The sequence below is a fragment of the Bos javanicus genome, chromosome 7 (assembly GCF_032452875.1).
Source record: "Bos javanicus breed banteng chromosome 7, ARS-OSU_banteng_1.0, whole genome shotgun sequence".
NCBI lineage: Eukaryota > Metazoa > Chordata > Mammalia > Artiodactyla > Bovidae > Bos > Bos javanicus.
The window spans coordinates 47,027,526-47,171,704 of record NC_083874.1 but is presented as its reverse complement, the minus strand read 5'-3'; the positions used below and the strand labels follow the sequence as shown (position 1 = coordinate 47,171,704).

The 144,179-nt window shown below is 42.7% G+C and overlaps 2 protein-coding genes across 2 annotated transcripts; one reads left to right on the top strand and one right to left on the bottom strand.

Annotated features, from left to right (window-relative positions):
• The first annotated feature begins 16,663 nt into the window (after positions 1–16,663).
• On the top strand, positions 16,664–18,285 carry SMIM32 (small integral membrane protein 32). Its single transcript, XM_061423578.1, has one exon. It carries the CDS (start codon positions 17,269–17,271, stop codon positions 17,578–17,580), a length of 312 nt encoding a protein of 103 aa, XP_061279562.1. The 5' UTR covers positions 16,664–17,268; the 3' UTR covers positions 17,581–18,285.
• Positions 18,286–28,329: 10,044 nt separating this feature from the next.
• SMAD5 (SMAD family member 5) lies at positions 28,330–90,698 on the bottom strand. Its single transcript, XM_061423577.1, has 7 exons — positions 90,537–90,698; positions 62,368–62,939; positions 51,520–51,771; positions 47,495–47,614; positions 40,303–40,524; positions 35,231–35,487; positions 28,330–33,672 (listed from the first exon to the last, which is right to left on the bottom strand). Exons 2-7 carry the CDS (start codon positions 62,768–62,770, stop codon positions 33,529–33,531), a joined length of 1,398 nt encoding a protein of 465 aa, XP_061279561.1. The 5' UTR covers positions 62,771–62,939; positions 90,537–90,698; the 3' UTR covers positions 28,330–33,528.
• Positions 90,699–144,179: the final 53,481 nt, after the last annotated feature.

The following is a 144,179-nucleotide window of genomic DNA, read 5'->3' as shown; positions in this document are numbered from 1 at the left end:
ACACAACCCCAAGCCAATGGCCTGCCTAACCCCGCAGTGCACTGGAGGAGCAGAAGGCCAAAGAAGCCCTCATATATCCAAAGAAAAGCATGCCAGGACCCATTCAGGTGTCTGAGTGCACTCACAGTAGACAGCGCTTCTGAGCCACTTTCACATAACCACCTCCAGGGCCCTGTTGGGGGTAAGGCCAAGGAAGGGAGGCAGGCAGATGCAGGGCAGGGGAGGGCATGGCCGTGCCGTCTTCATACTGGCTGGGACCCCCTCTTTGGCTGGAAGCAGATCTCACCCTAACCTCAACCCAGCCAACCAGAGGACCCCGTGCCCCTGAAGCCAACACAGCCCCAAGCAAGGCAATCACACGTCTGCCCTGAGATGGCTGTCTGTGTGCAGCTCCGAGCAGGGCAATTACACGGCTGCCTCGACCCTGATATCTGTGTGCACACTGGGAAGGAGAGCTCCTTTTTTCCAATAAGGTTGCTGAACAGGAGAATGTGAATCTGGGACTCCAGTAGACACTTCTCCCCTCACACAGAGACAGGCTGTCTGCCAGCGAGGTCAAAGATGAGAAATTAAGGAGATGGAAGAAGTAAATGTCAGAGGGAGGTGGGGGAGAAGAGAAAAAAGGAGGGAAGGGAAGAGAGGAAAGGTGGAGAGGGGAGCTGTGCCACATTCTCGCCCTGAGGCCCTCTTCCTGTAGCTTTTCCTCCACCTGGGGACCTGTTCCGGGAGCATTCTCAGCTTTGTGCATGGGTGCATTCTCAGTCATGTCCAACTCTCTGTGACTTTATGGACTGTAACCCTCCAGGCTCCTCTGTCCATGAGATTCTCTGTGGAAGAATATTGGAGTGGGTTGCCATTTCCTACTCCAGGGGTTCTTCCCAACCCAGGGATCCAACCTGGGTCTCTCGCTTTGCAGGTGGATACTTTACCACCTGAGCCCTTTGGTGCCATATAAAGTCCCATTTTTGTTGAGGCCAGTTTGCATTGGGTATCTGGATGTCATTTACATCCTCAGAATCCTGATAAACACAGAAGGAGCTCTAGGATGTAGTTGCCCCACCCTCCCCCCGGGGGCTGTTCTGCAATTCTGCAGTTAGAGGAGCAAGGGCCAGAAACTACCAGTATTGTTCTTCTTGAGACTCTGTGAGACTCTGGACCGTGGGTGATGGCATCAAGCTGGCTAAATTCTTCAATAGTGAAACCCCAAGACACTGGATCTCCTGGCTGCTCTGGTGGCCAGGAGATGGGTGCGCCTCAGGACTGGGAGAGGACCCTTTGCTCTGCTCTGCCCAGGCTTCACTCTGGAAGGATCCAGAATCGACCCCCTGGGCACTTCTGCGGTGGACAGTGGCCCCAGCGGGGCGCCTCTCAACAGCATTGCCAGCAGTGCATAGTGGGGAGGCCAGGCGGGGAGGGCAAAGCAGGAAGGGAGAAGACATGGTGGCTACAGTAATCACGCTTATCTGGGAGGCAGTTACCACTCAGACCCACAAATACCCAGCAAACAGTCTGAGGATAACCAATTTGTAGCCAATGAGGTTCCTGCTATAAATAGGAAATGTAGCTTCATTTGTAGGTACAGGCTATTGAAGTGGACACTCGAGTGACATAGACATCAATACAGCTGAATATCGGATGTGGGGTACTGGCCCTGCTTTCGGTGAGCTTAGATCGTTGAGAGTAGCATGAAGCCCAGCATCCATACCAGCGAGAGCTTTTGGGCCGGTGGTGCCGGGGGAGCAGTGGCCACCCCAGACCCCAGCTGGGTCAGTCTCCTTGACAGAGGAAGTAACTCCTGATCATTTCAGTGAGCCAACAGAACAGAGCCGCAGGGTTTCATTCTCAGCTCCAATCAAATCACAAGACAGACACTCCAGCAAAGTAGAGCCTCTGGTGGCTCCCCCGCCTGCCAAACTAAATTAGAAGCCCCCAAGGCCTGTGCAGCCTGGCTGAAGGTGAATGTTCTGGAAAAAAAAAAAAAGAAAGAAAGAAAAACACCTCGCTGCTTCTTCAGACGCGTCTTCACGTGAAGGTGCTCAGAGCACCATCACTGTCTGTCACAGCACTGTGAACAGAATATGTATTCGGGGCCTCGGCAAAGGCCCTGGGTCTGGGAGCCAGAGTGTCTTGTGAAGACCCTCTCCACTTCTGAGCCTCCAGGTTCCCAGGCACCAGCTCAGAGGCGGACGACTCCCACTGTGCTGAGGCTGCAAGGAGAAGGCTGGTGCGGATCAGTATTCTAGTCACTCTGGACACATCCTCAGTTTTTCTCCCAAAGGGTAGAAATGCCATTTTGCTGATTCTTAAAGACCTTCCAGTCTGTCCTCTCCCTGCATACATATGACATGAAAGAGTCAGCCTGAGGTGAAACAGAAGGGACCTCTTCCAGAAAACAGAGCTGCTGGTTTAAGACAAAAGCACAGAAACGTGAGGAAACCAAGGGAGCTCTCAGTCCCTACACAGCCCCGGTACGCGTCTACCCACAGGGTTCTGGCCAATTGCCTACAACTCTGAAGCGACCCAAGGTATGCTGAGACCTCTGCTGGTCATCCCTGGTGCCCACCACTCAGTCAGAGACATGATGAGAGGTATCTGGAGGGGAGAATGGTACTGGGCCCAAGCCCCCAGCACTCTGGCCAGAGGAGGCAGAGGCAGAGCCCCACACATACTGCCACATGGGTCCCCTAGTGGTGGAGACCTGAGGCAACCCAAGCAGGTGTGGGGAGAGACCGTGTCTGTGGCTGCATCTTCATGGCGCCTGGGAACCGGTGCTGGGCTCCCACAGGCCTCTCTGGAGGCTACGTTCAGAAAGAGGTCAGGGCCAACATTCAAGAGGCCACGTGTGTGAAGCTGCGCTACTGCAGAGGGGAAGGTTCGGAGACACTGCTTACCTGCCAGGCCTCTGAGGCTCCTCCCTGCAGGCTGTGGTCGCCCAGGAACAGAAGATACCGTTGACCCAGAGCACAGGAGCGGGGGTCTGTAACCTCCCCCAGGTCACACCAGGCCTCCAAGCCCAGCAGCACTGACGCTGGTGGAAAAAGGTCAGGTGGACACAGGCCTGGCTGCTGCCTGCTCTACCACGTATTGGGGTGACTTCCCAAGAAAGAGTGAGGTTGTGGAGAACGAACAATCAGGGCCCCCAGGGCACACGCCTCTAGGGACTCCTGCCTTTGCTTACCCCCGTCCTGTGTGGACGCCAGGCTTGGTCCTGTGATTCGGGGCAGCCAGTTCCACACCAACAGTGGCTCCATAAGCACGTGCTCACGGGTTTGCCCTCGCAGAGAAGCTCAGCTGCACAGCTCAGTGTTGAAACACCATGTGGAGAGAAGCCCAGAGAACAAGAGGCCTCTGGGCCTCTCCACTGGGGTCAAGCTCCCAGCTGCAAGCAGCTTCACAGGAGGGGAGGTGGTCAGCCCGGGGAGCAGAACCACCCAGCTGAAGCCTGTCAACCACAGAATCACGGGAAACAATAAAGTGTTGCTTTATGAGTCTGAGCTTTCAGATGGCGTCTCACCCAAGCAACAGATAACTCAAACAGAGGGACTGAAGCCTGGACCCCCCACCAGAGGAGAGGAACCTTACCCATCCATCTCAAGAAAATGACTTACTCCTGGGGCCTTAGTCAACTGCCTAAGAATGAAGTCAGCAGGTGTTAATGAAGCCACAGTGAGGATTCCCAACTACCCAGATCAGTTTTGCCCCTCCTGGGAAGAGATCCTGTTTCTGTCCACCAATAGAAACCAAGAAAATAGCTCTGGCCATCTTGTGGAAGGAGGCAGGCTTTGCTGAACAAGCTGAATGCAGCCACTCAACAAAGCCAAGCCCTCAGCTGGGAGCAGTTAAGTAGATTTGTGAGATTTTTAATAAGTGCGGTGGACTGTGCAGAGGAAATGTCACGAGGCAGTCAGTGAATCATTGCCCAATGGGCATAGATAACTCTGCCTCTGATTCCCAATCTTATAGCTCTCAGAGCACTTTCGGGTCCCTTGTCTCGCTTAATTAAAACAACAATCCAGCCAGGTGGGCGGGGCAGGGTTTGTTGTCCTATTTGCATAGAAAGAGCTTATGTAATGCGAGGGCCCCCTTGAGTGGAAGTTTAACCGCAGGGAGCCCCTGAGCCCAGTGAACGGGACTGGGTACAGAGTGAGTGCCCATGAACACAGGTGAATGGGAGGGGCGCCCTTCCAGCTGGACAACACGTGTAGGAGCCCTGTCCTTGGAGGCAGCCTGGGGTAGGAGGGACACAGCTTGCAGGGCATTTCTCAGTGCGGTTGTAGGACCCCTGCCTCCGAATTCCCCAGGACACGCGCTGATAATGTAGATGGATGGACAGGGAGTGGAGCCTAGGAATCACTATTTTAAGATGCTCCTGGGTGACTCTGATGGTCGAGTGTGAAGGACACTGTCACAGAAGTCCCCTTGCCAGACAACATGGTTATCAAGTTACCTGACTGACGGGCAGTAGGAATGGGGCTGGGCAGTAGGAATCCCCTGCTCTTGCTAGCTCTCCGATCTGCACCAAGGAGGCGGGACTGATCTGGCTTTGGAAGATGTGTGAGATTTGGACATGTAGAGAAGATGGGGGATAAATCATTGCAGGCACTAAGAAACAGAGTAGGGATGAGGAGCTCAACCCCACTCTATCTTCTGCTGCATAACCATTATTAAACAGCATTATTACAAAGTGAAAACTCAACCAAGGGGCCAGAAACACTGACAACCTTCTGCAGGGATGGCCTTGTTTGGATTTGGTCTCCAGTTTCCTGGAAGTGAGGAAATGTCATGCTTGCACAGGGCCACAGGCAGGGTCCCCTCCCCTTCTGTCCTGGGACCTCAGGGACCACCTGGTATAAGAGAGAAAAAACTCTGAGCACACAACCTGCCCCAGTGAGGACGCAAGCTTCCTGGATGTCCTGGCATTAGACCACCTGGGGGGGACCCCTCACCATGCCATCTCTCCCATCCCTGTGTAGGCAGTTTCTGCCAACAGAGGACAGGGAGAAAACGCTAAGCTCCCACCAGGCTGAGCTAGTCAGCTGGGGGTTGGGCATTCTTCCTACCACAACTAATGACGGGCAGGAAGGAAGGGAGGGGAAGGACACAGGGCTGAGATCCATCTTTTATTTTTATCACCCTTTCTGACTCTTCGTGATAGAATCTGAGCCACTTCCGTTGTGTTTCAGGAGACAATGTGATGTTTAAGTGCGCTCGTAATTAGGCCCAGGTAATTCGCTCTTTAATAATCAGCATGCTTTGCCCTCCAGCTCACTAAGCCACCTCCTCTCCTGCCTCTGTTCTATTTTCATCCAGGCCCCCCCTTCCAGGTGGGGATGCCTTAACCAGCCCCACTGGCTTGTCATCATCTCCCTTTCTCTCAAAGCGGCCTGATTGGCCCGCAGAGGACTTTTCTGCCTGGAGAGTCAGAGTGAGACTCTGAGCAAGGGCTCAGAGGGTCCTGAGGAGCAGATTTGGGGACGGAGTGCTACTTGGGAGCTTGGACAGTGCAGAGGCCCAGCCCACACTGGCTCAGCAGAGCTCAGCCTGAACCCTTCTGCCTGGGGGAGGAGAGACAGTCACTCCGACGCAAAAAAATGAGGAGAGCATCTCTCCCCCCACATCCCTGGCCTCTGTCCTCTTAAATGGCTGCAGAGAGGACGGAAAATTGTCCTTGGTGGTGATATCATCGGTGTCATCATGACTCTAGGACTCCCGACTAGAGCCACTGCCTTCCTAGACTCCAGCCCCACCTCGTCCAGTGTCTACCAGGCCCAGGCAAGGAGGGAAGGTCAAAGGGGTGGAAGGAAGCATGATGGATGAGGCACTTAAGGAATGAGAACCCCAGAGAAGAGAGAGAGAAAAAAAAAGCAAGTTACTGTTTTCAAAAGAAATTATTATTCTCATTTAAAAAGCAAACATAGTCACTGGAGAAATTGTCAAAAGCCGCAGCACTCAAAAAGAAGAAAATGAAAATTGCCCTTAGTCCTACCATGCAGAGATCATTATTAGGTATTTACTTATGGTTTTCTTTGCATAGTATATCATTCTTAATCCACAAACTCAAGTGGGTAAGATTGTCATGCTAGTTTCCCGTTAGTGGATCTCTGTGAGGCTCTGACCCCTGAAGTGACAGAAGTCTCAGTTCTGAGTCCCCACACCTACGGAACTGGCGCTCGGTTCTGCAGCTGAAGGTGGGTGGTCCTCTCTGTCCACCACCACTGTTCTCTCTGCCTCTGAAAGGTCAGTCCTGCAAGTCCCTGCTACACAGACCCTCATTCCCATCCAAAAGCCATCCTCAGATACCTCCTGCCATTCTCATGGCCTTCTCGGAGCACGGGCACGCAAGCCCTCCTGCAGTCTCCAAACCACTGTGGAGCCGGGAGGAAGCTAGCTGTGCCCCACACCCCACCCCTGGCTCTACCACAGGGTGGTAAGGTGAGCTTTCAGGAACCATTCTGCTGCCTCATACCCAGTGGGGCTGGGGAGCTGTCCACATCCTGGGGCCTCTGCCTCCTCCCTAGGGCTCTACCTAAGAAAGGTATCTGTTCTCTCCCTCTGCTCCCCAAAACTATCTGGGTTTCTGTTCTCTTTTCCAAAGCAGAGTGGCCCTGTGCCCCCTCTCAGGGACCCACCAAACATCTAAGGTCGCCTCGTGTCCCCACCAGCTCTGCTGTCCTCACCTCCAACCTGACCCTGCCCCAAGATCAGGGAGATCTCTTTCAGTTTCAGGGATGGGGAAACCTGCCTTTGCACAGGAATACCCCATATGGCACAGCAGTGTGTGGCCTGCTGTGGGTGAGGGCTCACTCAGGCTAAAATCTGCCCTTGCCCTGCCAAGGAGAAAGACACCTCTTTACAGTTCACCCAAAGGCATTCTGTGTGCTGTCCACAGCCTTCCCCTTCCTCCTCGTGTCTTATTCCAAACCTTATATCCAGGCCTCGACTCCTGAAACTCAAAAGCCGATCATTCGACTCCTTTGTTAAATCTGTCATCCACTCCCTGAGGCAGTTTATGTTGGACAGTCTGACTACCATCTGCCTACAAGGATCACTGGTGTCAGGACACACAGAAGGGCGCCTTGGTCAGTGCTTGAGGACATCTCTCTCTCACACACACACACACACATGTGCGTGCACCCACACATAAACTCCCAGCTCCAAAGGCTAGATTCAGATCTCTGGGGTTGAGGCCAGAACCTGCATTTTTAAAGCTCCCAGGTGATTCAGAAGGGTTTGGGGAGAAGGGGTACCATGAGGAGAAACAGAGTGGGTCTCTTGAGCATACCGCTGCATAGCTCAGCAACCCTTACGGGCTGTGCAGGACGCTGCCAGTCTTGCCTGGGCGGGTAAACTCGAGATGCAGCCAGGCTGGACGGGGGACTGGCGTATCTCAAGTGCCCTTAACACTCCCATGCATCTTCCTGTTTTCCCTCTTTGGTTCCAGTTGAGAAAACCCACTCAACACTGTATCTTTGGGGATGTCATTTTCAAAGGCTTTTTGAAAGAGGGGCCAGATGATGCCCAGTCATCCAGCCCACGTCTCCCATCTTACAGAGAGCCCGCAGGCAGCCTCCTTAGGGAGTGATGGGAGAAGCCCCTTCCCCAGTAGTACTGAGGTATAGGGACTACACATGACTCCCCAGGAGAAACCTTCCCAGATGGAGACCCCCTAACTTCTGACCTGGGAGCCTGAGTCCAGGGAACGAACAGGTCAAATTTCTTGCACTTCAGCATCAAATGGCAATGCTGATGTAGTTTCTAATTTAGGTTTTAAAATGCCACTTAAAGGACAGCGTCAGTTCTCTCACTTAAAACTTTTTAAAAAATAATCACATTTCCTCATGAATCAGGTGGACATATTCATCCCTCCTTCGCCATCAAGGACATTCTCTCAGATTTCTTCATGATCAATGTGCTGTTTCTTCAGGCAGGGGCCCTTTCTCTGGCCTGACCCCACATCCTTGGTTCCTTCTGCCCATGGTCTCTGACCAGGATCTTGGAGAAGATGACACTGCCCAGAGGTGGAAGGACAGGGAAGAAATGAAAGCCATCTCCCACATCCCCCGGGTCCTGCCTGAGGGGCAGCTGTGGAACAGGAGTGACTGGCTGCAGGGAGGGACTTTTCCAAAATTAAGATAACTGGGATCCCTAGGACTTTGATGAGAGAGAAACCTAGTTTTTTTTTGTTTTGTTTTGTTAAAACTTTGGAAGAAAAAAAGGAAAACATAATTATCTTTTATGGAAATTAGGAATAATCTTTTAGAAATAATTTTCTAATTACACAATTTTGAAAAATTGTGTAAACCTGGATTTTCTGCCTCATTCTAGTCAGGGATGGAAAATGTTGTCAGAGGATGTCTCTCCTTTCCCACCTCCTGTCAGCTTAGGAAGTGGCTTCAGGATCTGCGTACATGAAGACAGGGTCTGTGGGAAGTCCGGACCAGCTGCCAGGGTCCCGCCACCATGGAAGAGTCTCCTCTAGAAGAGAACCAGGTCTGCAGCCTGGCCCTTGAGATGCGAGGGTAGTAGGGAGGCATGCCTGTCCATGCAGAGCCAGGACTCAACCCCTGAGAGGAGAGTCAGCCCCTCAGTGCTCACCTGGGACCCCAGCTCTGGAGCAGAATCTGGAGGCAGAGTGAGCTGAAGCTCCCCATCCCAGCCCATCCTCCCTGCAGGCTGCCTGGGAGGCTAACTCTGGGGCTGCCAAGAGAAGGATATACTGACAATAGGAGTTGGAGACACGCCTCCCTGCAGGCCCCAAACCCAGGGTTTCTTGCTGACTCAGACCAAGTCTTTCTAGCTGGTGCTGCCCTCGGCCATGGGTGGGGTACAGATCACCTGAGCCATCCCTTATACCTCCCAGGCAAAGGTTCAACCACACCTGAACCCTAAGGTTATGCCTAATGACCCTTCACAGTTCTTCCTTGGTGGTAAATCCCATCTCTACTGTTGCCCACACCCTATACCAGGGATCTCAGACAGAGTTGGAAGCAGGACCAGCCTTCAGCTCACAGATCTGGGTCTGTGAACAAGTAGAGACCCCTTCCCACCCTCTCAAACATGCTAGAGCCAAAATGGGCATCTTGCTCCTCAGGACCCCCAGCTGTGTCACGTCTTCTGGTCAGGCCCTCATCTGAGCCTTAAAGGGCTTTGGGTAGGAAAAGTAATGGAGTCTGGCAATCAGGAATGTTCTAGAGCAACCAGCCAGACCAAAAGGAGGAACATAATGCAAGCCCATGACATGCTGATGTCCGGAGGTTCCAACCTGTCAACATCAGTGTCATGTCAAACCCCTGGCAGGGGCTGGGAGAAGAGTGAAATTCTAAATCGTTACTGTTTGCCGATGGGTTTTATTCCAGGATGACTTTCACTGTCCTCTTTACCCTTGTCTGTATTTTCTCAGTAATGCCCAAATACTACTTTTACAACCAGAATAAAAATTAAGGGGAATGAGTTTTATTTCAAAAAGCTCAGTAGGAGCCACTGTATGTCACTGACTCAGGCAAGATCTAAGGATAACGGGTTGCCTCTGGCAGGGGACACATTCAGGATGGCTTCAGCTGGGTTTACTATGAGGCTATGAGGCTTAAGCTTCAGGCCCCCCCAGCTCATGCTGACCTATTGCGTGTTTATAAAGTTTACAAAAGCAACAGCTAAGACTATTGTTTTCCCCTCCAAATTCCCCAGTTACACTTTTCCTTGGGTTGTGTGGTGCTGAAGAAACCATGGAAATTTGGGTGATCCAGCCAAGAGGAGGCTGAATTAGAAATACATTTCCTCCAAATGTTAGCACATGTAACTAAGGGGTTGCCAGTTACTTTGGAAGCAAGGTACTGTCGGCCCTCTCCACTGGGGATCTCAGGAACACTCCCACCACCTCAGCTCACTGGAGTCTAGACCCAAAGGTGCAAGGTCAGAAGGGGGACCCTGCATGGAGCTGTCACCCAACACCAGGTACCAAGGAATGTGATGATGGAAGGGTATGGTCCCAGAAGCCAGTCGGGATTGTTTTCCTATATTTTTAGATCTCGGTCATCTTTTTAAAATTTATTTTTATTCAGTTTCTCATTCTAAATAAATATTTACTTTAAAATCTAATTTTGTGCTGTTGTTCTCAGAGAGGGCCCCTAAGATGTAAGAGCTGCAGGCTCCACAAAACCTGGATCTGCCCCTACGGATGGACCACAGAGGATAGCATCGGGTAGTAGGAAGCCTGTGCAAACACCAGTGACAATGAGAGAGAGAAGGTCCTGCCACAATAGGCTGCCCAGGACATGCATAAACTTATACCCCAAACCACACAAAGCACCGTCTTCAAGGGGGGCTGGCTGAGACCCTGGGTTCTGACCTTGGCCCAGACTCAGAGAGTGTAACTCTTATTCTTCGAAGACTCTGAATCTGAGGCACCCAGTCAAAGCCATCAGAAAACAGCTGGAGGCTGCCTGGTCTCACCCATCCAGGAGAAAGCCCAGAGGGATAGAGTTAGCTAGGGCTGGGGGTTAGGCAGGGGGCTAACCCCAGGGGGGTTAGTCTGGTCTGGACTTCAACCCTGGCAGCTGCCCCTTCCTCTGGGCCTCAGGAGCCCTGTGTAAAGGGTCACCAGCCCCAGCCCCAGATGACCCTTTGAAGCATCCTCTGAGCCCAGCACTGCACAGCTGCACACCTCTTGCCTGATGGGGCTCTTCTCACAATGCCCTCCACCACTACCGCTCCACTGGCGTAGGTAAGACATACCAAGCCGTTGCTTCCCCCTCTCCTCTTAGAGGTGTCAGATCTGCACTGACACCTAAGGCTCTTCGAGCGACTCCAGCTCTTATGCCTTTTCTCCATCACAGGCATTTCTACCAGTAAATCTCTTGCACGTGCTTCTCAGAGGATCTGAACTGACCCAGAACCAAAATAGATTTTTCTTCTAGCCATCATCAGAATAATTAAAGGTGATTACAAGACAGTAATTTTTGCATCGTGTGATTCAATGCTGTTTAATATCACACCCCTGTGCTATCTAACATAATCTTGCATCCCACTTGATGAGCGTATCCTAAACCTTAGGACATGCAATTAAAAAATAGCCAGCCCTTCCTGACTGAGTTCCTTTGCCCTGGCCTCACCAAGTCCCAGACCCTTCCATGAAGTAGTTCTCCAACATGCCACAGATGGGGTGGGTTGGGGTACCTCTTCATTAACTAAACATACACCTGCCCAGCCTTGCTGCCTGTCACAACTTCTGGGCCCCTGTGTTTCTCCAAGTGCAACCTCATAGGCCGAGTACCCCATGCCTTGATATCAGAACAGGGACCACAGGACCCCACCAGGCCAGGTGTCCCTGAGTCTGGTTACTGATTTCAAACAACAATCCTGTCCCTTTCGGCATATACTGGCTCCAACTTGGCTTCAGCCTGCTTCCCATCCTTGACCAGAGCAGTGGTCTTTCCTTAGCATGCAGTGACCCAACTGGTGACTCCACCCAACACCTGGCCAGGCCAGGTAGCAGCAGGAGTTCAGTTTCACCTTCAGGCAAACCCCTGACCTTCCCAGAGGAGTCTAGGTGATGGGACCCCAGGGGTGGCAACATGTCCCAGTAACCTGCAAGTCTTATGTCACTGGAACCCGCTTGGCTGGAGGCTACACAGGGACCCAGAAAGGCAGGTGAGGTCACATGTCACTGAGATCAAAGAGAAGGATGTTGAGGCACTAACCAGTGCTGCTGCTGCTGCTGCTAAGTCACTTCAGTCGTGTCCGACTGTGTGACCCCAGAGATGGCAGCCTACCAGGCTCCCCCGTCCCTGGGATTCTCCAGGCAAGAACACTGGAGTGGGTTGCTATTTCCTTCTCCAATGCATGAAAGTCAAAAGTGAAAGTGAAGTTGCTCAGTCTGACTCCTAGCAACCCCATGAACTGCAGCTTACCAGGCTCCTCCATCCATGGGATTTTCCAGACGAAAGTACTGGAGTGGGGTGCCAGTGCCTTCTCCACTAACCAGTGAGACTGTCCAAAAAACATCCAGAGACATCCCACCACCAGAGTCAGAGACAGTGCCCCCAGCCTGCACGTCAGGTCCCAGGCAGCCCAGGAATTGCTTCCCTGACTCTCCATCCCACTCTCTGATCCCGAGAGACCTGCAGGCCCGTGGGACCAGAGGACAGAGGTGGAGATGCCCTTTTCTGGGATCCGATCCCTTCAGTGAGCTCCCTCCTTCCAGAATCATCTCTCCCTCATTCCCCATCCTTTCTCCAGTTTTCCCGCTCCACAAACCAGACTGCAAACCCTTGAAAGGCCCAGCCTGACCATTCTCAAGCCCCCTGCTGCCTGTTTCCATTTGGAAAAACCACTTCATTTCAGAGCTTGGGCTTGGCCTACTTGTTATTTAGTTCCTAAAACAGACGTTTTAAAAAGCAACCTCAGTTACCGACCACAACAGTTGCCAAAGTCATCTCAAAAACAAAACCAAAACAATAAAACCAAATGTTGCCGGGGTGATAGAATTAAAGGTCTGTGAGCAACAGCTTCACCAGCATTCATGGAGGATGCGGAGGCCACTCCACAGCAGCTGAATACACGCAGTAATCACAGGGAAACCCACACCGGCAGCAATGAACTCCAACTTCAGACGGCAGCATTTCAGCCTTGATCTTCACCCCAGCCTCTTGGTGATGCTGAGTGCTATAATAATAATTCCCCTAGCAAGAGGAAGAAACAAAAATAGCTTCACCAGGTACGGAGGGCTGGAGAGAAACAGTTTATGAAATCCTGGGGCTACAAGGCTTGCAGTCTCTCAAGTTTCCATTAAATGGCTAGCAAATGGCCCCAGCGTGGCAGGAAAGGCACCATTGCCTCTTGGTCTCTTGGCAGACAGGCCAGCGGGGAGGGAGCCTGTGTCACTCAGTGACCACATAATGGGGAAGAGGTCCTGCCGGGGTCCCACCCTGTGACCTCTGCCTGTCAAAGCCTACTTCCGAGCCCCTTCATAATCTTTCGCGACTTAAATGTATGGGTACACAAAGCTCCCTAATGGAAGGTCGCTCTGGCTTGTGTAAAAAGCTGTGTAAACTTCATCTCTGCATTTACTCAGCACCAGTCTTGTTTCATTTCCTGCTGGGGAATATTCAGGGAACGTGACCGCCCTCCCAGGGCTCTGAACATCTTTCCAAAAAGAAACAGCGCCCACTTTTGGACCAAAGGACCCCCCCTCCCCACCCAAAAGGGCAAAAGACCTCCTCCAACTTTACCAAAAGGAAAGGCAGTTTGACCATACTCTCTCTGCTAAGTGTCTCAGTAGAAAAAGCAGCTTAAGACTGAGTGGGGACTTTCCTGGTGGCTCAGTGGTAAAGAATCCGCCTGTCAAGGTAGGAGACACGGGTTTGATCCCTGAGATGGGCAGATCCCACATGCCACAGAACAACAAAGCCCTCCACCACAACTACTACTGAGCCTGTGCTCTAGAGCCTGGGAGCCACAGCTACTGAGACCGAGGGCTACAAATACTGAAGCCCAGGCGACCTAGAGCTCGTGCCCCACAATAAGAGAAGCCACTGCGGTGAGAACCCTGTACACCACAGCTAGAGGGCAGTTCCAGCTCTCTGCAACTACAGAAAAACCCGTGCAGCAATGAAGACCCAGCACAGCCAAAAATAAATAAATAAATAAAATTATTAAAATAAAACGAGTACAGACTCTAAGTCCATTAAAAAAAAAAAAAAGACTGAGTGGATGAGCACAAGCTGCCAAGTCTGAGGCTCCTTGGTGCCCAGACCCGGCCGTGTGACCTCGGAAGGTGACACCGCTTCTCGAGGTTGCAGCCTGCTCCTTGGGGAAATGGAGGTGCTAGCATGTCTGTCGCACAGGTTGCTGTGAGGAGCAAGTGCTTGGCCTGCGGAAAGAGGAAGTCTGTGAATCATGGCTGCTAGGACTCTTCTAAATCGGAGGTGGCCCACAGTCCTGGTTCACTGAGTGGACACAGAAGCCCACTGTCCAGGTTCAAGTCCCAGCTCCTCCAATCACAGGCTGCAAGCCCGTGCATGTGTTACTTCCGCAAAATGCAATATGATGATGAAAAGCCACAGCTCTGAGGACAAATGAGCATTTCTAGAGATTTCTCTGCTCCTACTACAAGCAATGGAGCCCTGGGGACTCTCTATCCACACCAGACCCTCTTGCAGACACCCCCTGCTCTGTGCTCACTTCCTGGAGGAACACAGCACTATTTCAGAGCCAGAAATCACCTACCATAAACCCTTACTTTATAGTCCAAAACCAGGAACCTGTCCCTGCTTCTGCTGAGGCCCTCCCGACTGAGCCACAGCCTTCCCACCACTGCCTATTGTCTTACCTGACCTCGGGGGCAGAGTAGACAGGAAGCAGGGTCAGCAGGGTTAGGGATGATTCCCCAAACACACGAGGGAAATTCCAGGCCAAACCACAAACTGAGGCTACAAACCAAAAACATTTCGATGTTTTCCTTCATTGTATATATTTCAGACAGGCACAGTTTTTAACGAAAAATAATTTATTAATATTCAACTAAAAATAATTTTGTTATACCTTAAAAAGCAAACAAAGAACCCAGGGAGTTATTGACAGCAGGGGCTTCACCTGGATAAACCCCTCTCCATTAATCCACACGCTGACTCTCCCCTTGGCTGACGGCAGCCCTGAGAAGGCTTGTTCAGGTTTCACATAAGGTCCCTAGGGTCCTGCTGGCCAAATAGAATGCTGTCTCAAATGGCTCAGGCCTTCAGAGAAAGGGACTCTGCCCCTCTCCCGAGTAGCCCACACCCACGGCTGCTGCACACTGTTACGTGGAGGCTTCCCTGTGCTAACACGGATAAAGCCTTGCCCCTCTCAGAGCCAGCTTTCCCATCTGGAAAATGAGAAGTTGGGCTAAGCAGAAGCCAGGCACAGCGGCTTAAGGTCCTATGCCCTGGGAGCACACTGGGCAGTGCCCCAGGACCGTAAAGGGCAGATGGGGTCATGCTGAGTCCTGCCAGGTCCCACTCCACCCCACACCACACAAAATCCCCCTCTGTGCCCAGGGAAGCACCCTACAGGCCCATCTGTGGAACTATAGGGGGGCCTCTGGAGCACTCCCGCATCTCACACAGCACGCAGTCAGACTCTCTGTAGGGTCAGGACTTCAGTCAGTCAGTCAGTCAGTTCAGTCCCTCAGTCGTGTCTGACTCCTTGCAACCCCATGAATCACAGCACGCCAGGCCTCCCTGTCCATCACCAACTCCCAGAGTTCACTCAAACTCATGTCCATCAAGTCGGTGATGCCATCTAGCCATCTCATCCTCTGTCGTCCCCTTTTCCTCCTGCCCCCAGTCCCTCCCTGCATCAGGGTCTTTTCCAATGAGTCAACTCTTCGCATAAGGTGGCCAAAATATTAGAGTTTCAGCTTCAGCATCAGTCCTTCCAATGAACACCCAGGACTGATCTCCTTTAGGATGGACTGGTTGCATCTCCTTGCAGCACTCCTGCATCTCACATAGCAAGCAGTCAGACTCTCTGTAGTGTCAGGACTCAGGCTCACAAATTTTCATGTTAGGCAAAGAGCTTGCAGAGGTGTTTCTTCTGGGCTGAGCTGGGCTTTAAGGGAATGAGCGCTGGCCAAGGGCAGCCTTGCACACCTTACTAGTCCTTGTTAATTAAGCCTGGGGGCAGGTATGAGGTGCAGTTGGGGGGAGGGGAATAATAAACTCATCTTCCCACCAGTTCCTGCAGCCAGTGCTCACCAAGCTCTCCCACGTCCTGTACCCCTTGATGGGGGAGAGAGACAGAGTTGTGCCCTTGGCTCAACCTGTAGGGGTCTCGGAGCTGGGATTCAAGTGAGAAGTGAGGTGCCCGGTGCGAAAGGGAAGGAGGCACCATCGCTCCTGACTGGTGAGGGAGTGCGTCCTTCAGAATCTTGGGGGCAAGTGCCTGCTTCCGTTCCATGCCAGACCATGACAGCCCAGGGCAGTCAGTGCTTCTGAAGAACCCAGGGGCCATGGTGGCTGGCACTGGTTCCCATTCTAATCTGGGAGGCTTGGAAAACTTCCAAAGGAGGTGAACAGTGTGGACTTCTGGAAAGGGGACACCCCCTTGGTCCTGCTGACCCCTCACCTCTGTCCTGGCCACCAAGCGTTTGCCAGGGCTGCTACAAGCAGGTGGGCCACATCTACCTCTGGCCCTCTCTGTCTGAGCACTGCAGGCCAGGTGAGCTGAGAAGGTGAGCTCACATGTGCGCTCCACTGGGGAGGAGCGGGGCCCCAGGAAGCAGCTTCAGCTCATCTGGGAGCCCTCTGCCCTTGCGCTCAGCCTTCTGGCCCTCCCAGAACTACTCAGTCTTGGGGCTGGGAGCCAACTGGGCTGTGCCTGGAGGGAGAATGTCCATGAATGAGAAGGACGAAAGCAGGTGTCCATGCGTGGCTGAGGCTGGTCTCCGAATCGGTTTGCTGTCCATATTGTGTCCGTTTTGCGTGTCTCTGTTCATAGGTCTGTAATCTGCTCCTCGTCCATCTGTCTTTCCGTGACCCTGTGTTTTTCCTCCCTCCCTCCCTCTCTGTGTGTCCCTCCTTCCGTGAGTGATGTGAGGCCGGGCCGGGGGCAGGCGCAGCCCTGTCCTCTCTCGCTCTCATTGGTTCGCAGCCGCTCCCCGGGGACAGTCGCCACCAGTCCCGCCCCCTGCCCGGGACCGGAGCTCGCGGGGCCGCCTCGGATCTCAGTCTCCTGCTCTCGACTGGAGCGCAGCAGCTGGAGCCAGCGGGGACAGGCTCGCCGCACACCAGGTGTCTCAGCGGGGACTCAAGGCTGCAGAACTGCTCTGAGACTCGGCAGCGGGAGGACGCGGAGGACTCCCAGACTGAGCCTTCGGTGCACTGGTGTCTGGAGGTGCAGAGCAGGAACCCCGAGCTGCGGCCGCACGCACCACTCACCTCTCTCCGCCAGCGCCGCAGCCCAGGGGTGTCCTGGAGCCCGGAGCTCACCGGAGCTGGGGTTTGAACTGAAAGGACGGCCGTAAACCCAGGTGAATGATTCAGAACCGTGGGTGGCGACGGTGACAGATCTGAAAAGTCCGGGGATCGCGGGTGCCGAGCCGTCCAGCTCCGAGCGCTGGGGTCCACCACCCCGCAGAGAGGGCAGCTGAGTGCGGTGGCAAGGAAGCAGTCCGGGACTTCACAGTCCCGGCGGTCCCGCAGGCACCTGGCTTGCGGTCGGTCGCGCGTAGAGGAGCGGGCAGGGCGCACCATGGAAGCGAAGTGAGGCGGCCGGGGGTCGGCAGCCCCGCGGGCCATGTACGGCGACGTGTTCAACACCACGGGCGGCCCCGAGGCGGCGGTAGGCGGCGCGCTGGCGCTGGCAGCCACGGTCAAGGCGGAGGGCGCTTTGCCGCTGGAGCTGGCCACCGCGCGCGGGATGCGGGACGGTGCGGCCGCCAAGCCCGACCTGCCCACCTACCTACTGCTCTTCTTCCTGCTGCTGCTCTCCGTGGCGCTCGTCATCCTCTTTATCGGCTGCCAGCTGCGCCACTCGGCCTTCGCCGCTCTGCCCCACGACCGCTCTCTGCGGGACGCGCGCGCGCCCTGGAAGATGCGGCCGGTGTAGCCACACCGGGTCCGGGTCTCGCCACCAGCAGTAGGTATGAGCTGGGCAGGGTGCACCTGATGCCCCTGGGAACACTGCACTTTGACCCCCCCACACCCTTCCCGCCCTCGAGCAGCACCGTGTGCATCAAGGAAGTCGGAGGCGTTAGGAGGCTGCAGAGGGTCCCCATCCTCCTGGTCGCGGGGAACTGTGCTGCTCCCCTGGTGGAGGCTTTCTTCCGTGGGCAGCGGGACCAGCCGGGGTGCCTTCCTGAAGACAGAGCATCTGCCCGGACCAGGGAGCCTTCCTCGCCGCCAGCTGACTTCCCTACTTTGCCGAAGGAGCAGGCGAGAGGAGCGTGCAGCTAGCCAAGCGCGCAGCTAGGTTCGAGCTGCCTGTCTGGACTCCTTGCCCTGTGGCCGTTTTCTTGCGGCTACTACCGCCTTTCCCACTCTTTGGCACTGGAGAGTCCCACTAGGATCCGAATGTGAACTCAGCTGGACTTAGGAATGATGGCCCTCAGAGGCTGCGTCCCTGGGGTGGGAAGTGAGGGGACGCAGAGTTTAAACGGGTGCCGCCCGGGTCCGAGGACCCAGTTTTCTTTGCCCGCACAGGGGAAGGGGAAGCTGGTCTAGAGGCACCGGGTTCCACCTGCAGCACTCTGTGGTTAGGGTGTCCTGGGTCAACAGGGGCCACATTTCTACAATAAAACCTCACCGAATTAGACCCAGTGCTGAGGATGCTCTGGTCATTGGTTGCGCCACTTGGGAAAGGGGCATAAAAGGGGATCCTGAGCAGGTTGACCTAAGCACAGCCCGCCTCCCACCTCCAAGTGGCCCAAGTCAGTTTTAACAGACATTTGCTCCTCTCCAGCTTCACCTTTCCCCAGGGTCAATCAGTTGCTTGCTCTGGCAAGTGTTTTCAGAGCCAACCTCAGAGAAGAATTGCTGCCTCATCTGCTGTGGAAATAAAAAAAAAAACTCCCTGTAATAGGGCTCCATGGAGACCTTCCCTGTGGGGCAGTTCTTCCCACCAGGCATCCACTCTGTGGCTCTCAGAGGTTCTCTGGGCCTAAGCCCTTCCAGGAGTCATTTCTGGACCAGAACCACCTTGTGAAGCAGGGGCCTGAGGGTCAGGTGATGGGGGCAGCTGTTCAGTACTTCTTCCCAAAGTAGACAGGAGGCCCGCTCTGGAGAACACAGCAGGAAAGCAATGGATGAATAAGCCCAGCTTGGAGGAGCTGATTTCAAAGAACGTGGGAGGGAATAGAAAGAATTCTAATAACCTTGACCATTATTAAAGTTAACCTAATTCTAGGGAGTCTCTTTGTGGCGGCTTAAAATAGTTTCAGAAGTCACCTAGTTCATTAGGGCACTAGAGCTTAGAGAACCTTTGACTAAAAGGAGATTTGGTAGATTATTTAATCAAGTAGTTCCAAGCCATGTAGGGGTCACTCAGATTTTGAGACTCTGAAGAATGCTAAGGATGCTTGTCTGGCAAATGCATACAGGCACATAATTCTACAAACTTTTTGTGAGGGTTGTTGGACACTGAAACTTATGTAAGGATCTAAGCTGAGGCTTACTTAGAAAAGACTTACTAGAGCTCCAGGCTTAGGCCAGAGCTCCCTACCACCACTTCTCCTCCTTCATCATTCCCAAGGAAGGATCCTTGGAAGTGCCCAAGATTTTTCCTGCTCCTATCCCATTGAAGCAGCAGAGATGAGCATCTGACAGTTCGTCTTGGGCTTGACTTCCATATTTTAGAGAGCTAACAACAACCAAGCCCTAATGGAGCTAATTCTACAATAACCTCATACAACATTTTGGTTTTTGGAAACGCAGCCAAACCTTTCTATCTTACAGTAATGGTAACTCAGCTAATCTGTGTGACCCTTGGCTATGGAGAAGACTAAATGGAATAAATGTTAAGGAGGGTATGAGAACCCTGACTGGCATAATGGAATCACACACTGCTGATATGGGAGACCCTTCGGTTTTAATCTAGGGGCTGAGGGGGTAGAAGACTAATACAGGTGCAGCATAGTATGTTCCTCCTCCACAGCTCCCCATGGATAGACCTCAAGGCAGTTTGCAGAGTGATCAGCTCTGGAGTCTGTCTGGCTTTAAATCCCAGTTCTACTGCTCACTGGCTGTGTGGCACTGCAAATTACTTAAATCTGTCCTGGTCTGTTTCCTCAACTGTGAAATGGGATTATATCACCTAGCTCTACAGGGTTGAATGTCAAATGACATAACCAGTGTTAACACTAGCACTCAAGTGTTAGCTGTGTTGTAAATGAGCCTCAGGCTTGAGGCAGCGCTGCCTAAGGGAGAAGCTGACCCACAAAAAATGCCAGGCTTAGGGGCACTATCAGCTGGCTTAGAGGCTACCTGAAGTTCTTGGACCAGAATCAGTTGAAGCCAGAGTGATCCAGGAGGCTATTGGGATGTCTTAATAAAATACTGTCCCAAGGCATCAAGAAGTTAAAGCTGAAAAATGCTAAGATGGAGGCAATTTGGAAGCCATCTTTCTGATGTATCTACAGGGTTGAATAGATACTTCCAGAAGAAATGCCTAAATAATTGGACCTACTTAAGAGCTGGAATCTAGAAATCAAGCAGGATCGGTAAGAGGAATTGGACTTGAGTTCTGCTTTTTTGCCAGCACTGGGACCCTAAATAATTCCATACCTATCTCTAGGCTAGTGTTTGACTAGTTGGGCAGTAATGGGTCCTTTGTCATGGGGAACCTAACCCTAGATTCTCCCCTGGAAAGAATCGGGCTGAGTTCATGTCTGTCTTCTGCTGATATGCAAGCTAAGTGGACTATTATGTGGTAATTGAACATGTAGATGGTATCAGGAAGGCCGGTCTATACACACACATCCTCCTGCCCTTTGTTCTTTCACCAAGCCCATGATGCCTTGGAGCTACATTTGAAGAACTGGGTCTGGCAGGGTGAAAAGAGGAATGAGATTCAAGACACAGGTGTTTGGGCAGCTTTGCCACAACCAGTCACTGGGAACAGGCAAGAGGGTTGAGAACACATCTCTGATGGGGCAAAGAGGGTGGGTAGGATGGAAATTAGGGGAAGTGGTTGCAGATGTCAGGAGCTAGGGTGAAGCAGCGTAAGTCTAAGAATCTTGGAGCCAGGTAACCTGACCTTGGCCATCCACTCTATGCCACGATCATACTTCTGGATTTCTGAAAACCTGCTTCTTTATCTGTAAAATGGAGATGATAGTTGTACCTGGCTCATGGGATTTTCAACATTGTGGGAGATACTATAGGTAAAGTGTTCAGCTCATATTTAATACGTTGTAAGTGGTCTTACGGAGAAGGCAATGGCAACACACTCCAGTACTCTTGCCTGGGAAATCTCATGGATGGAGGAGCCTGGTGGGCTGCAGTCCATGGGGTCGCTAAGAGTCAGACACGACTGAGCAACTTCACTTTCACACATTGGAGAAGGAAATGGCAACCCACTCCAGTGTTCTTGCCTGGAGAACCCCAGCGACGGCGGAGCCTGGTGGGCTGCTGTCTATGGGGTCGCACAGAGTCGGACACAACTGGAGCGACTTAGCAGCAGCAAGTGGTCTTAATGTGAGCTATCATTATTATTAATCAGGATGATCATTTCAGAAGTGTTTGCGACAGCAAAAATAGACACCGCTTTCCCTCATGACTAACTCTTTACCTTTCCAGGTAAGTTACACCTTCCTCCAGTTTTCTCCATCTCAGTAAACTGTGCCATCATCTGGTTGCCTAAAGTAAAATGCACACTGGTGGTCATTCCTGACCCCAAACTCTTCTTCCCATATGCAATCCATCACCTCCTAGACACCACTCTACTACATCTACTCCCCAGCCACCTCCACCAGTATCACCTGAATTCAAAGTCCAGCCTTCACTTGCCTCTCTCCAATCAATGCACACATCTGATCCCAGTATCTGTCTCCAGCCCCAGCTTCCACCCCAAGTTTCTCCCTGTTCTCAGTATTTTTTAAAAAACTCTAACATTGGCTTCCAAGATGCAGCCTCCTCTGGCCCCCATCAACCTCTCCAGCCTCAATTCTTCACACTTCGCTTGTACTCCATGCTTGAGACATAGTGGCCTTTCGACCCTTAGGGCCTGTCTGCCTAAGGTGTTTGACTCCCTTCCCTCATCCAACTAATAACGCCTTCCTATTCTTCAGGTCTCAATACCTCTTCCTCAAAATGGATATGCCTGAGTTCTCAGAGAAGATCAGCTGTCAGTTATATTCATTCACAGCCCCTGATCAGCTCCCTTATCAGAGCTATTAAATAACTTTAATTCATGGACTAAATTCTCTCCTCCTACTAACATATAAGCTGCATGTCAGGGACAACATCTGCCTGCTCATGGCTGCTTTCCCAATGCCCAGCACAATGTTAAGCACAAAACAGACACTGAGTAAGTATTTGTTGAACGGAATATAATGGAAAGACAGAGCTAGAGATTAAGGTAAATTTGCCTGTAGGTTCTTCATCTGAACACTTCACCTTTGATTTTCTGCCGTAAACTAAACTTGTATTAGATGAAATATTGAGTTGAACTCTCCTTATTGATCAGTCCTCCAAGTGGCCCATTTCCTGGAGGTGATAATCCACAAAGTTGTTAGCAACTGACATTTCTTGTCTCCATCTGTGTAACACCTCAGTTATTATTGCAGCTCCTGCAGAGACTAAAGAACATGCAATTTAAGTTTGTACCTTTAGCTATTTCTGCTTGAATTACTCCTTCTTCTGCAGGGAATCTGAGATCTTTACCATATCATGCATATGCTTTCTGAATTGCCTTGACTAAGAATGAACTAAATCACAACAAATCACTACCCCCGACTCCCTCACCTCTTCTCGGACTTTGATCAAAGATTTCCTTCTTAATGAGATCTTCTCTGGTTTCTGGATCAAAACCATCAGCCACCTTCCTTCTCCCACCCCTGACATTTCTTATCTTCCTTTCCTACTCTTTCTCCTTAGAACTTACCACTATCCTATATTTATCTCATTATGTGTCTGTATCAACCACAATGAAGATGCTTGAGAGAATGTATTTTTACTTAGTTTGTCCTCAGCCTGACATCTAATAGACCCTCAAATATTAGTGGAACAAATGAACAATCTTGATACTTCTCAGGACCAGAGAAAATCCAGGTATTCAGAAAAACAAGAGCAGAGTCTAAAGTTCCTGATTCTCCATTTCTGCCCCTCCTGTACCCTCTAAAGCTGATCAAACAACCCTATCTAGATAGAGACTGAAACCACTAAACTATATTATAGTTTTGCTTTCTGTGAGGACAGGAATGACTCCTTGTGACAGCTCTGCTGCTTAGCATACAGCCTGACTTGCAGTGAGCACAAAATAAAGGTTTGGTGAGACTAAGTGAAGGAGCAAGTAAGGATTAACCAGGTTACAGCCTGCACTGTTACAACAAAGAATGCTCCCCATATCCATCCAATGTCTTTTTCACATAACCTTCCAAGAGTAGCACAATTCTGTCACCCTCAGCCCTTGGCTCTCGTGTCCACTTTGATATGGCCCCTCTAGTTCCTACCATCCTATCTACATTCTAGCCACAGGGAAGGGGGGAAAGGGCCAGAGTGTTCCTCTGTGGAGCATTATGCCAATATGACACGTAGGATTTCTGCTCGTATCCTAATGGTCAGAACTTAGCTGCATGACCAGCTACAGCTGAAAGGGAGCTGGGGAACATGGTAAGCAGCTGGACAGAGGTGTTCAATGATTAAGGAGAGAGAAAATGGGTATGGTAAACTCCTAGCAGTTTATTAAACAGACAGTGAAAAGGAAAGCACCTTTCTTTTCATGGGAAGATCCCCTTTGCAGGCTTGCGTTTATACTGGTTTATAACGAGTTTGTGTTTGCATTCATTACCTTCACCTTGACTGCCATCATTAATTTGGCCTAAACAAATTCTGTAAAATTCACAGAATGTTATGTAAAGAGAAGACAATCAAGGACCATTTACTATTAATCTTAACTAATGTTTGCATAGTGCTTCAAACCCTCCTCTGCTTTTTTTCCCCCTCCAGAATCACACATGCACTCTCCTCGGCAAAATTAATCTTTTATTCTGAAGCACAAACACACATCACTATGTTCTGTCTCTCAAAGGCACTGCTTAGGGTGCCCCACCTGAAAGCAATTACAGGCCTGACCTTCAGGTACAACAGTTAGGGGCGATATTACAGACTCTAAACCAGGGCACTAAAATCAAACTACAGGGTTCTTAACACTGCCACCCTATAAAATTATGAACCAAAAAGTATACTTTTCTTGTTTTCTCTTGTCAAATGCATCAAGAAAACTGTGCCCTTTCAATTCTCTGGGAAAATATTAAATGTCAACATGTTAAAGCCCCAAGTAGACTGTTAATTTTGTAGGTTCTCTAAGCAACAACCCAGGAACCTGGTAACTTTGGGGCAAAGGTCCAAAAGCTCAAAGAACACACATGAGTGTTCTTAGTTGAGCTTCCCCCTTTCTTCTCCTATGAGGTATGTAATAAAGAGCTCTAATGAAGTTCTGAGCTCCGGTCCCTTCAATTAAGTGCTGTCTTATTATATAATTTAAAGCTAAATTCTAGTATTAAAAAAATGACATCTGGTTTCAGTACTATCATTCATTCAGCAAATATTCGAGTGCTTGTATCAAAAACTGTCCTGGCAGTGGGAACGCATGTCTGGCCGTAGCTTACATTCCCATGAGATGACACAGTCTATAAATAGGGTAAGAAAATAAAACATGTAGGATGTTAGATGGTGATGAATACGATGGAGAATGAAAAAAGATTTTTTTCTTTCTCCTTATCTTACAAAGTTTTATTTTCCTTCTTGAAAGCATTCCCAGATTAATCCCAACTGGCTTTTTCTGTCACTTCAGCAGTCTCATTAAAATATCTGGAGAGTTAAGCTTGCTGTAATACGTTTTAGAAAGCTCTGCCATTCAACAAAATAAGAGATAGCTCAGAGGACAATGCTCTCTTGGGGATACAGAATTCAAGAAAAACTTCAGAGCCAAATCAGTTTCCCTGAGAACTCTTTCCAAAAAGGAGCTAGAGTGTCACCCACAATCAACTAAACTGTCAAAGGAAAGGAAAGGATTGATGTAGAATGAATACCTGAATAGGCTGCAAGGATACACGAACAGATGTTTAGTGGTTCACTACTGGTTTAGGATTTTTAGTTCATACTTTTCTGTACTGTTGAAACCCTCAGCATTTATCTCAAAGTATTATTAAATGAAATAGCAGGTGATAGGAAAAGGGTAAAAGATTAAGAAAAAGTGTAAGAAGGCTTTCAAAATCCATCCCCCCCCCCAAAAAAAAACCAAAAAAAACTGCCTCAGGAAACACCTCTCATGGGAAGTATACACACATCCCTTTGGAACAATATGGATAATAATCTTAACCACCAACCTAAATCCTCCGTCCACTCCCATGCAATTTTAAGATGGAGATGATTAAGTCAGTTGCTAAAAACTCTTCTTTGTATTTTCCCTATAGCCCCATACCCTTTAAAACACAACCACAAAAAGTGATTTAGATAAAAAGAACACAATTTTCTTTTAACAAGTCAGTTTAATAAAGATAGGCTTACAAATTTAACAACAACAAACACAGTAATATTTAAAATGTTAAATGGTGGGAAGTTACTTTCTCAAAGCCCACTGATCGCCTTCTTATAAATATTTATAAAATATGAATTGCATCAAAACTGCTGTAATATAGAATAGCATTAGTCCTTGAGTCTAGTGTCTAAAAGAAAATTGAAGTAGATGTCACAACTGATCCCTCTGTCACCTGAACTATTTTCGCTATGGCAATTTGAAAACTAATTATCTTAAATCTGAGAGATGCCAGCACCTCTATTTTTTGCCAGAACAAGTGTTTTCAAAATATGCTTCTAAAACAGCCACTGAAGTTGCTAATAAATACCTTACTAATGCCTTACACTTAAAATTTTAAAAAAGAAGAAATTGATTTGCAGATATGGATTCTTTTGATGAAGCCTTTTCTCTAAAGAGAATAATAAGAGCTTTTATATTTATTCCCTTGATTAAAATATTTAGTTTGGGCTTTTCTAGTGGGGACACATGGATTTTCACTGTCCCTTTCTAATTAGAATGAATTTCTATTTCTTGTATACACAACACAGAAGGTGGTTAAAAAGTAGGCACTTGGTGGGGATGACAAAACTAATCTGTGATTCTGAATTTCTTTTCAAAGAAGAAAATTAAGGAAAAAGAAAAGGCTAATTCACAAAGTGGGAAATCAGGATGAATCTGTCAGGCTAGCCAAAACACTTCTTCAAGTAAAGAGAAAAGACATATTTTTCATTTTCACCAAGAACTTTATTGAACGACATATTCAGTTTTGTTCCACTATATTCTGCCATTTTTCAGGCAACTTTGTAATTCCATCTTCCCAAAACTTTTTATCTTTTTGAGCAAAGAACTGTTCCAGGTGCCTTTTACAGTCTTCTAAGAAATGGAAATTTTTTCCATTGAGAAAATTTCGTAAAGACTAAAATAATGGAAATCTGAAGGTTCAACGTCTGGTGAATATGGCAGATAGATCAGAACTTGCTGACCAAGCTGTACAGTTTTTGCCTGGTCATCCTAGAAACATGTGGTCTTGTGTTATCCTCATGGAAGAGTATGTGTTTTCTTTTTTACTTAATCTGGATGCTTTTCAGGAGTGCTGCTTTCAATTGGTCTAATTGGGAACAGTATTCGTTGGAATGAATCATTTGGTTTTCTGGAAGAAGTTCATAGTAGAGGACTCCCTTTCAATCCCACATATACACATCACCTTCTATAGGTGAAGACCATCCTTTGGTGTGGTTGGTGGTGGTTCCTTTCACTTGCCCCACAATCTCTTCCATTTCACATAACTGTACAGTATCCACTTTTCATGGCCCATCACAAATTGTTTTAAAAATGAAACATTTTCCTTACATTTAAGTAGAGAATTGCCATGCAGAAACAAAGTCAAGATGGTTTTGTTTTTTTGGTTTTTTTCATTTATGTGGAACCCAAACAGCAAAGTGATTAACATAACCAAGCTGGTACAAATGATTTTCAATGCTTGACTGGGATATTTTGAGTATGTTGGCTATTTCCCAGGTGGTATAACACTGCCTGGTCTCAACTAATGTCTCAATTTGATCTCTATCAACTCCAACTGGTCTACTCGACTATGGAGCAACATCCAGCAAGAAATCTCTAGCACGAAATTTCACAAACCACTTTTAAGAAGTGCAATCAGTCACAGTACCTTCTCCATACACTGCACAAATCTTTTTTTTTTTTTTTTTGCGTTTCAGTTGCATTTTCAAGTTACCTTTCTTGAAACAAGAAAGCATAATTCACCGAAAACATTGCTTTTTCCCCCTCCATTTTCAATATTAAAATAACTACACAAAAACTTCAGCATCCCTGGTAGCTCAGCTGGTAAAGAATCCGCCTGCAATGTGGGAGACCTGGGTTTGATCCCTGGGTTGGGAAGATCACTTGGAGAAGGGAAAGGCTACCTGCTGCTGCTGCTAAGTTGCTTCAGTCATGTCTGTCTCTGTGCGACCCCATAGACGGCAGCCCACCAGGCTCCCCCATCCCTGGGATTCTCCAGGCAAGAACACTGGAGTGGGTTGCCATTTCCTTCTCCAATGCATGAAAGTGAAAAGTGAAAGTGAAGTCGCTCAGTCGTGTCTGACTCTTAGCGACCCCATGGACTGCAGCCTACCAGGCTCCTCCATCCATGGGATTTTCCAGGCAAGAGTACTGGAGTGGGGTGCCATTGCCTTCTCCGGGAAGGCTACCTACTCCCGTATTATTCTGGCCTGAAGAATTCCATATACTGTGTATACTCCATGGGGTCACGAAGAGTCAGACACGACAGAGCAACTTTCACTTCACACAAAATCTTACCAATTTTGGTAAGTTTTTTAAAATGCATGCTGATATGACAATTTTCACAATACAATCTAACAAAACTGTTTTGAATGACGTTAAAGAGAGGCACTACTAGAGACATCTACAGAATAAAACCAAATGAACTTTTTGGCCTGTCTAATACTAAGGTCAAGTAGCACCAGAAATAATTCCTCTGATTCAGAGAAGTAGCAGAAATTTAAGAGACAATGATGATGATGATGATAACAATAAAAGTGTAGTTGTGTGGCAGGCACGGTTTTAAGCACTTGTATTATTTTACTTAATCTTCCTACAAATAGACATTTACTTTACAGATCAGGAAACTGAGGCACAGAGTGGTTAAGCAACTTGCCTAAGCGCACAGAGTTAAAAAAGCTCTGAGGCCCAGGGCTCAAATGCAGGCAGGCGGACTCCAAAGCTAAAAGCTATTCTCTCTCTCAATCATCTGGTCAAGACCTTTAATTTTAGATAGGGCTAGAGAAGGGAAATTAGCGGTTAAACTAAAAAACTCCAGACTCTAGATTCAAATCCCTTTTCAAAACAAAACAAAACTAAACTAACAAAGAAAAACACATCAACTCTCTTATAAACAGAATAAAACATACTGATTACTCTGAGCAAACCTCAAGCTGGCTGGAAAGGTTTGTATATTCATTTTCTACCACTAGTGCACAAACACAGATAACACAGCTGGTCACAGAAACTGATAATCTCCTTGTTTTTAAGACTCTACTCAATGAAACATGTTCAATCAAAAGAGAAGAGCCCCCCAAACAAACAAAAAAACACATTAAGCAGATTTTGAGATTTATTAAAATAAAGTATTAGCAAACAATATGCAAAAACAAAGTTCTTAAAAGAGTTATGGCTTTGAAAAGCACAATATAGTAAAACCTAATACATATTTATAAGTATCAAAATGATAACAGAATTGAAGCATGTTGCTAGAATTTCATTTTCTACAACATCAACAGAAGGAGAACAAGTACAAGTAAGAAGCAGACCTATAGTGCAGCCATTGGTTTGGTCTTTATCATCCTCATATGAAGCATCTTTTTAAGAGAACACTGGTAGGATTACACATATATACCCAGTTTTCATGATTACAATTCTACTCAATTTTAATGCAAGCGATTTTCAAAATGCAACTTTAACCAACCACATTGAAAAGCAAAGCACTTGCCCAACTATTATCTTCAAGAGTCCCTACAGTTAAAATACTTTATGAATAAATCAAAGCAACATCATCTCCAATGGTATTAGACTATTATAAAAGATTTCTGACTCTAATAAAAGATTTCTTCTTTATTTGGGATTGCTTGGCCTCACTGGAGTTCTGTTATAGCTAACACCAGCTAGTAGTAAGAAGGCACTATCTACTGATAGGGTAAAAAAAAAAAATCTACCTCTACACAAAAATTCAAACTTTTAAAAAACAGTATCCTCAAATAAATCCTTAAAGGACTATGGTTTACAACAATTTCAAATTTTAAGAATTTTAAGAACTGAATTATTTGGATGAGAACTAAACAAACCTTTCTCACTCTGTCATAAATAACAGAAGAATCCCGTTCTGAGACTGGATCTTTTCAACAAAACAACTCATCACTTGTTTTACAGCAATTGCTACCAGCAAATATTACAGATAAGCTCTTATTTAAAAAAAAAAAGATTGATAAATTTTTGAAATTTATTTTTTTTCAATTTGAAAAATTGAAAAAATTCTCATTTGTTTCTGTAAATCATCCAATTTTAAAGTAACACTTCAATTATAATAATTCATTTTAAAAGAGAAGTTTCTATTATGAAAAAGCCAATATAACAAAGGCTTGACAAATACTCTTACCTCTTGTAATTAGGACATGCTAAACTGTAATCCAGTGAATTGCAAAGAACGGTCCACCTTTCTGTTTAGCAGATAGAACCATTTACGCAGAAGAAATGCCTCAGATTCTCTCCACACATGCATCTTCTATGAGAAGAAAACCTCCTCAGAGTCCCACCTGTGTTAGTGAGGAAAACGCTATTCTCTGAGGGAGATAGGCATCAAACCCGTGATTACCACCCAAGAAATGCTGTGCTAGTATCTGAGGAGATGTCGCTAAACCAATACTTAGGAAAACTCCCGCCAATAAAAATCACCAAAGACTTCTAAAACCACCAGGCTATCTACTATGTTAAAAGATTCTTGCTTATCTAGTTGATGGGTATAATGAGGACACATTCATAATTCCTACCAGAGAGACTTAAGTAAGAATCTATTACAATAAGATAAGGAAAAGCTCTGAGCCTCTTCAAAGTTAGTAGGTCCAAAATTTTAATCATCATTAGAAGATAAATTTAATAATTATAAAAGATGTATCGTTCTTCAGAAAATATAAAAGATATTAATATATTTTAAGTGGGAGAGTTATAATGACCTAACGTAACATTAAGCAAGCAACTAGAAAAAGTATAAAGAAACAGATCTAAACTGGGATATTAGATGCTCTCTGCAATGGAAGTACAACACTTAAACAGGTACTATCAAACTTGAATTTACAGTTTCTCTGTTACTGGCATGATTTCATTTTTGCATAAACTTTCTCCTTTAAAAGGACACTATGACAGGGGAACTGTTTCTTCCGGGTACTCTAAGATAATACTGAAGGTTACATAATGTGAGCCCCAGTCCTTATCTTGACAACAGACTTCAGATCTAAATACTTACTGATCATTTTCCATCCTAAAAGAATGTCTTACTCTCAAATGTTATGAAAAGTATAAAATAGCTATACCCTCTTTTCATACTGTTAGGTATAACTTACTGAACTACCTAGTAATCTTATTGTGGATTTCACCTCAGAAACCCAGCCAATTCTATTCTCATAGTTTACTTATATAACAAGAGAATGGAAAAATGATTTATATTCTGTTGTATATATTTGACATTTAAATCGATGTTTTCTTTAAATTTTCTCTAAAGGAAAAAAGTTCACTTCAGTAGATCAATAACATGCCTACTAGTTTATATTCCGTAACTTAAGCCAGGTAATTATGTAGAGATACAATAGTGAGATGCACCTCTTAAATTCTGCTGTTGTTTTTTTTTTTTTCCAGTCAGTATATTTTTGTTGCTTTAATACATTGATTGATTGATTGATTGCCTTCGCTCAGTTGTGTCCGACTCTTTGTAACCCCATGGACTGTAGCCTACCAGGCTCCTGTGTCCATGGGATTTTCCAGGCAATAGTACTGGAGTGGATTGCCATTTCCTTCTCCAGGGGATCTCCCCAACCCAGGGATCGAACCGGGTCTCCCGCATTGTAGATAGACGCTTTACCGTCTGAGCCACCAGGGAAATCTTACTTTAATACATAACTGAGATTAATTTTGATTCTATTCTTCTTTTTCTCATTTACCAAACTGGATGTAGTTTTATTATTCCCAGGCTCTGTCTTTTCAGTTGGCGTATATTTATATGCTGTAATGCTATAAAACAAGATCATTTTGGGTGTGATGATGCTTTCATAAATTTGACTATAAACCATTCTGGAGATTAAATAAAAACTTAGAACTGTAATTTTATGAAATGGTTTCTTTCAGAGGTACTTTTCTCATTGGTAAAATTTTACTTTTTTTAATCTTACTGGCTAATTTTTATTTCCCATCCAGTCCTGTACTGAGCATCGTCAAGAATTACAGGATCTGCTGGATTGAATGAAGTTTTCATGTAAAACCCAGGGGTGTGGAGTTAACAGCTTTTAGGAAATACAATAGGCTTATACTTTTCCATGAAACTCTTACCAGTTAATAGCTTCAGTACTGTCATTCATGAAACACAACTCTTTAGAGAAAACACAGAAAAAGCCAATCACATAAAATCTTGCTAATTCTAAAGGTTGCTACATGAATAAAAACAATTTTTAATTAACTCAGTTGAAAGCATCAATAAAAACAATAGTTTCCATCAGTTCAGGCCCACTGATGTTGATTATTGATTACATGCATATGCCAGTCACCCTAGGTGATTTTTCTACAAATGTGTTTCAAAGATTGTGCCATGAACCTGGCTAAGTGTACAATGATGTAAATAGCTAAGTTCTATCACTAAGCAAATAATCCTCTTTTGTGTGGCTTACACAATTCCAGAAGACTGAGAATGCATGTCATATAAAACTGATGTTTAAGGCTCAGGTTACTATCAGAGATTTTCACTTAGCAAAGGACTGAGAGCTGAAACATGAATGGCACTGCATCTGAGAAAACTAAAGCCATCCATTGGCTGCACTTTATAAAAGCAGTAAATAATGTTACGGAAAACAAAAAACTGCATTCTCCTTTCCTCAAAAAATGCATTTTTTCCCCACATAAAAGCAGAAAGGGCAAAGAAGAAAGTCTAACAAAACTAACATTTTAAAAAGAAGATTGACATGGCTCCACATATTTTCAAAAGACACTGAAAAATAAGCTTCTTCTAATAGGTAAATTAGGTGATTTCCCCCCTCCAAAGTAACATCTTTGTTCTTCATGCCATAACTAAGTGTCCACTGTACTGTTTCTTAGGAAAAGAGGTTATGCGTCCTTCACTCAAAGCCCTTACATATGACTGATTAAAAGAATATTTTAGAGTTTTTGTGTCTTTCCTAAGGATTGTTGAGACTAGCATCCACATAGGTGCTTAAAAAAATGGAAGAGCATGCATGGTAACTGAGAGAACAGTCTGTATTCTTTGATATGTGAATGTTTTCAAACCAGCTAGCTCAACAACCACTGCTGATTCATACATCAGATAGGTGGCCTCATCATTGGGGCCAGGCTGAAGAGGCTCCTATGGCTATAAGACACAGGTCCCTGCATGGGAGACTGATGTAAGTTAACAGCAATGGGATTAAGTAGATTTTCCAACATTAATATCATCCATAAAACTGCAAGGAATTAAAAAGAAACCTTAAATTGGAGCTACAGGATAACAGTCTAATAATCTAGGCTGAAAATACAACAAAAGCTAGAAAAAGTATAACTTTCTATAAGTGTAATCTATAAATTGCAGTGTTTAATACAAAAGGGGTACCAAGGAAGCAAGGATGAGCACTTAAGTCCAAGTCACTAGAGTGTGTTTCACGAAGGTTACACTAAAAACTGTCACCCATCAAAGTGCAAAATAAAAGATTAATGCATGTCAAAATTAGAGTTCTTGCAATATTGGCCAAAAGCAGCAAACATAGCTGAGCACGGCCATGCACGCACTGTCACTAGCCATTAAGTAGTACTCGTGACAGATGTGAGTAAAAGACATACAATGGAGATCTGCTGTTCGCAGAAACTTTTTTTATAAAAGGAGAAGTTTTACAAAAGATATACTGAGCGGAGTCACAACACACTGACGACATTTAGCTGTATTAAATGTAAATTTTATGATGTCACTTAGAAAATTATCACTTGGCTTTTATTGAACACTACTTGTTAGAGCAGTGCATAGTGTTCCATCAAATAAAAGATTTTTTTATAGTTTCTTTTAAGTCCCTACCATATGCTTTTATAAAACAATGATATATACTTTTTTAAAGTTGGTGGGACTAAGAAACTGGTAAAAGCACAGTTCTGCAGAATCAAGACCAGAACGGAAGACTTTCAATGAACACCCTCTTATACTGTTAAAATTCTTTACCATGTGATGCATTACTTTTCCAAAAAAAATTTCACAAATAAAAAAACTGTTGGGACAATAAGGCAAAAAAGTATGTTCCAGTTTAAGATCAATGCCAAACTTTTGAACCAGGGCACAAGACTTGCTCTGCATCTTTCACAACACTTTTGAGAGTTAATCACATGAACATGAATACAAACAAATGTTGATTCATCACAAAAACAAATGTATTGGTCACAATTACGTAGAAAAAAAACAGGCTGTAAAATCTGTTTTCCATGTAAGCTCACAGTATCTGTACTGGAAGTTTCCCTAAAATTAAAACAAGTCCACTAATAATGTAACTGAGAAAGAACACTTCTGCACTATGAAACAGAAGAAATGGGGTTTAGCGGGGAGCCCATCTGAGTGAGGACTTTATCTAGCCACTGAAGAGGCCCATGAAGATGAATCTCAATCCAACATGGGGTGCTGGTAACATCTTGCCGGTGATACTCTGCTCCCCAGCCCTATGAAAATGAACAGATAAAACAACAAGCCATTTTTTAAATCATTAACCAGTCTAAACCAATTTCCACACGTGTCCGACTCTTAGCGACCCCATGGACTGCAGCCCACCAGGCTTCTCCGTCCATGGGATTTCCCAGGCGAGAGAGCGCTGGAGTGGGGTGCCATTGCCTTCTCTGAACAAAAAAATAAACTTTTAACGTTAGAGATACACAGAATGTAACCTAAAAGAAAAACTCTCAAAACCAACCTTAGCATTCACTATGGAATTAAAGCAAAACAATAGCTACATCATAACAACATATAATCCCTTAATAGAAATTCTTGAGGCAAGATACATTCCAGAGTTCTTTTTTCTTTTTTTTCTAATTTTTAGAAAGTTAGTAATGGTGCAATACCTCATAATTAAAACATCAATAATTCTGCAATAAGCTATATAGTCTCTCTTTAATGGATAAATAAAACCCATATATAGCCTCATGTTAGTTCACATCAGATTTTGTTAACAAAAAATTTTTAATTTTTAGGTTTTTTTTTTTTTAAACATCAGATAAGGCACTGTAAAACTGAGCAATGCATGCAAATGTAGTTAAAGTGGAAATGATATATCATTATCCTTTAAGATGGGAAACTACTGGGATGAACTGAGCAGCACCACTTTAGCCAAAAACTCCAAAGAATAAAACAGAATTTTTCACTTTTATTTGCTGGATGTATCAAGTTCTTTGCTTTACTGCTTACAGTAGTCCTTGCCTAGGAAAACCAAGTGGGGTGTGATGAGGGCGGAGTGGGTAACTAGATTAAACATGAGAGCCATGTTTCTATAACAGGGAAGGGAAATGCCTTCAGGGCTACTGATAAACTGCTGCACAAAAAGGCCTGTAACAAGCAGCAAGGAAACACTGGGCTGTGGGACTGTGGGCCAGAAAGAAAAAATCCTACACAGAGCATTTGACAATTACTCTTCTTTGGCTAAATCCTTAAGGAACAAGTGGATGCAGCACAGGTTGCTAAAAGAGATCACTAAAATTCTTTCTAAATTTTGCTCATGAATCATCATTTACAATGCCAATAAAATCAGGCCAAGAGCAAATGATAAATTCGAAAAGTTCTTTCAATTTTGCAAATCCTTAATAACAGAGCTTAAATCAAGGAAAAATAATTTTATTATGGTGATTAATTCTTTAAGTCAATCTAAGGGATCTAGTAATAATTGAAATTGCTAAAACTAAAGGAACTTAAAAAGAAGTTTTAATATTAAATGCTTCTTGGCAATTTAGCTAAAATTTAACTGAAATTCTTTATAAACTCAGCCCCTACTCAATACCAATATCAAGCATTTTATTATAATGTCTAAATTATAAAATAAAATCACAGACCAATCATGTGGTTTAAGTTATGAAGTTAAGAATTTTCTTTAGAAACCTGTTAAATCAGGTCAGAAGTAATTATTACCTTTCATTTAACACAGACTTTTAAAAATTATAACCTACAGACATATAATACACATGTTATATGTTACAGTGACTCAAATTAAGCTACAGGTCTCAACCCACTCACCTTGACAAAACTCATTCGAATGGTACACATTTTGGTGAGCTCATATACTGCCTCAAATCCATGGTTGACAGACTGAGCCAGAAGCTGAGCAAATTCCTGATTGTTAAAAATTTTGAGGCTGCAGCTGCTGGGAATCTTACAGACAGTGGTAGGATGAAAGCCATGATGAAAGTTGCAGTTCCTACTCTGAACAAATATGCTGCTGTCACTGAGGCACTCTGCATATACCTCTCCACCAACATAGTACAGATGAACACCTTAAAAAGACAAGAATCACAAAAGCCACCTTCACAAAGCAGTATAATAAAATTGAATAGGTTGCATGAGGTAAGACAAAATAACTACTATAGAGCAAGTCTTCAAATAGAAACTACCACTAGATGGCCTTATGTTGCTGAAGACAGTCGAGGCTAATGTCTGCCTGAATATTCATGAGAAGGACTGATGCTGAAGCTGAAATTCCAATAACTTTGGCCACCTGATGTGAAGATCTGACTCATTGGAAAAGACCCTGATGTTGGGAAAGACTGAAGGGAGGAGGAGAAGATGACAGGGTATGAGATGGTTGGATAGCATCACCAACTCAATGGACACGAGTTTGAGCAGGCTCTAGGAGTTTGTGATAGACAGGGAAGCCTGGCTTGCTGCAGTCCATGGGGTCGCAAATAGTCGGACACGACTGAGCGACTTAACTGAACTGAATGACTGCCTAAATCTAAAATGATCCTCAAATAACTAAGACTTAAGCCTCAAGTTGGCAGCATATTAGATTATCAGTTCTCAGAGTTGCTTTTTTTCCCCCTTTTCCAACGTTTTATGATCTCTATGAGAGAAATAATGGCCAAAAAAATTCCCCAAGAAGGCACCTTATGATGAGTCCTTTCAAAGAAATGTTTAGTGCTATCAACTATCATGAATAGTTGGTTGGCAAAAGAGTTCTGCACTCTTTTTGCTAACGGAAGGGTTTGCATCATTGGAAAAAAAAAGAAAGCAAGCTAAGTCATATAATGTTAATTTCAGGTCATAGGAAGAGTCTTTAAATGGCAGATTTATTTTCAGTTCAGTTCAGTTCAGTCGCTCAGTCGTGTCCAACTCTTTGCGACCCCATGAATCGCAGCATGCCAGGCCTCCCTGTCCATCACCATCTCCCGGAGTTCACTCAAACTCACGTCTATCGAGTCGGTGATGCCATCCAGCCATCTCATCCTCTGTCCCCAATCCCTCCCAGCATCAGAGTCTTTTCCAATGAGTCAACTCTTTGAATGAGGTGGCCAAAGTACTGGATTTTCAGCTTTAGCATCATTCCTTCCAAAGAAATCCCAGGGCTGATCTCCTTTAGAATGGACTGGTTGGATCTCCTTGCAGTCCAAGGGACTCTCAAGAGTCTTCTCCAATACCACAGTTCAAAAGCATCAATTCTTCGGCGCTCAGCTTTCTTCACAGTCCAACTCTCACATCCATACATGACCACTGGAAAAACCATAGCCTTGACTAAACGGACCTTTGTTGGCAAAGTAATGTCTCTGCTTTTGAATATGCTATCTAGGTTGGTCATAACTTTTCTTCCAAGGAGTAAGCGTCTTTTAATTTCATGGCTGCAGTCACCATCTGCAGTGATTTTGGAGCCCCAAAAAATAAAGTCTGACACTGTTTCCACTGTTTCCCCATTTATTTCCCATGAAGTGATGGGATCAGATGCCATGATCTTTGTTTTCTGAATGTTGAGCTTTAAGCCAACTTTTTCACTCTCCTCTTTTGCTTTCATCAAGAGGCTTTTTAGTTCCTCTTCACTTTCTGCCATAAGGGTGGTGTCATCTGCATATCTGAGCTTATTGATATTTCTCCCGGCAATCTTGATTCCAGTTTGTGCTTCTTCCAGCCCAGCATTTCTCATGATGTACTCTGCATATAAGTTAAATAAGCAGGGTGACAATATACTGCCTTGACGTACTCCTTTTCCTATTTGGAACCAGTCTGTTGTTCCATGTCCAGTTCTAACTGTTGCTTCCTGACCTGCACATAGGTTTCTCAAAAGGCAGGTCAGGGGGTCTGGTATTCCCATTTCTTTCAGAATTTTTCACAGTTTATTGTGATCCACAGAGTCAAAGGCTTTGGCATAGTCAATAAAGCAGAAATAGATGTTTTTCTGGAACTCTCTTGCTTTTTCGATGATCCAGCTGATGTTGCCAATTTGATCTCTGCTTCTTCTGCCTTTTCTAAAACCAGCTTGAACATTAGGAAGTTCACGGTTCATGTATTGCTGAAGCCTGGCTTGGAGAATTTTGAGCATTACTTTACTAGTGTGTGAGATGAGTGCAATTGTGCGGTAGTTTGAGCATTCTTTGGAATTGCCTTTCTTGGGGATTGGAATGAAAACTGACCTTTTCCAATCCTGTGGCCACCGCTGAGTTTTCCAAATGTGCTGGCATATTGAGTGCAGCACTTTCACAGCATCATCTTTCAGGATTTGAAAGAGCTCAACTGGAATTCCATCACCTCCACTAGCTTTGTTTGTAGTGATGCTTTCTAAGGCCCACTTGACTTCACATTCCAGATGTCTGGCTCTAGGTCAGTGATCACACCACTGTGATTATCTTGGTTGTGAAGATCTTTTTTGTACAGTTCTTCTGTGTATTCTTTTTTTTTTTTTTAATTAAAATAGTTTATTAGCTTTTCTTTTAATATAAACATGAGGAAGAAAAACCACATAAGTTGTAGCATTCTTTTCAAAATACAACTGCAATCAATACTTGAATCTCCAAGCTCCATAAACAATATTTTTTGAGGTGGTAGATTGTAATATTTTTATATCCATTATTTATCATTTATGTCTGTGTCCTTTAAAAATGATGGAACCTGTGGCACTCAATATAATGTGAAGCCTTGCTATAAAGAGAGAAGTATTTCTGGCCCAGAAATGCTTTGTTGACAGGCAAAATTCCTAGGATTACATTTGAGAAGGTAGGAGGAGAAAGATTTTACATAGTTGAGAACACTTTTTTTTTTAAATGTTTCAAGTTTAGGTGACATCATTACCAATTTCCTAAAAGACTGATTACTGGACTTCCCTGTCTTTTAATGGGCTTCCTGGTGGCTAAGTGGTACCCTGTGTTTTAAAAAGCCTGAGGTAAAGGTTCCTAAGATTTATCTTTGCTCAAATAATACAACACACCTACAGCCAGGTCAACACACAGGATAGAAAAGCTGTTTCATATCACTTACTTTCCTATCGCTGCTGCTGCTGCGTCACTTCAGTCATGTCCAACTCTGTGTGACCCCAGAGACGGCAGCCTACCAGTCTCCCCCGTCCCTGGGATTCTCCAGGAAAGAACACTGGAGTGGGTTGCCATTTCCTTCTCCATCTTCTGTGTATTCTTGACACCTCTTCTTAATATCTTCTGCTTCTGTTAGGTCCATACCATTTCTGTCCTTTATCGAGCCCATCTTTGCCTGAAATGTTCCCTTGGTATCTCTAATTTTCTTGAAGAGATCTCTAGTCTTTCCCATTCTGTTGTTTTCCTCTATTTCTTTGCAGTGATCACTGAGGAAGGCTTTCTTATCTCTTCTTGCTATTCTTTTTCCTTTAAAAAATGTTTTTGGTATTTTTAAAAAATATATAAATAATATATGCTGCGTCTGCTGCTAAGTCGCTTCAGTTGTGTCTGACTCTGTGCAACCCCATAGACGGCAGCCCACCAGGCTCCCCCGTCCCTGGGATTCTCCAAGCAAGAACACTGGAGTGGGTTGCCATTTCCTTCTCCAATGCATGAAAGTAAAAAGTGAAAGTGAAGTGTCCGACTCTTAGCGAACCCATGGACTGCAGCCTACCAGGCTCCTCCATTCATGGGATTTTCCAGGCAACAGTACCGGAGTGGGTTGCTATTGCCTTCTCCGAAATAATATATGAATGTTCACTATTTAAAAGTTCAAACTATATAGCTAAAGCTCAAGTTGTTCCCAACTTTTCACTACTGCACGTAGTACTAAAAAGACCATCGTAGTACATATGTGTGATTCACAGAGTGGTATCAGGCTATGACATTAAAAAGTATGTTCTGTTTCTGAGCAAATACTTCCCCTGGAAGAAAGGATCCTAGAACTATATACTAGGAAAAAAAGGGTAAAATGAGTCTAGTATTTAAGAATTCACCAAGCAGATTTCTCTTAAATTATCCTACTGTAGAATGAAAAATCAATGAATAGAAGTGGGGCATTTTTACCTAAAAAATTATAGCAATAGTTCAGTCAAAAAAGAATGGAAACTTTCTTTCCAATTTATTTTTGGACACAGTATTTTTCTGAGTCTCTTCTATAAGAAATCATATTACAATTAAAGTTATTTACCTTTTGTTCCTAAGATCTTCTCAAGTCAAAGCAGCAAAAAGTAATAAAAACAAAACTTCAAAGATAGGCAAACAGCCCGACATGGGATAGGTTTCCTCTCTGACCACTTAACGCATGAGACAATTTCACTGCAATGTGAAAAGTTCCTGTTTGTTGTAGCAACTGTCTTGGAGGATGAATTATAAATAGAACACTGTTACCTGAATTTAAAGGTAGGAAGAGTGGTAGTGAAGCCACTGAAGACTTAAGTTATTCAAACTGTTCTACCAGTAATCCTGCTCCTCCATCATAATGAAAATTCTTACAAGTCATCTCAACCCAAAATATTCCACAAAGATCATAATTTAAAAATTTTAATTCTTCACTAGCATTCATATATTTTACAAATATTTCCTGTGTAGGTACTATGAGCCAGGCATTGTTCTAATTGCTAAAGATACTGTTATGAACAATGCAAATTTCTGTATAGCTTGTATTTCAGTCAAGAAGAGTGAAAATGAAAAAATACAGAATAGTATGATTTCAGATCTGAAGTACTATGAAGAAAAAATAGGCAGGATAAAGAAAAGAAGTCTGAGTACATCTCTACTTAACACCTTCTTCTGTATTGCAACCTGAGGGCAGGACCATGCCTTAAGTTTCTTTGTATGCTCTTACATAATGCAGGGTGCATAGCAAGCACAACACACAACTGAATTCAACTGAATGTAGGAAAATGACAACATTACCTTTTCCAATATGTCGCCTAGTGTTTTCAATTGTTGAATTACGATTAACATTTGACAACAATCCCAAGCAGAATCTACTTTTGTTATTCGAAGGGTCTGTGAATCCATCTACTAACACACTAGTAGAAGATGCATGAAAAGCTTCCCCAACACGATTGTTTAATTCATAATAGACAATTGAACACCAATGTTTGGGCTCTTCATAGGCGACAGGCTGAACATCTGTGAACAAACCAGACACAAAAACAATGTTTAATGATTATCAGAAACTCAAAACTATATTGGGGTTTCCTTTAACACAACTCAAGCACTATATGAAAAAGAAAATTTTCAGATATTTCACTGACATCTCATTGCCTTTCTGGCTTTCAGTCTGTATCAAAAAAAAAAAAAAAAAATCAGAAGTGCTTTTTTTCTTTTTTTAAGATTTTTTTGATATGGACCATTTTAAAAGTCTTTATTGCATTTGTTACAATGAAATTTTTATTGAATTTGTTGCTTCTGTTGCTTTTATGCTTTGTTTTTTGGCCAGGAGGCATATGGGGTCTTTGCTCCCTGACCAGGGATCAAACCCACACTCACTGCATTGGAAGGTGAAATCTTAACCACTGGACTGCCAGAGAATTCCCCAGAAATCCTTTGATCATAAAAGTTTTTTATAAATTATGCATATACAAGGATGGGCAACATTACATTTTAAGTTTCTTTTCTAGCAGAATCAAATCCAGGTTTAAATTTGAGATGACAAAAGCTCTGTTTCAACAAACTGAAAGACAACTATACCAGCATCTGTAAAATTATTTTAAACAAAAATTTGGACTAAAAAATTAAGACTATTAGCAAACTAAGAATAGAGGGTAACTTCAACTTGATATAAAGAATATTTACAAAAAACTTCCAGCTAATGTCATGCTTAAGGGTGAAAAACTAGAAGTTTTTCTGCTAAGATCAGTAACAAAGCAAGGATGTGCTCACCACTCCCTTTCAACAGCATATTGGAAATCCCAGCTAATGCAGTAAGAGAAAATAAAAGAAAAGTTATATGGATTGAGAAGGAAGACATAAAACTGTCTTTGTTCACAAATGACAAGATTATCTATGCAAAAAAACTGAAATGACAGACAGAAAACCTCCTAAAACTGATAAGCAATTACAGGAAAGTTATAGGATATAAGGTTAATATACAAAAGTCAATCACTTTCCTATACCAGCAATGACCAAGTAGAATTTGAAATAAAATTCATTATCATTCATAGCAGCACTCAAACAATGAAATATTTAGGTAAAAAGCAAACAAACAAAACAGGTAAGAAATATATGTTGAAACTATGAAATTCTAAATAAAGAATTCAAAGAAGGAACTAAATAAGTAGAAATACACTCTATGATCATGTGCAGGAAGCCTCAGTTCTTCCCACCATGACTTAAGAGTGAATGAAATCCCAATAAAAACTTCAGCAAATCATCTTGTAAACTGATTCTGAAGTTTACATGGAAAGGCAAAAGACCCAGAACAGCCAACACAATACTGAAAACCAAACCAAGAAGACTAACACCACCCAACTTAAAAACTGGCTATAAAACTATAGTAGACACTCTATGAAAATCATCTCAAAAAAACAGAGGAGAAAATATAGATGACCTTGAATATGGTAATAACTTTTTAGATACAATACCAAGGTATGATCACTGAAGAAATAATTGACAAGCTAGATTTCATTAAAAATTAAAAACTTCTACTCTTTAAGACACTGTCAAGAGAATGAGAAGACAAGCCACAGAATGGGAGAATATATTTGCAAAAGCCACATCTAGTAAAGGACTGTTACACAAATACAAAGAACTCTTAAAACTCAACAAGAAAATGAATAAGCCAATGAGAAAAACTGGTCAAAGATATGAACAGACACCTCACTGAAGAAGATATACACAAAAGCAAATAAGCATATAAAAAGATGCTCCACATTGTATGTCACCAGGGAAATGCAAATCAAAATAGCAAGGAGATACTACTGCATTAGAATTACCAAAACCATTAGAATTGCCAAATCCAAAACACTGACAATCCCAAATGCTGGTGAAGATGTGGAGCAACAGAAACTCATTCACTGCTGGTGAGAATGTAACATGGTACAGCCACTTTGGAAGACAATTTGCTGACTTCCTACAAAGCAACAAACTCTTACCATACAATCCAGCAAATGTGTTCCTCACTGTTTGCCTGGAGGAGTCAAAAACTTAGGTCCACACAAAAACTGTAGAGAGATGTTTACAAAAGCTTTATTCATAATGGCCACAACTTGGAAGCAACCAAGATATCCTTCAATGTGTGAATGGATAAATAAACTGTAGTATACCAGACAACCAAATATTATTCAGCATGAAAAAGAAATGCACTATCAAGCCATGAAAACACATGGAGGGGAGGGACTTAGGTGCATATTACTAAGTGAAGAAGCTAATCTGAAAAGGCTACATACTATAAAATTCCAATTACAAGACATTCTGGAAAAGGCAAAACTATAGAGACAATAAAAAGATTAGTGGTTGCCAGGGGTTAGGAAAGAGGGAGAACAAAGAGGCAGAGCACAGAGGACTTTTAAAGAAGTGAAATTATTCTATATGATACTATAAATGATGGCTACATGTCATCATTCATTTGTTACAACTCAAGGAATGTATTATACCAGGAATGAATCCTAATGTAAATTATACATCTGGGGTGATAATGATGTATCAATGTAGGTTCATAGATTGTAATAAATGTATCACTCTGGTGCAGGTAGTGGGGGAAGCTGTACATGCGTAGGGGGAGAGGGTATGTGGGAACTCTGTACTTTTCGCTCAAATTTGCTGTGAATCTAAAAAATAGTTTGTTTAAAAAAAAAGAAAGAAAGGAAAAAACACAACCAAATGAGTGATCTTTGGGTAAAAGGTGGTATACATTTGAAGTTCTAAGTGCCAGAATAGCCTATGGAAAAAGGTTTGTATAAAATATAAAACATTAGCCAAATTCTTATCAGTGTTTAAAATCAACAATTCCTAATGGACACAATGGATGGAAGAGACACGTGAAGTTCTTCATCCAGCACTAGTAGAGTGTCTGTCTTGGAGCTGAAATCAGAAAGAAAAGTCATGAATTGTCAGTTTTCTTTCAAGAAAGGCAGAAATTTTTTAAAATGTCCAAGAAAAATGTTAAGAGTAAGTCACACTATGTAGACACCACAAAAGAGTTGGTTGACTTTTAAAACCCAGTTTTAATTATACAGCTGCAAAGAATTCAGATGAGGAGGTACACGGAAAAAAAAAAACCAATGAGGACCTATAGAGCAAAGTTCTAAGAGCTCAGATTTTAAAGAAGTTTATATAAAAGATGGAACAAGGAGGGACTCATAATCAAACACATATATAGATGAGTAGCAGGAAGTTATAACAATGTCATGAAAGACTAGAGCCAAGATAAGCAAAACAAAAAAGACAATTTTGGTTAGAATGAAAAGAAGAAAATCAAAAGGTCTGAGACCCTGCTCAAGGCAAAGGACATCTTGTTAACTGGTGATTCACAGCATTGCAATTTAACTCTAATTTCCCAAGTGAGAAGAAACTCTGGTGAAAAAAGACATCTAGGAGGGTGAGAAGACTTGAGTGCCAGGTTCTTCTAAAGGGTCTCAGTTGTTTGGCTAAGAAACTATAATCCAAGAATTATTTAATATACATCACCACTAAACTGCACTCTCCAATCTCTGGAGAATCAAAAGAAAGAAGGAAAATGATAGATGGGGTAAACAGACTCCAAATTTTTAGAAAGAGGATGATAATATCATTTTTGGGGAATTACCTGATGCTGTATACTAAGATCATTATAAATACAGTCAAAGTCAATCAACATACTAATAATCCTATGTAGTTATTATCTCTTTACTTTACAAATGGAGAAATTTAGGCTTAGATATATTTTAAAAGCCACCCTAAGCTGCGAAGCAAATAAGTAGAGATGCAGGAATTCAAATCCAGAAATTCATGTTCTGAGACAGTCTACTCTAAATGAAGGTAGATACTATGAATATTAAGCGAATTAGTATGACAAAATTCCTAGATAAATTCTAATCTTGAAAAAGCCAAGGTACTATTTAAACAGTAACAAGATTATCAGGGGGCCTAAAATTTATTCTTAGGAATGCAGGGCTTATGGGACATACAGTCATCCCATATCATCACAGACACGATAAAATACACACAAGGACATCATTCTTTCAAGAAACTAAAGTGCCAATACCTTACTTCATGTAAACTTGTGACAAATTAAGAAGTTTAAGGTCTCAAAACAAAATGATTTTAAAAAACACAATTGAGATACCACTTCATACCCATTAGGATACTATTATCAAAAGAAAAAAGAAAATAACAAACGTTGGCAAAAATATGGAGAAACTGGAAATCCACTGCAATACTGGTGAAAATGTAATGGTGCAGCCACTGTGGAAAACAGTTTGCCAGTTCCTCAAAAAAGCTAAAGAGAATTACCATAAAATCTAGCAATTCTACTCCCAGGTATGTAATACAAAATGAATTAAAAAACAGAGACTCAAACAGAAACCTGTATACCAATGTTTTTTAGCAGTATTGTTCAGAATAGCCAAAAGGTGTAAACAAACCAAATGTCCATGAACTGATAGATGGATAAATAAAATGTGGTATATATGCTTACAACAGAATACTTCTCAGCCTTAAAAAGGAATGAAATTCTAATATATGCTACAACCTGGATAAACCTTAAAAACATTATGCTAAGTGAAATAAACTAGATACAAAGGGACAAACATTACGTGATTCCACTTAGATGCAGTGGCTAGAATAAGCAAATTCAGAAGACAGGTGGCTCAGTGGTAAAGAATCTGCCTGTCAATGCAGGCAATTGTAGTTTTTAATTAAAAAAAATTTTAAGTCTTTCTCATCAGTTTTATTGAGATACAAATGACACCAGCACTGTATGTTTAGGGTACACAGCATAATGATTTGCCATACATACATCATGAAATGATTATCACAATAAGTTTAATGAACCTCATCAACTCATGCATGCGCGCTCAGTCGTGTCTGACTCTGTGACCACAGAGACTGTAGCCCGCCAGGCTCCCCTGTCCATGGGATTTCCCAGGCAAAAATACTGGAGTGGGTTGACATTTTCTTTTCCAGGGGATTTTCCTGACCCAGGGATCAAACCTGTGGCCTCCTGCATCTCCTGCACTGGCAGGCAGATTCTTTACCACTGAGCCACCTGGGAGATCCTCCATCATCAACTCATATAGACACAAAATTAAAGAAGCAGGAAAAAAAAAATTTTCTTTCTGATGAGACCTCTTAGGATTTACTCTCTTTACAACTTCATATGTAACACACAGAAGTGTTAATTACATTTATCATGTTGTACATTATGTCCCTCGTACTTATTTATCTTACAGCTGGAAGTTTGTGCCTTTTGACAGCCTTCATCCAGTCAATTTTATTTCTATCAATGAAGAATCCAAACACAAAATTTTTAAAAAATTCCACTCACTGAGGAATAAATTTAAAAAGAAAATAAGTAAAAGACTTATACTGAAGTTGAAGGTCTAAACAAATGGAGAACACAGAGTATAATCCATGTCCGTGTACTAGAAGATGATGGCATATCTCCCCATATTGATTAAAGATTCAAAGTGACCTCTATCAAAATCCAAGGAGGAATTTTTTTGAGGGGGACAGAAATTGAAAAACTGATACTAAAATGATATGGAAATATGCAAAGAATGTAGAATTGCTAAACAATTTTCAAAAATAACAAAATTGGAGGACTAACACTTCTTGTTTTCAAAACTTACTATAAAACTTTAGTGATCAAGATTTTAAGGAAAAGATATACAAAACAATAAACAAAATTTAGCATCCTGAAATAAACCCTTACATTTATAGTCAACTGATTCCTAAGAGAGAAGACAACATGATACTCTTATCAACAAACAGTGCTAGAACCAACTCGGTATCTACTTGAACAAAGACGACTTTAGACCATAACCATAAAAAAAACTTAAAATCAATCACAGACCTAAATATAAGAGCTAAAGAACTGCTAGGAGAAAACACAGGAGAATATTTTTTATGACCTTGGGACAGACAAAGGTTTTTTAGATGCAACACCAAAAGCATAATCCAGGAAAAAAAAAAACTGGTAATTTCATCAAAATGAAAAACTTTTGTGCTTCAGAGGACACCATTAATAAAATGAAAAGACAATCCACAGAGTGAGAGAAAATATTTGCAAATCCTATGTCTGATAAAGGACTTGGGTCCAAATATATGGAACTCTTACAACTCAATAAGACAACTCAATTTCAAAAAAAAGGCAAAAGATTTAAATAAACCAAAGAAGATGTATGAATGGCTAGGTACATTAAAAATGTTCAAAATCATTCCTCAGTAGGAAAATGCAAATTAAAACAAAGGAGACACCACTTTATACCCAACAGAATAACTACAATCAAAAAGATAAACAATAACAAGTGTCAGAAGGGTATGGAAAAACTAGCACACTCATATGGTACTCGTAAAAATGGTACTACCATTTATAGTTGTTTGGCTGTTTCTCTTAAATACTTAAATTTACCATAAGACTCAGAAAAAGAAAAACAAAGACTTAGTATTTGCAAACATTCATAACAGCATTGTTCATGCTAGCAAAAAACTACCAACAATTCAAATGTTTATCAACTGATATATGGGTAAACCAAATGTGGTGTATCCATACAATGAAATACTATTCAGCAATGAAAAAGAATAAACTACTGATACATGGTACAAAATTGATGAATCTTGAAGACTGCACATTCTGTGATTCTATTTATATGAAATGAGAGAAGGCAAATCTATAGGTACAGAAAACAGATTAGAAGGTTTCTGGAGTTGGGGGTATGAGAGGATAGATTGCAAACAGGCATATGGGATATTTTTAAAGCATTGTAAAACTGTTCTAAAACTAGATCATGGTAATTTTAAAATTTTATACATTTTTAAAAAATCATTGAATCATATACTTAAAATGGATAAATTCATGGTATATAAACTATAACTCAATAAAGCTGGCTTCTAAAAGTGACTGAGAAGTTGTTTTTTTTTTAAAGAGCAAAAACAACAAAATAAGCATTGTACTTCTTACCTCTGCTGGATATACTGGGCATAATCTGAGGAATCATATTATTGCTTGTATCCATGGGCTGGGAATTATCTTGACCCATCTGATCATCTGGTGGCATATAGGCAGGAGGAGGAGTATCAGCTAACAGAAAGAAAAAAAGACAAGTTAGAGTCCCAAAATAATAGTTAAAATCTTTATCTTGCTCAAAGTTAAATCTAAATGTATCAGAAAGTTCTTAAAAATTGCCAGTAGGATTCATTACCAAACATCACAGACACACAAAAATGCAGGATGCTACCTTAGGGCAAGGCAAAAGGAGAAAAGACAGCATACCCCTTAGCCACCAGAAACCTACTACCAGTCCACATGAATTTGGTCCAATCCAGCATAGTATTATCACTGCTAAAATTCACTACAATAGAATTTAAAGTCAAGAATTTTGCCTTCATTTGCTTAGAATCATATGCTCAGAGAAACTGCAACTACTGTAAATCAATCTGAAGGCCATAGATTATCCTCCCTCGTTCAGATATCTACAGAGACATTCTTAAATTGCCAAGATCATTACACACTGTATTGTTATTTAAAACTGGAAAATAAAACCATGCTCTTTCAAAATCTGCAACACTAACAGCAGCTATCTAATTCTTTTACGATGTCTTACAATGGCATTATGTCCTATGGCTCTAAGGAAACAAAATGAACTACAAAATCTTTTCAGTTAAAACATTTCCGGCTGCAAACCTTTACAAAAGCTATAGCCATACTTCTTTGTCTCAGTAACTATAAATACTCAACATCTATCTGAATATATAACTTGTCTTTCACCTCAAGGTTTGTACAAGATGTATTTTGAGACAGAGCTACCAATCGGCACTGACTGGAGTACAAAGGATGAAAATCAGTTTCTGAAAAGACACCTAAGAGCAAGTTAAACAGTTGGAACTTAAATCCTTTTCAATTGGTATTTCATTGCAATGAAGAAACCACTAAGTATATATTTACATATGATTGCCTGCAATAGGAGGCATTCCAATATTTCTAATGATTTAACCATACAAGACCATGCATGCCATTAATAAAATTTAGCTACTTTAAAAATCTGCTTATGATCCTTCTTCAGGCAAATCAGTGCATCAGTTATCTAATTAAAGATAACTGGAGTTCATTTTAAGCTGCTGCTGCTGCTGCTGCTAAGTCGCTTCAGTCCTGTCCGACTCTGTGCAACCCCATAGACGGCAGCCCACCAGGCTCCACTGTCCTTGGGATTCTCCAGGCAAGAACACTGGAGTGGGTTGCCATTTCCTTCTCCAATGCATGAAAGAGAAAAGTGAAAGTGAAGTCGCTCAGTCGTGTCCGACTCTTCGCGACCCCATGGACTGCAGCCTACCAGGCTCCTCCATCCATGGATTTTCCAGGCAAGAGTCCTGGACTAGGGTGCCACTGCCTTCTCCGCATTTTAAGCTATCAAAGTATAAAATGATTTGACAAGCAATGTAGCAAAGTTAAAAAAGCACAGACTAGAGTCAGAGAAACCTGAGCCTGAACCCCCACTTATTAGCTATGTGACCTTAAGTAAGGTACTTAAACTCTTGAGGTTAATACCAGTTTCATCTTCCATCTGTAAAATAAGAATAATATCTATCTCACATGGACGTTCTGAAGATTAAATTTAATGTGATATCTTTCATCTATAAAAGGCACTTGATAAATGGTATTCGGTAGTAAAAACTTTATGAAAATATTTAACAAGTCGGATACAGCCACTTCCTTTGTTGCTTTGACAGAACTTAATTGTAATGCCTAGTGGCATACATAGATTTAGTCATTTGGTCCAATATATGGCCAACTGATATCTAACGACACTTTGTTTCCGATTATCTACTTTCCTTCATATTCATCAGACAGAGTCATTTTCTGTCTTTATGTTTTTGATAAGTTTTTACTATATTCTGCCTTTACTGTATATAGGACTCCTCTCTATGAAATCATTCAAGTTAGCACCATTTGGCTTCAAACTCTCAATCTGCACTGGCAACCACTTAACATACAGGTATATCTACATAGCTAGCAGTAAATATATTTATGTGTTGCTGTAATTTCATCTATTTATTTAACAAATATTTACTGGAGGATCTACTGCATATTAGACTCTGACGTAGGTACTGGAGATGTAGCAATAAACAAAAGATGCTATGAAATCCCTTTTTTCATGGAGTTTATGGACAAGTTGGGAGGGGGAAGAGGCAGATTATAAGTAAAGACAAAATATACTACACTGGATTGTAATACATGCCATAGAGAACGATCAAGCAATGAGATAAGAGAAGGTGGGTTGGAGGAGTGAGTGCAACTTTTAAATTTTATCTACCTTATTGTCACTGTTCTTAAAGGGTAATTGCCAATCTCCCCCAAATTGTGTTTGCTTTTTTAAACACTTCCATTTATGTAAACTAAAAAAAATAAAAACAGTTCACCCACTTCCCTCAACTGCTTTTTCACCACGTCTGGCAACCAGAGGTGGCTGTCCTCTGTATCTATGAGCCTAGTTGTTTTTTTTAAGTCCACATATAAGGGAGATCATAACAGTATTTGTCTTTCTCAGTCTTATTTCACTTAGCATAAAGCTGTCAAGATTCATCCATGTTGTCACAGATGGCAAGATCTCATTCTTTTTTATGGCTGGATAATATTTGTGTGTATTTATCATATATTCTTTATCCATAAATTAACACTTAGGTTGCTTCCAAATCATGGCGACTATAAATAAAGTCACAATAAACATGAGAGGGGTGATACCTTCCTGAGTCAGTGCTTTTGTTTTCTTTGGATAAATATCCAAAAGTAGAATTAAAGAAGCATATGGCAGTTCTATTTTTTATTTTTTGAGGAAATTCTATACTGTTTTCAAAACTGGCCACACTAATTTTCATTCCAACAGTGCACAAGAATTCCCTTTCCTCCAAATCCTCACCAACACTTGTTATGTCCACCTTTCTGATAAACAGTCATTGTAATAAGGGTAAGGTAATATCTCACTGTGGTTCTGACCTGCATTTCCCTGACAATTAGTGATGTCTAGAGCATCTTTCCATCTATCTATTGGCCAAAAGAATGTCTTCTTTGGATAAATATGTATTCAGATCTTAATAGACTTTTTTTTTTTTTCCACTGTGTCGTATGAGTTCTTCCTACAAATTTTGGATATCAGCCCCTTATTGGATACATCATTTGCAAAAATTTTCTTTCACTCAGTAGGCTGCCCTTGTATTTTATTGATGGTTTCCCCTGCTGTGCAGAAATGCTTTAGTCTGATATAGTTTCACTTGTTTATTTTTGCTTTTGTTGCTTTTGCTTTTAGTGTCAGATTAAAAAAAATCATCAGCAAGACCTAGTTAAGGAGCTTAGTATATATGTTTTCTTCTAGGAGTTTTATGATTTGAGGTCTTACATTAAACTCTATCTATTTTGAGTTAATTTTCGGGTGTGGTGCAAGACAATGGTCCAATTTCATCCTTTTGCATGTGTCTGTCCAGTTTTACCAATGTATTTATGGAAGACACTGTCCTTCCCCCTTGTACATTTGCGGCTCCTCTGTTGTAAATTAATTGACAATTTTTGCATGAGTTGATTTCTTGACACTCTACTCTGTTGCATGATCTATGTGTTTGTTTGTATGCCAATATTATATTATTTTTATTATTACAGCTTGGTAATACAGTTTGAAATCAGGGAGTATGATGCCTTCAGCTTTGCCTTCAGCTTTGTCCCTCTTTCGGAAAACTGCTTCGGCTATTCTGTATCTTTTGTGGTTCCATACACATTTTAGGACTACTATATTTTGTGAAAAATGTATCTACTTGCATTTTTAAACATACAGCACTTGGCAAAATAAAATTCAAAACTCTTCTGGAAATCAAACAATTACCAAAGAATAGTCAAAAATAGTTCTTGACATATTAACAGCTGACCCAGAGGATCAGCAGTATTAGAACAAATGCTAATTCTTAGGAGTTATTTTTTGTATCAATAAAATAAATTCTTACCTGGGAGCTGAAATGGACTTCCTGGTCCAGAACTTGCTGGGGAGTTGGGATATGTGCTGCTAGCAGGGGAAGGCGGGTAGGGACTATTTGGAGATAAGGGAAAAGGAGTGTTGTTGGGCTGATGGAAAGAATCAGGAAACGTTGCATTTTGTGGCATGTGCGGTTCATTGTGGCTTAAGTTTCTAAACTGAACCAGAAGGCTGTGTTGTGGATTGAATTCATTATGACGAGGCACTAATACTGGAGGTAAGACTGAAAGACAAAAATCAAAAGTCGTCTGTGAGCAATGACTAAAACAACTCATACACATGAAGGGACAGATAAGAAAGGATTGAGGGAAGATGGTAAACCTATTAAAACAATTTACTTTTAGGAAGGGCTGCTTTGTTAGAACCCTGAATCTGTATTTACATAATAATTAAAGCGAAAATTCTCTAAGCATTCAGCCTATATAATATACTCTAGACGACAGATACCCAAGCAGAGAAGATAATCGTGGTAAGCATATTTAAGAGCAACCATAATTACAGCAAAGGGAATAAAGCCAATGTTTTACAAAAACTATAATTGGCATATAACCCTAACCCTTTAAAAACTATGAATCACCATGTTGTACACCTGAAACTTAATATAATATTATGTCAATGATACCAAAAAAAAAAAAAAGGTAAATATGTCATCATCTCCTTAGATGTTACTGCTGTTGGTCTTGCTTTATCTATATGAAACAGGGAACACATCCTAAACCACGTGGGCCAAAGCATCATTCCATAGTTTGCAGTCCAGATAGCCGTTTCCATGACAGTCCTACTTCTCTGCATGTTTGCTCTTTACCATCCAAGACTGTAATTTTCATAAGGTGTTCATATGAATCTGAAATAAAATAGTGGGCTAATATAACTTTAAAATTTTTAATTAAAAAATAGATGAAAACAACCATAATATAGAGAATTTAATGCACTGAGAGTTCAACAGAGGTAAGTATTCCCAGCAAGCAAGGAGGCAAACAAAATACTGTGGAAAAGACAACATCTGATTGGACCTTAAAGAACGGGAAGCATTTCACACAGAAGTGCTAGGGGTGGAGCGTGTCAAGAGTGTAGAAGAGGAGCTGGAAAGATAGAACAAAGGACAGTCAGAGGGCTAAGCACTAAACTGGGAGGTAAGACTAGAGAATAAAGTTGAAAGCAGCTATGCATAGGTCCTAAAAGCCTCCATGTTTCCAATTTTGAACATTTCTTCTTTCTTTCTCTTTACCATCTGAGCCACCAGGGAAGCCACTGCTGCTGCTGCTAAGTCACTTCAGTCGTGTCTGACTCTGTGCAACCCCACAGATGGCAGCCCACCAGGCTCCCCTGTCCTTGGGATTCTTCAGGCAAGAACACTGGAGTGGGTTGCCATTTCCTTCTCCAATGCATGAAAGTGAAAAGTAAAAGGGAAGTCGCTCAGTCGTCTCTGACTCTTAGCCACCCCATGGACTGCAGCCTACCAGGCTCCTCCGTCCATGGGATTTTCCAGGCAAGATTACTGGAGTGGGGTGCCACTGCCTTCTCCAAGGGAAGCCACTAGCAAGGTCCAAATAGTATGTAAAGTGAAGTGAAAGTCACTCAGTGTGTCCAATTCTTTGCAACCCCATGGGGGTCCATGGAATTCTCTAGGCCAGAATACTGGAGTGGGTAACCTTTCCCTTCTCCAGGGGATCTTCCCAGCCCAGGGATTGAACCCAGGTCTCCCGCATTGCAGGCAGAGCCTTTACTAGCTGAGCCACAAGGGAAGCCCATATTTTATGTTCTTCAGTAAAGTTTACCCAACTGAAAACAGTAACAATTCCTAGATAGAGGTCTTCCACTCAAAATTATTTTTTTAAACACATCCATAACAAAAATATACACAAGCATAAACAGTTTTAAACTGGGCTTCCCTGTGGCTCAGCTGGTAAAGAATCCACCTGCAATGCAGGAGACGTGGGTTCAATTCCTGGGCTGGGAAGATGCCCTGGAGAAGGGAAAGGCTACCCACTCCAGTATTCGGGCCTGGAGAATTCCATGGACTGTATAGTCCATGGGTCACAAAGAGTCGGACACAACTGAGCAACTTTCACTAAACAATTTTAAAGAACACATTTTTTAACAGATCCACTTTATTCAAACATTCAATTTTTCTAAAAACTCAAGTGATCAATAACATCTGATCACCTTTCCCAAGAGGAAACTGAAAAATCTGATTTCTCTAAACTTAAGGTACTAACTCATCTCTTTCATAATTTTGTTGTATTTGTCAGTGTAATTTCACTTTCAAAAATTTCCCTTTGACTCTAACATCTAAGCAGAGTGAAAGAGTGAAACATTTAGTGAAATGTTTAATGAAACATTTAGTTTCACTAAACCTGTTTAGTGAAAGTCGCTCAGTCATGTCCGACTCTTTGAGACCCTATACAGTCCATGGAATTCTCCAAGCCAGAATACTGGAGTGGGTAGCCTTTCCCTTCTCCAAGGGATCTTCCCAAGTCAGCAGTGACAAAATTAAACTGTTTTAAAATGAACTAGGTTGTATCTCCGCTTCCTGAAGTAGGGATGAACCTCAGCGATCAGAAGCTCTGTAATTTGTATTGTTTTTTTATCTTTTTATTTTACTGAATTAGTATTGTGACTATGTAGTTAATATCTGATTAGGACTGCTTTTTCCTATGTATTACTAACTGCTGTTTTCCTTACAAAATGATGGGCAGCTGCCATGGGACAGAAGGACATGCGACACTGAGAATGTCTATGTTCAGCTCTCTAGCAATCTGAAAGACTTAGTGAAATAACTATTTAGGAATTCAATCCAGTAAGGATTTTTTGAGACAGAACTAAAATCACTAATTTCTCTTTAACTTGTATATTACCTATACACATACTTTTTTTAGGAAATTATTTTCATTCAAAATTAATAATACACTGATAGTTTAAAAAGATAGATGCTATAAGAGATTATAAACAAAAAGAACAATTTCTAAGCCTGCTCCCAAACTGCTTCCAGAAACAACAAATTTAAACTTATCCATTTCCTCTAAAATTCACTTTGTGCCCTACTAAATAATAATGCTTATACTGCTGTTACTGTTTTGTCAAGACATTATCTGTAGACTTACTTTTATGGCAAATGAAGTAGATTTCTTAAATCATTCTATTCCCCATTCTCTTCCTAATAAAGTCACATAAAAATTTGGTTAACTCAATATCCTGTGTTTATGATAGTTTATATATTATATAAATTACATAAATACAATTCATTGCTGAGCCAAATTTGTATTATATTTTTTCTTGAACAATTTTTTTTTAATTATTGCCTTGGTCCTTCATTTGCTTAATCTCATGTTTGTACCACTAATTTCCCGAAGTCCAACAGATCTAATAAATTCCTACCAATACTATTTTCCAGGTGCCACAAATAAAGAATCTATTGATTCAATTTTCTCCCCTGGATCCTCCATCGTTTGCTATTTAAGTTCCCTACAAAGTCAAGGTCTTTAGACTTCCTCTTCTTTTCTCTCCAGTTGGATCCCATTTCCTGGACCTCATTCTCTATTAGTTTACTAAGGAAGGATGTAAGGAAGATAAATTTTGAGTCCTTGCTTATATGAAAGTAACCTGTCTTATGTTTAGCTACAGACAAATTCCAGAATAACCTTTTTCTCTCTGAATGTACAGGGTACTGCTTTATTTTTTTCTAGAATCCAAAATTGTACCGAAAAATCCAGTATTCTCATTTCCAGTCTTTTCTATGTGCCCTCTCTTTTTTACTCTGGGAGCTCTCAAAATCTTCTTATCCATGATATGCTAAAATTTCACGTATGGATCTTTTTTCTGTCTCCTTTTCTGGTTACTCAGTCATTGGGCCCATTCAATTTTCAGTTCTGGGAATTGTTCTAATAGTATTTCTTTCATAATTTCTCTTTCACATTATCTCCAATGCTTTAAGAATTATTATTTTATAAGAATATTTAATATGAAACTTATTCTGAGCCAGTTAATGTTTTATCTAAGCACTTTTCATACATTAACTCATCTAATTCTCATAACTAACCTGAGGTAAGTATTATTATTCCCATTTTACAGATAAGGAAACAAAGTCACAGACAGGTTAATTAATTTCTCTATGGTCATTTTGATAGTACTGGTGAAGTCAGTATCCAAATCCAGAGAATCTGGTTCAAGAAAGTAATCTTAACCACTGGACAACACTATTAAATACTGAATCACCTAGCCTGGCTCTCTATTTTGCTTTTATCACTTTCCAACTGTGTTTTACTCTTTTTTTTCTAACTCTGCAATACTTGCTGGCTCCACTACATATTAACTACGTGATCTTTTATAAGTTGTTGTTTTTTAGTCCCTACATTGTGTCTGACTCTTTCTGCGACCCCCTGGACTATATAGCCTGTCAGGCTCCCCTGTTCATGGAATTTCCTAGGCAAAAATACTTACGTGGGTTGCCATTTCCCTCCCCAGGGGTTCTTCCCAACCCAGGGATTGAATCTATGTTTCCTGAATTGGCAAATAGATTCTTTACCACCGAGACTTCAGGGAAGCCCCTTTTATATGCTACTTTTCTATTAATTTTTGGTTTCCCTATCTGTAACTTACTGGTAAACTTAAGAGTATCATAAAATGTTCATACCATTTTCAAACCCCATGAAGGAATAACCTCATAGGATTACGAAAGTGTCTAGTCCTTGTCACTGTTCAGTCGCTAAGTCATCTCTGAAGTTTTGCGACACTATGGACCTCACTCAGTATGCCAGGCTCCTCTGCTCTCCACTATCTCCCGGAGTTTGCTCAAATTCAAGTCCATGGAGCTGGTGATGCTATCTAACCATCTCATCTTCTGCTACCCTCTTCTCCTTCTGCCTTCAATCTTTCCCAGCATCAGGGTCTTTTCAAATGAGTCAGCTCTTCGCAGCAAGGAGCCAAAGTATTGGAGCTTCAGCTTCAGTCCTTTCAATGAATATTCAGGGTTGATTTCCTTTAGGATTGACTGGTTTGATCTCCTTGCAGTCCAAGGGACTCTCAAGGGTCTTCTCCAGCACCACAGTTTCAAAACATCAATTCTTTGGAATTCAGCCTTCTTTATGGTCCAACTCTCACATCCATACACGACTACTAAAAAAACCATAGTTTTGACTATATGGCAAAGCTTTTGTAGGCAAAGTGATGTCTCTGCTTTTTAATATGCTGTCTAGGTTGGTCATAGCTTTCCTCCCAAGGAGCAAGCATCTTTTAATTTCATGGCTACAGTCATCATTTGTGGTGATTATGGAACCCAAGAAAATAAAATTTGTCACTGTTTCCATTTTTTCTCCTTCTACTGGCCATGAAGTGATGGGACCAGATGCCATGATCTTAGTTTTTTTTTAATGGTGAGTTTTAAGCCAGCTTTTTACTCTCTTCTTTCACCCTCATCAACAGGCTCGTTAGTTCCTCTTTGCTTTCTGCCGTTAGAATGATAGTATCTGCATATCTGAAGTGTTGATATTTCTCCCAGCAATCTTGATTCTAGCTAGTGATTCATCCAGCCGGCATTTCGCATGATGTTCTCTGCAGAGAAGTTAAATAAGCAGGGTGATACTATACAGCCTTGTCATACTCCTTTCCCAATTTGGAACCAGTTCATTGTTGCATGTCTGGTTCTAACTGTTCTTGACCTGCATATAGGTTTTTAAGGAGACAGGTAAGGTGTTCTGGTACTCCCATCTCTTTAAAATTTTCAAGTTTATTGTGGTTGGTCCATGCAGTCAAGGGCTTTAGCATAGTCAATAAAGCCGAAGTAAATGTTTTTCTGGAATTCCCTTGCTCTCTCCATGATTCAACAAATGTTGGCAATTTGCTCTCTGGTTCCTCTGCCTCTTTGAAACCCAGCTTGTACATCTCAAGTTCTCTGTTCACATACTACTGAAGCCTAACTTGATGGATTTTGAGCATAACCTTACTAACATGTGAAAACAGTCTAGTAACTGGAACATTCTTTGGCAGTGTCTTTGGGACTGGAATGAAAACTGACCTTTTCCAGTCTTGTCCCACTGCTGAGTGTTCCAAATGCGCTGACACACTGAGTGCAGCACTTCACCAGCATCATCTTTCAGGATTTTAAACAGTTCAGCTGGAACTCCATCACCTCCAATAGTTTTGTTCATAGTTCATGGTTCCTAATGCCCACTCAGCTTCACACTCCAGGATGTCTGGCTCCAGGTGAATGATCTTCCATTGTGGTTATCCGGGTCATTAAGGCCTTTTTTGTATAGTTCTTCGTGTATTTTTACCACCTCTTCTTAATCTCTTCTGCTTCTGTTAGGTCCTTACTGTTTCTGTCCTTTATCATGCACATCCTTGCACAAAATGTTCCCTTGATAGCTCTAATTTTCTTGAAGAGATCTCTAGTCTTTCCCATTCTACTGTCTTCCTCTATTTCTTGGCATTGTTCACTTAAGAAGGCCTTCTATCTCCTTGCTATTCTCTGGAACTCTGCATTCAGTTGGGTATATCTTTCCCTTTCTCCCTTGCCTTTCGCTTTTCTTCTTTACTCAGTTATTTGTAAAGCTTCTTCAGAAAACCACTTTGCCTTTTGCATTTTTTCTTTGAAATGGTTTTGGTCACTGCCTCCTATACAATGTTACAAACTTCCATCCATAGTTCTGCAGGCATTCTGTCTATCAGATCTAATCCCTTACATCTATTCATCACTTTCACTGAATAATCATGAGGGATCTGATCTAGGTCATACCTGAATAGCCTAGTGGTTTTCTCTATTTTCTTCAATTTAAGCCTACATTTTTCAATAAGAAGTTCATGATCTGAGCCACAATCAGTTCCAGGCCTTATTTTAGCTGACTGTATAGAGTTTCTTCATCTTCAACTACAAAGAATATAATCAATCTGATTTCAGTATTGACCATTTGGTGATGTACATGTGTAGAGTCGTCTCTTGGATTGCTGGAAAAGGGTGTTTGCTATGACCAGCATGTTCTGTTGACAAAACTGTTAGCCTTTGCCCTGCTTCATTTTGTACTCTAAGGCCAAACTCGCCTGTTATTTCAGGTATCTCTTGACTTCCTACTTTTGCATTCTAATCCCCTGTGATGAAAAGGACATCTTTTTTGGTTAGTTCTAGAAGATGCTGTTGGTCTTCATAGCACCAGTCAACCTCAGCTTCTTCAGCATCAGTGGTTGGGGCACAGACTTGGATTACTGTGATGCTGAACGGTTTGCCTTGGAAACGAATCAAGATCATTCTATCATTTTTGAGGTTGCACCCAAGTACTGTATATCAGACTTGAGGACTGTGAAGGCTATTCCATTTCTTCTAAGGGATTCTTGCCCACAGTAGTAGATGTATGGTCATCTGAATTAAATTTTCCCATTCCTGTCCATTTTAGTTCACTGATTCCTAAGATGTCAATGTTAACTCTTGCCATCTCCTGCTTGACCATGTCCGATTTACCTTGATTCATGGACCTAACAGTCCAGGTTCCCATGGAATACTGTTCTTTGCAGCATCAGACTTTACTTTCACCACCAGATACATCCACAACTGAGCATTATTTCTGCTTTGGCCCAGCTGTTTCCTTCTTTCTGTAGCTATTAATAATTGCCCTCTGTGACTCTAGTAGCTCAGTGGTAAAGAATCCGCCTGCCATGCAGAAGAAATGGGTTTGACCTCTGGGTCAGGAAGATCCCCTGGAGAAGGAAATGGCAACCTATTCCAATATTCTTGCCTGGGAAATCCCATGGACAGAGGAGCCTGGCAGGCTAAAGTCCAAGGGATTGCAAGAGTTGGATACAATTTAGTGACTAAATCACTACCACTACCTTCTCAGCAGCATTTTTGCTTCCCTGGTGACTTAGATGGTAAAGAATCTGCCTGCAATGCAGGAGACCCAGGTTTGATCCTTGGGTTGGGAAGATCCCCTACAGAAGGGAATGGCTACCCACTCCAGTATCCTTGCCTGGAGAATTCCATGGATGGAGGGGCCTGAAGGGCTATCATCCATGGGGTCGCAAGGAGTTGGACACAACTGAGCAACTAACACTAACACTTTCTTAGTAGCATACTGGACACCTTCTGATGAAGGGGGCTCATCTTTCTGTGTCATACCTTTTTGCATTTTCATACTGTTCATGGAGTTCTCACAGCAAGAATACTGGAGTGGGCTGCCATTTCCTCCTCCAGTGGACCACGTTTTGTCAGAACTCTTCACTATAATCTGTTTCGGGTGGCCTTGCACAGCACGGTTCATAGCTTCATTGAGTTATGCAAGCCCCTTAGCCATGACCAGGCAGTGATTCATGAAGGGTATCTAGTCCTTAAGTGCTCAATGATGTTAATTACTATGACTTTATTAATACTGGTATTATGAAGTGATCCATCCCATGTTACAGCTGTTTAACTTGCTTAAGCATACCAGGCCTAAGCCCCAATCTTTTCTACAGAATGAATCACAGCTGAGGAAAACAGATAACAAAAATAAGACATTTCTATTGACTATCAGACACACCCTGGTTATGAGGGAATATACTAAAGTCCCTTTCTTGCCAACAACTTCCAGCAAATATCAAGCCTGGGATTTTCAGACTATACTTCTCTTTTAAATCCTCATACTTGCCTTTCCTCATCAATTCCTCTGGCTACAGGTCTCCTTGGATTCAATAAGAAATTGAGAATCACCTCAAATACCAACTGGCAGCTCTAAAGCCCTTAAAATAAACTTTCCCTGACAGCACCATTACTCCTATTTTGTTTTATTTTTTTTGCTAGTCTCCACATCTAATGTTATTGCTACAGTTTTTTTTTTTTTTTAAACCATATCGGCATATACTATCTTCATGTGAAATCTAGTGTGGCCAGCAGACTAAGGTGGCTACCATGATTCCTGCCTCTATTTACCCTGTGTAATCCCTTCCATCTGAGTATATTATCTGTGACTTGCTCCTGAGCAACAGAATATGGCAAAAGTAACAGAATATATATACTAACATTCCACCAGAACACAATGCCTCTTCTAGCAAGAAAACCCTTTCTTACTGGCTTTGAAGAAATAAGCAGCCACGAATGTGAGCTACCTACTGAGATGGTCACATGGTAAGCAAATGAAGGAGTCAACAACCAGCCAGAATCCAACAGCTTGCAAGGAACTGAATCCTGATAATAATCACATGAGCTTGGAAGCAGAACCTTTCTCAGTTGAGCCTCCAGTGGAGACCCAAGACTGACCAATACCTAGTTTACAGCCTTGCAAAGGATCCAAGTAAAGCCATGTCTGACTCCTGACTTGACAGAAACTGTGAAATAATTAATGTGTGTTAGCCCCTTAGCTTATGGTACTTTGTTATGTAGCAATAGGTAAGTAATGTACCCAACTAGTATCTCAGCTTATATAATTCATTCAATACAAAAAAATACTTACTGAGCACTCACTCCTAAGTTCTAGGTAATAAAACTATTCTAGGCACTGGGAATGCAGTACAGAATGAGACAGAGGAAGGTCCTTCTCACATTAGTCAATAAACAAAATGAATACCTAACAGTCAAGCAGTGCTGAGGCATTTAAGCAAGGACAGAATGAAATAAGAAAATGTGACATGAAAAGATGCTTGGGGGAGAGTACTCTAAGTAGAGGAAAGAGCATGTATGACAAGTCCAGGGAACAGAGGAAGCTTGAGGATAGGTCATGTAGACCCTTGTAGAAATCTGTTCTAAGTGTGACAGAAAGCCTTTAAGTGTCTGGGCAGGGACTGACATGATTTGATATATACTTCCTAACACTCACTCTGGCTGCTATAACAGGAAACAGAATGGGCTGGGGGACAGAGAAGGCAGAGACCAATTAGGAGACTACTTAAAGGTAAAAGATGATGATGGTCTGTACTAGAGTAGTGGTGTTAGAAATGGTGAGAGATGATATGATCAAAGTACATTTTGAAGGTATAGCAAACAGCATTTCCTCATAGCTTAAGCACAGAATTTCAGAGAGAAATAAAAGATGACTTCTAGCGAGCAATTATGTGAATGATACTGCCGTTGACTTCAACAGGGAAAACTGGAGGAAAAAATGATTTAGTGGGAAAAACAAATCCGAAGTCCTATTTTGACATTAAATCTGGTATGTTTATTAGACATTCGGGTGGAGATGTTATGTAGGCAACTGGATAGAGTCAGAAGAAGCTGACTCTGGAGTTCAAAATGTGAGCATGAATTTATAGATGGTTTTAAGACATGTGATAACATGAGAGTACCTACAGGAAAAATATAGATGGAGAAAAAGTCAAGGACTGAGTCCTGTGAAAACAGGAAAATGACCAACAAAGCGACTAAGCAAAAACAGGAAGTGAGGTAGGAGAATTCTAAGAGTGCTGTGCTTCAGAAGCCAATATGAAAAAGTTTTGAGTGGGAGGAAAGGAGAGCAACTGTACCAAACAATGCTGACAGGGCAAGTAAGATGAGGACCGAGAATGATTGATCCCTCTGTTTGTAAGAACACAGTCATTAGTGAATTTGACAAGTCAAAAGGTAGAAAAGAAAGACTAACAAGAGTGGGTGTCAACAAAGAACAGGAAGAACGGTAATGTAGAGGTAATACAGATGGAGATTCCTAACTGAACAAGGTACGTTGGAGGTGGGGTCACGTGGCTGAGGTCAGGACAGGAATTCTTTCTTAACTTTTATTTGAGGTTGGTCCAGTATTCCTCCGAAGATTAAAAACTTTAAGAAGGAAGCATAAAACTAAAGTAATCTATTAATTACTAAATTCAGTCAAATGCAAATCAGGAGGCAGAAGTTTTTATAATTCTTCCCAGGGGAATTAAAACCTACCTGGACTCTCCACTCTCTTATAGTGGTATGGGTTGATACAAACTTCTTTTTGCTTAGATCCAAAAGGAAATTCACAAATATCCAATGGCTTTAGCTCATGATGACTCTGCAGATCAGGCCAGCGCCAAACACGACAGTATATAACGTGGGGTAAGCCTTTTCTGTGAGAAACCTGCAGGCGTCCATCTAAAGATCTGGGGATAGTGACACATTTGCTGGGCTGTCCTGGACTGCTCAAGGCTTTCTCCAGTTCCTCCATGGCACCTTTTTTCTTTTTTAGTTTTTTCACCAAAGCATCAACTGCCTTTTCTGCCCATTTCTCCTCTTCATCACCTTGCTTCCAGCCCAACAATCGTTTTACTGCTGGACTAGTAAAAGAAAACAAGCTGGCCATTGACGTCATTTGATTTAAATCTTCAGAAACCTTTCTGCAACTCAAAGTCAGTGTCTACTGAACATACAGATGACAGGTGGAAAGTCATATACAGGCCCTAAGCAAAAGCTGCAATTTAAAAGGAAGGAGTGACATTTATCTTCATAAGTGCCAGAAGCTTCTTTCATTGGTTCAAGCCCTGAAAGAGAAAAGGTAAAAAGGATAAGATCCCTAGTTTAAACAAACAAAATTTACATACATTTAAATCAATATAATTTGAAAAGTATGTTACTTTCAATAAGAGCAGAAAAGCCTTACCAAATAAAACAAAAAACCTAAGTCTAGATAGAAAAATTTTCTCTTAAGTCCTGTGACCACTCACTTCCTTCTTCATAATATGAATCTCATCGGCAATGTCAAATGATAACCACAAGCAAAGTAGGGTGCTCTACTTTCTACACATTATCACCCCACAAAAAACAGCCCCTAGACCTTTATTTCCTTCTGTCAGAAGCCAAGTTTCTGAAGTAGTTTTCTTCACTGAAATCCATGTTATATGCTGTGTCAGTTTTGAACATAATAGTGTCCTGATTTGAACAAAGGTCTTAAGAGAAACCTAGTGCTTCCCTAGCATCATTACTTTCTTTAAAATGTTTCACAGACTTGTAAGGTTTGCACAAAAGTCACAGTACTATTCAAGTCACATTATTAGATGCAAATTGTATTAGAAATTGTCATAAGACATACTCAAATAAATCATAACTGGCAGAAAAATGGGAAGTATCTATGTTTAAAATGAAGAAAGTTAGATTTACAAAGAATAAACCCAAGGTTTACTCCCCCCAAAAATAGTTTATCATTTTATAATTCCTATTGCCTTCTCCGATATTTTAAGTATGTTAAGTTAATGAACCTGCTCCAGGCAGAACACCATTGTATACCCTGAAGAAGTGATATGGAGTGGCATTCCACTGATAAGAGTGGGTACAATCTCCTGTGGTTACTACAGTCAACCATACAACTAGTTATTAGTGAAATAGCAGGAGTAATGCTTGGAAAAAGGATGTCAGTAACAAAAGATGCTTCCTTTCTTAGACCTAAATAATGCTGCAACTCTGTCTTGGACAAATAATAGAATATTCTAGCATCAAGTTTATTCTGGATTGGGGTGATCTTCCCAGAAAAGACTATATGTGCTCAGTTAAAACTCCAGTAGGGCTTCCCTGGTGACTAACAGGTAATGAATCGCCTGCCACTGCAGGAGACACAGGTTTGTTCCCTGATCCAGGAAGATCCCACATGCCACAGAGCAACTAAGCCTGTGCGATGCAACCATTGAACCTGTAGAGCCCGGGAGTTCCGGCTACTGAGCCTGTGTGCCCTAGAGCCTCTGCTCCACAACAGAAGCCACCGCAGTGAGAGGCCCATGCACCACAACTAGAGAAGAGCCCACGCAGCAGCAAAGACCCAGCAGAGCCAAAAAATAAAATAAGTCCCATAATGTGAAAGTGTTAGTTGCTCAGTCATGCCCGACCCTTCGCGACCCCATCAACTATAGCCCACCAGGCTCCTCTGTCCATGGGATTTCCCAGGCAAGAATACTGGAGTGGGTGGCCATTTCCATCTCCAGGGGATCTTCCCAAGCTGGGGATCAAACCCGGGTCTCCCACACTGCAGATACTTACAGTCTGAGTAAACAAAATAAAATAGAGTTAAATTCAACAACATTACGTGCCATGTACTATGAATAGTCATAATGGTACTTAAAAAAAAAAAAAACAGTATCAAATAGTTTCATCTTAAGAGCCAATTGATTTATTCTTTCAACATATGCCTGCTGCCTACTAAGAGCCTATTAAAGTGCTAGGCACTGTTCTAGGTGCTGATCCAGAAAAGGAGAGAAAAAGGAGCACTGACTCCTCTTTAGGAGAAAAGGGTTGAAGAGCTATGGAAAACTACAGTTCTTCCTCTAGAAATAAAAATATTAATTAAAAAGTGCTTCACTGATCAAAAAAGGGCCAAGAGCTGCAAGCATTTATTCACTGTACACCACACCCAAGAAATGTGTATCATAACCTCTTGGCACCTGTCACTAGGAACTGCACAATCTTCAATTATGTTGACTCCTCCCTACTTGCAAGGCCAGACCACACAGAGTGCAGAGAAAAACGCACACCTCATTTCACTAAATTCAAATTCCACCAAGTAATTTGCTGTCACTGGGAAGTGAGAGACATGCTCGGCAGTGGCTCTACAGACTGCATGCTGGAACCATATGAGGAAGGGTGCAGGGAAGTGAAGGTATACTCCTTACGTAGGAATGGATATGCCCAAGCCTAGGCAGTATGTCTTTCCCAACACTTCATAGGATAATTTTCACCAGGAAAACAAAACTGCCTACACTAAACCAGGGAAATATAACAAGAAAACAAAAGCACGCTTTAGGAACAGGTCACAGAGTGCACAGTGTTATGAGTTAAACTGTATAAAAAGTCTTCAGTTGTAGCAGCATTAAGGATACAGGATAAAAGCCATCTGGGTCAGAAAGTACAGGCATGATTTGGTTGTCTGAGATGAGAAGGGAAATTTCAAAGGAAAGGGGAACATAAAAAAATACATGGGCAGGTATGAATAGGGCATTTCCCAGGATAAAGAGCAGACAGGCCCAGCTGACTAAGACCTTAATTCCATAATACTAGAATATAACAGAGGCTAGACAGAGTGTTGTTCAGTCACTCAGTCATATCCGACTCTTTGTGATCTCATGGATTGCAGCACACAAGGCTTCCCTGTCCTTCACCATCTTCTGGAGTTTGCTCAAACTCATGCCCACTAAGTGGGTGATGCCATCCAACCATCTCATCCTCTGCCATCCCCTTCTCCTCCTGCCTTCCATCTTTCCCAGCATCAGGGTCTTTTCCAATGAGTCGGCTCTTCGCATCAGATGGCCAAAGTATTGCAGGATCAGCTTCAGTTCTTCCAATGAATATTCAAGGTTGGTTTCCTTTGGATTGACTGATTTGATCTCCCTGCAGTCCAAGGGACTCGCAAGAGTCTTCTCCAACACCAAGCATCAGTTCTTCGGGGCTCAGCATTCTTTATGGTCCAACTCTCACATCCATACATGACTACTGGAAAAACCATAGCTTTGACTATACGGACCTTTGTAGGCAAAGAAATGTCTCTGCTTTTTAATACGCTGTCTAGGTTGGTCATTGCTTTTCTTCCAAGGAGCAAGCGTCTTTTAATTTCATGGCTGCAGCCACCATCCACAGTGATTTGGGAGCCCAGGAAAATAGTCTGTCACTGTTTCCACTGTTCCCCCATCTATTTGCCATGATGTGATGGGATCAGAAAGGGATGATAGAAGGGGATGACAGGGGATGAGACGGTTGGATGGCCTCACCAACTCGATGGATATGAGTTTGAGCAAGCTCTGGGAGTTGGTGACGAACAGGGAAGTCTGGCATGCTACAGTCCATGGGGTCGCAAAGAATTGGACACAACTGAGTGACTGAATTGAACTGAACTGATGGGACCAGATACCATGATCTTAGTTTTTTGAATACTGAGTTTTAAGCCAGCTTTTTCACTCTCCTCTTTCACCTTTATCAAGAGGCTCTTTAGTCCCTCTTCACTTTATGCCATAAGGATGGTGTTATCTGCATATCTGAGGTTACTGATATTTCTCCTGGCAATCTAGAGTAGTGCATGTATATGAGAGACAGCATGTACGAAGCAATGATATGTTAAAGAAGAGGGAGACAAAAGCAGAGGAGCTTGAAAACCTGATACTTAGTTAACCACTACAGCATGCTTAATAAATGTTAACTACTAATCTAGCATCTCTACTATTAAATACTAACCATATTATTTACTAACAAGAAAAAAGGGGGAAAAGTTATTTGTGTATATAAACCCAGAACAAGGACTAAAAGGCTACACACTAAATAACCGACTGCAGTTACCTCTAGGGAGAAGCATGGAATGGGAGATAAGCAATAGAAAGGGGGTCCTGCATGATTTGTTCCATATGCTTCTGTATTGTTTTAACCTTTTAACAACGTATAGACCAGAGACATAGTAATACTCCTTTTGTTACCCGAACATTATTGACCCGAACATATTGAACAATATTCACTTACATAACAAATCGCTGGCTACAGGTATTAGTTTCTATAAAAAGCCCTGGGGTCAATAATATGTTAACAGAGGCATAATGCTAAAACACAACTAGTTGATAACCTGTTATCTACTATAGAACAGAATTAAGAGTTAAGAGTGCCAGTACAAAACCAAAAAACAAACAGGTGAAACCAATTCATGCTATGAGAACTCAGGATGGTGGCTACCCTTTAAAAGGAAGGCTGCGGGCACTGACCAGAAGGAAACTTGAGGGTTTCTGCCATCCTGGCAAAGCTCTTCATTTCCCTCTGAGTGATTTTATGCGAGAGTCACTTTGTGAAAATTTGGCTGACTGAATACTGAAGACGTGTACGATTTCTGTTACAATTTTTAAGTATTTTCCTGTCATGTTAAGTATAGAGTGGTCAGCTTCCTTCTTATTTTTCTCCCATCTTCAGTTCCCCTTCTCACAGGGAATCCCTCTTTTGTCTTTTATGTCTTTCCAGAGAAATTTTACACAAATACAGATATATAAATAATCATAACCTTTTTTACATAAATAGTAGTATATTGAAAAAACGCACAGAAAAATGTATACACAATGTTATCATCAAGCTCTTTCCGTATCTCTACAGAACTATCATCCTGTTTTCTAATACACAGAATTCCAGTAATCTGGAATCTTAAACAGTAATCTTAAAAGTGTATCAAACCATACTTCCCTGGCAATCTAGTGCTTAAGACTCCGGGCTTCCAACGTAGTAGTATTAATTCGATCCCTGGTCAAGGAACTAAGATCCCACATGCTGCAAAGGCACAGCCCCCCCCCCCAAAAAAAAGCTAAAAACAGTACATCAAACCACGTCCTTTTTTGGCTCAAAAATCATCCAGCTGTTTCCCATTACACTCAATATCCAAATTCTTTAACATTGCTTTATGGGACCTACACAATTGAGCCTTTGGCTTCTCCTCCTATCTCATTTCTTAGCCTTCTCTTAGCTAACTTTGTACTTAACCACACCTGAAGGCTTTTCATTTCTCAAATACTCCAAAGTCATTTCTACCTCAAGGCCTTTGCACTTGATGTTCCCTCCTATGGAAATCTCCTCTCCCAGATTTTTAACATGGCTTTCTCTCTCAATTAATTTAGCTGCTCAGTTGTCACCTCCTGAAAAGGAGGTCCCTTGCTATTTTATCTAAAATAGCATACATCCAATTCCCACATCATTCTCTATCCCTTGATCCTGCTCAATTTTCTCTCATGGCATTCAAAACAATGATATTGATTTTACTTATTAACTACAAGTCTTCCTCACAAAAATGTTAGTAGACAGGTAGCCTTGTCTTTCTTATCCATCATCATATAACCTTGAACCTAAGGACAGTGCTTGTTTATTAAATGAATGAGTAGAGAGTTTTAGAATAGCAATTCATAAAAACATAAAATACCTTTTTAAGAGCAACAGCATAAAATTTAAAACAAAAAAAATAGTTCTTTACAGACATGCACAGAGAGAATAAAAGTATGCATGAAAATGACATGCATACTGAATACTGATTACTTCTCAGGGAAAGAAGGAAAGAATGTAGAAGAAAGAATGGAAAAGCTTTAGCTGTGTTTCTTTTAAAACTACATTAGAAGAAAATCTGACAAATCATCAGTATATTATTTTCTCTATTTTTCTATGTGTATAAATATTTTATAACACAAAAATGCACTATTTTAATTTTTTAAAGTATCATAATGAAAATAGAAGAGAATCAGATTCTATCCTTTACTAGATATATGACCATGATGAGGTATCACTCTAACTCCATTGATTTTTCTATAAAATAGGGATGATGGTTCCTAAGTCATTAAAATATTGAAGTAATAAAATAATGTGTGCCTAAAGTACTAAAAACACAATTAAACACACATGTAATAAATGTTTTATAAACTGAAATATGCTATTCACACATGAATTTCTACTACTGGGAAAGGGGAAAGGACAAACTTTGCACTCACCTCTTTAAATGTGGAATGATTAAAAACTTTAAACGTTTACCAGAATTCTTTTTAAAAATGTTTTGTAACTTTCCAAACTGTATAGCTGGTGTGTGCCACAAGTAATCCAAGTATTTGTTTTATAAGTTTCAACTTACAAAGTTAAAAAAGGAGCAAAACTGATCATAAAAATTCACTAGTAAATAAAAGGCCTGATCAGGAACTTTCACAAAAGGTATCAAAACTGCCATTAGATGATAAAATGGGTTCAACAGCATTAGTTATCAAAGAAATTTTTTAAGAAATTAAAAAAAAAACAGTGAAGTATCACTCTACATCCACCAGAATGGCTAGAATTAAAAAAAAAAAAAAAAGCAGATGTTCATGATAATCAAAACAACTCTTACATATTCTGTTAGCCCAACAGAAACATAAATTAGCCCAACCACTTTGGGAGACTGACAACATCTACTAACGCTAAACACGGATCCCTATGATCCAGCAATTCCATTCCTAGGTAGGTATCCAACTGAAACAAGTGCTATGTCAACCTAAAGGCAAGTACATGTCCATAGCAACTTTATTCGTACTCCAGTGGTTTGCACTGATGATGAACAGTGAGCCTGCGAAGTCCACCACTTTTATAGTGATCAGTAAGGAAATCTATTCTCTGTTCAGAAACAATAACTTCACTATCAAAAGATTAACAGAAGTCCCTGGGGAAATTGATACATATTTTTATGAGTATTTTCACAACAATAAAAATGCTCTTAATATTAGTATCACAAATGTCAAGCATGTAGGATGTCATATTATGCAACTAAATTATTTTATAAGAAAAATTAGGTCTACATTCAATTCAGTCTTTATTATAAGATTAATGCATGTTTACAATTATAACCTAATGATTTTCCAAATTTTTAGTTTTTTTAAGATAAAGTCCCAATAAGACCTTTTATTCACAATCCACTATAAAATACTGGTTTGCATTTAAAGTGATTTCATTTTGAATGAGTGCATTCCTGAACCAAATATCACTGGCTCATGAAGACCTAAATATAGCAGAAGCTTTTCTTAATGACTTAGTTATTATTATGAACCTCTGTTACTGTGTCATGCTAAAAACCCTCTATAGGAAGTGTAGACTGTGGGCTGTGCTGCTACTGATGAAAAGACAAAAGTGCATGCGTGATCTTAAAAAGTTACCCACAGAGGTAGACTTTTAGACATATAACTTTCTTGAAAGAATACAGCTATTTTAAGAATGTGAATAGTTTCCTTTCTACAAAAGCAACTGCTAAAGCAGATAATAATATTCCTCTGATAAGAAGAATAATACCACTAACATTTATTGAAACTTCACTATGCCAACCACCATCGAGCACCTATAAACTGAAAATCATTCAAACCTCAAAACAGTCATACAAGGTAAATTCCATAATTTTCATTTAACAGATAAGAGAATAGGTGAAAGGAAATTAGATGTAACTTATATAAATTAATGTTTATTTACAAAGATAGGAAGAAACAAAGTCAGGAACTGAACCCTAGCAGCCCAGCTCCAGAAACCTATGTTCCTAAGGACTGCACACACTGCCCACTAAGCCTCCTGCAAAGAAATGCTCTCCCCTTCAGGATCTACTATTAATACCTTCCATATCTCCTAGACTTCTCCAAAACATTCAAATCATTACATGTTATCAAAAAATAAGACCACACAATTTCAACCAAGGATAATCCAATGTGTTCATTTTCAAACTGACTTTTTTATACCACTTAATATAGCTCATCAACTTTTTTTTTTTGCTTTCACGTAACTGCATTTTAATACACACGTGCAAATACATTAGTGTAGGGCCTGGTAATTTTCTTTCAACTTTTCTTTTTTGCCACTTCATTTTTTAATTGAAGGATAATTGCTTTACAGAATTTTGTAGTTTTCTGTCAAACATCAACAAGACTCAGCCATAGGTACACCCATGTCCCCTCTCTCCGGAATCTCCCTCCCATCTCCCTCCCCAGCCCACCCTTCTAGATTGTCACAGAGCATCTGTTTGAGTTCCCTGAGTCACACAGCAAATTCCCATGCTTCTTTAGCTTCTTAATCTACTTTAACTCACTCTTCTCTCTGTTGAGCTCAGTCACTCTTGAGGTATGAAAGGACTGTCTAAGTGTTTCTACTACTGTATAAAATTTACATTTATTATAGCAGACTTAATCCAAAGCCTTTTAAATTATCATTAGGACATTTTTGCCACATTTATCACAAGAACATAATTATCTAAGAAATGATGGAATAATGTACTACTTTTAAAACATTTTTTTCTAGATACAAATGTTCTAATTATAAAATATACTTACCCACATCACTGCATTAACATTTGGTATACTTACTTCCTTAAATTTTTTTTCTCTGCATATATATAGTCTCCCCAACTTCTGGCCATGACTGAGGTTTAACACAGCACTGCTTGGTATTCTGCACTCTCCATTTAACACTCTAAGAATATGCCCAACTCTATTTCACATATTCACTTTCTTAATACTTAGCATTTATATTTCTAAGTGAAAATTGTTATACTGTGGGTGAAACTGTTTATGATATCCATGTAACAGCAATTTTCTCTTGTCATCTTTTCTGTAAAATATGTATTTAAAAGTAACATATTGGCTCATAAACTGAAATGAAAGTATCAGAGTGCTTGCGATACAGCAATAGATTTATTCTCTATCCTCACAAAAGTCCTCCGTTATGAAATAATTTTTTCATTATGTATATAAAAATAAACTAAAATAACAATTTTTGATTTGCATATGCTAGCATATGCAACATGAGCCCCAAGTGAACTTGCAATACCTTTGAAAATTAGAGTATGATTAGGTTTTCTGGTACCCAAAAAGTTTAATTTTATATCTCTCATTAAAAAGTTAGTTCCATTTTTCACACTCCCTTCACCTTTCACTAAATAAAATGAATTTAGAAACAATGAGAACACCCATCCTCAATTCAATCAGCTGATGTGTTCACAGTCATCCACAAAACTCTTTAATACTATTGTTAAACTTATCAAAGTAATAGAGAAAATTTCAAAAAGGTTACATTCAGTAACTTAAGTCTTTAGAGGTTACAGATTGTGGGGTAGTTAAACCTGGTCCTCTATGCTCCCTTTCTACAATGCTTTCTGGGTCAACTAAGGCACAAATAACATGCTACACTTAACCTCAGATTTATACTCTTACTTATCCAACACATGTTTACTAAGCATACCTAAAAAGGGCAAGCCACTAAACTAGATGCTAAGTGGCTAAAAGATAAATCAGGCCCAGACCTTAACTGTAAAGAATTACAAGTTAATCAACTAAAAGTGCCCATCCCTCTCTGCAATACACCATGGAGAACGACAGATACCCTCAGGGTGAACAGGATGTTAAAGAAATTCAGGGGATGGCCGTTGGGGAAGGGAATGGAGGAAGACAAAAGGCATGAAGTAGCTGTATCTTAGGCATAAGTGCTATTCCTGGAAAGACATAAAATCAGAGACTTTATCTACCAGGACAGGGAAATATTACAGCTCAGTTTGCTGGAACATAGGTGGCAGAACAAGAAAACTGGCTAGAAATATACAATAAGGCTAACCTACACAGGAGCATTAATATTAATATATGTATTGTAACACACAAAAACACTAGATCTGAGGTCTAATGAACTAGGGTTCAAATTCTGGATCTAACACACCTAAACCTCCATTTATTTCTATTTTGTATAATGAATATCAGTCCTGAGAATTAAATGAGATAAACACTTAACTCAGTGCCTGGCACAGTACATATTCAGCAAAGGGAAACTGTAGTCATTACTGTTGTAATAATCATGAAATTTTTTTACATCAGGATCAGGATTTTTAAATACACAGCTGGGCTACTTCATCAAATACACAAAGTCAATCTACCATTATTTTATGAACCTTGAAGGAAAAGAAAGTTGTAAATTAAACTGTCACACCATGTTTTCTCATCACTTAGTTTTTTCTTCATAATACCATTTTTCTGCCATCAATACTGCAGGTTTGAAGAATGTTCCAATATTACTCCTGGATTATAGTTCAAACCACTGACACCCATCCTGCAAGTTTTGCTACTGGTCCTTGCTTGATCTTCCCAGAGGGTGTAAATGAGAGAAATGACAGCAATAAAACAGCAAAAGCAGACTTCATGCACGTGCAATGACAACAACATCAAAACTGCCACCTAGTGAAAAGCAATATTCAGACGCCAACAGTTATTAGACACATCCCAACTTCAGAGATGTTATGAGGTGAAAATAATGCACATCTTACAAGAAATAAGGCAGCCTTTTCTTTCCCCCATCACTTCCCACCAGCATCTACTCTCTTTCTCTCTTGTGCTCATTCTCCTTTCCTGCCTCCCCTTTCGCCAATCCTCACAGCTTCTCTCACATTCCTCAGTGGATTCTGGGGAAGCTTGGCTACTGCCTAATGATGCATAAACTATCTAAGGAAAATAAGCATTTCTTCTAACTCCCAAAGGACCTACTCAGCATGGAGTCCATATTTTGTATCTTTGGTATATTCATGTGCACCAGGGATTGCTCACCTCCGAGTTTTCTTCGAAGGAGAAGAGAAAATGTATTCGATAGCCCAGATATGTAAGACAATGCCGCACATGAAAACTGGCTTCTGAGCAAATTCTGTGTGCCTGTCATGCTGGGCCACCTAACACATTAAAGCTACCCTAAGGTACACCATTGGGAATAACATATCTATTATCACTCCTTAAATGTGATTTAATTAGTTCCTATGAAAACCAAAATCATGGAAGTTAAATCATGGAATTATTTTCTTTTGCAAAAAACCTCCACGAGAAGCTCTTTCAAAACAGTTATTATTAAAAATGTTAAAGTCACATTTCAATAGCATAAGCAGGGATAGAAGAAAAATTCCGTTTTCTCTTTTATGCTCTTCTGAAGTCACACTAACCCAGCCTTTTTGAATGTTAAATATCAAACTGAGCCTTCTCCTGAAAAGCCAAGTCTTCTTACAATAATAGATGGTAGACTAACAAAGAAGTTAATAAAACAAACTGCCCCAACAAAAAGTTGAATAATGCCTAAGATATCTTTCAGGGAACTTCTAGTTCTACCTTAAAACCCACAGAATCCCCCCAAATCTAACATTCCATTAGGAAATACATAGGATAATCTGTGTAAGGTAAATCTTGCATGTGTGCTAAGTCACTTCAGTCATGTCCAACTCTCTCTGACCTTATGGACCACAGCCTGCCAGGCTCCTCTGTCCATGGGATTCTCCAGGCACAAATACTGGAGTGGGTTGCCATGCCCTCCTCCAGGGGATCTTCTCAATCCAGGGATCAAATCTCATCAATACTGCAGTTTGAGTGACTACAATGGAATCTAGTGATCAAACACTTTCAAATTTCTATCTAGGGGAAACTTAAAAGGAACAGAAAGGAAGCGGAATTATGACAATCTAAGTGGAAACTGGGGAGGAAAAGATGGAAAGATTACACAGTCATGAATAAGATTGTTTAAGAAGGAATTAGTGAAGTGAAAGTCACTCAGTTATGTCTGACTCTTGTGACTCCATGGAATTCTCCAGGCTAGAATATTGGAGTGGGTAGCCCTTCCCTTCTCCAAGGGATCTTCCCAACCCAGGGATTGAACCCAGGTCTCCCGCATTGCAGGCAGATTCTTTACCAGCTGAGCCAGAAGGAAAGCCCAAGAATACTGGAGTGGGTAGCCTATTCCTTCTCCAGCGGATCGTCCCAACCCAGGAATCCAACCCAGAAATCAACTGGGGTCTCCTGCATTGCAGGCGGATTCTTTACGAACTGAGCTATGAGAGTAACCTATCTCTGATAGGCTCCCTGTTTCCCCCACCTAAAGAAGGAATTAACTGTGCTGCAAACGGCAAGTGAAAGAAAAAAGTGGTAACCTTTCTCTGACAGGCTCCGTTTCCCCCACCTAAACACACACACACACACACACACACACAGCACCTAAGTGAAAAAAGAAAGTTTTAAAGATGAGGTATGGGTAACAGTTCATTATATCAGCACAAATTTTAGGAACATATTTTAGGAACATATTCCAAAAGGAACATGACAATCTATAACTCATAGCCCAGTTGGTAATAAAGGACAGGAATAAGGAAAACCCATGTATCATTAAACCAAATGAGGCAGAAGAGACTGGGAGGAGACAATCAGCTAGACTGTGAGGCTAAAGGGAAAGACATCACCACAGAATGAAAGCCAAACAAGGGAAGACTGAATATAAAAGCAAAGGGATCAGGCTCCTAGAAGTAATCCTGTGTGCAGGGTACAGTTCTATCTAAGCAGAAAGGTACGTTCCAAGAGGCATTTCAGGAAGACAAAAATGGCAACAGCACATAGACAAGTAAAGGCTTCACCAGGAGAGGCAGACAGCGTAAACTGAAAACATGTTAGTAATCCAACTATGAGAGGAAGACACACTAGGATAGTGGTACACAGACCAGGCAGTAATGGTGGAAGAGATGTGAGGGACGTGACAAACAATCCACAGGATTTGCTGACCATTCTGAAGGAGATCAGCCCTGGGATTTCTTTGGAGGGAATGATGCTGAAGCTGAAACTCCGGTACTTTGGCCACCTCATGCGAAAAGTTGACTCATTGGAAAAGACTCTGATTCTGGAAGGGACTGGAGGCAGCAGGAGAAGGGGACGACAGAGGATGAGATGGCTGGATGGCATCACTGACTCTATGGACGTGAGTCTCAATGAACTCCGGGAGTTGGAGATGGACAGGGAGGCCTGGCGTGCTGCGATTCATGGGGTCGCAAAGAGTCAAACACGACTGAGCGACTGAACTGAACTGAACTGAACTGAAGAAGAGAAACAGGGCAATCTAAGAAAGGTAAAGGTTTAAAAGCTGAAAGAATTAGACACCACTCACCCCAAAAGGGGATTCTAGTTATAGCCAAGACAAGGTAAAAAGGTGATGGGGGAGGAGTATAAGGAGGCAAGTACTGGTCCAAGCAGATGTGTAACTAGAGCTCAAGAGAGAAGGAATAAATATATAAATTTGGAGGATGATACAAAGAGGAGTAAGATTTGAAGTTGATTCAGACAAATTTATTGGGTACCTAATAAGCCAGGACAGAGAAGGCGATGGCACCCCACTCCAGTACTCTTGCCTGGAAAATTCCATGGATGGAGGAGCCTGGTGGGCTGCAGTCCATGGGGTCGCTAAGAGTCGGACACGACTGAGCGACTTCACTTTCACTTTTCACTTTCACGCATTGGAGAAGGCAATGGCAACCCACTCCAGTGTTCTTGCCTGGAGAATCCCAGGGACAGGGGAGCCTGGTGGGCTGCCGTCTATGGGGTCGCACAGAGTCAGACACGACTGAAGCAACTTAGCAGCAGCAATAAGCCAGGAATACTCTGTACTAGGAACTAAGTCTTAAAAGACACGATCTGTAATCTCCAAGAGCATAAAGAGTAACCAGAAAAAAGAGAAGATTCTATGAAGAGCTTCATGTGCTGTTCAGCACATCACTTGGTGGTCTGTTTTTTTAATGTATTTATTTGGTTTTGGCTATGTTGGGTCTCTCGTTTCTGTGCAAGCTTTCTCTAGTTGCAGTGAGCATGGACCATTCTCTATTTGCAGCATGCAGGATCCCCAGTGCAATGGCTTCTCTTGTTGTGGAGCACAGGCTCAAGGACACGCAGGCTCCAGCACTTGTGGTGCATGGGCTCAGTAGCTGTGGCACACAGGCTCAGCTGCCCTGCTGCATATGGGATCCTCCCGGAAAAGGGATCAAATCTGTGTCCCTTGCATTGCAAGGCAGACTCAACCACTGGACCATCAAGGAAGTCCCATATCACTTAGCTTTACTCTGGATTTTCATACGATAAGTCAACAGAGATGCAGTATTAAAATAGAGTAAAGAATATATACAGCAGGCACAGAAGGCCAGTAACTGAGTAGATAGGAACGTGTACTACTGCTTACAACTGGAGGGACTTAACTGTGAACGCATTATCTGCTATTACTTTGGCTTTTTACAGTTTACCTCTGGTTTACAAAGACCTGACTATTAAGTTGGTGCAAAAGTAATTGTGGTTTTGCATTGCTGAACTTTGCCATTTGATACTGGAATACATTCTTAAATAAATGTGGTTATGTTATCCATCATTTTAATGTTTTTTTGCTAATGACTTATTACTTGCTTGTATTTTATATTTATTTTAGACAATGGAAAGGAGTATGTCAAGGCTGTATATTGCCACCCTGCTTATTTAACTTATATGCAGAGTATATCATGCGAATGCTAGCGGGATGAAGCACAAGTTGGAATCAAGATTGCCAGGAGAAATATCAATAACCTCAGATACGCAGATGACACCACCCTTATGGGAGAAAGTAAAGAAGAACTAAAGAGCCTCTTGATGAAAGTGAAAGAGGAGTGAAAAAATTGGCTTAAAACTCAACATTCCTAAAACTAAGATTGTGGCATCTGGTCCCATCACTTCATGGCAAATAGATGGGGAAACCATGGAAACAGTGAGAGACTTTATTTTTGGGGGCTCCAAAATCACTGCAGATGGTGATTGCAGCCATGAAATTAAAAGACACTTGTTCCTTAGAAGAAAAGCTATGACCAACCTAGACAGCATATTAAAAAGCAGAGACATTACTTTGCCAACAGAGGTCCATCTAGTCAAAGCTATGGTTTTTCCAGTAGTCATGTATGGATGTGAGAGTTGGACAATAAAGAAAGCTGAACACCAAAGAATTGATGCTTTTGAACTGTGGTGTTAGAGAAGACTCTTGAGAGTCCCTTGGACTGCAAGGATATCCAACCAGTCAATCCTAAAGGAAATCAGTCCTGAGTATTCATGGGAAGGACTGATGCTGAAGCTGAAACTCCAATACTTTCATCACCTGATGCGAAGAACTGACTTATTGGAAAAGACCCTGATGCTGGGAAAGATTGAAGGCAGGAGGATAAAGGGATGACATTAGATGAGATGGTTGGATGACATCACTGACTGGATGGACATGAGTTTGAGTAGGCTCCAGGAGTTGGTGATAGACAGGGAAGCCTGGCATGTTGCAGACCATGGGGTTCACAAAGAATCGGACACAACCGAGTAACTGAACTGAAGGAAATGATGGTAGACAAAAAACAAATTTGAGCCATCTTCTTATTTGAGTTCAAAATGAGTCATAAAGCAGTGGCGACAACTCGCAACTTCAACATTGCATTTGGCCCAGGAACTGCTAACGAATGCATAGTGCAGTGGTGGTTGCAGAAGTTGTGCAAAGGAGACAAGAGCCTTGATGATGAGGAGCACAGTGGCCAGGCACCAGAAGTTGATAATGACCAACTGAGAGCATCACTGAAGCTGCTGTGTGCATTCTCAGTCTCTTCCGTCATGTCCGACTCTTTGCAACCCTACAGACTCTAGTCTGCCAGGCTCCTCTGTCCATGGGATTCTCCAGGCGAGAACACTAGAGGGGGTTGCCATGCCCACCTCCAGGGGATCTTCCCAACCCAGGGACTGAACCCACATCTCTTATGTCTCTTGCATTGGCAGGCAGGTTCTTAACCACTAGTGCCACGTGAAAAGCCTGATCCTCTTACAGCTACACAAGAAGTTGCCAAAGAACTCAATGTCAATCATTCTATGGCAGTTCAGCATTTGAAGTAAACTGGAAAGGTTTGATAAGTAGGTGCCTCGTGCACTGAATGAAAATTAAAAAAAAAAATCAATGCTTTGAAGTGTCATCTCTTATTTTATGCAACAACAATGAACCATTTCTCGATTGGATTGTGACACGTGATAAAAAGTGGATTTTATACAACTGGCGATGGCCAGCTCAGTGGCTAGACTGAGAAGGAACTCCAAAGCACTTCCCAAAGCCAAAGTTGCTCCGAAAAAGGTCATGATCACTGTTCGGTGGTTTGCTGCCCATCTGATCCACTACAGCTTTCTGAATCTCACTGAAACCATTATATCTGAGAAGTAAATCAATGAGATGCACCAAAAACTGCAACACCTGCAGCCAGCACTGGTCAACAACACCACCCAACTAATGTCGCATAACCATTGTTTCAAAAGTTGAAAGAAACGGGCAACGAAATTTTGCCTCATCTGCCATATTAACCTGACCTCTTGCCAACCAACTACCACTTCTTCAAGCATCTCAACAACTTTCTGCAGGGAAAACGCTTCCACAACCAGCAGGACGCAGAAAATGCTTTCCAAGAGTTTGTCGAATCTTGAGGCATGAATTTTTACACCACAGGAATAAACTTATTTCTCACTGGCAAAAATGCACTGATTATAATGGTTACTATTTTGACTAATAAAGGTGTGTTTGAGCCTAGTTATAATGATTTAAAATTCACGGTCTGAAACCGCAATGACGTTTGCACCAACCTAATAGTTGATTCTTTCGTTGATGGGTATTGTCATTTCAGACAGCTAGAAAGAAAAGTGGTATTTAATTATGAGCTTTAGAAATCCTTGTGTATGTCAGGTTCCCTGAAATTCTCCTGAAAAACTGCAACTATCAACCAGACAAAAACAATACAGAGCAGTACCTTGGAAATCCAAAGAATACAGTAGTACCTCAGCAATAAAATTAAAAGACTATCATGTACTACAAAAGAATCTATCACATTACAAAACACACACACACACACACACATCATACTTTTATTTTAGCTCAAGCATCCCTTCTTCAGAGAAGCCTTCCCAGACTGCCTTACCTAGGTGAAACTCCCCTATTACACACACTTACTGTGTCGCGTATCTCTATTTTGCAGCACTTAACATATCTTTGTTTTTACATTTACCAGTCCAACTTGGCAAGAATGTAAATGAGAGGAGCCATATCTGTTTTGGCTCATCACTGTAAACCGAATGATACATGTGCTCAATAAGTATTTAAGTCTAACGAATGAAAGAAACTGTGAATACAAACCTTTTGAAAGGAATTAGCCTGGGGATGGGGAGGGATTCAGGGTGCTTTTCACTTTCTGTTTCATGCAATTTTGCATATCTTAAAATAAACATGAATTTCTTGTATAGTTACCAGGGAAAACCAACTTTAAAATGGAAGTGCAGATGTACCTCAACCATATTAAAATTCTTACTAAAGAGGATTTATAAGAGTCATTTTTATTTCAAAAGAATTCTCTCCAGTAATTTTAAAGTTATACAAATTTAGAGGCTGAAATTTAAGAAAAATCAAAGATAGGGCCAAATACTTTCGGGTTCCAATAAATAATAGTAAGAATTCATTTTTTGAAAAGCATTTATCTTCCTGTACTAGAATATTTTCTCTACTTTACATATTTTACAAATGCTATTGTCTGGACCACTTTCTTCAAGCTCCAACCACTAATGTCTAGCTCTCCAAGGTTTCAGCTTTAGCTATCATCCCCGACACCTTCCCTGATCAACCCATTAACTCTATATAAAGTAGGTTTTCCCCAATCTCTAATCTAAAACTATGTTCATTTCCTTCACTGTACTACCAAATTGTAAGTATTTGTTGGTTTTCTTGTATTTTCGACTCTCTCTCTAGAATGTAATCTTTAAAAAACAGTACTAAGCATATTTAGAGAACTTGTTAAATTCATTCAAGCTATTCATCTAAAACTACTGAGGTGCATTTTAAGAACATTTCATGCAAAGATGGGCACAATAAAGGATAGAAATGGTATAGACCTAACAGAAGCAGAAGATATTAAGAAGTGGCAAGAATACACAGAAGAACTACACAAAAAGATCTTCATGACCCAGATAACCACGATGGTGTTTATCTCACCTAGAGCCAGACATTCTCGAGTGTGAAGTCAAGTGGGTCTTAGGAAGCATTACTATGAACAAAGCTAGTGGAAGTGATGGAATTCCAGTTGAGGTATTTCAAATCCTAAAAAATGATGCTGTGAGAGTGCTGCACTCAACATGCCAGAGTGCAGCACTCAACATGCCAGCAAATTTGGAAAACTCAGCAGTGGCCACAGAACCAGAAAAGGTCAGTTTTCATTCTAATCCTAAAGAAAGGCAATGCCAAAGATGTTCAAACTACCGCACAGTTGCACTCATCTCAGTTCAGTTCAGTTCAGTCACTCAGTTGTGTCCGACTCTTTGTGACCCCATGAATCGCAGCACACTAGGCCTCCCTGTCTATCACCAACTCCCAGAGTTTACCCAAACTCATGTCCATCGAGTCGGTGATGCCATCCAGCCATCTCATCCTCTGTCGTCCCCTTCTCCTCCTGCCCCCAATCCCTCCCAGCATCAGAGTCTCCTCCAATGAGTCAACTCTTCGCATGAGGTGGCCAAAGTACTCGAGTTTCAGCTTCAGCATCAGTCCTTCCAATGAACACCCAGGACTGATCTCCCTTAGGATGGACTGGTTGGATCTCCTTGCAGTCCAAAGGACTCTCAAGAGTCTTCTCCAACACCACACTTCAAAAGCATCAATTCTTCAGCACTCAGCTTTCTTCACAGTCCAACTTTCACAATCATACATGACCACTGGAAAAACCATAGCCTTGACTAGAAGGACCTTTGTTGGCAAAGTAATGTCTCTGCTTTTGAATATGCTGTCTAGGTTGGTCATAACTTTCCTTCCAAGGAGTAAGCGTCTTTTAATTTCATGGCTGCAATCACCATCTGCAGTGATTTTGGAGCCCCCAAAAATAAAGCCTGACACTGTTTCCACTGTTTCCCCATCTATTTGCCATGAAGGGACGGGACCAGATGCCATGATCTTCGTTTTCTGAATGTTGAGCTTTAAGCCAACTTTTTCACTCTCCTCTTTCACTTTCATCAAGAGGCCTTTTAGTTCCTCTTCACTTTCTGTCATAAGGGTGGTGTCATTTGCATATCTGAGGTTATTGATATTTCTCCCGGCAATCTTGATTCCAACTTGTGTTTCTTCCAGTCCAGTGTTTCTCATGATGTACTCTGCATATAAGTTAAATAAGCAGGGTGACAATATACAGCCTTGACATACTCCTTTTCCTATTTGGAACCAGTCTGTTGTTCCGTGTCCAGTTCTAACTGTTGCTTCCTGACTTGCATACAGGTTTCTCAAGAGACAAGTCAGGTGGTCTGGTATTCCCATCTCTTTCAGAATTTTCCACAGTTTATAGTGATCACATCAGTGGAGAAGTAACTCCAGAAAGAATGAAGGGATGGAGCCAAAGCAAAAACAATACCCAGCTGTGGATGTGACTGGTGATAGAAGCAAGGTCTGATGCTGTAAAGAGCAATACTGCATAGGAACCTGGAATGTTAAGTCCATGAATCAAGGCAAATTGGAAGTGGTCAAACAGGAGATGGCAAGAGTGAACATCGACATTCTAGGAATCAGAGAACTAAAATGGACTGGAATGGGTGAATTTAACTCAGATGATGATTATATCTACTACTGTGGGCAGGAATCCCTTAGAAGAAATGGAGTAGCCATCATGGTCAACAAAAGAGTCAGAAATGCAGTACTTGGATGCAATCTCAAAAAACGACAGAACGATCTCTGTTTGTTTCCAAGGCACTCATCTCACGTGCTAGCCAAGTAATGCTCAAAATACTCCAAGCCAGGCTTCAGCAGTATGTGAACTGTGAACTTTCAGATGTTCAAGCTGGATTTAAAAAAGGCAGAGGAACCAGAGATCAAATTGCCAACATCTGCTGGATCATTGAAAAAGCAAGAGCGTTCCAGAAAAACATGTATTTCTGCTTTACTGACTACACCAAAGCCTTTGACTGTGTGGATGACAACAAATTGTGGAAAATTCTTCAAGAGATGGGAATACCAGACCACCTGACCTGCCTCCTGAGAAATCTGTATGCAGGTCAAGAAGCAACAGTTACAACTGGACATGGAACAACAGACTGGTTCCAAATTGGGAAAGGAGTATATCAAGACTGTATACTGTCACCCTGCTTATTTAACTTATACACAGCGTACATCATATGAAATGCCAGGCTGGATGAAGCACAAGCTGAAATCAAGATTGCTGGGAGAAATATAGACAACCTCAGATATGTGGATGACACCACCCTTATGACAGAAATTGAAGAGGAACAAAAAAGCCTCTTGATGAAAGTCAAAGAGGAGAGTGAACAAGTTGGCTTAAAACCCAACATTCATAAAACTAAGATCATGGCATCTGGTCCCATCACTTCATGGCAAATAGATGGGGAAACCATGGAAACAGTGAGTTTATTTTCTTGGGCTCCAAAATCACTGCAGATGGTGACTGCAGCAGTGAAATTAGAAGACACTTGCTCCCTGGAAGAAAAGCTATGACCAACCTAGACAGCATATTAAAAAGCAGAGGCATTACTTTGCCAAGAAAAGTCCGTCTAGTCAAAGCTATAGTTTTTCCAGTAGTCATGTATGGATGTGAGAGTTGGACAATAAAGAAAGTTGAACACCAAAGAATTGATGCTTTTGAACTGTGGTGTTGCAGTAGGCTCTTGAGAGTCCCTTGGACTGCAAGGAGATCCAACCAGTCCATCCTAAAGGAAAACAGTCCTGAATATTCATTGGAAGGACTGATGCTGAAGCTTCAATACTCTGGCCATCTGATGCGAAGAACTAACTCACTGGAAAAGACCCTGATGTTTCGAAAGACTGATGGTGGGAGGAGAAGGGGGCAACAGAGGATGAAATGATTGGATGGCATCACTGACTCAATGGACATGAGTTTCAGTAAGCTCCGGGAGTTGGTAATGGACAGGGAAGCCTGGCGTGCTGCAGTTCATGGGGTCACAAAGAGTCGAACACGACTGAGTGACTGAACTGAACAGTATAGGCGCTGAGAATATAGAAGTGAATAAAAGTGGGCCAAAATCCTTGTCTTCATAAAGCCTGCATTCCAGTGGAGGGAGACAGATAAAGTACAATAAATGAATGAATGATACAGGATAGCTGTAAGGTGAAAACTGCTATGGAGAAAAATAAAACAGTGGAAGGTGGATCAGGAGTGCTATGAAAGAGGTGTAATTTTAAACAGGGTGGCTGGGCTGAGCCTCACTGAGAAGGCACCAAAGAGTGAGCCAGGCAGGGAAAACTAGTACAAGCGAAGGCAACAGGCAATGTGCAAATCCCAAAGTGGGAGCATGTCTGGCACATTCAAGTAACCACAAGACCACGAACCCTGACAATAAGCACATAAGAAAGGGAAAACAGGAATGGAGTCAAACAGGTAAGAGAGCCATGCAATAATATAAGTGCTTTTGGCCTTTACTATAAGTGAAATGTAGACCCATTTAAGAGCTCTGAGTGAAGATGTGACGTTTTCAGACTTATGTTATTAAACAATCACTCTGGGCCACATGTTCAGAATGGGGAGGGGGTGGGGATGGAGGCAGCAAGGGTAGAAAGCAGGGAGACCGAGATCAGTTCAGTGCTGCAGCAATTTAAGTAAGAGATGATGGTGGCTCAGACCAGGATGACTGCAGCATGGTGGTGAGAAGCAGACAGTTTCACGTGTTTGGGAGACAAAAGGTTTCCTGGTGGAAGAGATAAGGGGAATGTGAGAATGGAGGAGTCAAAAATGACTCCAAGGTGTCAACCTGGGCTACCAGAATGGGATTGATTTAGGGGAGGCTGATAGGGAAGCTAAAGGATGATTTTACATAAAATGAATGTATGAAGAAAATGTTGTTAAACTTAACCAGGTTTCCATTCAAATGAATGTTATTAATGTCAAGAAACCAAGTCTTGTTCTTACTTCAAGTTACCTGAGTAGAACCTCCTGACCTGCCATAAACACATACACACAAACCCCCCTCAATAGTCTCCCTGAGACAGACAGACCTATAGACACACACTGCTCAGCCCCAGATTCAAAGGAAAATTAAAAAAAAAACAGCTCCTTCACCTTCTGGTCCAACATCTCTCTGATTGCTTCAATCCAAAATAAAAGGCAAACAAACCAATTCAAAAATTTCACCCAACACCGTTAGCCAAAAGGAAATCTCCTGACCACATTAACCCTTGCAAATGTGCATATGGGTCAAAGCCACCATCACTTCAACCAAACCGATACAGAAGAATTACACATGGGGGTTTTAAAGAAACAAATCCTTCATAACCATTCCACAAAATTCAGATTCATTGACATCAGGGCCCTACCTCCCAGGTTCTGCAGTAGGTTTGAGAACCAAGGCCCTTAGGATCATCCACAATGGGAGAAAGTCACTTGCTTATACACATTCAGAGGTAACTTTTTTGTGGTTGGTGGGGGTATAGCTTTACAAGTGTCTTACCCCTGTGGTTCTAACATCTTTAGTCACCAAGTATTAGCAAAAGTAGACATCCGTCACCACAACTATCAAACCAATCCTAGACCTAGGTATATAATCACTATAAAATGTTTAAGCCACATCCATGACTGCAAGCAGATAAGAGAAAGAAACCAAGAACAAGCTGGCCCCACAGATCTCCTAGATTCAGAAAACCTATTCTTTACTAGATCATCTAGAAAGAAGAGGAAATACAGTCACATGAGCACCAAAATCATTTTCCTAGAGAAACACTTAAATCATCACTTTTCCCAATTACGGTTCCCAAATTTCCAAAGACATCCAAAGTTCTCACAGTGATTTCAAAGCCACTCAGGAGCTGAGCAGCTGCCAGCTGACCCTTCTTACAGCACAGAACTCTCACCCAGGCTCTCTCTGTGCCCATACAAGTCTTTTTTTATCTCCCACATCCAGACTTTTGTTTCCCAGTTTTTAATCACTCTTTAAACCTCACCTGCTTCTCTAAGTCCTCTAATTAAGCAGAGCCTGATCTAGATGTATCACTCACCCCCACAGAGCCTGCAAGATTTCTGACATTGCTACCAGATGTGTCTGAGAATACCTGCATAGGCTTGTAGGCACAGGAATAGACACAGAGCTGGTCAATCTTTACAGCGCTTTCCTTTAAATTATAAAATCACCAAGAGCAGATACCAAATCAGTATGTTACAAAATGTCTCTCTGGAGTACAAAGTACTAACTTGTGTACACAACATATATTTCAAATCTTTATGAAGACACTTTCCAGATAAGCTCATCTACTCACTTGAGTGGGCAGAAAGATGTGAAGAAGGTAAAGAAAATGAAAGACTAGCTTTGAAAAAGTTCTGCAGTGCCCCTCTTTTCCTAGAAACACACAAACCAGAATAACTACATCTCAAGTTATAGTCTACCAGATAGGATGCCAGGCAGATCCTAACATATCATGAAAACAGAAGTGACCAAAACAAAGCTTGCCTTGAAGAAGTACCAGCCATATTCTGAGACCACAGTTAAATTTAAAAAGTTTAAGACTGTTTACAGGACTCCAGCTGCTATGTTCAAAGAAAAGTAGGAAGGTGATACCAGTCTTTTTCTTACTATTAATATTATTTTCAATAATAACAAAACAATATATATGGACATCAAAAAGGAAAAATCCAGTTAAACCTCACAACAGATTAGGCCATTTTCAAATTTCCAGAGTATACCATTCTGTAATTTACATATATACACATTATAAGCAGAGACTGGTATACCAAAGAAATCAAAAGCAAATCCTACTTACAAAAGGCACTTTAACAACTGACTTCCAAAAACGAATTACAATTACAGTATCGCACACATGGAACCACCTAATAAAGCAAACTTTCTTCTAAAATATTGTCACAACCAAGTTAGGAATACAATAAAAGCAGAAAGAAAAGTCACTGATACCACTTCTCTAATAGAAAAAGGCCAAATATCTCCCCACCTAGGTGCCCAGGGCAAAAAAGTATCAAAACTGCAGAGTGAAGACCTAGCTGATTATTTACGAAAAAATAGTAACTGTGTAATTACCCCATCTTTTCTAAGCTGTCAAACACTGAAAGATGTTAGAATATGAGACTGAAAAACTAGTTGGTCCTAACAACAATCTTGGAGAAGGAAATGGCAACCCACTCCAGTGTTCTTGCCTGGAGAATCCCAGGGACGGGGGAACCTGGTGGGCTGCTGTCTATGGAGTCGCACAGAGTCGGACATGACTGAAGCGACCTAGCAGCAGCAACAACAATCTAGCTTTTAACAATTTTTAAAAAAGAATTTTATATCTTAACCTTCCAAGTAGTAAATGTACCTCTTCAGAGTTCTAGGTAATGGCAATGTATTGGATAAGCCAGCACTGAGAGTTTCAATTACTACTGTTCTATTAATTTTGGAAGCAGAAAATCAAAGTGTAAAAAGACATGGGCAGGCTTTGTGAGGACGTTCATCATCATCTTTGGTGGGGAAAACATTCTACCTCTGTGCAGTCTTCTTGGGTCCTACTCCCAAATAATCTTTTCTCCAAAATATCCAGACTGGTAGAAATAAGAATCATCCTTCAGGCTTTTATAAGACTGTCCCTTATAAAAGGAAATCTTCTCCATTGTCTTTGACTTTATTAGTATACCAGCAAACCCATAGGATCTAAGGGAGCTGTAACATTTGAAGAAATAAACTATTCAGTTTCTTCTTTGGGCTAGTATGAAGCACACGAACAGACTAGGAATACAGTCACTCTAGAAATAACGAGAACAGGAAAAACTGATAATCAGGGGAATAAAAGCAGCTATATCCTAAAGAGTTCTCAAGTCAGCTAAGTCAACATATACATCTGGTAATAATAAACACTGATACGTCATAAACAAAAAGGGCTTTCTTATTCAGACTCTACATACTACTGGTAACATTAAAATTTACATAAAAACACTAAAACAATATGTATTAAATAGATTTTTATAAATAGTATTTCAAGTTACCAAGAAATTTTTAGAAGTTTTATATTTTACTACCTAGTCTTCCAAAGACAAGAAGCTGGTAGCTTTGATTTGACCAAGTTACAAATCTCTTTTCAGAAGTAAGAGAAAACATACTGCCTCGTTTAACGCAAGGCACAAAAAAGATCATCACTGCAAATCATAATGTTTGGGTTCATGATGAAAACAGGAAACAGGCAGGCTACCCAGGTATAATGATGGTTATAGTCTAATGTGCTTCAGGCTCAGCCAAGAATTAAAACCCAGGGTAAGCAGAATTTACTTGCCTCTACCTTGATACAGAAGGCAACTTTTAATAATACTCCCAGCAACACGTTACATAACCAGTAAACAATCTGATTCAAACCTCATTAGTAACAACATTCTGCCACTGTCTCTCACTGAAATTAAAACTGACTTTGCCAGAGGGGAAAGAAATGTAGCACGTACCAATCTACCCATTTTTGTGGCGCCTAACCCTGTGAACCAGACAAGTAGATAATTCCACCAAATCTGCACAGAACCTACAAAAATATTTTACTCTTTTCCTTTCCAGTTCACTGTTCTGTTAACTATATCATTGGATGCATTTAAAATCTAAGAAGAAAGTCAGCTGGGAAGGTTCATCTAACTTTTATAGTCTATTTCAACTATGATCTGAAAAATGGAGGCATAAATGACAGATGGATTTTATTAACAAAAATAAATAGGTACAGTTTATGTGATAAAAACAGCTATGTGAAAGGAAAGGCACACTGAGGGAGCAGCAAGGTAGAGAGAGGGAAGAAAGGAGGATGCTACAGAGACAATCATGCAAAAGTTAAATTAAAAAAATCTAAACATAATCAACACAACTCTTATGAAAGTTACACTTTAAACTTGTTTCTTAACTGTTCTGTATTTCTGTAATCTTGGATTCATCTTAGAGGGGGGTAAAAGTTACCAAAGTACCAATAAGAGGAAGAATATAAAATAATTGGTTTAGATCTATATGTGTACATGTGTTAGTTGAACATACAGTCATGTCCAACTCTTTGCAAACCCATGGACTGTATAGCCCACCAGGCTCCTCTGTCCATGGAATTCTCCAGGCAAGAATACTGGAGTGTGTAGCCATTCCCTTCTCCAGGAGATCTTCCTGACCCAGAGATCGAACCCGGGTCTCCCACATTGCAGGCAGATTCTTTACCATCTGAGCCACCTGGGAAGCCCTTAGAACTATTAAAAAAAAAAAAAAAACTCCTTATTTGGAACACACTCATAAAAGTATTCAGATCCATAATGTTCACATTGTCTCTAGCTTTTGTCTTCCACAACACTGGCACCTAGGAACAATTTTAAACTGCTTGGCAAGTTACTAATTTATTCAGACTAAGGTTTTCAACCCTTTAGCTTTCAAATTAAAGTTTAAAAACTAATTCACTGCGGGCAATATGGGTGCTCTAATTTAAGGAAATTTAACTACCCAAGTTTAGAAACAGAATTTTCGAAAGAATTTGAAAACAGCAACTTCAGTATCCCTTCCTCTCAATTTCTGTGAGGCCAAGCCACAACCTCCCACCTATCCAGTCTTTTTGCTAAATAAGAACACTTTGGGGGGGTACTAGGCAACGGGCATGATGTGACAAACCCGACCAAACTTCAAAACTTTTTCCACAGAAAGATAAGGTAAACAAGATACACTTAGCACCACACCCATATAAATGCACGGGCAGCCAGGAATGCTTTTCCCCCCGTCTCTCTCTAGACCTCCAGCTGGTCAGGAAACAATGTCTCTACAATCAAGATAGAGATCTGGCCCAGGGTGTTCAGGCATTCCTCACCTCTGGGCTGGCCTACAGCTCCACTCTCCAATGCCATCCAAACCAGAATTGGAACATTTTGTTAGGAAGTGGGCGAACGTCCAAATACCCGACTATCCTCGCCCCAGTTCTTTTTTGCAACCAAAATCTGTTTTGGCTACTGAGCATGCTCCGACTTAAGACAGGCGCCACATGGGAGTTTTCAAAGCTTAGGCTCCAAACTCCACGTAATAACAGCAGCTGAAAGGGGAAGAGAGGAAAGAGGGAGAGCATGGGGAGGGGGCAGACCGAATATGAATCTGAGCCCTGACACTAGAGTGAAAGACCCCAGCAGGGGTTGAATATGATGAAGGCAAACAGATACTGCTTGTCGTTATCCTTGCAGCAAAAGTTTACACAAAGTAGAAGAAATCTTTGCAATGATGGAAACTGGCATGGCAAGTGGCAGAAACCGGGTCTAACTACCAGCTGAGTGCAGCAGCAGGTCACAACTGCCCGGGGTGTAATTCCCACCGATAAGAGTGGATCCTTATCTTTGAAACACAAAGCGACGGCGGCGGCACGGATTCATCAAGCCACTGGACGGTTTTGCAATGTAGCCGACCAAGCTGCTCGGCCGAGCTCGGCAGTCCCACCAGGGGTGTGTGTTGAGGGTGGCGCTCGCGTAAGGGAGGGCAAACCGCTCCCCCGGACAGAAGTGGGGCCGGGGATCCCCGCGAGGGCGTCCTGAACGCCTCCCGCCACAGTCCGGGTGGTAACGGCGGAGCCCGGACGAGGGCCAGCGTTGGCTCCGCCTCGGGACGCCCCCGGGGCAGGCAAGGCCTCCGCAGCCGGACTGGCCGCACCATCGCCGCCCGCCTGGACCCCGGCAGGCCGGGTCTCGGCCTACCTCCCGCCCAGCAGGCCCGGGTGATTTCCGCTCCGCCCGCCCCCGCCTCGGCCCGAGTCCGGCCGCTAGGGCAGAACCGCGTCCGGGCAAAGCCTGCAGCCCACAGTCCCACTCACTGGCCCGCCCGTCCCGGGGCCCCACATTCACTCACGAGCCGGCGGCGCGCGCTCTCCCGGCGCCGTCGCTGCGCTTCTCCTCAGCGCAACTTTATTAGCAGCTCGGCAGCGGGACACGCGCACGGCGCCCGCTCGTCCAGGACCCGGATGAAGGAGGGAAGGAGCCGGGGAGGACGCCGCGGGGTCGGCGCATGCGCGCAAGCGGCCGAGTGACCGCTGCGGGACAGACCGAGGGAAGGGCCGACTGGCTCCCGCGGCTGGAGGAAGCCTCCGCGCTTGGCTTGGCGCCCGCAAACTCCAGCTTCCGATCTGCCAGAGTCATCTCGCGTCCATGGCCGGGCCCAGGACTGGCAGTCGGCTAGTTCCCACCGCCACGATAGCCACTGGAAGTCTCCACTAGCCAAATCAACCCACATTATAATAAAACAATTGTTTTCGACATGGACAGTTGGCGATTTTCCCAGTCCTGTATGAAGTGTAAATAAAAATATCGTCGGATATAACTTTGCTACCGTTAATGATTTGTAATATAAATCTGAGAATCTGTGTCAATACATAGACTTCCCTGGTGGCTCAGACGGTAAAGCGTCTGTCTACAATCTGAGAGACCTGGCTTCGATCCCTGGGTTGGGAAGATTCCCTGGAGGAGGAAATGGCAACCCCACTCCAGTACTCTTGCCTTGAAAATCCCATGGATGGAGGAGCTTGGTGCAGGCTACTATCCATGGGGTCGCAAAGAGTCGGGCACGACTGGGCGACTTCACTTCACTTCACCATCTAGGGCATGCAATTTGGAGAGTACTAGTGAAGAAAAACTTTTAAATAATTTTGTTTTTATTTTAAAAGTTCAATGCTGACTTTCCAATAGTCTGGTATAGGTTTGTTTTTAAAAACAAATTAACCTAAATGAAAATCAAAATTGGAGTCATTTTCAAATCCTCTCTCTCATTCTCTAAACCAAACCATCATGAAATCTTACTAACACTACCTTCAAATACATCCCAGATCTGACCAGCATTGGTGCCCTGAGCCAGGGTCATCTCACCTGAATTTAAATGGGAAGCAGCTGTTTTGCTTCAGGCTTTTTCCACAGGGAAGAGGCATGGTGAATGTAGTCCAAGTCTCTGCATTAAGGATAGTCATCTCAAATGTGGACAGAAGCCTGGTGAGGGAATGTAGTGGGCCTGGGTGCAGAACCAGAGAGAGCCTCCTCTGTTCAAAGGGGGCAGCTGCTATTTCACTCTAGCCAACTGTCACCGTGGGGAAATGTGGAAATAAGGACCCAGTTTTGGGAGATCTGATTTTTCAAAAACAGCTGGAAATCTGGACTTCAATACAAAATCTCATTTTTATGTATGTAGCAACTTTTTTTTTCATTCTTTCTTTTTTCTTTCTTAGACATTCAGGAGGCCAACCCTGTACAAGCCAAGTAAAACAAATCCGTGGTCCTGATTCAGCCTGCTGGCCATCAGTTTGTAATCTCAGGTCTATGTCTTAAAACTCTTTACTACATCATAAAGTTTGTGAAAGTAAAGTCTGTGTACTTTAACTCTTTGTCACACTCACTGATTATTTGCTGTTAATTCAGAAGTTTCCAGCCCTTGGAAAGCACATATTTCTGGAGCCTGCATGGCTTTACAACTCCCAAAAGTGCCCATAACCCTGCCTTGGGGGATCTTTTTTTTAAATTTCCCCAGAACTAATGTTTGCAGAGAGGTTTGTTGAACATTATAAGACATAAAAATGTGGTTTAAATATTTTGTACACTTCAGCCACTCCTCCCTTCAAACAGGCAGTAAAATCCTTCCCAAAACAAACTGTTTGCTGTCTTGTAGTCACTGCACATATGTAAAGAACAATTTGTGATTACAGGATTCCTTTCACAATCTCAGGTTAATCTCAAAGCCAACAGTTTTGCTTCCTGATCTGTGTGTCCAAATACTGATTAAATCAACCAGAGACTCAAACTTCTCCAAATTGCTGTGTAGGCTCAGCTTAGGTCTTAAATAGAAAGAGATATTAACATAGAATACAGGAAGAGAAACTCCTCCCAAAGGACAAGACAGCACTCAGCATTCAAAGGGTATAAAAAAATCAGATCATTAAAGATCTATATAGTCAAAAAGACTATCAGATGGCAAATGAACAGGCCTGTCAGAGCCATAGGAAAGGAATAGGAAGTCCCTGTTTTGGGGACAGGGACTAAAAGCCAATGTAGAACAGGACAACCTGAACTGATAGAATAGTTGGTGGGGCATCAAAAGAGACAAACTGCCTTTTCAGTTTAGCGTTCACCTGACCAGAAAGGTCAAACTGAAGCAGCTTCAAAATTCAATTTTGTGTTACTTATAGAGAAGCTTAATACTGGAAAACTCACACAAGTGCTTCTCAAGCAGGGGTGCCAAAGACCCCAAGGGAACATTTGACAATATTTGAAAAGAATCTCGGTTGTCACATCTAGGAAGGTGGTGCTGGTGACATCTACTCTGTAGTGGCCAGGGATCTAAACACTCTTATGATACGCAGGACAGTTTTCTTCTACCAAGACTTATCCGGCCCAGGACTTCCCTGATGGTCCAGTGGTTAAAATCCACCTGCCAATGCAGGGGGCACGGGTTCAATCCCTGGTCCCAAAACTAATATCCCACATGCCACAGAGCAACTAAGCCCGTGGGACACAACGACAGAGCCAGCGTGCTGGAGCCCACGGGCCCCAACTACTGACCCACGTACCACAACTGCTGAAGCTTGTGCTCCAGTGAGAGAAGCTAGCACAGTGAGAACCCGAGCACTACAGCAAAGAGTAGCCTCAGCCCACCGCAGTTAAAGAAACACACACAGCAACGAAGACAGAGCAGCCAGAAGGAAAGAAAGCAAGCAAGAGAGAATTATCTAGCCCCAAATATCAATCATGCTGAAGTTCACAACCCTGATTTAAGCCCCAGTTTCCTTCTAGCTCTGTTGATGCTTAGGGAGAAAATGAGCCCTTTCTTTGAACTTTTCCAATAACTATGTTAATTATTCATTTGATGTAAAGAACCACCTTAAATATTTGGTCAGTGACATACTCACACCCTGAATTTTATAAGGAGGTAATTTTTAGGAAATGTGAGAGCATATATGAAACAAGAAGAACTGGAATACTTAACTTAGTCTTTCCATATTTTTAAATATATGGTAATTGGGGCAAATTGGGTTTGGTTTCAATATATTTAATATATGTCTCAATTTGACCCTTTGCTGTAGCTCAGAAGATTCTCCCTAAATGACCACTGGACCTCCAGTAGAATTGGAAGAATGTGGTGATGTTCCAAAGAGTTGCCCAGTGTAGAGGGATCAATGAATGACATCACAGAAATCCATAAAGGGATCTGGTAGCCACCTCAGAGACATCTCACTTTCTCACACAGCCATGGCAAGTGGACATCAAAGGAAGAAATGTCTAAGTTTGTGTGACCACTCTCGACAATGTCTGGGAAACAATAAACCTGTCTTTCCAAGTTCTGAAAATTGTATGCTCTTCAATGGATAAATTAGCCCTACCCTCCATCCTTAATATTGGAAGCAATGCAGAAGGCAGAGCTAAACTGAGAAAAGTGCTGAGAAGAGTGAAGTTCTAAAGAAATGTTGTGCAAAGACATACCCCAAGATCCCACAGAGAGAAAAACATCATGTTACAGTTTTCAAAAGAAACTTCACATTAGTGTTTAACAGAGCAAGCCAAGGTTCTGTGCCAACCAGAGAATACACTAAAGTGACTTTACCCAATATTTGAAAGGATTTTTTTCCAGTAAAATTTGAGTGTTCTTGTGTGAAATGAGCCCTTAATATTCCACAGACCCTTTACTATCACAACACAAAATTGAGAATCAATACAAAATGTACTGAAAAAAGGAAAAGGAAAGTAAAAGAGTAATAGCTGCCTCTGCTGGAAGCACAGGAATCTTGCTGCCAGAGACTTTTAAGCTTCAGGAATGGATATCAGAGACTCCATGAGCCCCATGGAATGAATATGCCCGTTTCTGTGCAGAAAATTCTATTCAAATCTTCTGCAGCAAAGGTCTGTAGCTTTCACCAGATTCTCAAAAGGTTTCCTGATCTCCAAATGTTTGCAGATGCCTAAAGCAGTGGTTATTTTATGTGTGGTGTAAATTTAATGTGTCCATTTTAAGTTATCTTTTCTTCTTCTCTTTTTTCAGAGCAACATAATTGGGAGATTCCTCTCCAGGGAAGGCTGCTTCATGCAGAGAGTAGAAACCAGGCTTGCCTGTCTCCGGCCATCTGCTACATTAAAGAAGGCCTCCTATGGCTGGAATCCAAAACACGAAATTAAAAGGGTTGCCTGCACCCAGAGTCATAAAACAAAGAGGCTTTCTAAAGTGAGGCTTGGAGTGAACACTCATTTCTTCCTGACTTAAACAGCATCTGTTCCTCTTGACGGCAAACGCCCTCTGAGTTAACTCAACTGACCTCCCCGGTTCTACAGTCTCAGTTTTCATCCTCAGACACATAGTCTCAGATGAGCCAAACCACATGTGCACTCGGCCACAAATCCAGAGCAGCAGGTGAAAATCTGGAAGTGTTATGGTACTGGGGAGATGGGAAGGAGACAGAAACTTCTCCTTCTCCCAAATGCTCTTTAACTGGACAAAATCATAGTAGTGACAACTCTGAAGCTAACCCTATGTTCCTGGTTTGAACACAGACTGTCTTCCTTACTATGAGTGTGACCTCGCGCAAGTTTCTTAGCCAGTCTGTACCTCAGTCTCAGCGTCTGTAAAATGCAGATAACAGCGATATCAACTTATAGAGTTATTATTATTTGGATTAAATGAACAGATACTTGTTAGGCTCTTAGGACAGTGCCTGACACATGTTGTTGTTTTTATTGTTTAGTCAGTGAGTCTTGTCTGACTTGCACCCTCATGGACTGCAGCCCACCAGCTTCCTCTGTCCATGGGATTTCCCTGGCAAGAATACTGGAGTGGGTTGCCATTTCCCTTTCCAGGGGATCTTCCGACCCAGGGATAAAACTCGTGTCTTCCTGCATTGGCAAGTGGATTCTTTAGCACTGAGCTACCAAGGAAGCCCCCTGTTTGGACGGAGTAGTCAGGATTAAATCAAGTCATCCTTCCACAATCTAGCATCAAGACTCATCAGTTCTACCTTCAAACCATACTTTAAATCTATCCACTTCTCTCCACATCTTCCATCCACTGATAGTCAGGTTTAATCCCAGTTCAGGTCACTATCATTACTCACCTGGACTATTGGCTGCTTCTACTCAGCCTTGCTCCAGTCCCTTGATCGCCCAACAGATACTACACGCTGAAAATGTAAATGTTGAGGTTATGGTAACTCTCAAAGTAAAGCTCTTCAAGGCCATCCCATTGCTTTTAGAATAAACTCCAGACCCTCTACCATGGCACCTCCCCAACTGATAAGGTCCCTGCCACCACCAACACTCTCACATGAACCTTGCCCACACAGAACCTTCTTTCTGTTCTTCACATGTCACAAGCTACTCTCCAACTTGGAGCTTTATGGCTGTGCTGTCTTCTCCTTGTGCTCACCTTCCACCTTGGTAACTTCTGAAACGCCCTGCCCACCACTCCTCATCTGTCTCACTCCTTCTCTCCAACCTGAGTCTCAGCTTAAAGGTCCCTTCCTTACAAAAACTTTCTCTGCCACTCCACTCCACCTGCCCCTCCATCCCAGTGTACATACACTTCCAGAGCATCCAGCTCTTTCCCTCATGGGTCTCTCTTCTCACATGTCATGACTTGATCAAAGTTTATGTTCTCCACTGGAATTAAGCTCCTCTTCACAACTGAATCCTCAACACTTACATCAGGCCTGGAGTGCCCTAAACCCTCAATAAACAGTCACTGGATTTTCTGCTTCAAGTTCAGCTTTATGTTTGATCCTAGTAAAATCACTTTGCTTGCACTTAATTTTTTAAAATTTCCTACTCAAATTTTAATATGTAACAGGTGTCACTCTCCCACTACCCAAGCAAAAACTCAGCCCTTAGATTTAGGATTCATTCATTCACTTACTCATTCAGCTTAAATCTTGCTGTAGTACCTACTGTGCCTCCGGCACTGGGCCAAGAACTCACAATACTAAGGTGGAGTGGTATTTTCTCTGTCCTGGTGAAGCTCAATCTCCAGGGGGAATGTTTGCTGGTCTTCTGTCTTCAATTTCCTTGAACATTTGATGGAAAATCAGAAGCCAGAAAATAAAATCTGTCATTTCAAAGCTATAAGCCCAAGCATTTACAATGGAAGAGATTTTTCATATTGCGGGACGACCCAGAGGGATGGTATGGGGAGGGAGGAGGGAGGAGGGTTCAGGATGGGGAACACATGTATACCTGTGGCGGATTCATTTCGATATATGGCAAAACCAATACAATATTGTAAAGTTAAAAAATAAAATTAAATTAAAAAAAAAGAAAAAAAGAAAGCTCACACATGTTATAGACCATTCATGTGTGAAAATGAAAAACAAAGACCCTTTTCTGAAATGGAGTTTTTAGTGCTAAGGGTTAAACTATGCAGTTTGATCATTTGAAAAGTTGTTACAGGCAGAGTTGCATCCCTCTAGACTACATATCCTGAAATATTTCATATGAATCTTTTTTAAAAAGAGCTTTATAGTTTTTAAAAATATTGCATGTTTACTAGAAAATTTCAAATTATACAGAAAAGGAATAAAAGAGTAAAAGTTACTTGAAATCACACATGTAGAAATAACCATGGTCAATAGGTCAATAAGTTGATGGAACATCTTTCCAGACATCACTTCATGCAACAATAATAATAACATTGTTGCTGTTCAGTCACTAAGTCATATCTGACTCTTTTGCAACCCCAGGGACTATAGCCCGCCAGGCTCCTCTGTCCGTAGGATTTTCCAGGCAAGAATACTCAAGTGGGTTGCCATTTCCTTCTCCAGGGGATCTTCATGACCCAGGGATCAAACCTGCATCTCCTGCATTGGCAGGCTAATTCTTTACCACCGAACCACCAGGGGAGCCCAATAAGAATAGCTAATATTGATCAAACACAGACTTTATACTAAGTACAGGACAATGTGCTTTCTATATTTTACTAAATGTCATAGAAAACTGACAATGTAATTCCTGTTACTAATATTATCAAATTCATTTTTCTAAATGAAGAAACTAAGGCACAAGCCATTAAGGAATTAGTCATTGTGAATAGACATATTGCTACAGCCCGCTTGGGGTTGCAACTCCCAGAGATGTTTCTGACTCCACCTTGGAGGGTGTGTTTTAAGCACTGATGTTTGCAAAATGCTTTGTGGATCACTGAAAAGTATAATAGAATTTGGTTGAAATGTTTTGTACCTAGGCCCCATTTCTTACTCCTCAAGTTTTGTACTCTCTTGAATATCTGGCACTCTCTGCTTTCCACACCCTGGCCCTTCTAACTCCTCCCTCCACGCCCCTGTACCACCACCTTTCCCATCACTAAGCTGATGTCAGCTGACCCACTACTCCCAACCCGCCATAACATTCCCATCAACTTAACTCTGCTTTCACAGTAACCTCTGTGGGGAATGGTCCTTCCCACAGGACCTGTCTTTCCTCCCTAGGCCAAGTTAAATGCCTACTTCAGGAGGTCTGTTTGGCCCTCACAGACCTTTATGTGATTCTTGATCCAGTGAGAGTTGCATAGGAAGGAAGAGATAGGCAATGTAGAGAAGGTGGGAGGTGAGGGATTTCACAGCCACTTTACAGTAAAGAAACGGAGTCTCAGAGAAGTGAAGTCAATGTCTGAGTTCATACAGATTGTTCATAATGAAACTAGAATTCAAATCCAGGTGCGTCCAACACCCAAACTCCTGCTCTAAATATTATGCGCACTGCCTGCTCTCTTGACTCACCCCGACAAAATGGTTTTTGTGAATCCTATGATAATAGTCAAGGAATCACAATACTGTCTGAACTGAGCTGGAAAATAATCTCAGTGACTAAATAAAAGAATGAACGAATGATGAATGAATTAACCAACACAGAAATGAATAAATAAATGTGTGGACAGGCACAGTTGTAATTTCTAAACTGGATGTGTGTCACTTGGTGGTGGTGAAGTCACCCAGAGCAAGTAGGCCGTAAAACTCTGTGTTTATTCTAACAGTCAGGTAAGGGCCCTGAACAAGCTCAAAGGTCCGAAGTGAATGCAGTTACTGTTCCAACATGTTTATCTTGAAGTGTAGTGAAACCTATGAATTCTATTTGTATAGTGACTAATGCCTCTGTGGATGTATCATTTACAATATGGTGGCATTACTAATGTGCCACATTAAAGGTGATTTGAACTGATGAATCAAATCAGTTAAGCTCCTCTAAGTCAACTCTGGCCACCCGAATCATGGCGTGTAATGTTTCCATTGCAGAGAGGAGCTGTGCTAAGCAGTCCAAGGGGGTTGATCTCATCTGTGTTGCTTCCACAAACCTGTTTTGGTAAGAATGCTATCGCACTGTATGCTAAAATCAAAGTTCAAACAATTCAAAAAATGAGGTAAGAAGTCAACCAATTTGCCTGCATTGAACGTATCATGGATGGGGTAGTGGGAGCCCCCTGCCAGATCATTCTGCCAAAAATGAGATGTCTGAGCTCCCATGTGGTCCTGGCTCTGATGTCTCTGGGGTCTGAGCAAAAGCCATCTGGGAATGCTTCTGGTTTCCAGGACCACAGGAAAGAAGTCTATTTATCATATGGGTTAAAATATTTATCTTATTTTCTTATGATTACTGGATGAGTTTCTATTAATATTATATACAGGCACTATAATGGTAAGGGAATGGTCCCAAATGTTCCTCTATTTTTTTCATGAAAAATAAGGATATTCGGAGATAAAGATAGTGGAAAAGAACATTCGCCTCTCTCCTTGACCTTCCCTCCATATTTCTTCATTCAGTCAGTTGTCTATTTTGATCTCTGACTTCATGACTGAAACCTCCTTTCTCATTCATTTATTCACTCAACAAACATTTGTGACGGGCTTGTTATGTGCCAGGCCTTGGGCCAGACGTTGGGAATGACTTAGAGTGCAAAACCAGACAGGGCCCCTGCTCACATGGACTGAAATCAAGCTAGGTAGACAGGCTTACATGGCTCCCTCTCCAATCCACCTATATAAGGTGGACCCAAAACACCCTTTTATTCTGATCAGCATTGCCTGAACTAAACTTTTAAACTGCAATTTTTTTTCTTTCTCTCCCTCTACATATCACATCATTACACAGCTGGGATTCATTTTTGAGGTCTATGAGCAATCTCATGGACATGGATACACTCTCACTTTGCTTGGTGTTTTTGTTTTTGCAGCACTGACATAACCACAAACAAATTGGAGTAACAAGAGGCACCCAGACCTCCAGGCACCCGTATCTGCATTGACTCCTGAGAGGTTCAGCACCTGGGGTGCTGGTGATTAGCATTGATTCACAAACAGGCCATGTCCTCATGGTCTATGCTCTGTCACCTTAAGGACCCCAGCAGTTCTGGAGCTACTAGGATGCCACGAACAACTCGAGCAGCAGGCTAATGTGCCACAGCTTTCTGAGCATGAGAAAAAGACACTAGACACAAGTTTTTGTGCCGGTGGTTCTTAACTTCTGCCTCTAGAGACTCCTGACAAGCTTAACAAGGAAGCAGAGATTTTTCTTTCTCTACTCACCACACTTTGAGGATGAACACATACAGAGAAAACTATTCCTCATCCTCATGGTCACTAGATCTGTTCCTACTCCTTAAAACTGAAAGGAAGAAATGGACATGAGTCACCAGTGATAAAAAGAGGCATACTCCAAGGCTATGTGGCATGTGGTGTGGCAAGGATGTGGTTTCCTTAGCCATAAAGTCACTTTGGTCTCCGAGCTACCGAGGCTGGGTTGTCCAGCAGTCTCCTAGAACAATAGCTCAGGGCGTGCCTGCGGACCAAGCCAGCCCTAGAGTGACCGACCCTCCTTTTCTTTTCTCCCTTTTCCAGAATTCCTGGTAGTTAGACTTCTTAAGAGAAACTACCATATCTGCCATCACCCAGAATGAATTATCCGGGGTAGAATTTCATGCCAGTCCTCCTCAGAAAAGTATTGGCTTCTCCGCATCCAGCTTATTTGCAGTTTGGCAGGGGCATCAGACCTCATCTGAGCAACCATGGCCAGAGCTATAAGGTTGCTTCCATTCAAACCACAGGGCACAAGTCACAGCGACCTCTCTAGAAATGGATTAGCTTGGGCCACTTTCCTGACAATTTTGCTGTGGGCCTGGCAGACACCCTGGGCTCCTTAGACTCTACTGCTGCCAACCCGGCACACAAAGTGAATGCCAGGGGATCTGCTTGGTGTGGACAGCTTCCCCCACACAAGGCATTTATTGATCCATTTATCCATCCAAGAGTTCATCAGGCTTTTACTGATTGCCTACTCTGTAGGCAATCACAGGCTTTGTGATAGATGTCAGACACAGTGAGCAAAAACAGGCCAGTCCCTGCCCACACAGATGATGTATGTATGACCTAGTAGGGAAGATAGGTATTGATCAAATAACCACGCTGTATAAAAAGGAACAAGGACCAACGAGCAGCCAGAACCAGGGGGCAGGGAGGGCTGCTCTGACAAAGAGATGCTTGAGCTGAGATCTGAAGGATGAACAAGAGGCAATTTAGTGAGGGTGAAGGCCGGTGAGGAGAGAAAGGCAGGGGAAACCCTCAGGTAGAGGAGGGAACAGTGTGTGTGAGGACCCCAGGGACAGGCGGCAGCAATGAGCAACTAAGGGAGACCAACGCTGGACAGAGAAACCAGTGGGGCTGCACCTGGAGAGACGAGCAAGACAAGCCGGGGCTTCTGGCCGTGGCTGGCGTTCGGTGTCATCCTCACAGGCACCACTCGACTGGGCCCCAGGTGGTTGCCTTCCCAGGGAAGCGGAAGGCTGGGGCCCTCAGAGAAGAGACGGGGCTACCAAGGGGAAGGAGGAAGGTGGGGCTGCTCAGAGGACAAGCTCTCCACCAACGTTTCAGGACTGTGACTTCTCTCTCGCCTGTGGCTTCTATGCAGGGCCAGCCCAGGCCCACCGCAGCTGGCACTCCTGGGGCTTTGTGCCACTTTGCTCTGGTGGCCCTGTAACTGTATGGATCGCGTCTCACCCACCTGCACACCCACTGGTGGAGTGAGATGGAACACTGAAGAGCTGGGAAAGTCTGTCTGGGGCAAACAGCCCCTGGAAGACCCAGCCCCATGTGCTGCTTCACCCTTCTAGGGGGCACTTCATGTCATGTCCTCCTGGAGTGCGGGGACTCCTGCATGACTCCTAGATGACAAGACATCCAGGGGAGACTGTGGGAAGACTTACTGCACCCAGACTTATTTCTGTGGTGTAGGGAAGAGGTAGGGGCGCACCTGTCCGATTCTTTGCTGTGGTGTTTTATGTATAGTGGTGCGTTGAAGACCCATAGTAAATGTTTGCTGGTTGAATCCTAATGCAAAATAAACAAAAGGCAATTTTTCTCTTATTACCTTGAGCAAAAATCTAGGAGGAACACCCCAAAGAGACAAGGAAAACAATTTCATTTCTTGTCCTCTAGACTGGGGCAAGGTGAGTTCATTACAAATTTAAATGGGTATGCTACAACTTGGATGGACCTAAGAGATTATCACAGCAAGAGAAGTAAATCAGAAACAGAAAGACAAATACCTATGATATCAATTATATATGGAATTGAAAATACAACACAAATCAACACATCTATGAAACAGAAGCAGAATCACAGATATAAAGAACAGATTCATGCTGCCAAGGGGGAAAGGGGTGAGGGAGTGAAGAACTGGGAGCTTGGGATTAGCAGATGCAAACGATTATATACAGGATGTATAAACTGCACAACACAGGGAACTATATTCAATATCCTTTGATAAACCATAATGGAAAAGAATATGAAAAAGAATATATATATATAAGTCACTTTGCTGAACAGAAGTTAATACAACATTGTAAACCAATACATTTAAAAAAATTTTTTTAAGGGATAGAGAAGTCTCAGACTAAGCCAGGGTTCCTTCAGACTTTGCTCTCATTCCTTTATGAGATATTGATTTTTGTTTGTTTGTTAGCTTATTTATTTGAATTGTAGAAACCTCATTTATTTTGCCCTGGTCAACATTCCAGCAAAGTTTGGAGCCCAGATAAATTTCTACCATAGAGACTGGTCTCTTGACCCGTGTGTGTGTGTGTGCGTGTGTGTGTGTGTGCGCACGCGTATACCTCTGTGTGTGTGTATTTAGGAGGGTCTCTCCTCTCTAGAGACCTAGGAAGGCCCTAGGTTCAGCTGGCTGGTCAGGATTCAACAGATTGTTTCGAGGCTGTAGGGCAAATTCTGTAGACTTTTCCCAAATGAAAGCGTTGAAATAGCACTTTGCTCACCTCTCGACCTGGAGGACGATTTCTGCTGCAGCTGAAATGACATGAGACAGGAAGGGCCTCTGTGTGATGATGCTATCCCTAAAGAAAAAAGAAAGGTGCTTGTTCATTTATTCTCTCTCTGCAGCCAGGACCTGGGGGCTGGACCCAGGAGCAGCTTGGTTGCCCTCGCCCTCTCTGGCCTGGGGGCGGGGACTCAGGTGGCCAGCCTCACTCTCCCTGGCCCTCTGCAGGATGGAACCCATGCTGTGTGCAGAGTTTGGGGCACCTTTGTACATAGACATCTTTCTGGGCCCTTTACCCCCATTCTAAGTGTTTGTGATCTTCAAGATGCTAAGAACCTCTTATCTTTATAAACAAGATTCTTTGTATTTTAGTTCATTTTCCAGAAACCCAGTCTGACAGTCCCAGACCATCTCTCCACAAGGAGAACAGGCCCATGGTGGCCCAGCGCATCTGTGATGAAGGCAACTAGCTCCACATGAAGTCCTGTGGCACCAGAAGGTTTTCTCTCTGGGAAATACCTGCTCCTGTGAGGCAGAACCCACAGAAAGGTGCTCTCCACCCACTGGCCAGGCCTCCCACCTCTGCCACTCCTCAGGCCAGACAGCTCCAAGGTTCCAGTTCTAAGAAGGGGTCTTCGGATATCCCCAGCACCCTTGCGTGCCAAGGTGACACTCTATCTAATGGGAGGCTGGCTATTGAGGAAGAGGTGGAGAGAGAGGGACGGGGTGTGGGTGGCTGTGGAGGTCCAGGGGTCTAGAGAGAGTCCTTCCCATTCCCCTTTCACTACTGTTGTTCCCCTCCCATTACCGGTAGCCTGAAGGGATCTGGTCAGAGGGGCCTGTGAGTTCCGCCTGGGACAAAGAAAATAAAATGGTAGAGTGAAGTGTAGGCCAGGAAGGACCAGCATGTGAGGGGAGGCGGGGTTTGGGGCTCAGGAGGTGCGTGTGAGGACTCTCTGTGGCTCAGAGGTGGCTGGAGGTTGGGTATCAGGAAGGGGCTGTGCACAGTCACCCAGAGAAAGGAGCCCGGGTCTGCGAGGGTGAGAGGAAGGTTGGCAGAGTGAAATCCCCGAGGCTTGCAGTAGGGAGCTCTTTGGGTTCAAGAAGGAAAAGTTCTGGGCGTCTGAGTCCACAGGCAATGGCCTGCGTTTCCTGAGGAAGGAAGAAGGCCCAGGAGTCCGGACAAGGAGTGTATGGCCTTGAACCAGACCGTCTGGCATTTCAGATTCCTGTCCAGTACAAAGGACAAAGATAAAACCTAGACTGTCAAGTGTGTATTTTTACCATATTCAGTTCAGATCCTCTTATCTTAATTTCTCATTGTTTCTTAATTAGCAGGCACCTGAGTCAATTCAACTCTTAGTTTCTCTCTCAGTAAAGGATTAAATAATTAGTAAAAAGAGGGATCCAACCCTGTGAGACATCCTTTGGGGTTGACCAGTTCGCCCTCCATCTGTTTCCAAATAAGATGTTCAGAGGTGGGGCGTGTGTGGAGGGGCTAGTGACGCTGGTAGGCACGTGTATCTCCATACAAATCATTTCTTTTCTCTCTCCCTGCCCCCCTTCTCCCCTTGGTCCACCTCTCTCCACCATCCCTGCTGTCCCCCTGGCTCACAACACCATCTGCTCTGCCTGGGGTGTCTCCCACAGTGTTCCCTCCCAAGCCTCCCACCCTTGTCCATTCCTACTCACCTTTGAGAGCTCAGCCCCACTTCCTTAAGAGAGCCTTTCTCAACCCCCAGACTAGAGGGAGTTCTTCATTCTAAGTTCCCATAGAGCCAGTTTCATCTTTCAGAGCATTATATACTCAGGATGATAATTACTGTACACTCAGGATGCTGACTGAAGGTCATTTCCCAGAACTGATGCTCCTCAGTGTACCGTCAGAGTTTTCTAGTCCAGCTCACCCGGAACCACATTTTTAAGAGTTAGAGAGTCATAAAAGGGATCAAAAAAGTTTTTTCTGGGACCTCTGGGAGGAAAGGAAGAAGGAAAGAGGGGATGTGCTGAGTCCCCTGCCTTTGAGATGGGTTGGTCCTGAGGAAACCCTTCCTTCCCAGCTGGCTCAGACCCAGAACTACTTCTGATGGGGAGCCAGCTCTGACGTAGCCTCCCTGCATGCCAGCTTTGCGGGAGGAGAATGGTAAGGGCTGTCCCTGCATCCTCACTGGGCCAACTTCTCCTCTGCTCTGAAACTGATTGGCGTTTGGTGCCCTCAATGGGAAGGGGCTTCCCTGGTGTCTCAAACAGTAAAGAATCTGCCTGCAATGTGGGAGACTCAGATTCAATCCCTGGGTTGGGAAGATCCCCTGGAGAAGGCAATGGCAACAGTCTCCTTGAGCTGCCTGTGCTCCATCCAAGTCCAGCAAAACATGATCACTTCCTACCAAAGCTCCCACAGAAGTGCCTGAATCAAACCACCTATCTGGATCCTTAACACTGCAACTCCAACCTTTCTGAATACCCCAAGGGTTGACAGGCAGCCTCAGCCCCTTAGATTTATTTACCCTCAGGTTTGTTGATGTGCATTTTCTTAATCATATTGACTGGGTTTTTTAACATTCAAAATTAATATTTCTTCATCTTGAAGAAGTCAAGCACTATAGAAATAAATAAGAAAGCATACTATTACTAAGTCGCTTCAGTCATGTCCGACTCCGTGTGACCTCACAGACAGCAGCCCACCAGGCTTCCCCGTCCCTGGGATTCTCCAGGCAAGAACACTGGAGTGGGTTGCCATTTCCTTCTCCAATGCATGAAAGTGAAAAGTGAAAGTGAAGTCGCTCAGTCGTGTCCGACTCTAGTGACCCCATGGACTGCAGCCTACCAGGCTCCTCCGTCCATGGGATTTTCTAGGCAAAAGTACTGGAGTGGGGTGCCATTGCCTTCTCCGTAAGAAAGCATAGATCGCCTGTATTCTCCACCCCCTTCTCCCATCAAGGTAAGAATCATTAATGGTTCCACATCTATTCATCAAGACCTTGTCTCTATGCATATGCTAATGAAAGGGACTTCACTACATTTAATATTTTGCAGTCTACCTTTTCTACTCAATATGTAATTGGAAGCTTTCTGTGCCACTCTAGTCTGCATACTAAATCACCTCAATATCTTAAACAGCTTCTATAAATGGATTTTGCATGATCTCCCTTTTCTACGATTCCAAACATATCATAGTGAGCGCGCTCCCATCTTTGTGCATTCGGATGGGCACGTGGGCTGTTTCTGAATCCTTACTTTTACTGATCTGCAGCAGTCAGCAGGTTTATGCCTCTTCCTCTATGCATGTGTGTACTTGTTTCTCAAGAAGACAGATTTCTCGAAGTAAAAGCTGGGTTAAATGGTAGGTGCATCTTTAGTTTTGAAAGACTGCCAAATTGTGTTCTCAAAAGGCTGTGCCAGTTTTCACTCCTACTGGCAGTGTGTGAAGTACTCAGTTGTGCTTTACTGAGGGATGTGCTCAGACGCAGCCACATGGACCCTGTTCCTGGACTTACCATGGGATTTATGCTCAGCACAGTGTGGGAGATATCACTCAGCACCTGCCAGAAAGTCCCACTTGAGACTGCACATGACTAATGAGAAGGTCCAAAGAGACCCTGAAAGAGACACAGGCAGGATGGAGGTGGACAGAGAGACAGCTGGGGAGACCCCCTGTATCCTCTCTTTTATCCAAGGAGCTTACCAGTTTTTCCTGTTGGATGTTCTGCGTTCCCTGTGCAGGAAACACACACACACACACACACACTTCCCAATTTCCTGTGTCTTAGACTCCTTCAGTTATCTAGATAAACAGTCCAAGGCTCACTGAAGATGATGTTACATCCCCACTTGACCCTGCAGGTGGACAAGTGTGTACTGAGTCTGCAATGCAGTGTGATTGCCAGGTTCTGGAAAGAAATGGCAGCTTGACTGGTTAGATCTCTCGTGCACTGTGAACTACTGTGTCTTTAGAATCCTCCACTGCTTTGTCTACTGAGCCTACCGCCCCTCTTTGTATAATGCAGGACTGCTGTGGGAAGAATGGACATTGGATCCACATGACCAGAAATGATTAGAAAAAGAAGCAAAGTACAAGCCCAAACTGGATCTCTGACCATGAGCTCAGATCAGTCACTACAAGACAAAGTAGCCCTGAAAACAATAACCCATAACTATTTAATTCAGTACCATTCCAAATACATTTAATATGTTTTATATTGTATTTATATTATATACATACACCTCAATTCTCTCATTAGTCTTAGGTGTTATGAATTAGTTTTTGAGCCTAACCTGAGTAAAATAGGTAGTCTGATACTTCAGCTCACCCTGCGAAACTCTTCTGTTCGCACATCACATCTCTCACTTTATAGAGTGTTCCAAGTTCCAAATATATCGTCTCATTTGATGTTCAAACAAAGCAGTGCTGGGAGTCTGGGGGGACAGGTATTAATGTGCTTATTTGATGGCTGGAAGGCTGAAGCCTGAAGATGCACCCAAAGAAATCCATGAAGCAAGTCCCTTGACTTTGGGGCTTCTCATATGACACTCCAGTTGACTGTCTTTAGATCTCACGTATTTCCTCAATGCACAGGGTATTCTCAGAACTTGAATCCCTGGGCACTCAGCCATCACAGGTGGCTCCCAGCCAAGTGACAGGATCTACAGATAAGCCTTGTCCCTGCTGGCAGCCTGGTATTCCTCAGGCAATCATTTTCAGAACCCATTGACACCTTGGTTGGCTAGAAAGGCTGGCTGTCACCCACTGCCCAGGAACTGAACTGCCCATTGCTGCATAGGTTGATGAGTGTCAGCTGCTTTTTCTCATTACCACTTCCAATTAGCTCATTGTTCTGGGCCCAAAGCTAACAGGCACCCCTTGGGATTCATTTACATTAATGTTGGGGCCTTGGTTTCTCTTTTTAGAAGAAAATTTCAGGTTTTGTGAAGTGAACAATTAGAAACATCAGGGTAAAGTCCCTGGTTATGGGCCCAAGAGAGAAGGAATACAGGTTTCTCACAGTGATGCTGCCAGGATGAAGAGCCTTAGTCACCTAGACAAGGTAAACACATCCTTCAGGGCCCAGAGCAGTCTGTGTTGAAGGCAGCCAGGGCTACAGGACAAAGATGCAGGTGAGTGAGGAGACAGAATGCTATGGTGCTTGCTGAAGAAGCATCTGGCTGTCCTCAGGGGACCAAAGCCTCAGGGCCATGTTTACAGTCCTCCCTTATGGAAGGAAGAGGCCTGGAAGAGGACTAAAGTGTATTAAATATCTACTGCATGCTAAGTGTGATCACTCTCACTTCACATAATCTCCGCGCAACTATATCGAATAAGAACTATCATTCTGATGTGGATAGACCTGGAGACTGTTGTAGAGAGTGAAATAAGTCAGAAAGAGAAAAACAAATATTGAATATTAATACATATATGTAGAATCTAGAAAAATGATGTAGATGATCTTATTTGCAAAGCAGAAGTAGAGACACAGACGTAGAGAACAAATGTATGGATACCAAGGGGGAGGTGAGATGAATTGGGAGATTGGGATTGACATATATATACCACCATGTATAAAACAGAAAATTAATGAGAACCTGTTGTACAGCACAGGGAACTCTACTCAATGCTTTATGGTGACCTAAACGGGAGAAAATCCAAACAGGAGGGGATATATGTATATGTTGAGCTGATTCACTTTTCTGAACAGCAGAAATTAACACAATGTTTTAAAGCAACTGTATTCCAATAAAATTTTTTTTTTTTAGTTGCAATCATTCCATTTTTCTAGGAGAGGAAATTAAGGCACACAGAGACCAGACCTGACCAGAGTCCCACACCTGGGGCTGGAGGAATGAGGATGTACACCAGGAAGCACAGAAGTCCACGGGAAAGGAGGCAGGGCAGCGCTGTGCACAACTGAGCGAAATCCCTCACCAGCCCACGTGAAAGGCTTCCTGTGATAACCCACTGGCTTTCCATTGCTGTCTTTGGGAAACCCTTGATCCTTCTGGCCTGTAGATAGTCCAAGCGTGCTGACTTGAAAACCAGAGTATTTTCTGGGTTTATTTTCTCTTGTATTTAAACAAATATAAGGCTTGTGCTTCTCCTCCCCCTTAAGGTGTTTATTGGGTGACTGGAGGCTCCCTCACAGGTGCTGCTGCTATGTGACAGAGGTTGTAGCTCAGGGTGACCCCTGAGAAAAAGACCCAAGAGCAGGGGGACAGGAAGCAGCAGGCAACAGGCAGGCAAAGCACAGCCCTTTGACTGCCACTCTGCTTTACCAGAAACATCTCATTCCCCACCCAGGGATCAAAGCCGGGTCTCTGCATTGCAGGCAGATTCTTTACCATCTGAGCCACCAGGGAAACCCAGAAACATCTCAAGGGAAGGTATTAGTAGACCCTAGAGCTGCTATCAACCCAGGCACCTGGGGCCCTTTCTAACCCGGAAGATTCTCCACCTGCAAATGGAAGGAACGGGCTGGGCTTCTCCCTAAGGTCTTTCCTAGTTCCAAACTCCTCTGTGTGTTTGTGTTAGTTGCTTAGTTGTGTCGGACTCTTTGCAACCCCATAGACTGTAGCTCACCAGGCCCCTCCGTCCATGGGATTCTTCAGGCAAGAACACTGGAGTGGGTTGCCATCTCCTTCTCCAAAAGGAACTATAGAAAAAAAGAAAGTGAAGTCGCTCAGTCGTGTCCGACTCTGCGACCCCATGGACTGTAGCCTACCAGGCTCCTCCATCCATGGAATTTTCCAGGCAGGAGCACCAGAGTGGGTTGCCATTTCCTTCTCTACCAAAGTCCTCTGGTTTGTGTCAAAGAAGTTCCAGGGCTCTCATTATTCTGGAAGCTGAGAAAGCTGCGTTACCTATTATTTTTTCACACCCAAACACTTGGATGGTAACAGAATTTGCATTGATCTTCACTTGTGTGTTATTTTAAGTTGCAAATTCACTTAATTACCTCCATCTTTGATCAAGTCCACCTATTCCTCATTGGATCTGAATTTAATGATGGACCAAATGAATCCAAGAACTGACCGGCTACCCTTCCCACCCCCACCTCCTCTGACATCCAGCAAGACTCACTTCCTGAATTGGGTATATAAATACTCAGCACATTTGCACGACTTTGCAGGCTACCTTTTGTTTCTCCTCCGAGGGTGTTCGTGTGTATAAGCCAAAGGAGATGGGGCGTGAAGAAGCTGAAAGATCTAACGGGGAGGGGGGAAAAGGCCGGAAGTTTACAAGGAAGATGGCCAATCCTTGCCAATGGGGTGAAAAAGTCAGACATCTGGTTGCTAGCTGTGTTTCCTGCTGAAATTCAGGGCAAAAGGTCCCCTACAAGCTTGAGTCTGGGAGAGAGGAGAAGAAAGAGAGTAGGAGGGGAGATGTGAGACAGAAATCCTACAGCCAGGGGAGGGGAAAGGGTGGACAAAAACAACTGTTGCTGTATTCTTTGAGCTCAAATCTTCTTCCAAGAGTGGGATAGAGACTTGGCAAAACATTCAAAGGGCTCTGGCTTTCGGGGAGTGAGCGGTATCTGAGAGGCCCTCACAGGTCTGCCCTTGGCTCAATTTCATGTTTGCAGGAGGAGCCATACAGCTCCGATCCAAAGTCCTGCCCGATAACAGATGCTGGGAGTCAACCCGGAATTCTTCATTAACAGTGCAAATTAGCAAGAAGGAAAATAAACAGATACCCGGATGCTTTATGTATACCCCCAACTGTAATAATCCCTTAATCACAACAGCACTTTGCTTACAAAGGACAATGTCCTACATCTAATTCCCATCATCCCAGCTTGGTGAGGGAAGATGAAATAGTCAGGCCTGGGAGACTCAGAAAAGCAATTCAGCCTTAATTAGGCTTCCAGGCCCAGACTTGTCCTTGTTCCCCCAACGCCTGACCTTGTAAGACACCAGGTGAGTAAAGGAACTGTAAAGAGGCCTGAGCCCCACGTGTGGGTGCATGGAGCTTTCTGTCCAAGGTGCTGTTTCTGGGTCACAAGGTGTAGAACCAATTCTTAGAAAATGAAAACCCCCAAAGCATTTGCTAGTGATGCTGGTCTGGTGCCTATTTGTGTCACAACCAACTCACCCAACTTGAAATTCCATTTTCCCTGAAAGAACTGCAGTTGATAGCTGTTCATTTATGTTAACAATGGATGAATCACTGCCACACAATTTTTTCAACTTTCTATGCATTTGAATATTTTCATAATATGATATCAGGGGAAATCTCATTTTTATTTTATGTTTGAATTTTCAAATAAAAGTGATGAGTTGGCCTGACTTTCTTCCCTTCTTCCACTCATCATTCAACATGCATTTATTGAGCAATGTAGCCGGTGCTGGAAATACAGTAGTGAACCCAACGGGCATGAACTCTGACATCATGATGAAGACTGAAAGTGCACAGATTAACACATTCAAAAATGTAATGATATCTCTTTGTAAGTGCCTAGAAGAAAAGTGCTATGGTAGAGGAAAATTAATAGGAGGATCTGTATTCAAGATGGGGAAGAGGGCCAGGAAGAGAAGGTATGAGGAGCAGAGATGTGGAAACAGGCAATACTGTCGGGAGCCTAGGACCCAGAGACATCCAGAGAGGCCTGAGCTCCTGGGAGACTCCTAAGGGGGCTGCAAAACCAAGAAGTATACTCAGCAAACAATCTGGAAGAGGCTTCCATTGTGAACCTCAGCTTTGTCATCTATGAAGCTGGAGACTGATACCAACATCACTAGGCTTCCCTGGTGGCTCCATGGTGAAGAATCCGCCTGCCAGTGCTCAAGACCTGGGTTCAATCCCTGGGTCAGGAAGATCCCCTGGAGAAGGAAATGGCAACCCACTCTAGTACTCTTGCCATGAACAGAGGAGCCTGGTGGGCTACAGTCCATGGGGTCGCAAAAGAGTAGGACAGGACTTAGAAAATAAACAACAACAAACCAACATCACTGGACATTTGAAAGAAGGATCCAGTTCCAGCCCAATGAATGGAAATCCTAACCCAAGGTGTGCAAATCTGCCTCTATCATGTTACCAGATGTGCTCCGTTATAATGTCTTGCTGGTCTTCATCCGTGGTGGCTGGAGCCACTTGCTCTGGGTTCCTCCTGTCACTGATGTATTAAACCATCTGGAAACAAACACTTGAGAGGGGGGACTGCCAAAGGACACCGCAGAGCCTCAGTCTAGGTTCCCTTTCCAATCTGTTGTTGAGCATCCTGGTGCTAATGGCAGGGGTCCAGCTCACATAATCAACAAGGTTGACTTTTGTATGTAGGGCAAAAGTTCTTCCTTTTCTCATATCACTCCCTGCCACAATATTTGGGAGACATTTTGAAAACCTAAGGGATGGAATAAGCGGGGACAGAGCATTTTATCAACTGTAAAGCAACGTTTCTCAACTGCGTGCCTTCTGGATACCCCTCCCCTCTCTCACACTTTATAGAATCACAGAATCTTGGGTGGTTGGTATTACAAATATATGAGTACTTTCTTGTTTTCTAAGAGTTAAATTATATTTTACATCATGGGCTATAGTCTGTTAAAAAAAAAAATCCTTGATGAAACTTATTAGAAGGCTTAATAACCCTGTTTTTTTTTCCACTGCTGCATGTACAACACCTAGAAATGTGCCTAAGCACATAGAAAGCAATAATTAACTACAGGTTTGATGAATTCATTAATGAATCCCATTTTATAGATGGGGCAACAGAGGCTTGGTAAGGTTCAGTGACTTTTCCAAGTTCATGCAAGTGTTAAATAGCTGGGCCAGGACTAAAAATCAGATCTTCAGAAGTCTCATTTAGGATTTTTCCTAAATCCTAATAAGGGATGCTACCCTTGTTTTTATGGTATAATCACAAACTCAGAAATAATATGAAACATATTATACATCTGAAACAGCTGAAATGACTATCCTAATTGCCTACTCTTATAATGGGTTTGACTTTTTGTTTTCTAAACAAATGGGATTAGAGAGTATACCTAGTTTGGAAAGGAGCAGGAGGCCATAGGCTCACAGGAGAACCAGAAAGATGGAGAATCACTACGTTTGGAGCTTAGAGAGCTTGGCAGGCTGGCACCGTGTAAGAGCACACTGTGCTGCACTCTGCCACAGCTATAGATGAGAACAGCTCTGCGTCACAGCATTTGATGGAACTTTCAGGAAAGTTCGAAATCAGAAGGTACATGCCACAAACTCTGAGTCTTTACCTAGAGAACAGGAGCAGACCCAGGAGACATCCAGTTTCGACTTATAGACTCCTGTATTGCTGACATTTGTACAATGAAGTACATTATGCCTTACAAAAGCCCAACAGAGTAAAAAAACCTTCACTGTATTTCATACATTCTACTGAAAAAGCCTGGAAAATAATGCACTTTGGTTTAGCATGTTTCCATAAATTATAATTAAGGTATAAAAAAAATAACGAATGTCAAAAGGAATGGATTATTTTCACTGGCAGATCAAGTTGCCATTATGAAGTAATGATTAACATGTACGGACAGCCTGTGACACACCAGGTTCAGTGCTAAGTATTTTGCTTATTTATCTCATGTACCACTCATGCGACACTATGAAACAGTCCCTTTTATTATCACGAATGTATGGGACAGTTGGGCCCCATAGGTTAAGAAACTGGCACACAGGCAAGCCATAGAGTTCAGATTCGAGACCCATTAGGCCTGCCTAATGTTAAAGCTTAGGTTCTCAGTGCCCTGAGCTGCATTGGGTTTTTTTTGTATGTGAATCCTGTGTTAAGGGTGTTGGAACAGATTAGAAGTTCATACAGGCTGTAGAAAACAGCACACCTTCAACAATTCTTTCCCTGCTCTCTGTTGGTTACAGAGGCTAATTAGAAAACCCTCTCTCCCTACCAGTTGCCTCCTCCACTCCCTCTCCTAAACTGGAAGTCTCTTGCACCAGCTCACCCCTCCCGGAAACTCTTGGGTATTGCTGATGAACAAGAGGCAATAACCTAACTTCACTTGATTAAACTTTCAATAATTCCATTGTGTCCTGTATCCTCAAAACATGTTGCTTATCTCACCATGTGAGAGCTGCAAGATATTTTCCTTCAGATCCCATTTGAGTTGTGAATTCTTCCATGGCCCCAGCTTTGCTTTCTATCTTTATGGTGGAATATGGTGTCTTGAAATATGCAAGTGGTTGTTATGGGGAAAAGCTTTGCTCACTAAAATGAGAAAAAGAGGACAAATTTTGAGTCTTGTCTAATTAAGCTATCTTGCTTTATATCTTTGAGATACAACTTTGATTGACTGGTGGAGCCCCCAGAGGTGTTTTAGTGCTGCCTGTGTTTCAGAAGATGAAAGATCCAGTCACTTCCTGGAAGGGAGGGAGCTTTGCTTCTGTTCAATCTGTCTCTATGGAAAAAGGTTTAGAAAAGATGCCTGCAGTTCTCCCATCAGGAGCCGTGGATTGTAGCCTGTGGAGGTGGGCAGCAAGCCTGATAATAAACCTTTCTACGTTTAATCAGTTTCATCCTCTATAAAACAAGCACAATTAAAACCTCTGCATCATAAGGTTCAGTTCACTTCAGTCCCTCACTCATGTCTGACTCTTGGTGACCCCATGGACTGCAGCGTGCCAGGCTTCCCTATCACCAACCCCCATAGCTTGCTCAAACTCATGTCCATCAAGTCAGTGATGCCATCTCATCCTCTGTTATCCCCTTCTCCTCCTGTCTTCAATCTTTCCCAGCATCAGGGTCTTTTCCAATGAGTCACTTCTTTGCATCAGGTGGCCAAAGTATTGGAGCTTCAGCTCCACCATCTGTCCTTCCAATGAGTATTCAGGACTGATTTCCTTTACAACTGACTGTTGACCTTCTTGCAATTCAAGGGACTCTCAAGAGTCTTCTCCAACACCACAGTTCAAAAGCATCAATTCTTCAGTGCTCAGTTTTCTTTATGGTCCAACTCTCATATCCATACGTGACTACTGGAAAAACCATAGCTTTGGCTAGATGGACTTTTTTTTGTAATGTCTCTGCTTTTTAATATGCTGTCTAGGTTTGTCATAGCTTTTCTTCCAAGGAGTAAGCATCTTTTAATTTCATGGCTTCAGTCATCACCTGCAGTGATTTTGGAGCCCAAGAAAATAAAATCTGTCACTGTTTCCATTGTTTCCCCATCTATTTGCCATGAAGTGATGGGACCGGATGCCATGATCTTCATTTTTTGTATTTGAGTCTTAAGCCAGCTTTTTTACTTTCCTCTTTCACTTTCATCAAGAGGCTCTTTAATTCTTTGCTTTCTGCCATAAGGGTGATGTCATCTGCCTATCTGAAGTTATTGATATTTCTCCCTGCAATCTTGATTCCAGCTTGTACTTCATCCAGTCTGGCATTTTGCATGATGTACTCTGCATATAAATTAAATAAATAAGGTGACTATATATATAAATATGTGTATATATATATATATAAATATGTATATATATATATATGGTTATTGGGATGATTAAATGAGACAAAACACATAGAAAGCACTTAAATATTGCCTAGCACAAAGCGAATTCTCAATATAGACTTTACTATCTCTGTGAGATGCCAGATATTGAATAAATAAATCATACAAATGGTCACAATATGGTTGAGATAAATGCCACAAAGTGTAAAATGCAATGAAAAATTATCAAAGGATAGCATAATCAGGCCTGGGTGGTCAGACAAAATTTGGAGGAAGTGACTATAAAACTTAAACCTAAAGGATAAGGGAAGGAAATGGCAACCCACTCCAGTGTTCTTGCCTGGAGAATCCCAGGGACGGGGGAGCCTGGTTGGCTGTCGTCTATGGGGTCGCACAGAGTTGGACACGACTGAAGTGACTTAGCAGCAGCAGCAGCAGCAAACGATAAGAATTCTTCAAATGAGGGTCGGTACTAATCTGATTGTACTCTTCAAAAACCAACTATACTAGAATTGCCTTGAGCACTTAAGTATTGCAGCTTTAAATAAAAACTACAAGCATAAAAAGCAAACATTTATATGTCAGCATTATTTTATATATGAATATGTTCAATAAATAAATATGTCATCAAATATTTATCAGATATTTGTCTTTATTTTATTTATGATCTTTGCCCAAGATCTTCAGGGTAGGTATCTGTATTTTTATTTATATTTAAAAGTTCTTTATATATTAAATACAGTAATCCTCTATCATAGTTACCACAGACATTTTTTCAAAGTTTATAATTCACCTCAATTTTGTGATGCTCTTTAATGTAAAAAGTTACATATCTAAATTCATTGATCTTGATAAATATATATGCTATTAGTAATGCTATTTGTTCATTTAGAGAGTTGTTAACCCTCCTAGCTTCAGAAGGACATTCACCTGCATTTTCTTCTTTTATGGTTTTGTTTTTGATTCACATCGTTACAGTTTAAAAAATCTCTGTAATGTTTCAGTTATGTTTTATTGGTTCTACACCCACTTATTTTGATTCTTACTTAGGATAGCCTACAGTTCTTGGAATTAGTCTCTATTATTTATTTCCAAGTAGATTGTTTCCTTTCTCATAATTTTTATTGCCTTTCCCCACTTCCTCTGCATTTTGTAGACTGCTAGAATTCATGTCATGTCCTTCATGCCAATGCTTTAATTTTCTGGGCATTTAATTTATTGCCTCCAATTCAGATGATTTTAATCTAACCATTAATGCCACAGTTTCCTTGCCCTCCTTCTACCCCTCGTATTGTTCTCTTCTTATGGTTTTCCATTTCTATGTCATAAAAGCTTTGCTTGTGGAAGGTGCCAAACAGGTTTCCAAAATTTTCTTCTGGGTTTCGCTGTATGCCATTTTTATTGTTACATTCTTCCTCTGAATTTTTAAGATGTTATTTCTGTTCCTGTGATTCTTCATGAGGGTTTTAGTTGTCCCTTGTGAGGCTCCCCCTCCCCTACTTGGTTCTGGACAAAGAGAGAACTAACTACAGGGGCAGATGAGTGGGTGATTGCCCAGCTCCTTTTCTCATCAATTCAGCAGAAGAGTAGGTGGCTGCAGAAGCTCATGACCCAATTTCCAGTGTCCAGGAGGAATATCTGTCATGATTTTCAGCAGATTTTTTTTTCCAGAAAAGATCTTACTTGGAACTCTGACATAAAAATCTATAATATCATAAAAGCTTGGTTTAAGAGAGGGATAAGGGCTCTCAATATCATATGCTTCTTGTCCTAAGGCAGATTTTCCTCTTACTTCTCAGTCCCTTGCTCTCTGATGGGTTGAACTGATAGAATAAATAATCAGACACCCTCATCAGGTGCTGCTGTGAAGATTTCTTTGCTCTTTTCTGTTGTCAAAGCATTGACCTTGGGACCGTAACCCTTTAAAATTCCCCATACCACCCCCTCCTCTCTCTCTCTCGCCCACTCCCAAACGCTCTGCTCTCCTTTCTGTGATGTGTGGTCTTTGGATGGATGTAGACCTATTGTCTGTGGGGAGTGGTCCTCAGGGCTCTGCAGAAGACAGCCTCCTGGTGTTCTGAAATGCCTATCTGATAACATGGCTGTTTCAGAACTCCTCAAGTGTAGAAAACGAAGGTTGCTGAAGACTCTTCCTGCCTTCCTTCTAGGGAAATGGGATGTTCTATTATAATGGATGAGGCAAGAATTATCACCATTTTTTCCCCCTCTGTCCTACTCTATATTTGGTGAAAATTCTTAACTAATTCAGTTGAAGTCTATCTTTTGAGCAGTGTCAGCCCTGAGACTTTTCTGTACCTTCACAAACATTTTGGTGGGATACTGGGGGTAGGGGTTGGTAGGAGGCCGCTTGCTTATATTTAAAGCTGCAAGTTCTACGGATCATTTCATGATTCATTTGGGGGTCACAGGGCTGAGTGCTCCCGGTCTATCACTTGAGTAGTCTTATATTTATACTTCAATTTCTCTTTGTTTGAACATTTCATCCTATAAAATGTTGATTTCTTTTCATTTGTAAGATACTCAGTGCTGCTGCTGCTGAGTCACTTCAGTTGTGTCCGACTCTGTGCGACCCCATAGACGGCAGCCCACCAGGCTCCCCTGTCCCTGGGATTCTCCAGGCAAGAACACTGGAGTGGGTTGCCATTTCCTTCTCCAATGCATGAAAGTGAAAAGTGAAAGGGAAGTTGCTCAGTCGTGTCTGACCCTCAGCGACCCCATGGACTGCAGCCTTCCAGGCTCCTCCATCCATGGGATTTTCCAGGCAAGAGTACTGGAGTGGGGTGCCATTGCCTTCTCCGAAGATACTCAATAGTGGATCATAATTATATTGGGAGAATATGCTCAGACATTTTTACCAAGAGAGGTAGTTGTAATCAAAACAGTATGGAGAGGAAAAAAAAAAAACCAAACAGGAGACCACTGGGAAAGAGGCCACCTGGACAGCAAGCTGCTCCCCAGATTCCCAGTCCCACTCCTTCCCCACCCAGGACTCAGACACAGGTATGAGGGTCTCCTTTCTTTCCAGTTTGCTACATCCATGACCTTGCTTTAGGATATTTTGTTCTGTTCCAGAGCGCAACAAAGTCAGCATTTAGCTAATGAGCACCATATTATTGAGAATGTAAAAGACCCCATTGTTTCTCCCACTTTATGGTGGAACGTGGCTTCCTGAGGTAAATTAATTTGCGGAAGGAGTCATAATAACCAATTGCTTTACAATGAGCAAAGCTTTATGCCAGTCATGCACAGGGTGGGGTGCAGGGAAAATATGACACAGTGTATTTTTCTTCAACTTAAGTCTTTTATGGAAAAAAATAGTCTTAAAGCTTTAAGGTATTCAAGTTGTGAACCCTGAACATTTCTAAAACGCTCTCCCCTGCATTCTTCCTCATCTTTGAGTACCTTTGGAAGAGAAGAGAGTGTTAGGGCACTAGAACCAAGCACACAGCTCCCTCGGGACGGTTAACTATGGCTCTTTGCCACAGGGAACACTGCTCAATGTTATGCAGCAGCCTGGAGGGGAGGGGAGCTTGGGGGAGAACAGATACATGTACACGTATGGCTGAGTCCCTTTGCTGTCCACCTGAAACTGTCACAGTATTTGTTAATCGGCTGCTGCTGCTGCTAAGTCGCTTCAGTTGTGTCCAACTCTGTGCGACCCCAGAGACTGCAGCCCACCAGGCTCCCTCGTCCCTGGGATTCTCCAGGCAAGAACACTGGAGTGGGTTGTTAATCAGCTACATTTCAATATAAAATAAAAAGAATAAAAAAATATGGCTCTTTGCCCTCATCGGTTAAATGGTTCAGAGGAGATCAAGAGCAGTCTGGTAGTGAAAAAGGGGCAAGGATTCCAAAGAGTAGGGAGCCACTAACCAGGAAGGGAGGCTTAGAGAGAAAACCCTGTGTGTGTGTGTGTGTGTGTGTGTGTGTGTGTGTGTGTGTGTGTGTTCAGTTCAACTGCTCAGTCCTTCAGTCGTGTCCGACTCTTTGCGACCCCATGGACTGCAGCACACCAGGCCTCCCTGTCCATCACCAACTCCCGGAGTTTGCTCAAACTCATGTCCGTTGAGTCGGTGATGCCATCCAACTATCTCATCCTCTGTTATCCCCTTCTCCTCCTGCCTTCAATCTTTCCCAACATCAGGGTCTTTTACAATGAGTCAGTTCTTTGCATCAGGTGGCCAAAGTACTGGAGTTTGTGTGTGTAGAGGTAAAAATTTTATATAGCCCAGAAGGGGTACATGTATATGTATATAATTCTAGGTTTGTCTGAAACTCAGATATATGTACAAATACTCATATATAATGTTTATCTTCAAATCAGGTCTTTCATTAAATAAATGGCAGAAAATGGTCTATTATATAGGTATTCAAGCTATTAACTCTAAACAGCTTCCAAAAGGTACCCCAAATACCCCTTTTCTTATCTTCTTTGAACACATTTGGAAGAGAAGCCATTTTTAAAAGTAAAAACACAACTGAGTAAGAGAACAGTTGAAATTTTAAAATAACAGGACAATGAAAGCCTGTCATATAGACACTTCATAAATATTTATTGAGATATCTCTTTGCAAAATAAAACTAGAGTGCTGCTTTGCAATTTGATTTTTTTGTCCCCACGGTATATTTTGGGCCTCCTTCCATATTGGTTCCTGGAAACTGGTAGCATTATTGTTCCTTGCTGCATTGTGTTACATTGTAGGGAGGCAATGTAATTTGTTTGACCTGACTGATAGACAACAAAATGGAAACATGGAAAGGATGTCACAGTCAAAGCTACAATCATTTTATGTTGTCTTTGCACACAAGTAGGAGTCCTTCTATAAGATAAAGTGCTAGGAGTGAAATCACTGGGTCAAAGGGCATATAGAGGGTAGGATTGCAGGATAAAGCTTTAATTCTTCCTCAGCAGCTCTGAGAAGCGGGAAAGGGATCAAGACTCCTCAGTCCTGTCCCTTCATTCCATTTACTCTTGACCCCATTCCAAACAGGGCTTCACCACCTGTCTGGGTTTGAATAATCCTGAGAGTAGACCCTAAGTAGTTTATTTGGAAGGGGGTATCAAGAAATACAAGTAGGGAAATGGGTAAGTGAGACAGGAAACAAAGGGTATGTTATCATACCATGAAGTGGTGGGACCGGATGCCATGATCTTCGTTTTCTGAATGTTGAGCTTTAAGCCAACTTTTTCACTCTCCATTTTCACTTTCATCAAGAGGCTTTTGAGTTCCTCTTCACTTTCTGCCATAAGGGTGGTGTCATCTGCATATCTGAGGTTATTGATATTTCTCCTGGCAATCTTGATTCCAGTTTGTGTTTCTTCCAGTCCAGCGTTTCTCATGATGTACTCTGCATATAAGTTAAATAAGCAGGGTGACAATATACAGCCTTGACGAACTCCTTTTCCTATTTGGAACCAGTCTGTTGTTCCATGTCCAGTTCTAACTGTTGTTTCCTGACCTGCATACAAATTTCTCAAGAGGCAGATCAGGTGGTCTGGTATTCCCATCTCTTTCAGAATTTTCCACAATTTATTGTGATCCACACAGTCAAAGGCTTTGGCATAGTCAATAAAGCAGAAATAGATGTTTTTCTGGAACTCTCTTGCTTTTTCTATGATCCAGCTCATGTATGGATGTGAGAGTTGGACTGTGAAGAAGGCTGAACGCTGAAGAATTGATGCTTTTGAACTGTGGTGTTGGAGAAGACTCTTGAGAGTCCCTTGGACTGCAAGGAGATCCAACCAGTCCCTTCTGAAGGAGATCAGCCCTGGGATTTCTTTGGAAGGAATGATGCTAAAGCTGAAACTCCAGTTCTTTGGCCACCTCATGCAAAGAGTTGACTCATTGGAAAAGACTCTGATGCTGGGAGGGATTGGGGGCAGGAGGAGAAGGAGACGACAGAGGATGAGATGGCTGGATGGCATCACTGACTCGATGGACGTGAGTCTGGGTGAACTCCAGGAGTTGGTGATGGACAGGGAGGCCTGGCGTGCTGCGATTCATGGGGTCGCAAAGAGTCGGACACGACTGAGTGACTGATCTGATCTGATCTGATCTGATCTATCATACCATGTCCCACTGTGGGCAGCTGGTGTTGAATCCTGCTGGAAAGCATGAGAAAAGAGTATAGAATACACCCCAGAGACACCCCAACCATGGAACTGGAAGCTGGTGTACTTAACCATTACGGCCATGACCTGTTGTTGGTTGAAAAGTGAATCAAGGGGCATTAAGTATGTGACTCTTCCAACCTGCCCTGGATAGAGGTCAAATGCACTCCTGTAGCTGGCCAAGAGTTGCAGATGTTCGGAGTAATCAGAGGCTGGGGATAGATCAGTGTCAAGAGGGCAGGGCAAAGACAGCATCTACTTTATCATTTTGGAGAAAGTGTTATAATTCCCAAACAGAACTAAAGACTCCTACTTAATGGAAGAAATAAGAAACCTACTGATGCTCGTGAAGATGGACACGTGACCCCTGTGTGGTTGGCAACATCTAAACCCCTTCCTCTGGGGAGAAATTCCTTTATTCTACAGTTCCTGGAGGGAGGCTGAACCCCCTTTCCACCATGAAGCCCAAATGGGAAATGTTTATACCCTGCCTGCTGTGTTTGAAATGCATGAGTAGTGCAAAGATTCAAGGGGCAGTCAGGAATGATTCACAGTGGCAGTAGCTAGATTAAGAATCTAGCAGCAGGATGGGAGAGAAGAAATGACAAAGTGTAGTAGCCAGACTGTTCCCAGCCTCCTTCCCAATCACCCTACATCCTTTGGTTTCTACCCACTTTCTAAGCCTGCTTTACTAATGCATCCTTCAATTCTTGGAGCTCACCAATAATTTTCAAATAATACAACTGAGAGAGAGTTTAGTTTAACTACTATCTGGAATCATTTCTCCCCACTCCCCACCATCTTCTCACAGAACTAACTGTGTGAACAAATAATTATCTTGAATATTAGACACCAGACTACTGGGCAATGGTTCTAGACATCAGGAGGACTCTCCATCAGTAAAAGCCTGGCTAAAGCCCAACAGTTGATTGATGGAATCATGGGTAGGAAAGAAAAAAGAATTCATGGGGGATTTCTAACTGCTCTTAGTGTGGTCCACGGCTTGTTAGATGTCACCTTCCCTAACTAAAGACAGGAGCCACCCATCACCAGCCTCAGCATAGGCGCAGCTTTCTAGGCACTCAATCGAAAGAAAATTGGTGTCTTACAAAGTAATGAAAATCAGGCTTGTATCAGAATATTCCTCAACAATACAATATGGCAGCAGAAAGTGGAATGGAACTGTCCCTGTTTCAAGGAAAGAAAGCTCACAGCCATTTAAAGGAGAGAAGTCAAGTCCCGAATAGATACTGAGGCACCTATGGGAGCAGTTAAAATAAAAGAATGACAAGAAATCTCTAACGCTGAAAATGTTATAGATGATATAACCTGAATATTGCCAAAAAAAAAAAAAATTTTTTTTTAATTAACGAAAGAACTGGAAAATGACACCAGTTACTGCTGAGAATGGAATTTGTGTTCTGGAAAACCAAATGAGGGAAGCAGCACACACACACCCAGAGATCAAAACAAAACAAAAATCCCCCACATACATGTCAATCATGGGCACAAGATAAAGTTCAGAAACGGCAGCTCTGTGAGATCTGGTATGCAAACACCAGGAGATCCTTAAGGCAAAAGGTATAGATGCGAAAAATAACAATTAAAGAAATAATGAAACAAAGCTCTCAGATATAGAAAAACTTGCAGTTTCAGGACTAAAGGGCTTATCAACTTTCAGGTTGCACACAAAAAAACTCCATGCTAATCATCCTGGTGAAGCTTCTCAGATTTGAGGTTAAAACCCAACATATTTCCAGGCAGAGAGAAAGCTTATTTACAAAGGAAAATGAACCAGACTGGTATTAAACGTCTCATCTCATCTACAACACTGGGAACTAACAGACAGTGAAAAAGTAACCCTTTTCAAAGTAAAAGACTACATTCCAAGAATCCTACAACTTATCATTCATGTGTGAAGACTATTTTTTTCACATACACAGGGACTCAGAAAGCACACTAATGTTTTCTAGGAAAATGGACTAAGGAAAGTATTCTAATAGGTCAAATTTGAATCAGAAAATAAAGAAAGCAAGCTATGGTGAAACAAAAAGTACAAAAATATTTGGGAACAAGACGATTGTAGCCCTTATGAGTGAATCTAAAATCAAATGATGAGAATGTGACTGGAGCTTTTGATATCAGTGTTACATGTTAGGAAAGATGGAAAGAGTAAACTTTTTGATTGAAGTTTACATCAAGGAGTGTCAACAAGAGTTTCATTTGGGACATCACTGATGAGAGGAATAGAGGTTTAATCTTTGGAAAAAAATTAAAAATTAATACCATTGGACTTAAATTCTCCAACCAAGTGACTACCAAAAAAAAAAAAAAAAAAGGAAAATGAAGCCAATGAAATGTGTATATGTCTATGTGCATGAATGGTTGATAGGATATATAGCAAAATATCAACAATCAATGGCAGGTTTATGTGTAATATTTTTTTTTTTAATTTCTAAAAATAATGGAACCATTAAATTCTACCTGTGGAGGCAGGACAAGTTTTATACCCTGTTAAGTACTAGGGATCTGTTTTGGTTTGCCAGGACCCCTTTGGGGACTAACTCCTTCAGTTCTACATACTTACTCCCTAAGCCATGTGTTAGACACAACTGATCCTGGACAATTGGACAGCTCTGTCCTCCTGGCAGTTGGCTCAGGGATGGGTATACAATCTAAGAGTATATGGCTTTATAACTCCAGATTGTACATAACAATCTAGCCTTTTTATCTGAAGTATATAGCATGACATCATCATTGCTTGCTTGTTTGAAGATTTTTTGATGTGGACCATTTTAAAAGTTTTTATTGAATTTGTTACAATATAGCTTCTGCTTTATGCTTTGTTTGGTTGGTTTTTTTCTTTTTATTTTTTTTGGCCATGAGGCATGTAGGAATCTTAGCTCCCCAACCAGGGATCCAACCTGCACCCACCTTAGAAGACTAAGTCTTAACCACTAGACCTCTAGGGAAGTCCCCGTTGCTTGGTTTAGAATGAAACCACTTCAGAGCAGGCAGAGAGGAAGAAAGAGAGAACAGGGGAGCAAAGACCAAAAGGGACAGAAGTGACCAGTTTGAATCTCTCGACCCTGCCAGTTTACTACTTAAACTTCCCAGTGGTTTGAATCCATGCATTTCTTTTTATAAATTTATTTTTTGGCTATGCTTAGGTCTTCATTGCTGGACACAGGCTTTCTCCAGTTGCAGCGAGCAGGGGATACTCTTCAGTGAAGTCTGCGGGCTTCTCATTGCAGTGACTTCTCTTGTGGAGCTTGAGTTCTAGAGAACAGCCTCAGTAGTTGTGCCTGGGCTTAGCTGCTCCGCAGCGTGTGGTAGCTTCCAGGACCACCTGTGTCCTCTGCACAGGCAGGTGGATTCTCAACCATTGGACCACCAGGGAAGCCCCATTTCTTTTTTTAACTTCATCTAATTACAGTTGATTTCTTTCACTGTTAACTAAAAGAATCCTAAGGCAATGTCCTAGCCCCTAAAACTTCAGGATACTTTTACTAACAAGAGCTATCTGGGTTTGTTTTAATCAGGAATGCTTTCCCTTGCCAGTATGATATGATTTTAGCCCAAGATAATTTTTTTTTAATGAAAGTAACTGCCATCCTCATTCTCCTTATGAATAAAAACCCTAGTGTTCCAGTGGTTAAGATTCCATGCTTCCACTTGTAGTATGCACGGGTTCAATCCCTTGTCAGGGAACTGAGATCTTGCATGCTACACAGAGCAGCTGAAAAAAAATCTGAATGTTCTCCTCCTCTTACCATTATCTTTGTTCTGCCAAAGTGTGTTGTTTTGAGATGGTTCCACTGCTCTCCTTAGGCCCTTAGTCCTCATCTGCATTTTCTAAATAAAGAAACTTGTTCACAGAAAGTCTGTCCCCACGACCACTGTTCAGCCTTATCCCCTCTCACTTTAGCCCCTGCTCACTAACTCACTTTTCCCCCTGCTTATTAAACTAAAGTACGGTGCTTTTGTTCTCTTTCTTATCATAATCTCAAAAGTGCCAGGCTTTCACCCAGCCCCATGGCCTTCATCTGTGCTGTTCCGCCTGCCTGGAAATTACTTTCTTCAGAGGTCCTCACCTTCATTCACTTGGTAAACTCTTGTGTCAACGTGAATATTACTCATAATGTTCCTTCTTCCTACTTCTGAGACAATCTAATCTAAGATCTTACATCAAATTTTTTTATATTGTTTACCTTCTTTCCTAGCATTTATCACAAAGCATAAATACACAGCTCTATTTCTGTCATCTGTGTCCAATATCTCTACCTTTCCTTAGATGACAAGCCCCATGAAGGCAGTGGCAGGGTCTATTTCATTCAAGGTTCTATTTCCCGAATTTAGAACAATGCCTGACCCATGATTGGCCCTCCGTAGATGGTTGGTGAATGGATGATTGCAGCCTAATGACCAGCCATCAAAACACTGGACAGTTCCAGGAACACAGTCAGAAGAAGGCCTATTTTCAGGAACAGGGCATCTCTTATAAGGCTTGCCAATGAGACATTGCATAGATTAAGGGCCTTTGTACTGACTTCAGCCCAACAATAAAAAAGGAATCAGGAAGGAGGGTTTCCAGGAACAGCCTGGAGTCTGGACAGCAAATGGATGGCACGGACCTGGGGAAGGCTCTGTGTTCCCATTTGTCACTTGTAGACATTGGCCAGGACTCACTCACATCCTCTGTATAGAGTGTTTTAGAGCCACTGTTCAGCCAAATTAACTAGGAGATTCCTGGCACAAACTTGTTTTCACAACAAGAAAATTTCTAGGATATATTAGAAACATTTAAGCAGCAAAGTTGGAGGAACTGCCTAAGGAAGGCATTAGACTCTCAGATCAGAAAGGAAGGGAGCATTTTTAATATTAGAACCAAGATTTTCCATATTATGAGCATTTTTATAAATTATTTCTCAAATATAGAATAATGCCAGAGCAAGGGCTTTAGAGTCAGTGAGACCTAGATTTGAATCAGGCCCTACAACTATAGCTATGAGACCCAAAGCGTGTTCTTTAACCTCTCTGGGTGGGCCTTGGGGCTTTTTTTTTTCCCCTTCCAAAATGGAGGAAGGAATATCAGGAATAGCATCAGAACCTGCCACATAGGGTTACAGGGCCTGAGTGGGCATTAAAACTTCATGATCAAAGCAAAGCACCTCGTATAATCCTGGCACCTAAGGAGCATCTGATAGTAGTTAGCTATTGTTATCCCATTATTGCTGTTCTTCTAAAAGCAGGTAAAGCTTCTAGAATGGTGGGTGTCTGGCACATAGCAAATAGCAATTGACTACTGTTATTCTTTGGGGTCCAGCAAAGATGATATTTAGCAGCCAAACAGAGGGAGGCTAAGCATTTACCTTTTGGTGGTTGGATTCGCGGGAGACGAGAAGTAGGCTAACATGGGTCGGGGGGGAGTAGGGGCAGGGGCTGTTGTGATGCTGGGGGTGGGGGCCATTTTAGGGATCTCGTTAGTTACCAAATGGTACAGAAGTATTTCTACGTTTAGCCCCTAGGGTGGCAAATCAGCTCGCTGTCAGCCCTGGAGCCAGTACTGAGTTAGATCTTGTAGAAGATCTTAACCCAAGGGCACTGCTGAGTCTCACCCCATTAGAAAAGCCCCTCTGAATGCTCAGCGGCACTGCTAGGGTCATCAGCCAGCCTCTGGCTCCTCCGGACCCTCTTTGATCACTAGCTGCACAGGAAACGTCATGTCCCTCCATGCCAAGTGACCTGTAGCCTCAGCAACACCTCCACCATCATATTTTGGCAGGGACTGGCCTCTCCATGGAAACCAAGCACCCCTCTCTCCCCAGCAACCCCCATACCAGGCCCAGGTGGAGCCAGTCTACCCCCCGACCCTGCGCTGCCCATCTGCAATGCAGCGGCCTCCTCACAGCCCTTGTCTGCCATCCCCTAAGCCTGCCAGTGCAGGAGACATAAGATACATGGGTTCCATCACTGGGTTGAGAAGATCCCCTGGAGAAGGGCACGGCAACCCACTCCAGTATTTTTGCCTGGAGAATCCCAAGGACAGAAGAGCCTGGTAGGCTACAGTCCATGGGGTCGTGCAGAGTCGGACACCACTGAAGCACAGCACAGCAACCCCAGCCTGAGGCCCTTGAGGGCCCTGAATGTTCACCCCATTTCCCACTCTCCAGCAGGGCTGCGAACCCCTCCAGTGGTCAGAGGCCTTAGGGCTGGGCCTGCCTTCCCACCCCCAGCTGACTCTCATTCAGGAAATGGCTGGTCTCTATTTTGAGCAGAGACATGTCACACCTCCCTGGGCCAGGACATCTCCTCCTTTGCCAAAAAACCGCACTCCAAGTGTGCTTAGCCAATGCCCTTTCAGCCCTGCTCTGCAAAGGCTGTCAGGACCTTTCAAATTGTCTAACTCCTCTCAGCCTCCAAAAAGTAAATCTTATTTTCTCTTTCTTCCCCACAGTTAGCTATACATAGTTCCACGTACAATAGCTAACCTTGGAAGAGGGCTGAACACTTGGACAGGCTTGGTCTATTGTCTTAACACCCGCCCACGTGCAGTCAGAAGCCACAACCGCCCAACTGGGAACTGGGAGGGGTCCCCAAAGACAGCAAGGGAGCCAGTCCAGCCATGTGGCGCCCCATGGGTCCTGGCCCTGCTGCTTCTTTGCTGTGCAATTTTGGAGAGCTGACTTGAGGTATCTGAACCTCAGTTTTCTAAACCATCAAAGTAAATGCTTAAAGGGTCAAAAGGATTACTATATATATTTGTCAAGAACAGCTCAAGGCTGGCATTATGGTGGTTGCTAAATAAATAGTTCCTGTCAGATTGGTAGTTGCCAAAGGGGACAGGAAAGATGGAGTGGAAGTTTGGCATTAGCAGATGCAAGCTATTACAGAGAGAATGGATAAACAGCAAGGTCCTACTGTATGGCACAGGGAACCATCATCAATATCCTGTGATAAACCATCATGGAAAAGAATATGAAAAAGAATACATATGTGTGTCTGTAACTGAGCCACTTTGCTATACAGCAGAAATTAATACAACATTGCAAATCAGCTATACTTCAATAAGAAAAATACGCACTTGCTGTAAGTTATATTTGGTGACTTTTTGAAACCTCTGGCTGTTTGGGGATTTGAGAGAAATATCTTTTTGCTTTCTCTCACTCACAAATGCAGCACCCTCACACATACACACCTAGAAATGTCTATGTGCTTCTCATCTTTCTAAATGTTTCACTCTTATCTAATGATGGCCATCATTAACCTCGTTCCTAACATTCATGGGCCAAAATGCAGAGTATTAAGGGAGGCCTTTATTCTATGGGCCTATATAGTAAACAGATTTACTGAAGTATAGTGGGCATAACAAACTCCACAGGACAGGTTCTGACATATGCATACACCATGAAACCATAATTGTATCGTGAAAACATCTAATACTCCCCCAAAGACCTCCCCCGTTATAGTTCCAGCCTCCTATACCTCCCACTGGGAGAAGGCAATGGCACCCCACTCCAGTACTGTTGCCCAGAAAATCCCATGGATGGAGGAGCCTGGTAGGCTGCAGTCCATGGGGTCGCTAAGAGTCAGACATGACTGAGCGACTTCACTTTCACTTTCACTTTCCACTTTCATTCATTGGAGAAGGAAATAGCAACCCACTCCAGTGTTCTTGCCTGGAGAATCCCACGGACGGAGAAGCCTGGTAGGCTGCAGTCCATGGGGTCGCACAGAGTCGGACACGACTGAAGCGACGCAGCAACAACATACCTCCCACTCTACTTCCACCACCTTCAGGCTACTACAGTTCTGCTTTCTATTGAAAGAGACTAATTTGCCTTTTTTTTTTTTAATGAGTTTTACATAAACAGAACCATATAGTATGTACCTCTTTTGGCTTACTGAGCTAAGTATAATTATTTTTGAGATTCATCCATGTTGATGCAGGTAGCAACATTTCAATTCCTTTTATTGCTGAGCAGTGTTCTACTGTATGGATATGACAGACTGTTCATTAACCTATTTGTGAATATTTGAGTTGTTTCCTACTTGGGACTATTTCAAATGAAAGTTTCAGGAATATTCATGCACAAGATTTTGTTTCTGTACATGCTTTCTTTTCTCTTGAATAAATACCTAGTAACGGAATGCCTGGATCATATGATATGTATATGTTTCCCTTTTTTCAGAGACCATCTAACTCTTTTCCCGCCAGAGTGGTTGCACCTTTCCACATTCTGCCCAGCAGTACATGAGCGTGCCAGTTCCCTCCTCCTTGCCAGCACTTGGAATAGTCAGTCTTTTTCATTCTGGCCGTTCTAATAAACGTGTATCGATACCCTGTTGTTGTTCAGTTGCTCAGTCGTGTTTGACTGTTTGCAACTCCATGGACTGCTGCACGCCAGACTTCCCATTCCTTCACCATCTGCCAGTGCTGGCTCAAACTCATGTCCATTGAATCAGTGATGCCATCCAACTATTTCATCCACTGTCGCCCTCTTCTTCAGCCTTCAATCTTTCCCAGCATCAGGGCTTTTTGCAATGAGTCGGCTCTTCCCATCAAGTGGCCAAAGTATTGGATCTTTATCTTCAGCATCAGTCCTTTCATTGAGTATTCAGGGTTCATTTCCTTTGAGATTGACTGACTCGATCTCCTTGCTGTCCAAGGGACTCTATCATAGTTTTAATTTGCATTTTCCTAAAGATTAATAATACGAAAAATATTTTACCATATGCTTGGGCTTCCCTAGTGGCTCAGTGGTGAAGAATCTACCTGCCAATGCAATAGACAATGGGAAGACCACAGAACAATTAAGTCCATGCACCACATTACTGAACCTGCGCTCTAGAGTCCGAGACCTGCAATGACTGAGCCCATATGCTACAACTGCTTAAGCCCACATGCCATGGAGCCCCTGTTCCATAGTAAGAGAAGCCACTGCAATGAGAAGCCTGCACACCGCAGCTAGAGAGGAGGCCCTGCCAGCTACAACTAGAGAAAACCCAAGCAGCAACGAAGGTGCAGTACAGCCAAAAATAAGTAAATACAAAAAAAAAAAAAAAAGTATATATAAAGAATGTTTTACCATACAATTATTTTTCTATCCACATATCTTCTTTGGTGAACTGTCCAAATCTTTGGCCTATTTAAAATAAAATGAGCTGCCTATTCTGTTATCATTGAGTTTTAAGGGTTTTTTATATTCTATATACAAGCCCTTTATCAGGTATATGATTTACAAAGATTTTTCTTTCAGTCCATGGCTTGTTTTCTTAATCTCTTAACAGCATCTTTCAAAGAGCAGAGCTTTAAATCATGATGAAATTCAATTGATCATTTTTTTCTTTTATGAATTATGCTTTTTGATCTCACATTTAAGGAACCTTTGCCTAACTCAAGGTCAAAAATAGTTTCTCCTAAAAGTTTTATGGTTTTCAGATTTTACATTTAGATCTATACTTCATCATCAGTTAATTAAAAAAAATTCAGTTTAATATGTGGTGGGAAGAATGGCTCAAACTTTTTTGTATATGAATAACCAATTATTTCAGCCTCATCCTATGGAAAGACTTCTTCACTGAATTGCATTTGCAACTTCATCAAGAATCAGTTGTCTATATATGCACAGGTTTATTTTTGGAGTCTCTATTCTGTCTCCTTGACCTATTGGTCCATCTTCACGCCAATATCATGCTGTTTTGACAATTGCAGTCTTAAAATCAGGTAGTGTTAGTGCTCGGGTTTTCTTCGTCATCAAGTTGTTTGGGCTAATCTAGTTCCTTTCGTTTCTATATGAATTTAAAAATCAGATTATCAATTTTTAACCTAAAAAAGCTAGCTGGGATTTTGACTGGGGGAGTACTGGATCTATAGAAAAGTTTGGAGAGGAATGACAACAGTGAATCTTCTGACCCATAGACAAGGTAGGTTTTCCCATTTATTTAGGTTTTCTTTTATTTGTCTCAGCATTGTTTTACAGTTTTAAGTCTATGGAACTTGCACATACTTTATTATATTAACCCTGAAGTAGTTCATAAATATTGTTGCTATTATAAATAGTATTTTTGAAAATGTCACCTGTTTATTGCAATAAATGAAAATACAGTTGCTTTTTGTATGCTGATCTTGTATCCTGTAATCTTGTCAAAATCACTTATTAAGTCTAGTAGATTTTGTAGATTCCATTAAATTTTCTGCATAGACAATTGTGTCATCAGTCAATGAGAAGAGGTTAATTTCTTTCTGAATTAGATAAATTATTTTTCTTGTCTTATTACATCAACTATAACCTTCAGTATAATCTTCAATAAAAATGACAAAAGTGGACATCCCTAACTTGGTTCTTCATCTTAGAGGGGGAAAACCATTCAGTCTTTGACATTTGGGTTTGATATTGGATGTAGGCCTTTTATAGATGCCCACTATCAGGTTGAAGAAGTTTCCTGCTCTTCCTAGGTTGCTGTATATTTTTTAAAAAAGCAGGAATGGACATCGGATTTTTAAATGCCTTTTCTGTATCACCTGCTATGATTTCATATGTATGTGTATCTGTCTATGTATGTGGGGTGTGTGTGTGTGTGTGTGTGTGTGTGTATTAGTTTGTTAATAGTGAACTATGTTAGTTAACCAATTACAGGGAGGCTAAACAAAACTTTCATTTCTAGGATAAATCCTATTTAGTCATGATATATTACTCCTTTTATAGATTGTTAGATTCAATTTGCTAAGACTTTGTTTAGAATTTTTACATATATGTTCATTTTACATCTATGTTAGTCTGTTGCTTTCTTATAATGAGTTTTTCTGGTGTGGTATTAGAGGGATGCTAGCAACATAAAAATAAATCGGCTTCCCCTTAGGTGTGGTCTGTTCTTGAGAGGATATCCTGAGAAAAGGGCCCAAAAAGACCCTGGAAGATTATCAGGGCCCTTCTGGCAGGTGATTTGGATATTTGGGTTACTTACAGTATGATCTCGGAGAAGGCAATGGCAACCCACTCCAGTGTTCTTGTCTGGAGAATCCCAGGGACGGGGGAGGCTGGTGGGCTGCGGTCCATGGGGTCGCACAGAGTCGGACACGACTGAAGTGACTTAGCAGCAGCAGCAGAGTATGATCTACAATAGTCCTGGCTATGCATTTTCCTTTGGTTCTTCGACAATTCTTTCTTGCATTGTGGAGAGCACTGTAGGCAAGGCTCTTTAAAGCAGTAAGCATTGGGCAGAGGTCCCTTTTGCCCAAGGCTAGCTTCCCTGGTGGCTCAGACAATAAAGAATCTGCCTGCAATGCTGAAGACCTGGAGACCTAGGTCAGGAAGAGCCTCTAGAGAAGGGAATGCCAGTGTTCTTGCCTGGAGAATTCCATGGACAGAGGAGCCTGGCCGGCTATAGTCCATGGCGGGTCGCAAAGACTCAGACACAACTGAGCAACTAACACACACAGGGCCCACCACCTCCGTGAAGCCTTCTGGAATCCTGTCTAGCCATCATCTGGAAGCTTTACCCACTTTGAATCTAACCTCTCTCCCATTTTCCTCTGTCAATCATGCTGGTAAAGATGCTCTCTCATACGTTTTTGACTGCCTCCTTCCCAACAGCATTGAGACAAGCACAAGGCTCTCATCTCAAAGGCTAACCATAAAACAAAGCTCTCCTTCAGTCCCAAAGGCCCCACCACCCTTGCTCCCTCTCTCCTTTCACAGCCCAACCTCCAGAAAGAGCTGAACACTCTCACTTTCTCCCCATCTTCCATTCACCTCTCAACAAACATGACTCCCATCATCAACACTCCTGTCAAGGTCACCACGTCCTGCTGCCAGTCACTTGGGAGCCCTTCTCTGTTTGACAATTCAGAGGCTTCAGTGCTCTCAGCTGCCTCTCCATCGCGACTCCTCTTCTGTTGATTTCTCTCACAACATGCTCTTCCTCCTGCCTCTCTGGCCTTTGCTTCTTCCACGGACTCCTACATATTGGTGCTCCCCTGAGATCTACTCTCTCTTCTGAGATCTCATTCCAGATGACTTATCTCATCCCCTTGAGGAGCTCAGGTTGTTTGCTGTTCAGCTCCGAGAGCATCATTCACATGGTGGTCGTTGTGAAGGGCAATGCCTGCATCTGAGGTATGCACAAGCTGGCCATATGGCTTCCCTGCTTGTCTGTGCTCCAAACATACCACTTGGATATCCTACAGAACAAAGGTCTATTTTATCTCTTGACTGTGAAGCTTTGGAAAGCTGAATTAACCACTTAATCATGGTTGAGCTGCCTGGCACACAGTGCATGATTTTAAGGGTGTGCTGAATGGACGAGGCCACCACCTAATTCCGGTGTAGATCTCTCCACTGAGAAGGGCCTCCATGCCGTAAGTGTGGGCTACACTTCCTGTAGACTGTGTGTCCTTCTGAATTAGAGGAAACGATGGCTTCCTAGCCCTTCTCTTACCAAATACTGTCATTCTTTGAACTGATGCCAGCTGTACATCCTACTCTCCTCTCTGAGTCTCAGTTTGCTTATCCAGAAAATATGACCTACCTTGCAGTCTAAGGCGACATTAGCAAGGAAAAGGTGTCGAAACCACCCCTGCCTTCTGTCTCCTTCACCCTACTCCGTTATACTCAAGATGATACCTCCGGCTAAAGCCTACCCCAGGGAAATTGTTTCTTACTGATCATAGGAGGGCATCTAGCAGAGGAACAGAGCCAAAACCTTGGGAAATATGTTCTGCCTCGGCCCCTGTGAGCTCTCAGTGTCATTTCTGTCCCTGCCTGTTAGTATTATTCAGTTACTCATTCATCCATTCATTCAACGTGTGTTGAATGCTTGGCACTGCTGGGTGCTACTGGCAGGCGCTGGGAGGCGGGGATCACGTGTAAGACAGAAATGGTCCCTGTTCTCGTGACACTGTACTCTGCCACACCTGGAAATGTCTGGGTTTGTTTCCGTGGGAACTTGCTAATGGAGGAAAAACACAGGCTGATTCGACAAAGAGTAAGGGGTCGGGGGAGGTGTGTGGAGAGGAGAGAGGTGGCCCTTGAGACAGAGTGTATTTGATAGGGCCCTCTGAAGAGGCAGAGAATGAGTTAGTATTAAAGACAAGCTTGTAGGGTGGGAAGATCACTGAGAAAGAATGAAGGAGCTAGAAAGGATGTGCTTGAGAAAGCCAGAGAAAGGAATGTGGTTGCAACAAAACAAGGGAAGAGGGGAGGGGCACGAGGCACTATAAGAAAGGCAGGCACCAGAACATCCAGCAGATGAAGTCTCGGTCGGAGTCTAAGAAGAAGAGGAGGGCTTCTAGGGTTCTGGGCAGGAAGGACTGTGATCTGCTTTAGGGCTTACAAAGATGGGGGATGGCTTACTGTCCGGGGATGTTTGCCCACCAGGGGGAGCACCCGGAACACAGCCTCTGAGTCCTCCCTTGTCTGCTGGCCAGTTCTCATTCCTCAACCTGGCTCCAGGCGCCAAAGCCAGGGCGTGCTCAGATCAGGGGCTGGGAATGCAGACTAGAGAAGTGACCCACCGGCAATTGCTTTGGTAAGTGCTTACTGAGCCTACTGTGTGCCCGGCCTGAATGAAGCACATCTTTACAGCAGAACTTCCCAGGCCTCCATCAGGTACGTACTATTAAGAGGCCCATTTGGGGATGGCAACTACAATTTTAAATTGTGTGTTACTCAGCCCAGCAATTCCACTTCTGGGAATTTATCCTCAAGAAGTATTTGTCTCTGTTCGTGAAGAGGCTTGTGCAAAGATGTTCACTGGAACGCTATCTATAAACTGGTGAAGAAAACAGAAACAACGTCAATGTCCAGTCCTATGGGGTGAATGGCAAAATAAATCATGGTTCATGTCTTCTTTGGGAGCTATTATAAATAATGAGATCTCTCCGGATGCTGTTGTGGGAACACGTCTCAGACATACAGTGGAGTTTCCCACAAAGCTGGTGCAGTACAGTCCTATCACATCAAGCAAAACAGAGCCATAACCCAAACAAAGCTATGTGTTTGTATTTAGTATTATATGTCAATTTAGAGAAAGAGAACTAGAAGCAGGCACAGCCCATTGTTCAAAAATAGCTATTATCTCTGGGGAGGGGTTTGGATTGAAAGCTGGGATCACGTCAAGTATGGCTTTCATTGACTGTATTGGTTTTAATTTTTCACGTGGTTTTTGTTTCATGGACATGTGCTCAGTCATGTCTGATTCTTTGTGACCCCATAGCCTGTAACCCACGTCTCCTCTGTTTGTGGAATTTTCCAAGCCAGAATGGGGGGAATTTGCCCTTTCCTACTCCAGGGGATCTTCCTGACCCAGGGATCAAACTTGAGTCTTTTGTGTCTCCTGCATTGCAGGCAGATTCTTTACCACTCAACAACCTGGGAAGCCCTTTTGTATCATCAGTTCAGTTCAGTTCAGTTCAGTTGCTCAGTCGTGTCAGACTCTCTGAATCGCAGCACGCCAGGCCTCCCTGTCCATCACCATCTCCCGGAGTTCACTCAGACTCACATCCATCGAGTCGGTGATGCCATCCAGCCATCTCATCCTCTGTCATCCCCTTCTCCTCCTGCCCCCAAATCCCTCCCAGCATCAGAGTCTTTTCCATACAGCATGAAAATAAAAAAACAGTGCAAAGTGTGAGCTTGAAGTCTCATAGCTCGGAAGTAGGGGGAACTGGGGCTCAACCCAGGTTGGCAGTACTACAGTTTATATTGGGTTGACCAAAGAGTCTGTTCGGGTTTTTCTGTAACACCTTACTGAAAACCCAAACTTTTTGGCCAACCCAACATAACGGGGTTCTGTTCTCCTCCTTCACTCACCACGTTTACTGAGTTTCTACCGTGGACCAGGTCCTGTGCTAGGTGTATGGAAATAGTAAAGAGCACAATAGAAGATCTCTGTCTAGTGGACCTTACTATTTGAAATATTTTAAAAGACAGATTCTACAGATAATGTTTCCCCTTTCCTGACAGTCCAAATATTGGTTCTGTCTCTGAATAATCTTGTCATGTTTTTAGATTTTCTAACATGTCAGTTTTTAAACTCTGAGTCTGTTTATTCATGTGCAAAATGGGTCAGCATTAACAACCTCACAGAGTGGTTCTGGCCATTAAATGAGGAAAATGCTTAAGCCAGAGCTTGGTGCCTGCTGTATGCTCAATAAACAGAGACAGTCCTATCCTCGAGGTCTCAGTCTCTGTGTTAGCAATTTATGTGTAAGGTCTCCATCTAGCTTCTGAATTCTCCAAAAGGAAAGAACGGTAGACAAAGGGGTGGGGTGGGGGAAAGCAGGAGCCATTCATGCTGCTTTATCCTGGGTGGGGATATTCTCCTGAGCTGTGGGGCTTTAAACTCTTGGGCCTGTAGGTTCCATCTCAGCCTTCTCCTGGACTTGAAAACCCTAATTAATTCATTCAACTTGCCATGCAAGTTTTTGCTGACCGCTAATTCTGTGTTCCCAGGACTGGAAATGGCAACCCACTCCAGTATTCTTGCCTGAAAACTCCCACGGACAGAGGAGACTGTCCGGCTTTAGTCCTTGGGGTCACAAAGAGTTGGACAACTGAGCAACTAAGCACAGGCCCCAGCTCAAGGCCTGACACAGAGATAAATGACTGGGCCTCAGCCCTCGGCAGGCCTCACAACTGCTCGTGGACTATTTTATGGAGGGCCTTCAGCTCCCCCTATCTGCTCAGGGACATCCTGAGGGGTTTCTAGAAGGAAAGGACTTCTCAGCTGCCTGCTCTGATTTAGGCCCACAGTCCTAAATCAGATGCTCATCCACACCCTCCATCCACAGTCATGAATTCCCATGCCTTTCAGCGGTTCTGCCAGCAGGGCACAGGTCGGGCTGAGAGGCCTTCTGACAACTCGGATAAGCTCTGGGGCACAGAGCTGGGAGCAGGGAAGGACAAGGTGGTGCAGACAGCTTGGGGGCGTGGAGCAGATGTAGCCCCACCTCTCCGTGTCACTCCTTAATCCTTTAGGAGTTAGGATCACTACCAGCTACCTGGTCAGATTCAGCGCAAGCAGTTACTCCGATCCATTGGACTTCAGATACCTATATTGAGGTTTGAGACCTGAGGGTGCTTTCTGATCCTTTTGTCTACTGGATTAAAAATGAATTCCATCTCTTCAAAAATTAAATATGTCCTCGATCACCACTCGTTTTGCCCAATAACTTAATTCATTGTAACTTAATTTTGGTAATATAAATCGGGGTAGATTTGATGGCTGGATGGAGTGTATGGAACAGCTCACTTCTGGCTCACAGCCTGGTCCTAGATGACTGACTGACCAACATCTCTTGCAAGGTTGGATGGTGCCAGCAAAAGATACATATATATATATATATATATATATATAGTGCATGACTAGAGATTCACAGTCAAGGTCAGAGCCCCAGGACCTTCAGGTCGTGGTGTGGATTAAGATATCATACATATTCAAGTTCAATGAGAATGCCTCTGCAACTTTAATACAATCACTCCACTTATTTTATCCTTACTGCCTTTTTTATGTGTGTGCACTTTGGTCTGTGGAGCACAGAGCAAGGCCTTGAGACCTCCAGTTCTTTATGCCTCAGCCACGCTCCCTTGCAGCAATCGTGGTGGTACTCCTGTAGCGTGGCCACCTGCCTCCCAATCCATAGATCTCTCCTCTTACCTTCTCTCCACCTGATTTCTCTCTAGCACTCCTAGGGTCTCCAGACATTTTATGCAACTTGGTTTAATGTGGGGCTTCCCTGGTGGCTCAGAGGGTAAAGCGTCTGCCTACAATGTGGGAGACCCGGGTTCGATCCCTGGGTCAGGAAGATCCCCTGGAGAAGGAAGTGGCAACCCACTCCAGTACTCTTGCCTGGAAAATCCCATGGACTGAGGAGGCTGGTAGGCTACAGTCCACGGGGTCGCAAAGAGTCAGACACGACTGAGCGACTGCACTTCACTTCACTTCACTAAGCCCACGGTGGTAGGAACTTCCACCCTACTAGTGGATAGCACTAGTGTATCTAGCACTTTGTAGGCCAGAATGAGCACACAAACACACACATCACACACATGTAGTTTTCAGATTAAATGCCTCGGCATGGAGTTGCTATCTTCAGGGCTTTAGATAACTCCTACTGACATTCCTTCTAGAAAGGCCGGGTTGGTTTGGGGAGGGGCTTTAGTTCTCAGGGGAGGAAATTCCAGTGGGCCCCAGGGAGGAGGAGACAGCATGCTGGGGGAAGGGGTTCAGAGCCACACAGAGGGTCCCCTGGAGGCACTCTCAGGCTATGTTTCTGACTCTCCTCTCAACTCTGAGTGGTGGGGACCAATGACCAGCTGACCTTGCCTTCCACCCGCCTTGGCTCTGAAGCACCGCGTGCACCTTTGCTCACACCATGATCTATCCTGCTTTCAAGTCTTTGCAGGGATGCTGCTTCCCCCTCCTCACGGCACACAGCTCAGCTTGCAGCCCCGGATCAGGCCTGGAGTTCAGAGCACCTCCTTTCAGCCTTTGGCTCAGGAGGAGGGAGCCTCTGGGGCTGCGCACGGTGGGTGACAAAGCCTTGTGTGGTCCCCTGACGTGCCTCAAGCTGGCCAATGGAGAAAGTCTTCAGAGGGTCGCACACACCTTCTGCTCCCTACCCAATAGACAGCAGGATCCTGAAAGGGGACTGGGAACGACAGACAGCCTGAAGGCAAACATCCTTATTAAGGAAAATAGTCCTGGCCCAGAAAGAGGATCCCCCTCCCCAAACCAACCAGAGGACTTTGAACCCTGCAAGGGAGAGAAACGGAGTGAGAAGAAAACTGTTGCACTAAGTCCAGCTTGGAAGCTGATCTATCAACAGTGATGAGGGTAGGTGAAGTTGGGGTACAGGAGTGTTAAACTGGATGTTGTTCAGTCCTTATTGTCTGACTTTACATAAAGAACAGAAATTACTTAAAGCAAAACAAACGACAAACCCTTACTGCTCTGTTTCAGAGGACTTCCCACCAAGAGTCATCAGAAGAGGATCTGGTTAAAGCTCCAGGTTCCTGGGCTGCGCTTCAGACAGCTGAGTCAGGATCATTTGGGTTCTGCCCTGGAATTTGCATTTTTTAAAGAACCCTAGGAGAATTATGCTGGAAAAGGGAATGGAACCTACTCCAGTATTCTTGCCTGGAGAATCCCAATGAGCAGAGGAGCCTGGTGGGCTACAGTCCGTGGTGTTGCAAAGAGTCAGACACAACTGAGCAACCAAGGACAGGAGAATTATTCCCTATCTCCTTCCCAACTGATGGGAAGTTCATGTACATCCAAGAGAATTTCCTCGCCTTCCTACCAGAGCTATTTCTCCTGGTTTCCTAGCATACTGCTTGGCATACAACAGGCATCCAGTATGTATTTATTGAAAGAATGAATGTTCAGAAGGATAATCCCACCCCCTCCTCTCAGAGAGGGACTAACTTCCCCTATGTCCTCAGGCCAGGGAAATCCCACTGCTTTCCAGAAGGGGATGCTTAGGCTCCAGAAACTGACACATTAAATTGAGAAAACAAACAAACTCTGTATTGCATCTCCCTGGCAGCTGTTGGTGAACCAATAAATAGACATCTTGAGAACAGGCTGAGCCAGATCTCATTAAAATCATAAAGTCAATGGCTTCCCTTTAAGAATGTTCCTTTTCGCATTTTGCATAATGATACCAACAAGGCTGGAAACTGGGGATTCATGCTGGGTTCCAGATGTGGCCGGCAGAATCTTAGTCTGCTTCTTGCTCATCCTAACCTGGCCCCCTGGGGAAACAAGTTTTGCCTCTGGAGCCCAAAGCACAGACTGAGAGAACCAGACACCACTTCTCTGCCAGCCCTGAGCTGCTGTCCCAGCAAATGTGGCTGTTTCTGTAACAGTGGTTCTCAAACTCTCCCATGCATCAGAATCACCTGGGAGGCTTGTTCAAATTGCTAGCTCTATCCCTCAAGTTCATGGCATCACTTCAGGGCAAATAGACGGGGAAATAATGGAAACAGCGACGGACTTTATTTTCTTGAGCTCCAAAATCACTGTGGACAGTGACTGCAGCCTTGAAATTAAAAGACTCTCACTCCTTGGAAGAAAAGCTATGACAAATCTAGATAGTGCAGTAAAAAGCAGAGACATCACTTTGCCAACAAAGGTCTGGATAGTCAAAGCTATGGTTTTCCCAGCAGTCGTGTGCAGATGTGAGAGTGGACCATAAAAAGTGCTGAGTGCCAAAGAATCGATGCTTTCAAATTGTGGTACTGGAGAAGACTCTTGAGAGTCCTTTGGGCTGCAAGGAGATCAAACCAGTCAATCCTAAAGTCAACCAACCCTGAATATTCATTGGAAGGACTGATGCTGAAGCTCCAATACTTTGGCCACCTGATGCGAAGAGCCGACTCATTAGAAAAAATCCTGATGCTGGGAAAGATTGAATGCAGAAGGAGAAGGGGACGACAGAGGATGAGATGGTTGGATGGCATGACCAACTCAATGGACAAAATTTGAACACACTCCAGGAGACAATGAAGGACAGGGAAACCTGGCATGCTGCAGTCCATGGGGTTGCAAAATGTCAGACACGACTGAGTGACTGAACAACAGCACCACGAGGGGACTTTCCTGGTGGCCCAGTGGCTAAGATTCCACGCTCCCATTGCAGGGGCTTGGGTTCGGTCACTGGCCAGGGAACTAGATCCCATATGCTGCAACTAAAAGATCCGTATTATGCAACAAAGATCCCAAATGCCACAACTAAGACCGGGTGCAACCTAACTAAATCGATATTCAAAAAAATAAAAGTCCCTCGGGATTCTAACAGGCAGCAAGATTGAGAACCCACTGCTCCTGGGTCTCTGTTGAATGTATGGGTTCCCCCTTGGCTACCCCAAGTAGTGGTTAGAAGAGCCAAGAGTCAGAGTTGGGTCAGAATTCTGACAACCATTAATGGTGCCTCCTTGAGTAAATTACATAACCTCTCTAAGCCCATTTCTCATTTTGTAAACTAAAGCAAAGATAAGATGATAAAAGAGAATGTGTTCTAGCATTCAGATTATTGTGGTTGGCACCAGAGGATGGTATTGGAGGAGCTCCAGGACCCTTTGTGATCCAATTTTCCTTTTACCAGCCAGCCTGGGCTGCTATAGGATAGAAACTTGCGGGCTGTTAAAAGTGTAAAATGCAAAGTTGGGAACTTCCTGGTGGTTCAGTGGTTAAGGATCTGCCTACCAATGCAGGGGACAAGGGTTCTGGTCCAGGAAGATTCCACATGCTCCAGGGGGCATGCCCAAGCACATGTGAGGAGGGGATGTGGCCAACCCAAGGCAGTTCTATACCCCAAGCTCTCAGCAGGTTTCATGTGGCTCTGGGACAGTTTTAGAGGCAGAGGATCACCTCCTTCAGAGGAAGGGCCTGGACCTGCCCAGTGAGGCCCCAAAGAGCCTGTGAGGCCTCCTGAAGCCCAGCACCAGGGACCCCATCTGGAGCCAGGACACAGGCTTTTCATGAAGCGAGGGCAATTTAGAGGCCCTCATAGACAGTGAGTAAAGAAAATGAAACTAACCTCACAGGCTTATCCCCAAATATGATTTTTCTAATATTGAAAATACAGTTAGTTGATCAAAGGGTTTTTATTTTCAACGGTTCACTGGTTTAAATGCCTATGCTAATTTCTATTGCCATCTAAGAAGTTATTACAAACTTAGCAGCTTAAAACAGCACCAACTATTGATATTTCACAATTTGTGAGAATTTGGGTGGACTTGCCTGGGTTCTCTGCTCAGTGCTGAAATGATGGCGTTGGCAGGCTCTTACCTGGAGGCTCTGGAGAACTGGTTGTCATGCCCATTTAGGTGGGGGCTGTTGAAGGTCTGAAGGCCGTGTTGCCCTGTTGGCTGGCAGCGGGGCTCTTCCCTGCTCCCGGGAGCCATCTGTGTGACTTCTCACTTGGCCCCCTCCATCCTCAAACCGGCATCTCTGCATGGAGTGCTCCTCCCATGGCTAACCTCCGGCTGCCTCTTCTGCCACCAGCTGGAGAAACTCTGCTTCTCAGAGAAGGGCTCATGAGGACATTGGGCCCACCTGGGTCCAGCCTCCTTTTCGCCATGGAGGCAGTCATGAGGTCACGGAGGCTGTCTTACAATTTGGCCTCCCACAATGCCTATTTTATTTCGAGACTTCCTTCAGTAATGTATTTGGGCACAATAAAGGAGGATTACAGTCTGTGACATATGCTTGCATTTTCCTCAAAAACAAAATCAGGAAGAATCTGTTCTAATAACGCGACAGAGACTGTTACTAGTTGTTAGCGTTACAGGTCATCTCTATTTTTCCTTTCTGCTTCTCTAAATTTTCTGAACCTTTTGGCAAAGAGAAAGTGTTAATTTTACAAAAGGGAAAAGTTAACTTCAAAAGCCAGGAAACCTGACTCTATTAGATGCTAAAAGATACTAAATTAACACCAATTTAAGTGATGAGATCCAGGTTCAGACACAGATATGTGGATCAAAGACCAGGTTGAGACACAAGCTGATATGAATAATCAAATGTGTCTCCAAGAAGGCAAAACAAGATAATAGGGAAGGAAGAAACTGTTGACTTCCTGGGGGTGAGATAAAAATTTGGAGGTGAGATTCCTGTCTTAGAGAAAATCAAATTCAAATTGGATTGAAAAGTTAACAAGACAATGATAGACACATTAGAAAACAAAACTAAACATAAATCTATGATGTAAAGCTAAACATCATTAGGAAGATGACAAAGGGCTTTTGTTTTTGATCATCCACTGGTATGATTTCCATAATCTCCTAAAAAGGGTGATATATACCTTCAAAGATCTATTTCCTATAATGGGTATTTCTCCTGGTTCAATGTCTCAAGAATGTATACTATAAACCATAAATAAAGGTGTTTCTGGGCTTCTCTGGTGGCTCAGATGGTAAAGAATCTGCCTGCAATGCAGGAGACCTGGGTTCGATCCCCTGAAGCAGGGAATGGATACCCACTCCAGTATTCTTGCTTAGAGAATCCCATGGACAGAGGATCCTGACAGGCTACAGTCCATGGGGTCACGAAGAGTCGGACACAACTAAGTGACTAACACTTCCACTTTTTCAAAGGTGTTTGCACATTACTCAGGTTCCCAGGGGTTCCCACCAGTGTGAATTCTCCCATGTTGAAAGCCGTGTGGGTTTTGAGTCAAGGTCTTCCTGCACTGCTGGCACTCACAGGGTGTCTCACCAGTGCACGTTTGTGCATTTGCACATCTGCTGAGCTGGCCTGCACTGCGAGATCTCTCTGAAGGCCTTTCCACCTCACACCAGTTACGGTTACGAGTTCTCTCTCCTCTCCTGCTGTCAGGCTGCCATTGCTCCATGGAGGGACAGCCACGGGGCCATGTTGCAGCCTCAGAAACTGGGTTGTGCTTTGATGGCCTACTCAGTCTATATTTACGGACGGCCTACTATGTGTCTTATGGCCTCCCTTTGTGGTTCAGCTGGTAAAGAATCTGCCTGTAATGCGGGAGACCTGGGTTCGATCCCTGTGTTATGAAGATCCCCTGGAGAAGGGAAAAGCTACCCACTCCAGTATTCTGGCCTGGAGAATTCCTTGGCCTGGGTCACAAAGAGTCAGACACGACTGAGAGACTTTAACTTTCACTGTGTGTCTAAGCTAGATGCTTTG

Bases quoted from the DNA above. Each gene is read 5' to 3' on its own strand.
- SMIM32 (XM_061423578.1), top strand. From the start codon at position 17,269: ATGTACGGCGACGTGTTCAACACCACGGGCGGCCCCGAGGCGGCGGTA.
- SMAD5 (XM_061423577.1), bottom strand. From the start codon at position 62,770: ATGACGTCAATGGCCAGCTTGTTTTCTTTTACTAGTCCAGCAGTAAAA. The intron at 51,772-62,367 runs GTAGGTTTTAAT...TTTGTCTTTCAG, and splicing joins TAAGAGAGTGGAGAGTCCAG to TCTTACCTCCAGTATTAGTG. The intron at 40,525-47,494 runs GTAAGAAGTACA...GTTTGTTCACAG, and splicing joins GCCCAGTATATCCAGCAGAG to ATGTTCAGCCTGTCGCCTAT.